The sequence below is a fragment of the Hemiscyllium ocellatum genome, chromosome 13 (genome assembly GCF_020745735.1).
Source record: "Hemiscyllium ocellatum isolate sHemOce1 chromosome 13, sHemOce1.pat.X.cur, whole genome shotgun sequence".
NCBI lineage: Eukaryota > Metazoa > Chordata > Chondrichthyes > Orectolobiformes > Hemiscylliidae > Hemiscyllium > Hemiscyllium ocellatum.
Genome location: NC_083413.1, coordinates 63362703 through 63506881, shown reverse-complemented (window position 1 = coordinate 63506881; position 144179 = coordinate 63362703).

Below are 144179 nucleotides of genomic sequence, written 5' to 3'. Positions count from 1 at the left end.
TTAGGATGCATCGAATGGGGTAGCAAAATGCAGAGGAAACAGACAATTGAAATGTAGAGCTGGTTTAAGGAACAGATATTGCGTGTCCTTGATAGGTACATCCCTGTCAGGCAGGGAGGAAGCGATAAGGTAAGGGAACTGTGGTTTACTACTGAAATTGCATCTCTTGTTAAGCAGAAGAAGGAGGCTTACGTGTTGATGAGGCAAGATGGTTCAGATGAGGCGATGGAGAGTTACAGATCAGTTAGGAAGGATTTAAAGAGAGAGTTAAGAAGAGCAAAGAGAGGACACGAGCAGTCTTTAGCAAATAGAATAAAGGAGAACCCTAAAGCTTTCTATAGGTATGTGAGGAATAAAAGGATGATTAGGGTAGGAATAGGGTCAGTCAAAGACAGAAGTGGGAAGTTGAGTGTGAATCCTGTAGAGATCGGAGAGGTGCTAAACGAACATTTCTCATCAGTTTTCACTCAGGAAAAGCAGAATATTGTGGAGGAGAAGAATGAGGTACGAGATATTAAACTAGAAAGGATCAAGGTTAGTTACGAAGAGGTGTTATCAATTCTCGAAAGAGTGAAAGTAGACAAGTCTCCTGGGCTGGATGGGATTTATCTGAGGATTTCCTGGGAATCTAGAGAGGAGATAGCAGAGCTTTTGACTTTGATATTTGAGTCATCATTGTCTACAGGTTTTAGTACCAGAGGTCTAGAGGATTGCAAATGTTGCAGCCATGTTCAAGAAGGGCAGTAGAGATGACTCAGGTAATTATAGACCAGTGAGCCTTACTCTGTTTTAGGAAAGGTTTTGGAAAGGACTATAAGAGATAAGATTTATAATCATCTAGCAAGCAACAATTTGATTGCAGATAGTTAACATGGTTTCATCAAGGGCAGGTTGTGTCTCATAAACCTCATTGAGTTTTTTGAGAAGGTGAGCAAGCATGTAGATAAGGGTAGGGCAGTTGACGTGGTATATATGGACTTCAGTAAAGCCTTTGATAAGGTTCCACATAGTAGGCTGTTGGAGAAAATGCAGAGGCATGGGATTGAGGGTGATTTAGCAGTTTAGATTAGAAACTGGCTTTCTGGAGGAAAGCAGCGAGTGGTGGTTAATGGAAAATATTCAGCCTGGAGTCCGGTTCCTAGTGGTGTGCCACAAGGATCTGTTTTGGGACCACTGCTGTTTGTCATTTTTATAAATGGATTAGACGCAGGCATAGGTGGATGGATTAGTAAATTTGCAGACGACATTAAAGTCGGTGAAGTAGTGGACAGTTTGGAAGAATGTTACAGGTTGCAGGGGGACTTGGATAAACTGCAGAATTGGGCTGAGAGGTAGCAAATGGGGTTCAGTGCAGCGAAATGTGAGGTGATGCACTTTGGGAAGAATAACAGGAAGGTAGAGTACTGGCTCAATGGAAAGATTCTTGGTAGTGTAGATGTGTAGAGGGATCTTGGAATCCACAGATCCCTGAAAGTTGCCACCCAGGTTGATAGTGCTGTTAAGAAGGCATATGGTTTGTTAGGTTTCATTGGTAGAGGGATCGAGTTCCAGAGCGGCAATATCATGCTGCAACTATACAAAATGCTAGTGTGGCCGCACTTGGACTATTGTGTACAGTTCTGGTCGCCATATTTTGGGAAGGATGTGGAAGCATTGGACAAGGTGCAAAGGAGATTTACCAGGACGTTGCCTGGTCTAGAGGGAAGGTCTTGTGAGGAAAGGCTGAAATACTTGGGTCTGTTCTCATTGGAACGAAGAAGGTTAAGAGGGTATTTGAGAAAGACATACAAGATGATCAGAGGATTAGGCAGAGTAGACAGTGAAAGTCTTTTTCCTCGGATAATGACGTCAGCTTGTATGAGGGGGCTACAAATTGAGCGCTGATAGATTTAAGACAGATGTCAGAGGCAGGTTCTTTACTCAAGAGAGTGGTAGGGGTATGGCATGCTCTACCTGCCAATGTAGTTAACTCAGCCACATTAGGGAGATTTAAACAAAACTTGGATAAGCATGGATAATGATGGGATAGTGTAGGGGACGAGCTGGGAATGGTTCACAGGTCAGCGCAACATCGACGGCTGAAGGGCCTGTTCTGTGCTGTATTGTTCTATGTTCTATAAACTGAAGGAAAAAATAATCCATGCACAATGAGCCCCAGATTTCTAATTTGCTGCAAGATAAATACTGGCTGGAAAAACTGGCCAATATGTGTTTTGTCTGTGAACACCTGAATGTGCTGAATCAGAAGCTGCAAGGACACAATGGGAATGCCCTAACATAGACAGACGATCTGAACTGGCACAAATGAAAACTTCAACTTTGGAGAGAAGGCACAGGACACGGTTTATTTTCAATGTTCAAGTTAGCTTCTAGGTTGAACCCAGGAGAAAAAGGTTTCTGTCACTCATGGAGCAACATTTGAGATTGCTTCAAGCCAAGCTTGAGCATTATTTCAGATCATCTGGGAAAGAACAGTTTCACTGGATTCAAAATCCATTTACAGCGTCTTCAGAAAAATCAAAACCACAAGTTTCTCTTTGAAGGTGAAAAAAAATTCCCAGACTGCAGGCTTAATGCACGCCTGAGCTCAAATTCAAGCAGATTCCATTCAATCAATTTTGACTCTACTTGAGAAATTAATATCCCTTGATCTCAAAGCAGGCATTAATTGTTCTGCTGCCTTACTCAACTATTTCCCTTGTGAACTTAGGTTCTCTTCCCTCACACTTATCAAGAATCTGAAGACATCATGTTTAAAAAGAATGGGTCAGGAGCTTCATGTAGATCTTTCCAGAATTGAACCAATTTTTAAACAATATTTTTAATGAACCTATCTTACATTGAAATTCCAGTCAAAAGATGTCAAACATTTCCCATGAAAACGGTAGTCTATTTATGTTACATTCTAAATAAATTTTATTTTGTGAACAATATTGCAGATTACTTTATTTAAAAAATGTGTACCATTAAAGTTTGGATGTTAATAAATTATCCTTAAGCTAAAGAGAGTTTGGGGAGTACTACTCTTATAGAATTTATTATTCCCCCTATTCATATTATTGAGTACTATATTGAGTATTCTCACTCACTTCAGGAACTTAGTTCAGCTAAAACATTTATTTGTTCATAAGTGATGAGCCATTATCACATTCCTTTTTATTCAAAAATATGACAATGACGCAACTAGACATACAATCAATCAATTGAATCTTCCACCAGTTCATTATGAAAAATTATTAATACAAAATAATTATGTTAATAGAATCACTAGCGCACTTAGCCAAATTTAATACTCACAGTAGGTTTTCTGTTTATAATGACAGTAACGTGCCTAACATATCAAAGCAAATGAGTATGATATTAATGATTACATGAGGAACTGAAGTTGAGGGGTAAATGTTATTAACGTTCAACAAAAGCTTTTAAAATAACATGTTTGCAATAACTGAAGTGCAAACATTCTGCTGTGATCATCAAATTTCTGAATTTTGCTCCATCAAATGATATAATCTACACAATTTCTTCCCAATGGTCATACTTCTGCCAAGTCACAATTCATCATCCCCCAGCCAGACTGTCTTTTTCTGATCAAGCTCACCAACGTTCACTGAATCAAATGTTAAAAATAAGGAATAATTTAAAATGTATTGTGTATATTAAAATCATTTTAGACATACAAAACCTTAAGGGACTTTATTTTGTTTTTTTTAAAAGAGTTCTTTATTCTCTCATGGGAGGTGGGTGTTACTGGTGGCCAGCATTTATTGCCCATCCCTAACTGCCCTTGAACTGAATTGTTTACTAAGCCATTTCAGAGGGTAGTTTTGAGAGTCAACCACATTGCTGTGGGTCTGGAGTCACATGTAGGCCAGACCAGGCGTGGATGGCAGATTTCCTTCTCTGAAGGACATTGGTGAATTCGATTACTTTTCTGACAATTGGCAATGGTTTCATGGTCATCAGTAGATTCTTAATTCTAGAACACTTCTATTGAATTCAAATTCCGCCATCTGTTGAGGTGGGATTTAAACCAAGGCCCCTGAACATTAGCCAAATTTCTAATTTAATAGCCTAACAACAATACCACGAGGCCATTGCCAGCCCAAATAACAGATGATAGGGGATTGGAGTCTTACAAAGGTGAAGGAAATTCCAACATTGTAAACAGATCACTAAGCTCCACACTAAACTTCTTCACTTTCTCACCCTGTTCTTCCATCGTATATGTTTCAGTGATTATATCATTATGCAAACAGCACAATAAACCAATTTAAAATCACTCAAATAATACACAATAATGGTGTTGTTATCCCTGATGGGCGCTATTTCATAAATGCAATAAATTAACTAAGAACATTAAAAATGCAGATAAGTGCAGCAGAGGGAAAATCTAAGCCAGCTGCCCATTTTTACATGTACCTTTTGTAGGTTTGCACAGATACAGCTAATAAATATGGTCACCAGTGCAATAATAACCAGATGGGATCGAGAGTACTTGAGGAGTTAAATGAACCAGGAACATCAGAAATCTGGTTCCAATCTAATTACATGCCAGTTTTACGGATACAGAAAGAGAGACGTGCAGCCACTTCCAGGGCCTTTGCTGCCATACAGAATACCTGACAACTGTAATAATGTGAGTTCACCAGCAAGAAGAAGCCAAGTGCCATCCCAGCAGCTCTTGAGGGTTAGGAAGAGCAGTGTGGCTTCTTTCTTTACCCCTCAAAATTCCCCATTCTGACCAGCTCCCTATCTGTGTCCATTTGCAGAGTCAATGATCAGACCCCACTTTGTGATCAGACATGCTCTGCTCCAAACCCGATTTCTAGACTTGAATGTATCTGGCACGGTGGCCACTGCCAGAGTTTTCCCACCCAACTAAAGGGCCCGCTCTGGGAGTTAAAATGACACTCTGTTGTGAAACACAGACTTCCTTGTTTCCCATGCGCTGGCAAAATCTTGCTTCAGCATTGAGAATAGCAGCAGGTCTAAGTGACTCCTCTGGATTTTAAGGGCTAGAACACATATTTACATTAGCCCTTTTCAGGTTATAAAATGGAGTAATATTGACCTTGTCTAACTCTTCATTGCAGCAAAATAATATTCCCCCACACCCCATACTTTTAAATGTGCCTGCGCCAAATGAGCACCAAATAGTAACTCAGCACAAGCTTTGAGTGAACTTACGGGCAGCAATAAATGCTAGTGTGACCAAGACCATCCATATCCCAAGAATGAATAAGAGAAGTGTTCATTTATAAGGCTGCAACACATTTTTATTTCAATAACAAAGCCATTTTATGATTGCATTGCAATGCACTGACTTTTTAAACCTGAATTCCAAGAAATTGCATTGAACATATTTTGGAAAGGTTTTGTCCATCTCTGCATATGTTAAGATAGTACACAATCCTTGAAATTTGAAAATGTACAGAACTAGAAATTACTGTCCCTTTGGACTGTCATCCTATAAATAAATAATAGTAACATTTGCAAATGAAATTCAGGTCCAACTCTTTTTGTATACTTCAGCAAAAGGGGACCAGTCTGCTCATTTTCAACTAACTCACTTTGCTTTCCTGTACACAGTATCTAGAGCATAACTGAAAACTACTATGTTCTACAATGCTGCCTTTATTCATCAATCAGTTTATTTTTCCCTCTTGACAATGACAGCTCATTCTTGATTTTGTTAGTACAGTCAGGTGCTACTGTCTCCCTTGGTTGGGGGGGGGCCTAATTCTGCCAACTTCTGTGTAAACTAATCGGTTCCAAAATGTCCCTTCAATCTTACACCTCTCAAGGTTGGGGCTACATCCTTTCTTGAAATTTTGAGATATTCAACATAAAAAGCTGCTAACATTTACTTATCCACTTGAAAATGTCTGTATTTTCATGTGAGAAGCCAGTCTATGTTTGACTGCAGGATGATAGTAGGAACATGCATCTTGGTTTCTTGTCTCTATAATATTTGGGGCAATGAGAATCAGGGATTGAGGCAGTCGGATCAGGCTTGGCTTCTTGGACTACGCCACGGCGCAGAGATTTAGATGACCCTCCGCCCTTGTGGTCATGTCAGCTGAGTATTTTAGGGAGCAGTTAAGTTATTGGTAAGGGATGCATCTTTTGTTGAATGCATTTCCGAGAATGGGTCCTCATTCTGCCATTCCCATTTCAAGCTGGATATGATTCATCACGCATTCTGACTGGAAAGGATATTGGAGTGGGACGGAGAAGATTCAGTTCTTGTGGTCCACTATGGCACAAACAACATAGACAAGGCTAGGAAGGAAGATCTATTTGGGAAGTATCAAGCACTAGGAAGGAAATTGAAGAAGAGGTCCTCGAGAGCCATAATCTCTGGATTACTGCCGGAGCCACATGCTAATTGGCATAGGGATAGGAAAATTAGGGAAGTAAACACAGGGCTAAGAGATTGGTGTGGGAGAGAGGGATTCCATTTTATGGGATATTGACGTCAGTTTTGGAACCGGGGCCATCTGTACCGATGAGACAATCAACAACTGAATTGATCTGGAACCAGTGTTCTGGCGAAAAGGATCAATAGAGCGGTCACTCGGACTTGAAACTTGTGAGTCAGGGGAAGGGAAAGGGAAAGCAGCAGGGGTAGTATGGAGTCAAGTAGATTGGTGAGCAGTAGGTTAGCATGTGTGCAGGATTTAAGTTCAAGGCAGACTAGGAATGAAACAAAAAGGAAGGATAACTTAGGACGTATTATTAGAGATATTAGAAATCACGAGGATATGAAAATTTGCAGTAAGGCGCTTTAACTGAATGCTCGTAGTCTTTGTAACAAGGTAGATGAATTAACAGCACAAATCATTGTGAATGATTATGATATGATAGACATCACAAAGGCATGGTTGCAGGGGGTTCAGGACTGGCAGTTAAACATCCAAGGATTTACAACTTATTGAAAAGACAGGGAGGTGGGCAGAGGGGGCTGGGTGGCCCTGTTAGTTAAGAATGAGATTAAATCTATGGCACTGAATGACATAGGGTCAGATGATGTGGAGTCCTGTGTGGGTGGAGTTGAGGAACCACAAAGGCAAAAAAAAACATAATGGGAGTTATGTATAGATCTCCCAGCAATGGTCAGGACCAGGGGTGCAGCATGTACAAGGAAATAGATAGGACATGTCAGAAAGGCAAGGTCATGGTGATCATGGGGGACTTCAATATGCAAATACACTTAGTGAACAATATTGCCAGTGGATCCAAAGAAAGGGAATTCATGGAATGTTTACAGGATGGCTTTTTGGAGCAGCTTGTGATGGAGCCCACAAGGGAGTGGGCTATTCTGGACTTAGTGCTATGTAATGAGCCAGACTTTATAAAAGATCTTAAAGTAAGGGAACACTTAGGAGGCAGCGATCATAATGCGGTAGAGTTCAGCCTGCAGTTCAAAAGAGAGAAGGCAAAATTAGATGTAATGGTGTTATAGTTTAATAAAAGTAATTACAGGGGCATGAGAGAGGAACTGACGAAAATTGACTGGAAACAGACCCTCGTGGGGAAGACAGTAGAGCAACAATGGCAGGAGTTTCTGGGTATAATTGAGGACGCAATACTGAGGTACATCCTAAAGAAAAGAAAGATTACTGGGGGGGGGGGCTGGGATTAGACATCCATGGCTGACGAAGGAACTCAGGAAATGCACCACAGAAAAAGAGAGAGCCTATAAAGTGGCCAAGAGCACTGGGAAGTCAGAAGATTGCGAAGACTACAAAAACAAACAGAGGATAACAAAGAGAGAAGAAAGGAAGGAGTGGATCAAATATGAAGGTAGGCTAGCCAGTAAAATTCAAAATGATAGTAAAAGTTTCTTTCAATACATAAGAAAGAAACGAGAGGCAAAAACAGAAATTGGGCCGCTCCAAATTGATGCAGGAAATCTAGTGATGGGAGATCAAGAAATAGCTGAAGAACTTAATACTTATTTTGTGTCAGTCTTCACAGTGTAAGACATGAGTAATATCCTAACAATGAAGGACAGTCAGGGACAGAATTGAGTATGGTAGCCATTACAAAAGAGAAAGTGCTAGAAAAGCTAAGAAGTCTAAAAATTGATAAATCTCCTGGCCCCAATGGGCTACATGCTAGAGTTCTGAGGAAGGTAGCTGAGCTAATAGCAGAGGTGTTGGTTGCGATCTTTAAAAAATTACGAGAGTCAGGGAAAGTCCCAGATGATTGGCAAATTGCTGTTGTAACACCCTTGTTCAAGAAAGGGTCAAGACAAAAGATGGAAAATTATAGGCCGATAGCCTAACGTCAGTTGTTGGTAAAATTCTAGAATCCATTGTTAAGGATGAGATTTCTAAATTCTTGGAAGAGCAGGGTTGGATTAGAACAAGTCAGCATGGACGTAGTAAGGGGAGGTCATGCCTGACAAACCTGTTACAATTCTTTGAAGGGGTAACAAGTAGGTTAGACCAGGGAAATCTACTGGATGTTATCTATCTAAGCTTCCAAAAGGCCTTTGATAAGGTGCCTCACAGGAGGCTGCTGAGTACGGTGAGGGCCCATGGTGTTTGAGGTGAGCTACTGGCATAGATTGAGGATTGGCTGTCTGACAGAAGGCAGAGAATTGGGATAAAAGGTTATTTTTCAGAATGGCAGCCAGTGACAAGTGGTGTCCTGCAGGACTCAGTGTTGGGGCAGCAGCTGTTCACTTTATATATCAATGATCTGGATGAAGGAACTGGGGGAATTCTGGTGAAGTTCACTGATGATATGAAGTTAGGCAGACAGACAGGTAGTATTGAGGAGGTGGGGAGGCTACAGAAAGATTTAGACAGTTTAGGGTGTAGGTTTGCTCGCTGAGCTGTAGGCTTGATATCCAGATGTTTCATTACCTGGCTAGGTAACATCATCAATGGTGACCTCGAAGTGAAGCGAAGCTGTTGTCTCCTGCTTTCTATTTATATCTTTCTCCTGGATGGGGTTCCTGGGGTTTATGGTGATGTCATTTCCTGTTCGTTTTCTGAGGGGTTGATAGATGGCATCTAGATCTATGTGTTTGTTTATAGCATTATGGTTGGAGTGCCAGGCCAGGAATTCTCTGGCATGTCTTTGCTTAGCCTGTCCCAAGATAGATGTGTTGTCCCAGTCAAAATGGTGGTTTTTTTCATCTGTGTGTAGAGCTATGAGGGAGAGAGGGTCGTGTCATTTTGTGGCTAGCTGGTGTTCATGTATCCTGGTGGCTAACTTTCTTCCTGTTTGTCCTACATTGTGTTTGTGGCAGTCCTTGCATGGAATTTTATAGATGACATTGGTTTTGTCCATGGGTTGTACTGGGTCTTTTAAATTTGTTAGTTTTTGTTTGAGAGTGTTGGTGGGTTTGTGTGCTACTAGGATTCCGAGGGATCTCAGTAGTCTGGCTGTCATTTCTGAAACTTCTTTGATGTATGGTAAGGTGGTTAGGGTTGCTGGCTGTGTTTGGTCTGCTTGTCGTGGTTTGTTCTTGAGGAATCTGCGCACTGTGTTTTTGAGTATCCTTTCTTCTTGAATACATCGTATAGGTGGTTCTCCTCTGTTTTTCAAAGTTTGTCTGTGCTGCAGTGTGTGGTGGCTTGTGGAATAGTGTTCTGATACAGCTTCGTTTGTGTGTGTTGGGATGGTTGCTGGTGTAGTTGAGTATTTGGTCAGTATTTGTCGGTTTTACTGTATACGCAGGTTTGTAATTCTCCCTTGTCCTTTCTTTCTAGTGTGACGTCCAGAAATGAGAGTTTGTTGTCAGTTTCTTCCTCCTTGGTGAACTTTATGCCTGTGAGGGTGTTGTTGATGATGTTAAATGTCTCTTCTATCTTGTTTCATTTTGTGATGACAAAGGTGTCATCTACGTAGCGAACCCAGATTTTTGGTTTGATGATTGGTACGGCTGTTTGTTCTAGCCTTTGCATTTCCGCCTCTACTATGAATCCTGATAGCGGAGATCCTATGGGTGTGCCGTTGGTTTGTTTGTAGACTATGTTGTTGAAAGTGAAGTGGGTGGTGAGGCACAGGTCCACTAGCTTCATGTTTTTGTTGGTAATGTGATTGATGGTGGTTGGTGTGTGTGTGTGTGTGTGTGTGTGATGGTCTGTTCTAAAAGTGTGGCGAGTGTTTCCTTTGCCAGGTCGATGTTGATGGAGGTGAACAGTGCTGTTACGTCGAATGAGATCATTGCTTCGTCTTCCTCTATTTTGGTGTTTTTGATGATTTTTAGGAATTCCTGGGTGGAGTGGATGGAGTGCTGTGCCTCTTCTACTAGGTACTTCAGTCTCGCGTGTAGTTCTTTGGCCAGTCTGTAAGTTGGTGTTCCAGATAGTGAGACTATAGGTCTGAGGGGGGTCCTGGTTTATGGATTTTTGGTAGTCCGTTTAGACAGTTTAGGAGAATGGTCCAGGAAGTGGCTGATAAAATTCAACATGAGCAAATGTGAGGTCTTGCACTTTGGAAAAAAGAATACAGGCATGGACTATTTTCTAAACCATGAGAAAATTCCTAAAGCCAAAGTACAAAGGGATCGGGGAGAGCTAGTCCAGGATTCTCTATAGGTTGACTTGCACATTGAGTCCATGATTAAGAAAGCAAATGTAATGGTATCATTTATCTCAAGAGGGTTGGAATATAAAAGCAGTGATATGCTTCTGAGAATTCATAAAGCTCTAGCTAGGCCCCATTTAGAATACTGTGTCCAATTTTGGGCCCCACACCTCAGGAAGGACATAATGGCACTGGAGCATGTTCAGCGGGGAATCACACGGATGATCCCTGGAATGATAGGCCTAATATATGATGAACGACTGAGGATCCTGGGATTGTATTCATTAAGGTTTAGAAGGTTGAGGGGAGGTCTAATAGAAACTTACAAGGTAATACATGCCTGAGAAAGGGTTAACGCTGAGAAATTGTTTCCATTAGATGGGGAGACTAGAACCCGTGGGCACAGCCTTAGAATTAGAGGGGGTCAATTTAGAAGGGAAATGAGGGAGGGTAGTGGGCCTGTGGAATTCATTGCCACAGAGCGCAGTGGAGGCTGGGACGTTAAATGTCTTCAAGGCAGAGATTGATAAATTCTTGATCTCGCAAGGAATTAAGGGCCATGGGGACAGTGCACATACGTGGAGTTGAAATGCCCATCAGCCATGACTGAATGGCGGGGTGGACTCGAGGGGCTGAATGGCCTTACTTCCACTCCTATGTGTTATGCTCTTATGGTCTTATGGAATACATCCCACCTGATTCACTCACATGGTTTGCATTTGCAGGGTGGGGGTGGGGAGCATGGGGTGAGGAAGAGGTCACATAACATCTTGCTTATGTTGGGGCAGACTTGCTCTGCAATATGTTATGTCCAGCAAACAAACACCTATGGGCACTGGAGAATTATCTCTGAACCATAGCGGAGGCACTCTCACACTTCAATTTGGCTTTAAAAGAAGCAGCTTACAAAAAGAAGCAGCTGTTGCACTTCAGAGGACAAGAGGAGAATAGAAATTACAGGAGCATTCTTGAACAGCTTTGTGCATCTCACATTACTTCCTGCCTCTTCTCATTCTGGCACAAGCAACCCAGCCACCGCAGTCAATATTTTGCCATTAATTGACTCTGAGGGCTCGATAACTCTCCATTCCTGACTAATTTTAATGAGACAAATAAGCAGTCATTAATTGCAGATGTCAAGACAGAATAAATAAAATAGTCATAAAAACCACCTTGCTTTGTTTGGCAGAATATATTCTGCTACACATGATGAATTCCGGAACCAAAAATCATAAGAAGCTTAAAAATATTAAAATAATGTTTGAACAACACACCTTCAGCTGCACTTCTGTTGGCCCTGAAAATGCAGCTAAATTCATAATTGGTAAGAAATATATTTCTTAATAGCTCAGTTTGATAATCTGCTGATAATTACTATCAATAAACATCAGTACTGGGAAATAGGCCAGTCTGGTAACACAGGGCAACCATTTTGCCAGCAAGGTATCAGAGTCTTCAGGGAAACGTGCTTTAGCAATACATTCCTGGTCAATGAGGCAGGAGTGACTGCTGGTTCGGGTATGGAGAGAACGTAGTGGGTCAACTGGATCAATTGCCAGCATGGGAACACTCAGGGAACAGTGATCACAGTATCATATGTTAATGATTAATTCTGGAAAAGACAAGAAGCAATCTAGAATAAAAATACTTGGTGCAGGGTGGGGGAGGGCACTTGTAGTTGGAGCAGAACTAATTTGCTGCAAGAAAATTGAAATCAAAAATTGGAAAGCAAAATTATAAAGGAACCATAAAAGCTGCCTTTAAAGAGGAAGTGACGCAGGTACAGTCAAGGGACATTCCTACGAAAGAGAAATATAGACAGAGTTTCCTGGATGATGAGAGATAGAGAGGAAGGTGAACAGGAAGAAAGTGCTTATGATGACAGCAGGAGTTTCATCATAAAAGTAAGAACCTGGTTGAATACAGAATGTTCAGAAGGGAAGCAGAAAATAAGTGAAACAAAGAGGATTCTGAGAACAGACTGACAATTGAAATAAGTAATTTAAAAGTCATCCACAGGCACATAAATAGTCATGGGGTGCTAGGAGGAAGGATGAGGCTGATTACACCAAGACACATGCACACATCCTTCTTGCCATCACCCTTTAACCAAAATGTATAGAATCCCTACAGTGCAGAAAGAGTCCATTTGGGCCATCGAGTCTGCACTGACCCTCTGAAGAGCATCTCACCCAGACCCCAAACCCTATCCTCATAAACCTGCATTTGCCATGGTTAACCCACACATCGCTGGTCTCAGTGGGGCAATTTACCATTACCAATCCACTTAACCTGCACATCCTTGGACTGTGGAAGGAAACTGGGGCGTCCAGAGGAAACCCATGCAGAACGAGCAAACTCCATCCAGCCAGCCACCCAAGGCTGGAATCAAATACAGGTCTCTGGAACTGTGAGGCAACAGTACTAACCACTGAACCACTGTACACTGGCTTCACGCATGAAATACAGATATCTTCCAGTGGATATACAAACTAAATATTAGTCACCTTTTTTTTGGAATACCTCAAGCCTTACAAGAGGATATAGCCCTGACCTAAAGAGGAGTGCAATTCAATGGACATTTTGTCGTTGGTTAATTTACACAAAAATTGACAGAATTAATTGCCAATGGGGATATTAGCATCTGAATATATTAACAAAATAAAAAAATGAGCTGACAGAGTTCCCAGTGGGGGGGAAAAAAAACCTAATTTCTAGTTCTGTGCATTTTCATTTTCTGATAATTAACTTACATGCACAGATGGACAAAACTTATACAAAATTGTTAAAATGTAGTTGCTTGAAATCAATGATTAAAAAGCCAATGCAGTGCAAGGATAAGATAGCTTTGATATTGAAACAGAGTGGTTGAAACTTGTCATAGTGTTAATAAATCCAGGGAGTTGAATATGAAGGACCCAGTCTGAAGATTCAACAGAACATGCTTTTGCAACATGTGGTACATCAGAGGTGGTGATGCTCAAGGTCTGATTCCATCCTTCTTACAATCTTTAAGGTAAAGCTTGCTCCTGTCCCTCAAACTTTGTGCCCTGTCCTTAAAGAAAGAACTGTTAAGAAATGGGACCAGAAAATTATGATTTGAAAGTGTAGGAAACAATCCAAGAGTTAATGTTTGCAAAACATTGTAAAATCCAAGAGGTTTTCTTTCATCTGGGGATAAATATTCTCCATGCTAGAAAAAATACTAGTGGAAGCAAATAAACTATCCTTTGCAACCTATCTTTTATCTTAGCCTGCTTGGCACACTTTCCTCATTCCTGAAGAAGGGCTCATGCCTGAAACGTTGATTCTCCTGCTCTTTGGATGCTGCCTGACCTGCTGTACTTTTCCAGCAACACATTTTCAGCTCTGATCTCCAGCATCTGCAGTTCTCACTTTCTCCTAAAGGTACTGATCAGCCATGATTATATTGGTGTAGCAGACTAGAAGGGCTGAACGGTGTGCTCTATTCCTATTTTCTATATTTCTATCTTATCTGGTGATCATTTTCTCCTGTAAAGTTCTGATCAGACTCTTGCAAAAGAAAACTGTGCTCAATTTGGTAAAAGCCTGATTCACCTAGTGGAGACCTTCAAGAAGGTTTCTAGGTTGGAAAGGTTACCATGGCAATAATGCACTTCTGATTCTTTATGAAAGCCAACAGTCTATTTACTTTATTGAAAAACTTCAGTTTTCCTTTGCAGCACAATATTTATCTTCACTGCTGTAATCAAACCCTGTCACATTATCTTCTACTCTCATCTTTGATATACAATTTCAAAATTATACAACTCTGCTTATCTATGGTATTTACTTATCCATAATCTTGTCTTTCATTCTTTGCAATTTAATTTTTGCTTTGTTAAGCTTACATATGAAGAAACTGTCTGAACCAATACCATGAAGAAAACATTAAGTAATATGCAATTAAAATTAAAACAGTATCATGGTGTGACAGACATAGCCACTGAGGATAAGAATTCTATTTTCAGTGTCTGTCACCCTCTATCTGCCTCAATCTCACACTCTATTCAAGTTGATTTATTATTCACTGCCCTGACCTCATTGATTTCTGAGGGACAATGAACCACTTGGAGTACAGGACCCATCTATTGGAATCTGACCTTTGATTATCCAGACTAATTTCTATTCTCGAGGTAAACATATAGATGAGGTTGGTTTCTCTGAATTCTGGTGAGGAAACAAACCCAAGTCTTAAAAAGTAAAGCAGACCTACTTGTGTTATGGAGGACTTTCTGTTTTAGCAAGTTTTGAGAAGATTTGTAGCTCAGATTGAGGTTCTGGTTGTAAATTTGCTCGCTGAGCTAGAAGGTTCATTACCAGATGTTTTGTCACCATACTAGATAACATCTTCAGTGGGCCTCCAGGTGAAACACTGCTGATAATTCCTGCTTTCTATTTATATGTTTGAGTTTCTTTGGGTTGGTGACATCATTTCCTGTGGTGATATCATTTCTGGTTCTTTTGCTCAGGTGGTGGTAGATGGGGGTCGAACTTGATGTGTTTGTTGATAGAGTTCCAGTTGGAATGCCATGCTTCTAGGAATTCTTGTGCATGTCTGTTTGGCATGTCCTCAGATGTATGTATTGTCACAGTCAAAATGGTGTCCTTCCTTATCTGTATGTAAGGATACTAGTGAGAGAGGGTCATGTCGTTTTGTGGCTAGTTGATGTTCATGTATCCTGGTGGCTAGTTTTCTGCCTGTTTGTCCAATGTAGTGTTTGTTACAGTTTACACTAATGTAACAAATTAGGCATCAGGATACAGAACATTAACTAGCTACAAAACGACATGACCCTCTCTCGCCAGTATCCTTACATACAGATAAGGAAGGACACTTCAATTGGGACAACACATCCATCCGAAGACAAGCCAAACAGAGACATGCTGAAGAATTTCTAGAAGCACGGCATTCCAACGGGAACTGTATCAACAAACACATCGAATTCAACCCCCATCTACCACCACCTGAGAAAAAGAACAGGAAATGATATCACCACAGAAAATGACATCACCAACCCAAAGAAACCCAACAAAAAAATAGAAAGCAGGAATTATCAACAGTGCTTCACCCAGCGGCCCACTGAAGATGTTACCTAGTATGGTGACAAAATATCAGGAAATGAACCTTCCAGCTCAGCGAGCAAACCTATATCCAGAACTTTCGGATTGTTAGAAATCTTATAATTTGACCTTTTTCTCCCCCCCGCCAAATCGAATTTGAAAGGCGCAGTCACTTGGTCAAACAGGATTTGAAAATTGCTGAAATGAGAGATGCATTGCCCAAGTTTTTCACCTTGTATTCATCAGGAATGCCAAGTTTCAAGTGACCAATATGGAGATTGCAGTGTACTGGTAATGTCATTTGAGTAATAACAAAGGTTTGGCTAATCCTCTGGGTTGTGGACTCAAGTCCCACCATGGGAGCTGGTGAAATTTTGTTACCAAAGAAATTCAGAAATTGTAGCATTAATGAAGTTGTCAATTATTGTGAGGCATTTAAGAAGGCATTAGATGATTATTTGGTGTATCCGGATATCAGAAGACAGCAGGAGATTGGTGCAAGGTAATGGTGCTGGTGCAGACATGATTGGACAGATCATTTCCTTCTGTGCCATAATAATTCTTTGATTCTACTATACAATAAGACCATAAAAGCATAAGACATAGGAGTGGAAGTAAGGGCATTCGGCCCATGGAGTCCATTCCGCCATTCAATCATGGCTGATGGGCATTTCAACTCCACTTACCAGCATTCTCCCCATAGCCCTTAATTCCTCGCGACATCAAGAATCTATCAATCTCTGCCTTGAAGACATTTAGCGTCCCAGCCTCCACTGCACTCTGCGGCAATGAATTCCACAGGCCCACCACTCTCTGGCTGAAGAAATGTCTCCGCATTTCTGTTCTGAATTGACCCCCTCTAATTCTAAGGCTGTGTCCACGGGTCCTAGTCTCCTCGCCTAACGGAAACAATTTCCTAGCGTCCACCCTTTCCAAGCCATCTATTATCTTGTAAGTTTCTATTAAATCTCCCCTTAATCTTCTAAACTCCAGTGAATACAATCCCAGGATCCTCAGCCATTCCTCATATGTTAGACCAGCCATTCCAGGGATCATCCGTGTGAATCTCCGCTGGACACGTTCCAGTGCCAGTATGTCCTTCCTGAGGTGTGGGAACCAAAACTGGACACAGTACTCCAAATGGGGCCTAACCAGAGCTTTATAAAGTCTCAGTAGCACATCTCTGCTTTTATATTCCAACCCTCTTGAGATAAATTACAACATTGCATTCGCTTTCTTAATCACGGACTCAACCTGCATGTTTACCTTTAGAGAATCGTCAACTAGCACTCCCAGATCCCTTTGTACTTTGGCTTTACGAATTTTCTCACCGTTTAGAAAGTAGTCTATGCTTTTATTCTTTTTTCCAAAGTGCAAGACCTCGCATTTGCTCACGTTGAATTCCATCAGCCATTTCCTGGACCACTCTCCCAAACTGTCTAGATCCTTCTGCAGCTTCCCCACTTCCTTAGTACTACCTGCCTGTCCACCTAACTTTGTATCATTGGCAAACTTCGCTAGAATTCCCCCAGTCCCTTCATCCAGATCATTAATATATAATGTGAACAGCTGCGGCCCCAACACTGAACCCTGCGGGACACCGCTTGTCACTGGCTGCCATTCCTAAAAAGAACCTTTTATCCTAACTCTCTGCCTTCTGTCAGACAGCCAATCCTCAATCCATACCAGTAGCTCACCTCGAACACCATGGGCCCTCACCTTGCTCAGCAGCCTCCCGTGTGGCACCTTATCAAAGGCTTTTTGGAAGTCTAGATAGAACACATCCACTGGGTTTCCCTGGTCTAACCTACTCATCACCTCTTCAAAGAATTCCAACAGGTTTGTCAGACATGACTTCCCCTTACTAAATCCACGTTGACTTGTTCTAATCAGACTCTGCTCTTCCAAGAATTTAGAAACCTCATCCTTAATGATGGATTATAGAATTTTTCCAACAACCGAGGTTAGGCTAATTGGCCTATAATTTTCCATCTTTTGTCTTGATCCTTTCTTGAACAAGAGGGTTACAACAGCGATTTTCCAATCATCCGGGACTTTCCCTGACTCCAGTGACTTTTGAAAGATCTCAACCAATGCCTCCGCTATTTCCTCAGCCTCCTCCCTCAGAACTCGAGGGTGTATCCCATCGGGGCCAGCAGATTTATCAATTTTAAGACCTTTTAGCTTTTCTAGCACTTTCTCTTTTGTAATGGCAACCATACTCAATTGAGCCCCCTGACTCCCTTTAGTTGTTGGGATATTACTCATGTCTTCCACTGTGAAGACTGACGTAAATTACTTGTTAAGTTCTCTTGCTATTTCCTTTTCTCCCATCACTAGGCGTCCAGCATCAGATTGAAGTGGCCCAATGTCTACTTTTGCCTGTCGTTTGTTTCTTATGTATTGAAAGAAACTTTTACTATCATTTCTGATATTACTGGCTTGCCTACCTTCATATTTGATCCTCTCCTTCCTTATTTCTCTCTTTGTTATCCTCTGTTTGTTTTTGTAGCCTTCCTAATCTTCTGATTTCCCAGTGCTCTTGGCCACTTTATAGGATCTCTCTTTTTCTTTAACACTGGGGTTGGTTAGTTCAGTTAATTGGGCTAGTTAGTTAACTGAGGTTAATGAGTGCTAGTTAATTCAAGCACAGTGATGCTTACAGTGTGGGATTAATTCCGAAACTAAATTAGTTTACAATGAAGAACTTTGCTTGCCAATTTCTCCCCTCGCCTGAGGCGTGGTGAATCTCAGGTTAAACCATCACTAGTTATCCTTCTCTAATGACAGAGCATCTCTATGATCTGGTAAGACAACGGCAATTTTACCTTTGCTTTTGAATAAAAGGATGACTTGTGGTTGGCAGGTCGACTCTGATTGACCAAGGCACTGCCATAGAGGCAATGGGGAACAAGAGGCTCCCTAAGCTCCCAGGTAATTCATTAACATTTACATAAGTTCATCCTCAGAGACCGGTCCTCTGCAAGCAAAAAAATCTATGCTCAACCTTGCATCTTTTTTGAATTAGAGCAGCTCAGTGGTTCACTCTGGGCCCTCACAGCACCAGGGACCCTGGTCTGGGTAGGAAGCAGTTCAAAGGGGTTGTGGGGACACAACGGGCCAATGGTCTGCTTCCACAGTGTAGGGACTCTAGGATTCTATGAATTCCCTGAGGCAAGAGAACAACACTAATCATAGTGCTTCAACAATTATTTAAGCTATATGTTAATTCAACCCACTTACATGGGTAGAATTAATATGATTCCTCTGGGCTATTTTTCAGATTAAGTCAAAAACAAAACACTACATATTGAAGGACAACTAAAACAAATCTAAAATTGGATTATATGTTATCAGTTACTTCACATCTGCTTTCATTTAGTTGCAGTGAAAATGCTCCTTACTAAACTATCTTCTGAGAGTGCATTTGTAAACACAACAGTTGCTTTGATGTAGAGTGGTTCCGTTTATATGAATGCAACCACTGGAGTGTGCAACTTCAGCACTAAATCTGAAGGCACATTAGACACTCTATGTACAGGAAGAAAGTCTATAAGAGACTCCACAAGAGAAAACCTGAGTCCACTTTGTGCTAAAGCAATTTGGGATCTTCATTGCAAAGTTGCACTTCACATCAATGATAAAGTTGCTGTAAGTGTAACATTAATTTCCAGAAACTGTCAGGCTGTAAACAGGATGTCTTGGGGAAGTAAAATAGACTATGTGACATCATTTTTATCAAATATTTTCTTCATTAACCATTATCATTTTCCAAATACTTAAGTTGTAATCTGATTTATTACAGATATCAAATACAGTAGAATGGATGCCTGGTTATTACAGTACAATTTTCAGTGGCTGTGGTAACTCTTTGCTAAAGGAAATTTCCGGAAGTTAACCCCACTGATCTTCGCCCTAATGCCTGTATTTCACTCTGAATTTTTTTTGCTCCAAATACACATCCAGTTTCCACTGAAAGGAAAAGTGATCTTTGACTGCAAGAATGCTTTGTAGCAGGAGGTCATGTCCAACAGCCTGCCGTGTAGATACATTTCTCCAAACCTAACCTACCATTCCCCATTGTAATTATTTTTAATTTATGGCTTCTAATCACTGACTCCTCAACCAAAGGAGCTAGTTTGCCACTTAATTCCTTTTTAATCATTGCACCCCCTACAGTGTGGAAGCAGTCCATTCAGCCCATCGAGTCCACGCCAACCTTCTGAAGAGCATCCCACCCAGACCCAAAACTTACCCTATCTCCATATTTCCAATGGCTAATCCACCTAGCCTGCACATCCCTGGACACAATGGCAATTTAACATGGCCAATTCACCTGACCTGCACATCTTTGGACTGTGGGAGGAAACTGGAGCAGCAGGAGGAAACCCATGCAGACATGGCGAGAATGTGCAAACTTCACACAGATAGTCGTCTGAGGCTGGAATCAAACCCGGGTCCCTGATGCTGTGAAGCAGCAGTGCTAATCACTAAGCCATGATGCTACCCACTTTTCTGTAACAGTCTCCCAAAACTGTTCAGACTGGCTTAATTTTAGATAAAGTAATATTCTGGCTAAACTCATTCTCATTTCTATTTTTGTGCATTTTTATGCTAGTTAGAAATTTCCATGTACTTGAAGACTTTTTTTTGGATTTATTTACCTGCACAATGACAATTATACATTTAAATCCATTTATTTCTGTTCATATCACATCTCACAGTATTTACGCTGATTTTAGATAGCACCCTTCATTACAACTGCAGCAAAACAATACAGCATGATTATTTTCAAACAGGGTTCCTCAGATGCCTTTGCATGGGTTGGGGGATGGGGAGAGTTAAGTACAATGTATGCAGGGTGCACTTTCTGTATTTGCTTGTTTACTAAATACAGCAATAGATTTTTCTCTTAATCAGAGGATTGGAAATCTTCTGAAAGCTCATCAGGCAGATACCTGGATCCAGAGGTGTCTGAAGACTCGTGTGAATCCATCAAGTCCTCACTCTCAGGTAAGATTCTGGATTGTTGATTCATGTGAAATTTGGCTGACCAAGTTGTAAACCTTGATTGTCAACAGCCTCGTTATCACCCTTAAAGGTAGGTCACAGTGTGGGAGCTGCCCATCCACTTTCATGTTCTGATGAAGTCAGAAACAGAGGGTGGAGGTGGGTTTGTATTGAGAATCAGAATTTTTGGACATCAATTCCCCTCCTGACTCAAGGCCATCAATTTCATTTTGGGTTAAGATTTAGTCCTTTATTTCTACTGTTGCGCACAAACTAATATTTTTGCCTTGATAAACACTATCTAACGTTAGGCCAGGTGGTCCTGCAGACACCCATGTGAAAATTACTATTGGAAATTTGCAATGCTCAATAACAAGGAACTACACAGAGTAACTTGCCATTACATATGCTGATTACAAACATCTTCAAAGAATTTTCATTAATTATGTAGATTTATTCACATGTACTACTTTGATACAAAAATTATTAAGGAAAGAGGGGTTCGGGTTAAGTAATCTGGTGGTTTCTGGCTTCGTGGATGCAGGATTTGGTAAAAGCACAACAGTGTTGAAAGTGCTTGGTGGATTTATTTTTGCCCTCATTTATATGGAACTCCCTATATCACACCATGTGCAAAGAGTGTAACACTGGCCATCTGTCCTCTGGGTATGGAGCCTGAATTTGAAGAGGATTATGACATTCTGTGAACCTTCTTCAGTTGTGTGAACAATTGACAGCTGGTCTTTTACCCACTTAGAGGAGCATGAAAAACTATTTAATCCACTGCATTAACAGAAGCTCAGGACAGTTAACACAGCAAATCCTAAAATGGCCACTTTACAGGTTCAATAGAATTAAGAAGGTTTTTTTCATTTGCTCATAATTCCACTTTAGAATTGCAAACTAATATCTTTATGATTAAGCTGTCAACACTGGGTAAACAGTGCAGCTGATATGTACAATGAAAAATGGCAGTTCTATTCAAATTGATTTACGATCTATCAAAATTAAGAGATTTGGCATTTTTCATCCAAATGAGCAAGTCTTAATAATTCTGTTCCACCCATGGAGGACAAGTGGCATTTTTTTATTTTGCAGTCATATGACATCATTACAACTTTCATTAAAATCATTTTACAATCTACTTTTGATTATCACTTACTGGGTTTTTTATTTACTGACAACATAAATTTGTAAAACTGTGTGTATGTGTGTCTGCTGTAATCAGTAAGTTGATTGTCTATGTAAGAACAATTGTCCGTGTCAAGCTTATAAATTTACCTCCATCTTATTGGCAAGGAGCTTAATTCGTTGTACTCTCCCATCACAATCTCATCAAAATAGAAAGGATTGAGGCAATGTTTTTAATGTTCCTTACCTGCAACCATGAACAACCTCTGAATAAAACAAAACTTTATTTTACATTACTTTCTCAAGGTGAAGTAACTTCAACAATTTCCTTGCCTCTTTCCACAATCAACATGATTAAAGATTCAGAAATTTCAATTCAGCAAAAGGTCATTTAGCTGATTATAGCTGAATCCTTGCCAATTTGATCCACCATTGGAAATATTCTCCTGTCTTTTCATCCCCGAAAGTTGATTCCCTTTCCCTTAACTTTTGTATTGCACCATGTATTTGAACCAATCACTCATATTCTAATTCTGAATTGTATCAGGTGGCAGTAATGTTCCAATTCCAAATAGTTAGAGGGCGAAATGAATTGTCTGAGGAAGTGGTAGATGCAGGTACAGAAACAAATTTAAAAGGCATTTGGATAGGTACATGAATGAGAAAGGTTTACAGGGATATAGACTAAACACAGGCAAATTGGACACGTTTAGAATGGGAAATTTGATCGGCATGAATGAGTTGGACCAAAAGATCTGTTTCAATTCTGTGTGATTCTATGACCTGATCCTGATAGAGTTCACAAATCATACATTTCGCCTTCTACACCCAAGTGTGGGGAAGGCTGCGGCCTATAATCAATATCAACAGCACAGGATGAAAGAGGGGTGCGATCCCGCAGACAGATTTTAAGGAATTTAGCTGGCTATTAGCAAGATAGAACTCAGCAAGTCGTAACCTCCATCTTATGCCAGGGACCACATGATAGTGAGTTTGGGAAAAAGAGGAATCAAGAGGTTGTATGCACAGCTGGATAGATCATGCATCAATGAAGGTTATAGATTCCTGGGACATGACCTGGAGGAGAAGAGCTCTCAACAAACCAGACGGGTTGTAACTCAACAGAGTGGGAGGACTGGAGTTCTCAGAAAAATAATTGCTGAGTGCTGTAAATGAGAAGGGTCTAAACTAATTTAGCAAGGGATTTGAAGCAGGATGTTCCATCAGACAGGAAAGGAACAAATCAAGCCGCACTAAAGAAAGAAACAGTAAGGTATCACTTTGGGTCAGATGAAAATGGAATGCAATAAAGTCTAAATTAGGTTTACAGTGCATATTCTACACAGACAAGCAAGATTGATGAGCTGCAGGTGCACAGATATTGGAATTCCGGCTCAAAAAAGGATATGACCGGACACTAAATATTCCTGGATCCAAAAGGCAGACATGGGCTCCCAAAAGGTATTTGAAAATGAAAGAAAAAAGAATGGAAGAGTTATTAGGGAAAGCCAGGATGGTGTGACTTGTCAATTTGCTTCTTAAAGAAAGTCTCATTCTGTGCTCAAAGCACTCTATAACACTATCACTCGTTTTTACAGATGTTGTGTCCAGGTTACCATGCTACTGCATAGCACATGAGCATATACTAACTTTAACTCAACTGACTTTGGAAAAATTCTGCTTCCTGGTATCATATCAGACCACAAATTACTGGGAAACTAGAAAGAAATTCTGAGGAATAATACAAATCATTTAGAAAAAGTACAAATTAATCAAGTCCCCATAGATTAATGAGGGAAAAGGTCACTTCTGGCTATTTGGACTTATTTTGTTGAGGAAATAACAAGGAGGTTTGATGAGAGAAACACATTTGATAATGCAAATATGGATTTTAGCAAGGCTTGTGACAAAGTTCCATGTGCCAGGCTAGTCAGATTAGTAAGAACCCATGGGATCCAAGGTCAGGTTGAAACAAAATTGGCTGAGTGGGAGAGAAAGAATAATGGTTAATGGGTATGTTCATTAATTAAAGCCTATTGACAGTGGCATCGCACAGAAAGGTAAATATCCAGGGGGACCCGCACCAAAACATTTTTTTTTAAATCACTTGAGTGCGCATTGGAAATACAGTACTATAACCCAAAGCAGGGCAATGTGCAAGCAAAGAGCCGGATAGTGGGACTAGACTCGAGTTTGATCAGTCTCTTTTTCCCACCAGCATAGTCAAGATAAACTGACTGATAATTATTAGACCATAAATTTGCTATGTTTTATGCATTGAATAACCAGGAAGGGGAAACTGATATACGGGGATCACAAGGTACAGTGTAAAACTGAGGCAACTGAAAGCTTGATTGTTAGTCATAAAGAATCACATGAAGAAACTAATCAAGAGGTAGACAGGTTCGGAGAAGACAGTAAGGTAAGAAGATGATGTAATTAAAGAAACAAATTTCTTACATGAAATGAACTGTATAAATCAATTACTCAAAGCTTGTATTTCTGCAACTGTTCACACGTAGGACTTCCTGAATATAAATAAAACAAAGAACTGCAAATGCTGGAGATCTGAAACAAACAAAAACAGAAATTGTTGGAGAAACTCAGCAGGTCTGGCAGCATCTGTGGAGGGAAAACAGAGTTAATCTGTCGAGCCCAGTGACTCTTCTTCAGAACTCCTGCCCTTGCCTGCTCATCGCTATTAAAGATTGCTAATTCATAATGAGACATGTAACTCTCAAGCTATTGTTGGGTAGTGGAGCAAGCTCTCATCTTTACAACTATGATGCCTCGCTGATATTTAACGTCACACCAAACTACTTGTCAAATTAAGAGAGTTTATTTTGAAGTAGCTGTTAATACTGTAAATCAGCCAAGCATAGCAACATGCTTTTATTCATTCTGTTTAAGATGTACAGTTCTAACTTTTGAAACATGCATCAACTGTTTTGATATTTTATTATTAAACATTTCAAATTTGAATATGCTAGATATTTTGCAGTTTTACTGCTCCATTAGTTTTTTGTTTCCTCCATTTGACTTTAAGGTGTTACAAAACTCTGTTAATAATTGGAAGAGGGAGTGAATGTAAGGCTGTTGTTTGATCTTGGTGTGAATATGACACCTGCAAACCATTTGAACTGCATATGATGTCATCTGTACCCTGGGAGTAAATCAAAGCTTATTGCTCACTCCCAAATATGTGTGTAATTTTATATTTATAACTTTCATGGAAACAAAGTCCCCAGAATGACAAGGTGACATCATGTAGTGAATTCAACTTAATTTCTGCATCACTGTTCAATTATTCCAGGTACAAATCCACAATATAACACACCCAACTACATCACAAATATGTACACAGGTGATGTCAACATGGGAGATGGTGCCACAGTCATGTCTTTGGACGCATAAGCTAGAGGCTCACTCTGTGGGTATGGAAACAAATTCTACTTGACTACTTGTGGAATTTAAGTGTAACATTAGTAAATCTGGAATTTGTATTTAACTGCATTTGTATTAATTACTTAGCAAGGAGCTTGTAATCTTTACCAAAGAATAATATCTGTTCTTGAATTATCTCAAGTCCATTTCATAGCATTTGCACTGGGCATGTTTATTAAGCAATGTAAATGGTATTATACAATTGCTGGTTAATAGAGCCCCTTTCTCTCAAAACGTTATAGAGCAGATCATGCAACAGTACATTACATAACTAAGTTACACACCTTATTCAAGCTTGCAAAGAATTTATGCTATTAACATACAAACACACCTATACCTAAAATACATTTCGCTTGCTTTAAGTGTTTACTGTCTTATATTTTTCATAATTAGCTGCTGTGGTGCAAAAATAAACTATGCAAGAGTTCTTATTGTCAATACTGCTGTCTAAACATACTGAAAATAACATGTGGCTATTTTAGCTGCCTGTCAGCAGTCAGTAACATCAATCAAAATGCAAGAGGCAAGAGTAAAGACCACTGTACATTGAATTTTACTTAGGGACTAGGGAAGTAGTTTATTGTTGCAGATATACAAGCAATTAAGATGGGGCCAATACAGGAAAAACCTATTTTTAAAAAAAGCAATAACACATTATAAACAAATTAATTAACTCATTGACTCTCCGCCTTTACGATTTTAAAAGAAGACTTCAAGTCAATCTACTGCAATGCAATTAGAATAGCGCTACCTTATCTCGAATTGCTTATAACTGTAGCGTGCCCCTGGGCCAGCTATGGAGCTAGAAATGACAATAGGCAAATCTCATCTGTTGCTGCAGAATACTTTGAAAATAGCCTCTGACCATCATGGGGTGAAAATACAGAGCTAAAATATTTTCAGTGCATGACTGCACGAAATACTAGACCCAATCTCAAAACAGGTGCAGTTCTCTTCTTTCAATGATTTCCAAAAAAAAATCTTGGGTAGCATCATCACCAGAAAAAGTACAGCAATTCAAAAAAGCCTACCATCCTTCTCTGGCAAATAAGAGTGTCACTTGTGATGAGCAATAAGTGGGGCCTCAGGATATTGATGCTACTGAAAACCTATGAATAAATTAAAAACACAATCTCACCAGCAGCAGACAAGAATCTGAATCTGATAATGGACTGGATTAAGTCGCCCTGCTGGCAACATCTGATTGGCAACCTGCAATGCATAAACCACCAAATCTTCCGTTGACCACAGGGACCACATTATCATTCCCATTGGATGTTAGGTCGTTTTGATCCAGTCTGGTTTTAAGCAGGTAGCAAATATTCAATATATGATCTTTAAGTAATGGCATATTATCCTCGCTCCCTTGAACGTTTGCTTTCAAAAGGAGCAGTCATGGAAAAGTGGCAAACAATTGCTCAAGTCTTAAGAGGAGTTTCATGGACAATAATATTACTGAGCGAGAAGGTGTCAAAATCTCCCAGTTACAGAAGTAAGAAGATTTCCATTTTAACGTTTCTCTTTTTAAAAAAAAGCTCCATGGAAAATCCACATATAAATTATTGGAAGATTAAATTTGTACTAAACAGAGTTAAACACATCCAAACGGTAAACAGATGGACCACCAAGTAAAACTTGACACAGCTACTCAAAGCAGGATCAGGACAGATGCCTGGAAACTCATTGAAAGAATTTGGTTTCAAGGAGCAGCTGGAATGGAGACAGAGATTAAAAAGATTGTGAAGTCTGGGGTGGTTGTTATCGACTTAAGAGAGGTGGTGGGATAAAAGTTTTCACCATTTTCTTCATCGCTTGATAAACCAGAACTGGAGATACATTTTTGAAGGTGGGTTTTAAAACCTTCTGAATATTGTAACTTTAAAAGAACAGACATGAAAAAGGCTTTCTGATAAATTTAAAATCAAAAGAGAAGTGCTTATCTTTATATTTCAATGAAAGCTCTAAACATATAGGCCATAACAAGACATACAAAAAGAGTTCCAGAGATGAAACAAGCAGTTAGGCTATTAACAGAACAACAAACAAATCATTTATTACACTGATTCTTGCATTGCAAATTAAAATTCCTACAGGCCATTCAGCCCTTTGAGTCCTACCCCAACCCTCTGAAGAGCATCCAACCCAGACCCAGCCCCCGCCCTATCCCTAGAATCCCACATTTGTCATGGCTAATCCACTCATCCTGCAAATTCCTCGACACCTTGATACAATTTTGCATGGCCAATCCATCTAATCTGCTCCTCTTTGGACTGATGAGTTTCTTCTCTTCATTCTGTGAAGACAAATAGAGGGTGAAAGTCTCTGGGCTTTCACACATAGTTGTGGTAAATGTTTGTAGAGACAAATCTTGCAGCTGAAGATAACCTAACTCCAATCTCATTGTCTGTGCTGTTGTTATTGGACAAAATTCCTTTCATTTTGCTGGAGAATAGACCCTCTTATGTCATGTAGGACTGAAGACTGTCCTTCCACTTGCTGGGCCTTTGAATCATAAAAGTGTGCTATTTGTGTTTACTTCGACCATGTAGCCACATGATCAATACTTCTATTATCCCACATAGGACCTGATGTTAGAGGTCGTTGTTACATTATGGAGGATGAATGGTGGCCAATCACATCTCCTTACGATAGGTTGATTTATTACACAAGTCTTTGTTAGGTTTCAAATTCACAAACACCAAATTGGAGGACAATTGTATTTGAGTTCCTAGAAATACTAAAATAACAGAAACAGTAAATTCTACAAATGGTCTCAGAATTTTAATGCCTTTTCAAGGAAGATTTCTGAACCTAAAAATATGTACATTTCAGTGACCTTTCATTCGCGTCTGAGCAGAATTCATAAGACCATTAGACATAGGAGCAGAAATTAGGCCATTCAGCCCATCGAGCCTGCTCCGCCATTCAATCGTGACTGATACGTTTCTCAACCCCATTCTCCTGCTTTGTCCCTGTAACCCTTGATCTCCTTGATAATAAAGAACTTATCTATCTTAGTCTTAAATATACTCAATGATCTGGCCTCCACAGCTTTCTGTGGCAGTGAATTCCTAGATTCACCACTCTATTGTTGAAGAGGTTTCTCTTTATCTCTGTTCTTAAATGTCTACACTTTACTCTAAGGCCTTGGTTCCTTGTCTCTCCTATAATGGAAACAACTTCCCAACATCTACTCTGTCCAGGTCATTCAGTACTTTGTTCCAATTAGACCCCCCTTCATCCTTCCAAATTCCATCGAATATAAACCCAGACTCCTCCATCGTTCCTCAAATCTTAAGTTTTTCATTCCTGGGACCATTCTCGTGAACCTCCTCTGAGCATGCTTCAGGGTCAGTACATCCTTCCTGAGATAAGGGGCCCAAAACTGCTCACAACGAAATGTCGCCTTATTCCCTGGACTCCTCCTTCGGTCAAAGTAATTTATTGTTAAGTCAAGGTTTTTAATAAGTTAAAAGCATCAATTGGCTTTTCACAGCCATTTCAGTGAAGCATCACTGAATTATTTCTGTCCAACCACTGGAACAGCCAGGTCAGTGTGTACCTGTGTCCGGATCAACAGGGAGGCTTTGATGTCCATCTGGCCACTGTGTATAAAACTACCTGCCAAACCCCAGAGATGGGTGATAGGAATAGAAATACCAGCCAGATGAAGGCTTTCCCTGCAATCGATGCACAGGGTCCCTGTTGAAGAATGCCACTCAATAAACAAAGTTGGCTTAAGAAGAAAGCCAAAAAGGAGGAGAAGTGAAAAAGATGACCAAGCTCAAAATAACAATTCTCAATGTCAGTGACATGACAGGGAAAAGTAATAAAGTAACTAACCTCTTGGGATGTAACAGAATGTAAATCACATGAATCGGGTCTAATATTTCATACATACAGTCACACACTGAAAATATTTTCACTCTGTATTCTCACCCCAGAATAGCTTGAGATTATTTGATAGGCTGTACACAAAACAATAATATTAACTGATAAAGATAGCGTAGGCAGGAGATAAACTACTTCCACTGTTTGAAGATTCTAGACCCAGTGGGCATATTCTGAGAATTGGGGCTGGGCCATTCAGGAGAGAAGTTAGAAAGCACTTCTGCACATAAAGAGAAATGTAGGTTTGGGACTCTTTTCCTCCAATGGCAATTGAAGCTAATTCAATTGTTAAATTTAAATGCCAGAGAGACAAGTTTTTATTAAGCAAGTGTTCAAGCGATACGGGTCCAAGGCAGGTATATAGAGTTAGGCCACAAATCGGTTATGATTTTAATCGAATGGCAGAGCAGGAGTAAGGGGCTGAATGGCCCAAGCCTATTCCTACTTTCCTAATGTTTTTCAAGATGGCAGCAAAGTGGCAGGGCTGGTCCTGGGCCTGGGCCTCATTCGCTCCTGTTTTCTCCTTTTCTTTGTTTTCTTCTTTTCACTTTTGCTCATTCCTTTTTCCCCCTCATTCCTCTTTGTTTTCTTTTCTTTAAAGTCTGGAAAGTGGACGTTTCAGGCAGCGGCAACACCAGGATGAACCGGACACCGAGTTGGGTATCTCCTGATGAATGAGCTCCTCGGCTGACTCCGCGGCTTGCACCCACAGGCTGAGCTGATGATCCATATCAGGAGCTAGGCCCAGGTGTCTGAAGGAGCAGAGGCACTGGTGAAGGGGACGGATAGCGGACTGTTGAATGAAGAGCAGGACGTATGGAACCTGCGTGTCCCCAGGCCCATGGCTCCAGCTCGGGCGTGGAGGTCCCAGGACTGGTGGTGGCCGAGGCCAGTAACCAAAGCCTGGAGTCTGTCATAGAGGCCCCGCAGCCCATTTTAGAGACCCCAGCCAATGTCGAGCAGCAACTGGGGGAGCAGCGGAGGAGGAACAAGAAGATGACAGAAAGACAAATTCTATTGCTATAAAATCGTGCATTACATTTCGTGTTTCAAGATGGCACTGGAGTGTGGCAACACTTTGCGTACAACGCGAAAGAAACACTTCTCGTTGTATTTGTGTATACATGACAATAAATCTAAATCTAATCTAAGTAATGTGGAAGAGCAGCAAAGAAAAGGAAATTGCTGAACATAGATTTACTACTATAGTCAGGATGGACGATGAATGTATAGTTTCTGAATCAGTGGTGCTGGAAGAGCACAGCAGTTCAGGCAGCATCCAAAGTGCAGCGAAATCGACGTTTCGGGCAAAAGCCCTTCATCAGGAATAAAGGCAGTGAGCCTGAAGCGTGGAGAGATAAGCTAGAGGAGGGTGAGGGTGGGGAGAAAGTAGCATAGAGTACAATAGGTGAGTGGGGAAGGGGATGAAGGTGATAGGTCAGGGAGGAGAGGGTGGAGTGGATAGGTGGAAGAGGAGCTAGGCAGGTCAGACAAGTCCAGACAAGTCATGGGGACAGTGCTGAGCTGGAAGTTTGGAACTAGGGTGAGGTGGGGGAAGGGGAAATGAGGAAACTGTTGAAGTCCACATTGATGCCCTGGGGTTGAGGTGTTCCGAGGCGGAAGATGAGGCGTTCTTCCTCCAGGCGTCTGGTGGTGAGGGAGTGGCGGTGAAGGAGGCCCAGGACCTCCATGTCCTTGGCAGAGTGGGAGGGGGAGTTGAAATGTTGGGCCATAGGACTGTGTGGGTGATTGGTGTGGGTGTCCCAGAGATGTTCCCTAATGCGCTCTGCTAGGAGGCGTCCAGTCTCCCCAGTGTAGAGGAGACTGCATCGGGAGCAATGCTTATAATAAATGATATTAGTGGATGTGCAGGTAAAACTTTGATGGATGTGGAAGGCTCCTTTAGGGCCTTGGATAGAGGTGAGGGAGGAGGTATGGGCACAGGTTTTACGATGAATGTGCAGTATCAAGTGAGGAAATGAAGGACAAGATACAGGGAGGAGTCAAAATCAACCAAACAAAGCTCAATATTAGGGGTTGAAATGTGGAATATAGTTATTTGTTATGCACTATAAACTGGATGTAGATCAGGGAAGAACAAATAATTCTGGGATCCAGCTTTTAGACCCAAGTCAATAAAAGATGTGATAAATATACGCACAACCAAGGATTCAGGTAATCTTCATGAATGAGGGTGGAATGAAAAAGAAAAGGTGGGGCTAACTCAATTAAGTAAATCTGAGAACATAGACAGAAGAGGGTGCTTTAAATCAAGGAATAAAAAATATCAATCTGATAGCTCATGGATTCCTTTCAGAACTATTCTGAGTTATCACGTGGCAATGAACCAAGCTAGTTAATTAAAAGGTCCTGAACAAATTATTTAGTTACGTTACATTGAGAGAAAATTCAAGGTTATGGAAGCAAAGCATGATAGTTCCGAAATCCAAACGAAAAAAAAAGACATGCAAGATTGCAAAAATGATCAAGGATTAGATATCATACCACACACCTTCAAAAAATTGGAGATTTTCATGGATAAGAGACTGAAAAAGAGTGTGGAAATCATAAAGGCCAATTTGGATTAATGGTCCAAATCACCACCATTTTTATTTTGAGGTAGGTGATGGTGAAAAATCAAGGCCAAACAACCCTATAGTTGCTTTCTACTTCAGAGAAGTCTTATGGCAGGGTTCTTAGGGAGGAAGGTTAGGAAGGTGCTAAGATTCATGGAGTCTCTGAGAAGTACATCTGCTTACTTTAATACCTGTAAAAGGAGTGACAGATATGAGTAAGAAGCGGTGTGTGGGGAATGGTGAAAATTTCAAAGCCAAACTTGGATTGCACCAAATATTAGCACTGATCTCCTTCCTCTGCCGGACTGCTTATGAATCTTTGAAGTGAATAAGTGAGACATTTGCAGATAATATTGAGCCATGTGGTGGGGATGGTAAGAACATGATCAAGTATCTGGTGAATTGGAGAAAAAAACCGGATGACTGTGGTATGATGATCAGTTGACCAAAGAACCAAATGAGAAAAGGTCACTTTGAGCTTGGAAAATGAGTCAGAGTGAAGATGTAATGGCAATGAATAAAGACTTGGAGAAATTGAGTGGTTTCAAGTGCCTGGAGTCGGTGGTGGCAGACAATGGAAGCATGGTTATGGAAATTAAGCAATGATGAGCTCTGGTTGGAATAACTGGAAGAGGGGGGAGTGTTGTGTGAACAGTATTGCTGAAGCTTGAAGGAAACGTTAGCAAAACTGTTGTGCAAAAACCATAGAAATATCAAGAGAGAAACAGTAGCTAGATATTACAGAAATACAAATGCTGAAATGGTTATATAAAATAATGATAAAGGACAACATCAGGATGCAGAACATCAGGGGTCAACCAGGGAAGACCGTAGGAGGATCACAAAAAAAGCAAAGAGATTGAAATGTTCCAAGGTGAATGTAAAAAGAAAGTAAGGAGAGATAGGAAAAAAAAGAGGAGAGATAAGAAAGAGAGAAAAGGAAAAAAAAAGTTGAGAAAACTTATTATTCCAAACAAAAATGTATTGTCAGTCCAGATGCCAATGTAAGACAGTGAGTACAAAGGTAATGACTGCATGGGGCTTGGTGCGAGTTGGAACTCAGAAAACAGTTGTTTTGAATGAGTTTAAGTTTACAGTGGGTGGAAAATGGGACAAATCTGTTATGAGAACAAAATACACCAAGTACCTCAAAGGTGTCATGAACACTCCATGGTACAAATACAGAAATATAGAACATGAATGGTTCAATCCCTGGTTTGAGTTTTGAGGACAGTACAGTTGGCTTCAGCATCTCATGACTGAAGGAGGGATTGGGTGTGATCAGACAGATTTCTTGTTCATGTATTTCTATTTAAATAAACTTGAATGACTCCTTGCTGGAAAACTACTCAGTGCAAACAATCTCATACCCCACTGCATTGATTGAAGATTCTGCCACCATGCACTGTCTACATTCACTGATGAAAAATGATTACCTGTAAGGGGTAAGTTAGGGCTGGTGGAACATGCATGAGTCATTGTTCACAGCAGTGAACCTTATAAAAAGTTAAAATTACATAGCAGCATGTTTCAAAATGAGTACTAACTCAAGTATCTTTTATTCAGAAAGTTTTCACGGTATTAAACCCATTGTGTTGACAGTTTGAGAATGTGCCAAGACTTTTCATTTATGGATCACAATGGTGGAATACCAATATCCTCCACCACTCTTGAAATGTAATTTCGTTGCACTTAAATGTATGGGAATTCTGCTGACCACAATTTATTTGCCGTTTCAACAATTTATCACCATTCAATCGAAAAGATGACTTTCCCCATTATCTCCGGTCTAGTGGGTAGAAACATTTATGTCAGTGCACGATATAGAATCAATCACAATCTAGCTATACGGTTATGCTTGAGAGTGCTCCCAGTGGAGCTCCCAATCAGCCCCACAGCATAATGGCAAAAATAAGCAATCCACGTAATTTAGTACAACTCCAAATGAATGTGCAATGATTCAAGTACAAAGCTCATTCAATACCAGCAAAATCACAATTATGGATTCCTGAGGTGAATTGCGTGCCCTCATGTTTACAAACACAATTAGCTGGTTTGCCAGAATTTGATGCAGAATAGATTCATGCCTAACCATAAAAGGAAGACTTTAATATGACAATGCAGGTTTCTAAACTCAGCAATGATGTAAAATTCATTTTGCAAGATTATACCTTACTTTATTTAGCAATTATAAATTCAATACGCATCAAAGGCATAGACGTCATGGGTGGCACATTGGTTAGCACTGCTGCCTCACAGCGCCGGAGACCCGGGTTCAATTCCCGAATCAGGTGACTGACTGTGTGGAGTTTGCACATTCTCCCAGTACCTGCGTGGGTTTTCTCCGGGTGCTCCGGTTTCCTCCCACAGTCCAAAGATGTGCGGGTTAGGTGAATTGGCCATGCTAAATTGCCCGTAGTGTTAGATAAGGGGTAAATGTGGGGGAATGGGTGGGTTGCGCTTTGGCGGGTCAGTGTGGGCTTGTTGGGCCGAAGAACCTGTTTCTACACTGTAAGTAATCTAATTTATGTTGATGCATTTCAGTTATTTTAGCTAAAGTCTTAAATAATACTGTGTACTCACAGCTGGTCCACATTCCAATGAGTCATTTAAAATACTTATGTTAAAACAGGATACCAATCGAAAATACAAAGCTCATAATAGATCACCATAATCCTCCAGACTACTGAAGACCAAGTAGATAAGAATATCCTATTCCCAATTTAGAAACAGTAAGAGGAATTCTCATGTTACCACCAGTTTGAGGGCAGATTTCAGGCAGTCAGGGATCATAATACATTCTTTAAAGCCTTAAATACATCTCCAAAAATCTCAATCTGCATTTTCCTTCCAGAATATTGCCAGTCCCTTCCAGAGGACTGGCAGAAATGCTTGCTAATCCTTGTATGGCTGGACCTGTTGACCCTTTGTCCACCTTTTGCAATCACATACACATCCCATGTAATATACACCACAACAAAGGTGGCAGCAAAGACTTAGCTGGGATCCCCAACTGAGACACTTTGGAGGAAGCCATCTTGCGAAGCCGCACTGAGGTTTATGGTGTCTTTTCCTGCATTCCATTCTATAGAATGCTCTGTGGGACAATTCTCTGCTACTGCTTTTACTAAGTTCTGCTCAAAGTATTGCTTAGCATTCTGTACATGTATTTCCTTCTGGGAATAACTTTGCTTTTCCACTTTACTATGAAAGAGAGAGAGAGAGAGAGAGAGAGAGAGATGGAGAGAGAGCACTATAAGTACATTCTGAATTAGATGAGGTTGTTCCCTCTGGAGCCTTAAAACTAGAGATGTCTAGCCTCATAGTTGCTGCTCCCCACATAAATCAGTTTCTGGCAGATTTACACTTGGAATTGTAAGTGTACTTGACCCGTGTCTGGCATTCACTTGAGAATGAATGCAGACTTCAGGAGGCAAGTAAATGACAATATCTGGAGAGAGTGGTATCTGCTTCCCTACCAATTCAAATGAGCAACTTGTAAACCCTGTGACATTGTCTCTGTGGATACTTTTTAACAAGACAGTCGTAACTGCCAACTATCTTGAAGTTGACTCAGCCTCCTGGTTGGTCAATTTGTTGCACATTGTGAGATAGCTCCTTCAAAACACTGTGCAGGTAGTTTTCATGACTCACTATCTCAAATAAATGCACAGAAACCATCTCTACATGAGATTTATATTCTATTAAATGTGTTCTTCCAGAACTTGACCCCTACATTTGAATCCCTAGACTCCTCTGCTATAATCATTTATTTCTGCTTCTTCATGAAGGCCTCTCTCTTTGTTCCACTCCAAGGCTCAAAATCTCACTAGTACTCAATACTTCACCCACTGACAAACATCCCAATTCACAAGGTAGTGCCTCACGGATGGGCACTTTGATGTGTGCGTGGATAAACTGTCACAATGCAACTGGAGGTGAAGGGACAGGAATGAGAGACGTGGAAGGGTAGCAAGTAATTCTTTCCATGTGCTGGTCTCTTTTTGCAAGGTACACTTTTGAAAGGCACTCTTTCAGCTTTGCAGACAATGCCATTGCCTTTCCAAAATCTACTTGTCAAGTGTTAAGGGTATGGCTTTACTTTGGAAAAGCACCTCAGTTCAGCAATCTTATCAGAAGTCAAGTGAGAGCACAGCTTACATTGGATTATCTACAACTTCTATCTCTTGCAGACGTCTGGCATCTGCCAATAATTTACACAGTGTGTGTCAGCAAACCTGTCACACAAAAGAAGTCAGGAAGAGAGCAAAGTTCTATTCTTGACAATTGGATTGGCACCAATCTGAGCTCTGACTTACGGTAGCCATCGCACGAGATGATGTAATGTCTTTCTTCACTGTGTGGCTGTTCTAGCAACGATGAAGGTAAACTCAGTCACATCAATCCAGATTGCTTATACCTGCCTATTCTTGAGTCTCTGTCAATTGCAAACTCCACTGATGCTGCTCAAACCCTTGAGCCTCTTGTTGCTGTTGCTACGCTTGACCAAAGTGCTCACTGCCATTGCAGGGTCCAAAGCAGCAAATATGTCCTCTTTTAGCAGCCACCCTAGAACAGGTTCACCTGCCCACCCAGAGATGTTAAGTCATTAGATTGCCATTTTCATAGAATCCCTACAGTCTGGAAGCAGGCCACTGGGACCATCAGGTCCACACTGACCCGTTGAAGAGCATCCCACCCAGAATCATCCCATCCCTGTAACTCTGCAGTTCCCATGGCTAAACCACATAGCCTTCACATCCTTGAACACTATGGGCAATTTAGCCTGGCCAATCCACCTAACCTGCACATTTCTGGACTGTGGGAGGAAACTGGAGCACCCAGAGAAAATCCACACAGACATGGAAAGAACATGCAAACTCCATTTAAACAGTCGCTTGAGGGTGGAATCAAACGTGGGTCACTGGTGTTGAGAGGCAGCAGTACTAACCACCGAGGCACTGTGCCACTGAAAACCTTTCTCACAAGTTGTTCCTGTATGCATACAAGGGTTCAGGGACTATACAACAGTGGTTGACAGCAGCTTCACATTTATCGACTGTCCCATCAGAAACCTGCCATTGGGAGGCAAATCCAGATAACATCTTTAAATTTTAATCAGAACTATTTTCATACTAGTTTTGCATTTTTCTTGAAATGAAGTACAATGTATGACATGGCAGAGATTGGTAAATTCGCAGAACAGGACACATGTTGAGTAGAAGAAATCAATTCTAAATTAGGTTAATGAGCATTGTCAAAACTATTGATGAAATACTGCTCTAGAACAATATATTCATTGGAATACAACCACTTAATCTTAATAATTATCTAATATGTAATTAACCACACTAAAATCTATCATAAGGTGTATTTTAACAGTTTCAAACCATGCCCCTAGAGCTTTCCAGTCAATCTTTGTTAAGTGGACTATAATAAATAACGAAAAATGATGGCTACCAGAATTCTTACAATGGCTACATAGAACAAAAAACTCACTCAAATGAAGAGGACGTTTGAATGGCTTTAATCTTCAGGACGCTGATTATTTTCAACATTTTTGTCTTAGTTAAAAAATGCCAGGTCTGAATTTTTATTGAAAAGTTTGATCATCTTCTCCTTACTGAGCAAGATAGCTATAGAGTTGTGATTTATGAGATGTATGTACTTAAATAAAGGAATTCTTACTCTTCTTTAATAATAAAGATTCACCATTAAAATCAGTTGGTAGCAAGTCTCCATAACTGCTTTGAAAATTACAGATTCAAAAGATTCAAGTGTGCACCCCACATCCTTCACAGGAAACATGTAACCAATACCAACAATAAGAGGACCAATTGTTCAGCTGAATATATGAAGTGATATTTGGCTGCTCAGGCTTTATCAGCACAGTCCATTTATTTTACTTCACATTGGTATTTGCAATAGCCAAGAGGGTCCAAAACAAACAAGAGTTTGCAGCCACACACTTGCTTTTTCTGCTGCTTCAATTAACCTAGTCTATTATTTAAGCACGATTACAGCCAAACCATCAGAAGAAGTTCAATAACAAAAAACTGCATTCTCCCAGAAGAACTTCATTTATGAAAAAATTCTTAATTGCATACTGTATTGCAATTATAAAATGTTGGAAGTATTGTTAACCCATCATTCTCCCTAGATTAGCTTAATTGGCTCCTTCAATGTTAAAATGTTTAGTCTACTTTTTGGCCATATATTATTCGATCATAATATTGACTGTATCATATGAGTGGCATGGTGGCTCAGTGGTTAGCACTGCTGCCTCACAGCATCAGGGACCTGGGTTCAATTCCTGCCTCGGGGGGCTGGCTGTGTGGAGGTTGCATATTCTCCCCATGTCTGTGCGGGTTTCCTCCCACAATCCAAAGATGTACAGGCCAGGTGAATTGGCCTTGCTAAATTGCCTATGGTGTTTGGTGCATTGGTCAGGGGTAAATATAGGGTAGGGAAATGGGCCTGGGTGGGTTAGTCTTCAGAAGGTTGGTGTGGATTAGTTGGGCCGAAGGGCCTGTTTCCATACTGTAGGGAATCTGATCTAGTAACTCAGGCCACTAGGACAAAACTACCTTGAAAACCTGTCCAACATATTAACTTTTGATAACAGTGTCTTTTACTGAACTGTAACACACCCTATTCATCCACAAGACTACAACTTCCAACATCTCAAAAGATTCTGCTCGTAAACATGGCTTTTATACATTTTATGTTGGCGACGAGACAGCAAATCACAACTTGCAATTATCCAACACAGCTCACAGTTAAGTAACAAATATTTGTCGTTGCTTTACCTGAAACAAATGCAATACGATTTAAATAATGTCAATTGTTACCAACTATCTAAAACAACAGGGTATATCAGGTTATAAATTTCAACTTGTTCCAGCTATTCATTTTGTTTTAATTGCTTTCAGGAAGGTAAATCAGAATAGATTGCTACTCCTGCACTTTTAACTGAAAAATAAAGCCAAATTAAAATACTTCACAGCATACGCCTTTTTAGTGTCTTGTTATTTCAGGTGGAATAGAGGGTTCTCTAATAGTGTCTTGAATCCACAAGTCCCAAAACATCAAAAAAAATTCCAAGATTTTATCTTTGTATGCAACTTCTGTAGGCCAGTGACCCAAAGTTTTTTGATTGATGAAACCAAGTTGTAAGCATATGTCCACTGGCCTTTTCCTTAAAACAAAAAGATAAATTAAACATAGTGGCCACTTCCCTCAATCATTGAAGCCATCAAAAAAAAAACAATTATTCCTAACAGTAAACTGGATTCTATTCCTGTGTCACAATAAATGAGGAAAATGTGGTAGTAGTGGTTCAAAAAATACAGGACCAATATAAAAAGGAAAGGCTCAGTTTGTGTATTAATGTGTACCCAAACAACAGAACTTTTAAATAACATATCATTGAGTCACTATGTCTATGTGCAATCTTACTCGAATTTTTAATTATGACGATGGAAGCAGGGCAATGCACAGACACCAGCACAATTCACAGTGGAGGATGCACAATTGAATAATGAAACATACATACTGATGGCATACCAATGCGCAGGAATGGATCATTTTTCTGCCCCTTGCATTCAGTACCAAGTACTGAACTCCTAGGTCAAGAACTTTATGAGCAGCAAACTCCTACTCTGCTCTCAACTGGACCGACAATGTCAGAATTGGCCTCCCTAATACATCAATATGACATTTCCATTTTCCACACTAGTCAATTCAATTACGAGAGCTTTGGTTCTAGACTCATTGCCAGATATTGCCCAAACTCAAACTAACTATTTCATATAATTTATCATTGAGTTAATCTGGTTTGTAATAGGTCCAAAAGATGACTCTCGCTCATTATGCAATCAGTCTCATGCATACCATTAGAATTCTTGAATTTGCTACAATATTGGGGTTACATAAGACTGATATGAAATCCAACCCTTAAACAATTAACTCTGCTTAAAAACAAAACACAGATTTTTGAAAAAAAGATTGCTCACAGAATGCACGCACTGCTGACAAGGCCAGTATTATTGTCCCTCAGGTTGAGGTCAGCTTCCTTTTTCATGTGCTGCAAGGCACGCCAACAGGGATAGTAGGAAGGGTGCTCCAGGATTTTGGCTCAATGGCAATAAATACTTCTACATTTTTAGGAGCAATCAGCTTTGTTATGTGGAAGGTCAACTACTTTGTTGCACCACTTGGGCCAGTTTCTGACCAGAACCAGTAAGGTTTGTCCAAAGACAATGCCTTGAAAGGATCATTTCAGATTATCCAGAACGAAGGAGAAGCCTTCAAGCTACTGGATTGAAGCATGGAGAGAGTTGAGCTCCCATAAGGGGACAGGAAAGCTGACTTCCTTTCACATAAAAGAGTGAAAGGGACACCATCACCACCAGAGCCGAGCATTCTCACAACCCCTTGATGTATATCTACTGATTGCATTACATATCAAATTCAGATGCACTTTCTTAATAACTTTATAACTGCTCTGACAAATATAAATTCCTATTTGTATCAGGCAACTCCACTGAACTACAAAGAAACAGAGCACAGTTCTTGCCTATGATCGTCCATCAGAAAAATTAAGGTAAAAAGGATCCAGCTATCCTTTAAGTAAGCTCTTGATCCATTTTGTTCAAAAATACCTAAAATCAACATTTGAAGAATTCAATTAAGTCACACATAATAGATGCATTCAGTGCAGTTACATTCATACCTTTGATCCACTTGCCCAATATGATCATCAGTTGGCTACTCATTGACAATGTTTTCCAGCTTACTCATCATATAAACATCATAAATCACAAGCAGAATAACAAGAACTTTTATAAAAAGATATACTACAGTTTTACCACCAAAAGGGAAAAAAAAGTCACCTCGTTACAGATGAAATAGCATTTTCCACTGCCTTCTCTTTCTCCCCCTCCTGAGCCACATTAACTTGTAGCCCAGGTGCTATTCATTGCTTCGCTCCCTTGTCAATGCGATCATTTCCAGCTGCTGGCAGGCCTGGCCAACCCTAATTTCAAAAATCATTCACTGTTCCTACCCAGTAGTTGACAAGTTTTTGACACGAAAGAGAGAGATGACATAAAACTGGTAAACAGATCAGTCAATATTTTGCTCTAACATCTTTATCGGCGATATCTCACTTTCCCGATCCCGAATTCTAATCTTCCCTGCTTTATTCAGCCTGATTTGTAGGCAATGACATGATAATTACTAGCTGGAGTTGGTTAAATAATGCTTTTTTCGTCAAAAATGTTTGCTCCACAAATATTAAATTCAAAACAAAAGCCATACAGCAGACAACAATCACTATTCAGAAGATACGGATTAATGCATCCCTAATCTTTAAAGCATCAGGCCTCCAGCAATCTTTCCTCCAGCGGTTAACGATATCTCATTCATTTATCAATGTCTGAATTATAACTGCATAAAGCAAAAGGAGATTCAGTTTTCTAATCATCAGCACTACAATGTAGCAGCAAATGCATTGTACGAAGACATCCCAAAGGCACACTGAAGCATCTTGTAAGCTTGAGGTTCAGCAGAAAAAAAAATCTATTTTTACCGCAAATAATATTTCCATTTCTACTGTAAGAATTACCTTCAAGCTACAACTTTTTCATTTTAAAAGCATGTGAAATTGAGTTTTACAGCAAAATCCAAATTAATTCTGCTTTCCATTTTAAACCCCACTGTATAATTTTGCTCCAGGACTTTATCGGTTAAATGTATGGTGCCATGAATGTACTGACTTCCTGAATCTTCAAGTAAAACTTGGGAGCCATGATAAAACTTCAAAATATTACTGACAAACATTTACATTTTCAAGGCAATTTTCATCCCGCTGATGCACGTTTAGTTTGGTGTTTGAAATCCTTCATCAGCAATAAGTTAACAAAATGTTCTTAAGCAACTATTTTTTAGATTAGATTACTTACAGTGTGGAAACAGGCCCTTCGGCCCAACAAGTCCACACCGACCCGCCGAAGCGCAATCCACCCATGCCCCTACATATACCCCTTACCTAACACTACGGGCAATTTAGCATGGCCAATTCACCTGACCCGCACGTCTTTGGACTGTGGGAGGAAACCGGAGCACCCGGAGGAAACCCACGCAGACATGGGGAGAACGTGCAAACTCCACACAGTCAGTTGCCTGAGGCGGGAATTGAACCCAGGTCCCTGGCGCTGTGAGGCAGCAGTGCTAACCACTGTGCCGCCGTATTGCAAAATTTATTCTGTCATAAACAACAGTTTAAAAGGGAGAAGAGCAGATAAAGGCAGCACATGGTGAGGCAGGAGAGAGGGAGAGAGAACCTGCACAGTTACCGCCTTTGCTGTTTGAATTTGTGTATCGCTGGACATCGGAGTGCATCTGGGAAAATTAACAAGCAGTGAAATTCACAACTAATCTTGGAGGAACTGTTGGAACTCTTGGGCGAAGTTCACAGCACAGAATCAGACAAATTAATTGTTGTTTTAAGTCTGTCCAAGAGAAAGGCTGCAGTAGTGGGTACAGTGGATTCTTTCTTGATTATATGTTTTTGGAGATATGGCTCTTGATTAAACTTAAAATATAAGCCATAGCTATTAATTTATCCTGGGGCAGCATTTGTAAAGGAATAAGACAGTGTTATTTTCTGGGTCTGTAGATTGTGAAGGAGCAAAAATGGCCTTTGCAGTGATATGTACTTCTTGTCAGACGTGGGAGTTTAAAGAGAGTTTAAGGGTTACTGCGGATTATATCTGCCATAAATGCTGTTGAATGCAAATCTTATCAGATCGAGTGGATCGGTTGGAGAGACAGATAGAAGTGATGAGGAATTTGCAACAGCAACAGTACGTGATGGATGGCAGTTATAGGAAGAGGGGAAAGTCTCAGATACAGTCATATAGATGGGTTAACTCCAAGTAGGGTAAGAGAGGTAGGCAGCTAGAGCAGGCGTCTTTTGTGGATATTCCCATTTCAAACAGGTATGCTGTTTTGGAAAATGTAGGGGGTGATGGAATCTCAGGGGAATGTAGCACGAACAGCCAAGTTTCTGGTAATGAGACTGGCTCTAATGCATTGAGGGTTATATCGGCTTCCAAGAGATCAATTGTGTTAGGGGATTCCGTAGTCAGAGGTACAGACAGATGTTTCTGTGGCCAGCAGAGAAAAGGCAGAATGGTGTGTTGTTTCCCTGGTGCCAGGATCAATGATGTCTCAGAGACGGTGCAGAATGCTCTCACGGGGGAGAGGGGCCAGCAAGAGGTCATTGTCCACATTGGAACCAACGACATAGGAAGGGAAAAGGTTGAAGGGAGATTACAGAGAGTTAGGCAGAAATTTAAAAAGGAGGTTCTCAAGGGTAGTAATATCTGGATTACTCCCAGGGCTATGAGCTAGTGAGGGCAGGAATAGGAGGATAGAGCAGATGAATGCATGGCTGAGGAGCTGGTGTATGGGAGAAGAATTCACATTTTTGGATCATTGGAATTTCTTTTGGGGTAGAAGTGACCTGTACAAGAAGGATGGATTGTACCGAAATTGAAAGGGTATTAATATACTGGCAAGGAAATTTCGTAGAACTGATTGGGAGGATTTAAACTAGTAAGGTGGGACCCAGGGAGATAGTGAGGAAAGAGATCAATCTGAGACGGGTACAGCTGAGAACAGAAGTGAGTCAAACAGTCAGGGCAGGCAGGGACAAGGTAGGACTAATAAATTAAACTGCATTTATTTCAATACAAGGGGCCTAACAAGGAAGAAAGTGAGGACTGCAGATGTTGGAGAACAGAGCTGAAAATGTGTTGCTGGAAAAGCACGGCAGGTGAGGCAGCATCCAAGGAGCAAGAGAATTGATGTTTTGGGCATGAGCCCTTCTTCAGGAATGAGGAGAGTGTGCCAAGCAGGCTAAGATAAAAGGTAGGGCGGAGGGACTTGGAGGGGGGGCGTTGGAAATGCGATAGGTGGAAGAAGGTTAAGGTGAGGGTGATAGGCCGGAGTGTGGGTGGGGGCGGAGAAGTCAGGAAGAAGATTGCAGGTTAGGAAGGTGGTGTTGAGTTCGAGGGTTGGGACTGAGACAAGGTGGGGGGAGGGGAAATGAGGAAATTGGAGAAATCTGAGTTCATCCCTTGTGATTGAAGGGTTCCTAGGCGGAAGATGAGGTACTCTTCCTCCAGCCGTCGTGTTGCTATGGTCTGGCGATGGAGGAGTCCAAGGACCTGCATGTCCTGGGTGGAGTGGGAGGGGGAGTTAAAGTGTTGAGCCACGGGGTGGTTGGGTTGGTTGGTCCGGGTGTCCCAGAGGTGTTTCTGAAACGTTCCGCAAGTAAGCGGCCTGTCTCCCCAATATAGAGGAGGCCACATCAGGTGCAGCGGATGCAGTAGATGATGTGTGTGGAGGTGCAGGTGAATTTGTGGTGGATATGGAAGGATCCCTTGAGGCCTTGGAGGGAAGTAAGGGGGGAGGTGTGGGCACAAGTTTTGCATTTGTTGTGGTTGCGGGGGAAGGTGCCGGGAGTGGAGGTTGGGTTGGTGGGGGTTGTGGACCTGACAAGGGAGTCACGGAGGGAGTGGTCTTTTCAGAATGCTGATAGGGGAGGGGAGGGAAATATTTCCTTGGTGGTGGGGTCCGTTTGGAGGTGGCGGAAATGACGACGGATGATGTGATGTATATGGAGGTTGGTGGGGTGGGAGGTGACGTTCTGTCCTGGTGGCGATTGGAGGGGCGGGGCTCAAGGGCGGAGGAACGGGAAGTGGAGGAGATGCGGTGGAGAGCATCGACGATCACGTCTGGGGGGAAATTACAGTCTTCATGGGTGTTTATTGCATTAGTAACTCTGCTAAATATCAGAAGTAGGTAAAAACAATGACTGGAGATGCTGGAAACCAGATTCTGGATTAGTGGTGCTGGAAGAGCAGAGCAGTTCAGGCAGCATCCGAGGAGCAGCAAAATCGACGTTTCGGGCAAAAGCCCTTCATCAGGAGTAGAGGCAGTGAGCCCGAAGGGTGGAGAGATAAGCTAGAGGAGGGTGGGGGTGGGGAGACAGTAGCATAGAGTGCAATAGGTGAGTAGGGGAGGGGATGAAGGTGATAGGTCAGGGGGAGGGTGGAGTGGATAGGTGGAAAAGAAGATAGGCAGGTAGGACAAGTCATGGGGACAGTGCTGAGCTGGAAGTTTGGAACTGGAGTGAGGTGGGGAAGGGGAAATGAGGAAATTGTTGAAGTCCACATTGATGCCCTGGGGTTGAAGTGCTCCGAGGCTGAAAATGAGGCGTTCTTCCTCCAGGTGTCTGGTGGTGAGGGAGCGGCGGTGAAGGAGGCCCAGGACCTCCACGTCCTCGGCAGAGTGGGAGGGGGAGTTGAAATGTTGGGCCACAGGGCAGTGTGTTTGATTGGTGCGGGTGTCCTGGAGATGTTCCCTAAAGTGCTCTGCTAGGAGGCGCCCAGTCTCCCCAATGTAGAGGAGACCGCATCGGGAGCAACGGATACAATAAATGATATTGGTGGATGTGCAGGTAAAACTTTGATGGATGTGGAAGATTCCTTTAGGGCCTTGGAAGGAGGTGAGGGAGGAGGTGTGGGCGCAAGTTTTGCAATTCCTGAGGTGGCAAGGGAAGGTGCCAGGATGGGAGGGTGGGTTGTAGGGGGGCGTGGACCTGACCAGGTAGTCACGGAGGGAACGGTCTTTGCAGAATGCGGAAAGGGGTGGGGAGGGAAATATATCCCTGGTGGTAAGGTCTTTTTGGAGGTGGCGGAAATGTCGGTGGATGATTTGGTTTATGCGAAGGTTGGTAGGGTGGAAGGTGAGCACCAAGGGCGTTCTGTCCTTGTTACGGTTGGAGGGGTGGGGTCTGAGGGCGGAGGTGCAGGATGTGGACGAGATGCATTGAAGGGCATCTTTAACCACGAGGGAAGGGGTATCAGAATCAGAAGTATCAGAAGTGGTTATGATATTAAAAAGTGTATTTATTTAAAACTGGGAGCTCAATTATCTGTTGGTTGGTTGTCATTGTGCAATCTCACACGGAGGCAGAAATTTACTCAGATCTCATAGTTTGCGAAGTTACCTCCAATTACTGAAATGAAACAGTAATTCAACTGCAGATATTGACAGCAATTAGACTGTGGCTTGAGAAGAATAGGCAATAGTTACCCTGAGAAATGAACCAGAGAACAGGTATGATCTATATTGTGGAGCTGAAACAGGGGAATGGCAAGTACATGTTCTGTTGACAAAAAGTAGGATCCTGTAATAATATATGCAGCTACCAGTATGTGCAAATCCACTATACAATACTACAAAGCTTTCATTCCTGATAAAGGGCTTTTGTTCGAAATGTCTTCATTTCTCCTTCTCGGATGCTGCCTAACCTGCTGTGCTTTTCCAGCACCACTCTAATCTTGACTCCAGCATCTGCAGTACTCACTTCCAACCAATAATACAAACCTGACTGACCATCCTAAATAAGTTGTCGGCATAACTTTTCACACACTCAGGACCATTTATCAGGTGTGATTCTGCAACAGAAGAACATTTAATCAAGCTATCAATTACAATTAGCCTTTGAACTTGTTGCAAACATAAGACAATGATGCTGGTCATTATTAAAGTGAAATATTTGAGACTGGAAAAATAAGGGCTAAAAATGAGCTGTACAAATTTGGATCACAAGGAGGATCTAGTGTGGAGTTAAGACTTGCCAGACCTCCTCTCCACTAACTAATAAGAGATTCCAGCAGGTTCTGCTTACATCCAGGTAATTTGATTTTTTTAAGTTCATTTCACAGGGAATTATTTGTTCACATGCTAAGATACAATTGGCCAACTTGTAAACCTTTACTTTCAAACTACAGCCTCCAACATGAGAAAACAGCAACCTGAAAAATTCAAGAAATTTCTTTTACAGATAAACGTGAAATCAAGAGAAAAGTAAAATGAGCTTACTAATTATTTGTGTACCAAACTAATACACAACAGAGCAGTATAGCATGGGAATTGCCCTCCAGTCCCCCTGTGATCCTAATCAATGTACAGGCAGGTCCTGAAGCTTCACTTTTCCAAAGGAGACAGATCAAAATTCAGAGCCAAGTTTTGGCTCTCTTATACATACCTTACATCATTAGAGAACACCAAAGGTCAATGGCCAAAAAGTAATATGGAAGACTGTAAATATTTTGGAACAGGTGATTGGTTACATCAGCAAATGGCCCCATGCAATAACAAATGCAAATCTCCCACCTTCAAATAAAGCAAATGTCAAGGGATCTGCACTTGGTCTTCATTTGTACGCTCATTAATAAAGGTTTGAAATAACCCAGAAATAAAAGGGAAACAGGGAAGAAACAAAATTGGTAAAATTGCGTTGTTTTCTTTATAAACATAAATTCTCAGAACTTTAGATCTGAATACACATAAAAAAGGGAAATGTGTTGTATTACTGCTCCCTCTATACACTTTTCACAATATTTTGTAGCAAAATGCACGTGATGATAAATCATATCAAACACTGCATTACTTCAGGGAGTTAAAACCCATACAGGCATCTAAAAACATGTCAAACACAGAACACTTATTCAACCAATTGTTGGCAATAACACCGAAGTAGTAAACATATTTACTTTTCAGTAACATATTTAGCATCAATGTCACAACACCATTAATTTGCAAATCTAAAGCCCAATACAATTTCACCTGTAACCCTGGAAAGCAATTAACAAGCATAGCCAATGATAATAAATCGCCTTATCCTATTATTCTGTAACTGAATAAATGACTTCTGCCCCAACATGCCTGTTAATACCCATGAAGAATTTTGCAATATTTTGTGACATTCTTTTCGACACTTTTGTTTCATTAACTTGCCCATGTCAACCAATATAGGATATTTCCATGCACCAAAGTAGTTAGACTTGTACCATAGTGGGACTTGTATTAGACCCAATGCAACTAGGCCCTAATAACTTCATTTTGTGCATAATAGATGGATTTATCATTTTCATTGCACATGGTCTTTTCAGTAAAAAGCAATTTACTGTCCTATCAGTACCCATCGCTAACCTAAAACTGTCACTCCTCCAATCCTGAAATTATTAAAAAGCACAAACATTATTGGATTTGAGATCTGAGTTTTTGCTTGCAATAGGAAAGGATGCATTGATTCTTCATGCTTAAAATAATGTAAATTTTCCCTTACGTTTTTCCAGATTGTTTTTCTTCCTCCGTATGTCTCACACATCACTCTCCACAAAAGAAGGAACTGAATTGCCCAGGAGTTACTCAGAGTGAGTTGTCCACTATTTTTTTCTCTTATTTCATATAAGAGAAACTGCCTTTGACTTGACTATTTTTTTCCACAATATATTCTAACGTAAAAAACTGAAATGAACTTGACTAGTGACAGGAAGCCAATAGACAGTCAATGAATCACAAAAGATTAGCAGGTACAGCAATTAAGTAAGAGGGCAAACAGAATGTTGGTTTTAAAGTCTGGCTACAGCTTTCCAGGTAAGACTGGTAAGACTGCACCTAAAATGCAATGTTCAGTTTGGTCTCCTTAAATCACGGAGGAAAGTTCAACGAGATGAAAGACTGTCTTATGAGCAAAAGTTGGGCAGACTGTGCCTGTACCCAGTGGAGTTTAGAAGAATGAGAATTGAACTGAATTGAATTTATTGTCATGTGTACTGAGACACAATGAACAGCTTTGTCTTGCGAGCAATACAGTCAGATCATAGGCAGAGTTTGAGTCCATTCAGTATTCTAACAACAGTAAGGTAGAAACTGTTTTGAAACTGGTTGGTGCATGTATTCAGGCTTCTGTACCTTCACCCTGATGGTAGAGGTTGTAGAAAAGCATTGGGTGGGATGGATTTTTGAGAATGCTGGCGGCCTTTCCTTGACAGTGGGCCTGGTAGATGGCCTCTATAGATGGGAGATTGACCTTTGTGATTGTTTGGGCCATATTCACCACTCTCTGTAATCGTCCATGAATTTGAATGGTACAGTTGCCAAACCAAGTAGTTATACATCCAGACAGAATACTCCCAATGGCGCATCTATAAAAGTTGACAATTCGTGCCGAATTTTCTCAGCTGCCTGAGGAAGAAGAGATATTGTTGGGCCTTTGTAACCAGTGCATCCACATGAAGAAACCAAGAGAGCTTGTTGTTGAAGACCACTCCCAGGAGCTTGACACTCTCCACTCATTCCACCTCTGTGCTGTTAACGTATAGGGGGGCATGAGTAACATTCCACCGAACGTCAATAATGAGTTCCTTGGTTTTGCCAGCATGGAGAGCCAGGTTGTTCTCAGTGCACCATTTTTCCAAGTCTGCCACCTTCCGTCTGTAGTCTGTTTAGTCGCCATCTGAGATTCAACCGACTATGGTGGTGTCATCAGCGAACTTGTAAATAGCATTAGTCTGTTATTTGGCAACACAGTCATGTGTATACAGTGAGTACAGTAGGGTTCTGAGTATGCACCCCTGGGGTCTCCAGTGTTAAGTGTTAGTGAGGATGAAATATTGTCCCCAATCCTCACTGACTGTGGCCTGTGGGACAGAAAACAGGATCCAGTTGCAGAGAGTGGGACTAAGTGCTCTTACTAAAAAAAGAATTCTGAGGGGGCTAGACAGAGTCCATTCTGAAAGGTTGTTTCCCACATTGGGGAATCTAAAAGTGGGTAACAGTTTCAGAGTTAGGGGTCACTTGTTTAAGGCAAGAAGGAACTGCTTCCCTCAAGATCACAAATCTTCTAAATTTTCCATCTCAGGAGATTTGAAGTGGTTAGGTCATTGAACATATTCAAGATCAAATTTGACACATTTCTGAACTATCTGGTCAACTATGGCCTGATGGAATGGAGGTGATGGATTAAGCACCTGAATGGGTCACCCCTGATCTATTTCGTGTTTGACCATCTAACTGCCATTTACTTGTATCAAATGATCAGATCTGTCATCAACTTCCATACTCTACCATCAATGTCAAATTCGCTTTCAGCTCATATTTCCGATACACATTTGCAGCATTCCTGCAGCAAAATCCCAACCTTTGAATATGCTTGAGCTAAGTGTATATATAGACTTAACAAGGCTTTAATTTTATCTGCTCAGGCCTCATAATGCACAGACTAAATGTGAATAAGATCAGTTTGAATAGGGCATCCATAAAATTCAGTGACATGCAGCTCATTTTCACTTCTGTGTCACTGACACCTTCTTCCCGTTGGTGAGGGAAGAGGCCAGTACATCTGCCTTACAACATGAAGAAGCAGAAATGAGGAGCTGTGTATGTCATGCACCACCTAATGAACAAACGAATTCATTGATGTGTTTCTTTTCATAATGAATAACATTTGGCATATGGCAAGCATTATTCCCACAGCAGAACAACATGTTGGGTTTCTGCAGCTCCCTTGAGAGTTTTTCCAGAGAGAGGCTGATATTGATTAAGAGATTGTTGTCAATCATGGTCAAATCAAGAGTGGGATGGCTGATGAAGCCAACATATATTCCTGTTTATTTGCTATGATTCTACTTCCTTCCTTCAATAAATTTTATTCACATCTTTAATGCAGCAAATGTAGTTAAATGTGTGATCAATCCACATAGCAAGTTTTCATGCTCTCATGAGTCTGAGTAATACAGGACCAGTCCTGTAATAAAGAACTAGATCCAGGGAAATATTGGGAGGAAGCCAAAGAGCGAATCATCTCCCCATCCACGCAGTTAATGATCTAAATAGTGCCAATGATTTGACCACCAAGTAAAATGCAAGACCTAAAGAAAGGTGTGAACTATATTAGTGGCATAAAGTACCAAATCAAGAGTGTGATTTTGGAAAAGCATAGCCAGTCAGGTAGCATCCAAGGAGCAGGAGATTTGTCGCTTCAGGCATAAGCCCTTCGACAGGAATGTGGCTTGCGGGTGGGGGAGCTGAGAGATAAATGGGAGGGGCGTGGGGTTGGCAGGAAGTTATTAGTGAATACGAGAGGTAAATGGAGATAGGAGAGAAGGTGGTGGATCGAAAAAGTGGGTGGGGCGGATAGATGGGAAAGGGAATAGACTAGTCAAGAGGATGTGTTGAGTTGGAGGCTTGGGACTGGAATAATGTGGGAAGAGAGGAAATGAGGAAACTGGTGAAATCCACATTAAGCCCATGTGGTTGCAGGGTCCCACGACAGAAGACAAGGCATTCTTCCTCCAGGCATCGGATGGTTAGGGTTTGGTGATGGATCAGGCCCAGGACCTGCATGTCCTTGATAGAAATGAGAGGGGGAATTGAAGTGTTCGATCATGGGGTGGTGGGGTTGGTGGGTGCAGGTGTCCCAGAGATGTTCTCTGAAATGATTTGCAAGAAGGCGCGCTGTCTCCACGATATAGAGGAGACCACATCAGGTGCAATGGATACAGTAGATGACATTGGTAGAGGTACAGGTAAATGTCTGTCAGATGTGGAATGATCCTTTGGGGCCTTGGACAGAGGTGAGGAGAGTGGTGTGGATGCAGGGTTTGCACTTCCTGTGGTGACAGGAGAAGGTGCTGGGAGGAGGGTGTGTTCTGGTGAGGGTTGTGGACCTGATGAGGGAGCCGCGGAGGGAATGATTTCTCCAGAATGCTGATAGGGGTGGCGAGGGAACTACAACCCTAATGGTGGGGTCTGTTTGTAGGTGGCAGAGGTGGCGAAGGATGATGTGGTATATATGGAGGTTGGTGGGATGGAAGGTGGGGGGGGGGGGAGGACGGTGGGGGGGGGGAGGGGAGGTCTGTCCTTGTTGCATTAGGAGGGGTGAGATTCAAGGGCAGAGGTGCAGGAAATGGAGAAGCTGTGCTAGAGGGCATCATCGATCACGTGAGAGGGGAGATTGCAATCTTTGAAGAAGGAGGCCATCTGGGATTTTCTAAGGTAGAACTCGTCATCCTAGGAACTGATGCTGCGGAAGCACTTGAATCAGAAATAAGGAATGGCATTTTTACAGGTGGCAGGGTGGGAGAAGGTGTGATCCAGGTAGCTGTGGGAGTCGGTGGGTTTGTGATAGATGTGCGCGGCTAGTTGTTCGTCGGAGATGGAGTTGGAGAGGCCCAGGAAGGGGAGGGAGGTGTCTGAAATGGTCCAGGTGAATTGAGGTTGGGGTGAAAGGTGTTAGTGAAGTTGATGAACTGTTCAACCTCCTTGTGGCAGCATGAGGTGGCACCAATACAGTCATCGATGTAGCAGAGGCAAAGGGTGATGAAAGAGGTGCAGTTGCAGAAGAATGGATAGTTCCACATACCTGGCAAAGAGGCAGGCACAGCTGGGGCCTATGTGGGTCCATGCATAAAATACTAAGTCAGTGTTATAGGTTTTGTTATGCAGAAGAAAATATATCTAGAATACAAATATTTTGGCAATAACAAATTTATATTTTTTATGTTAATAGCATGTTCCCCTATATTTAGTTTAAAACAAGTTAACAAAAGAAAGTTATCAAAAGCAAGATCCATAAGGTTTCCAATACAAAGATGTGAAAATCAACAGATTCTTTGGAAATGCTGGAGGGCATCGTCGATCACGTGAGAAGGGAAATTGCAATTACAAGACTCATCTGAAGTAAGGGGAAATTTTCCCAACTGAATATATAAATGCAAAACCCAGCAAGTGACAAGGAAAGAAAACTTAAAGCCCTTCTAAAGGTTGAAGTTTGTGAGATTAGTACCTTGGTGCATCTTCTCCATTATCGGCTCTAGCTTTTAAAGGGACAATGTTCTTAACTCTGCACTGAACACTGATGTCTGTAAATTTCAGATAACGTCCAAGTGCTAAGTATTAATCTCAGATGACCTTCACCAACCTGCTGTTGCTATTCAAAAACTGGAATAACAAGACACAGGAATAGTTCATGGTATTGCTAAGTACAAGATAACAGCAGTTAGTTGAGATGCAGCTCAAAACATGCTTGAACCAAGGTTACCACAGACTTTGGAACCTTGGAAATAATTGAACCTACCTATAAAAATTTTGTGACCCAACCAACTGCCTGTAAATACCTCAAATTTATCCTTGTGAAATATAGACTCCCTACTCTAAGAATTAAGGACATTATAGTAATGTGGAACCATTTCCTCTCTGAAGTACAAGGTGTTCTGTTGTTATTGAATGCAAAGATAACTCGCAGTCATGGTCAACATTGCATGCAAGAGCATATCAAAGAAAAAGAAAGCACACAAGGATAATCTACACCTTCCATTGTGGCATTTCCATTAGGAGTCGTTAGGTTGAATAAATTCTTTACTGGGGGAGCAAAAGGTTACGAATTGTACTTTTCAAGTTCTCTCTCAATTACTACTGCTCCAGTCCATTCTAGTAAATGTTTTGCATTATTTACACAAGTAATAGAAAGAAAACAAAAGGCTTCCATACATATCGCATTTTGCCAAGCTTTCGTTTGGAAGAAATTCAGTTCATTTCATGCAGTATACAGTTATTGACTTCAATCAATGCCCCTTTGCGGTGACCTTCTGGCTGAAAGGTTACAAATTTGACTGATGGTTCTCATACAGCTGAAGTTTCAAGTAATGCACTGCATTGAAAATCAGTCTGGTTTTCAATTCTTATGCGTTACAAGGTCAGGAAGCACTACTATAAGATCAGTCAACAAACTCTCAAAAATCAAATGACATATTCTGTCTGCTATTTTAAAAGAAGCATTAAACCATTTAATTTAAAACAGGTCACTGTAGCAGTCAAAAGAGGCAAAACCAGAGTGTGATGTGTATGACTTAAATCCTCACCCATTAAATGCCCAGTCTACCACTGCGTACTTGCAAGAGAGACAGACAAGCAACATTGCAGGGAGTATCATCACCTGCAAGGTCCACAACATTTATTTAATCAGCAGACTAAAGAATTGAGGCCCATGTTGGTTCACATGTTGGAGTCCATTCTATAATAAATGACTGGGAACAGATTCCTCTTTATGTTGTAATTTCCCCTCCTTGCAGGAAACCAGGACACATACACTTTTCCTTCACTGTCCCTGGAATTCCTTATATATAGATGAATCATTATCATAAGGACTGCTAAGACTTCATGGAAGAAATCCACAACCACCTCAACAGTACAAAGGGCAATAAATAGAACCTTTGCAGCCAAGTCCACATAATAAAATCAAATAAAATTTACATAATGAGATTCCTGCACGGAAGGCAAATTATAACATAAAGAAGAACTTGTCCCCAGTCGTTCATTATATAATGGACTCCATGATGTGAACAGACATGGGCTTCTATTCTCCAGTCTGTCGATTATCACCCACAAATGAATCTTCTTCATTAATGATAATTAGTGATAAATAATGAGTTATTTTTAAGCATAATGACTGTTCAACCAGTTCTTATTATTTCAATTCCTAGGAGAGAATGACAAAGAATACAAATGCTTTGGTTCTAAGATTCTCAGTTTCCTGCAAGCATTCAATTTTGAATCATAAGAATGGTGCTGAAAATGGATTTTGATACAATGCATATTTTACATTGTGTGCTGGAAAACAGAGAATAGAAATGTGCATATTGATTTTATGAAATGTCATACTGTCAGTTTTTATTACTTCTGTGAAAGTTATACTCTAAGAAGAAAGTGAAAACAAAATAGTTTCGGTACAGATTGACAGCAACAATATGTTTGTCACGTTTACAGTAGTTGTAGCCCCTATGGCAACTAGGACACTGGTGGGTCATTCAGAGAGCCACAAAAATGCTATTGCGAGTTGGAGTGCTTTAAATATGGTAAATTCATGTTCCTGCAAACATGTCTTTTCAGCAAAACCGTTAACAGATGTGAGAAATAGACAAATGTCATTAAAAATAAAGAGGGATGTACTGAAAAATTCAATTGGGACCAAGAAAATGAAACACTAATAATTCTTATTTCTTTAAGGAAAGCTTTTAGCAAGAGATAAGCTAACGTTATGACTAGCAGGAATTCTCATCTTTTATGACGTTTGATAAGGTGTTTTCACATCCATGATAATTCTTGTATGTAGAAAGGTGACAGGGTTCTAATTCATAGAAGCAGAAATGGGAAAATCACTGATGTACAGGGTATTTTCAATTCTAACTCATTAAAAAAAACATTGTGGAAAGTCTAAATTTGTAAAATCATCAAGATGATTTTCAAAGATTATTGTGTGTGATCTTACAGCCAAAAGAGAATATGTCATGCCATTGCTGGCAGCTAATAAAACTTGTCACTGAAGTTATCTTTTATTTGATCATGTTAAAGGCAATTGCCAAGATCCTGATGGACACAGATTTTTTTTTGTGTGAGATTGCTGTGGGAGAGATGTGGGAAACATTTAAGAAGTAGGAAAGAATCAAAGACAAAAAAAGGAAGCAATATGAAAAAATAACAAGAATGAAGAAAAAGGGTAAAAGAACAGAGTGAGAAACAAAAAACAAATGCAAACCCAGAGAAAAATGAAAAGACATTGGAAATCAGAGACAAGAGAATAAAGAAAATATGTTATAATTATGGATTAAGATCTCAAGGGTAGAATTTTGACTTTACTGCCTGTGTAATATAAGACTTGTCTGATTTTTGTTTTGACAGTTGATACCAAATTTGTTCGTCCATTTAAGCTATTCACAGACTCTACTTCCTTTTGTTAGTACTCAACAGAAAATTCATAGATCAGACAGGAAAGTATGAAGTAGGAACTCAGCAAGTAACATACAAGTTAGATACCAGATAATCATCGAGTAACTGTGCACTCATTCAAATCAAAGATAGTGTTGACTGCATGTATATGGTGTGAATCATAAAGACCTACCTAGTAGAAAACAAATAGTTTTGCTTTTATTCAGGAATTACTATCAAATCTCTTGCAATGTTTGTGCTCCAAGCAAAATCTCCCATTGTGCACATTTCAATGGAAAATAATTGCTTTCCCTAATCTGCAAGGCATTTTTCCCACTTCCAATTCGTTCTCATCCAGTGCACTAATCTCCCGTTAGACCTTAAAGATGTGTTGCTGAAAAGTGCAGGTCAGGCAGCATCAAAGGCGCAGGAGAATCGATGTTTCGGGCATAAGCCCTTCTTCAGGAATTCTCAGGTCCTTTGATGCTGCCTGACCTGCTGCGCTTTTCCAGCAACACATTTTTCAGCTCTGATCTCCAGCATCTGCAGTCCTCACTTTCTCCTCACTAATCTCCCGTGCCCATTACACCAAAATTAACTTCGAAGAACACCCTGAATTATTTCAGACTGGAGGGAAGTAGTGTGCCTATGAGTCAGTATTAGCACCACTGCTTTTTGAGAGATGACCTTGATTTGGGCACAGAAACTTGCAGATGAGACAAAGCTTCAAAGGTTGTTAACAATGAGAATAGCAACGTCAGCAAAATGAAGGAGCTGGTCATTGACTTCAGGAAGCAGGATGAAGGGCACACCTCTGTCTGCATCAGTGGAGTTGAGGTGGAGACGGTTAAGAGCATCAAGTTCATGGGAGAGACAATCACCAACCATCTGTCCTGCTCCACCCAGGTGGACAAAGGTCAAGAAAGCACAGCAACACCTCCACTTCCTCAGGAGACTAAGGAAATTTGGCCAGTCCACAAGAGATCTTACTCATTGATGTACCATAGAAAGTATCCTATCTGGCTGCATCACAACATGGCAATGGCAACTGCTCTTCCCAAGATGGCAAGAAACTTCAGTCATGAACGTAGCCCAGTCCATCAGGCAAACCAGTCTTCCAATCAGTGACTCCATCTCTAATTCCTGCTGCCTTGGGAAAACAATCAACATTATGAAAGACCCCCATCCACCCCGGTTACACTCTCTCTCATTCTCTTCCATTTGGCAGAAGATACAAGTGTTTGAATACATGTATGAACAGATTCAAGAACAGCTTCTTCCCTGCTGTTGTCAGACTTTCAAATGGATTTCTCAAATGTTAATTCTGGTCTTTCTCTATGAACCTTCTCCATAGTTGTAACACTCTTTTGCTACTCTGGTGCACTTTGTATGGTCCAATTTGCCTGTATAGCTCATAAAACAACACTCTTCACTGTATCTTGGACCATGCAATAACAATCAATTTATCAATCAATAGTAGAACTTCGGCAGAAATTAGGTAGGTGGGCCAGAAATGGGCAGACAATCATTGGGAACAACTTATATTGATATTTCACCTTTAACATAATAAAGATCCAAGATGTAGGAGCGTTATAAAACAAAATGAGCCATCAGTGAGCTTTGCAGAGTCAGGAAGGAGAGATCACATCATGAGTGTGACACAGCCTGAGTCAGTGCAGAGATCGGGGAATTTGGAGGCAGTGTGTGAAGACAACTGGTAACTCTTCTTTTTCACCTTTCTAAATGTTTAAAATTCAGTAGTCCAATGAAAAGGTTAATAAGGTAGCTAACTCAGTGACAGTTATCAACCACCTGAAGTCTGAATAGTGACCACATCTGCAGCAATGTTGGTTGCTAGAGGAACTCTGACCCAGAGTTGATGAGCTGGAGTCTGATCTTCGAACACTGTGATACATCAAGGAGGGGGATTATTACCTAGATCCTGTGTTTCAGGAGGCAGTCACACTCCTTAGATTAATAACCCCAAATTTGGTCAGTGGGCAGGCACAGGAGGGTATAAGTACAAGCAAGGCACGTAGACAGATCTAGGAGATATTGCTGAAGGTGCCTCAGCCCTTGAGCTTCTCTAACAGGTTTGAGATTTTTGTTTCCATTTGTGTGAAGCTGGGAAGCATAGTGAAGATGAACAAATAGTCCAGAGCATGAAGGTACAGGGAGTCATTCAAGTGCGGGAAGGAAGTAGTTGTAATTGGAGATAGTTTAGTCAGTGGAATAAACGCTGTTCTCTGTGGCCTGGATTGAGAGTCCCAAAGGGTGTGTTGCCTGCCTGATGCTTGAGTTCAGGATATCTCATCTGGGACGCAAATGAACTGGGGGGAATATCCATTGCCATAGTCCAAATAGGCACCAATGACATAACTAGAAAGAGGAAAGAAGTTCTCTGAGGGAATGTGAGCAGCCAGGGGTTTAAGTAGAAAGTGGAATTATTAAAGGTGATAATATCTGGATTACTGCCTGTGTGGCAAGCAAATTGACTTGGTAAACCAGATTAAAGAGGTCATTGCCTGGTTCAATGAATAGTGAGGGAGAAACAAGTTGGAATTCGTGAAATATTTTTACCAATACTAGGAAAGAAGGGGACTGTTCCAGTGGGACAGCCTTCACCCAAATTATGCTGAGTACAAGGGCTAAGAATTGGTAGATAATGGGGAATTATGGAAAATTATGGAAAGAATTAAAGTGGGGGGGGTAGGGTTGCTCAGCAGAGCTTCCAGAACAAGCAATAAGACAGAGTATGAAAAGGTGAAAGTGAGGACTACAGATGCTGGAGCTTAGAGTCAAGATTAGAGTGATGCTGGAAAAGCACAGTAGATCAGGCAGCATCTGAGGAGCAGGAAAATCAACGTTTCTGGCAGGAATCCATTCCTGATGACGGGCTCCTGCTTAAAACATTGATTTTCCTGCTCCTCGGATGCTGCCTGACCTGCTGTGTTTTTCCAGCACCACTCTAACCTTGAGAGTATGGAAAGGGTCAGGAATCTACCTTCAGATACAGCAGATGAGGGGACAGCTATGAAAAGGGGCACAGTCAATGCAGGACAGAGGATGTTAAAGGCATGCAGAATACAAAACAAGGTAAATGAGCTTCTCGCACAGATTGAAATTGGCAGATACAATGTTGTGGATATCACAGAAATGTGGCTGCAAGGGATCAGAGCTGGAATTTAAATATCCAAGGACACATGTACCTATTGGAAGGACAAGCAGAGGGGATGTGGTTACATTCTTAGAAGAAATGAAATTGTATCGATAGCAAGAAGTGATATCAAGTCATACTGTGTAGGTATGCTTGAAGAATTGCAAAGGGGAAAAAATACCCTGATTGGAGTTGTGTACAGGACTCCTAACAGTAGTCAGGATGTGGGGAAAACAAATACATGTAAATTAGGAGATAGAAAAGGAGCAATTACAATAATTGTGGGGAATTTCAGTGGGCGGGTGAACTGATGATATCAGTTGGTAGCGGATCCCAAAAAAAAAGGAATTTGTGGAATGTCTTTGAGATGTTCTGGAGCAGCTTGTGGTAGTGCCCATTAGGGAGAAAAAGTCTGGATTTGATGCTATGTAATGAATAGGGACCTCAGGTGAAGGAACCCTGGAGGTGGGGCAATAGCTATAAGAGAATTCACCCTGCAGTTTAAAGGGTGAGAAGTTGGAATCAAATTTTTCACTAGCAGGAGAGACTAAGAATCAAGGGAACAGCCTCTCAATGAAGGAACAGCTCCTTAGAACGGAGATGAGGAGGAAGTTTTCTCACCAGTTGGTGACTCTGTGGAGGCCAAGTCATTGAGCAGATTTAAGACAGAGACAGATTGGTGAGGGGATCAGGGTTATGGGGAGAAGGCAGATGAATGGGATTGAGAAACATGACTGACTGATAAAACAGATACAATGGGCCAAATGGCCTGCTTCTGCTCCTACATTTTATGGTCTTTAATAAAGGGATATTAAAACATGTGGCCAAATTGTTTGTTCGAAGAGGTTGGCAAAAGCATATTAAGGAAGAAAAGCCCCATAGAGAGGTGGAGAAATGCATTCTACAGCTTGGGGGCCTAGACGAATGAAGGCACTGCTATCAATGGTGGAAAAGGATAAGACAGCAGGATCAGTCGAGTGTATATAATTAAGTGGAAACATGCAGCTGTAGGATATTTTCCTGAACACAACACAGGAACACAATATTCCATTATTCTAGTCTACATTCACATAATTAATGTGTCTCATTAGAACTAGTCTACAATGTTCACATCTCCCTGAGGATCCTTTCAAATTCCCTGAAGATCCGTTCATCTGCATCCTTCCAACAAGCAGAAGTTGGAAAGGCTGTATAATAAAAGAAAAGGATCTTTGGTGATATCAATGAAGGCATAGAATATTTTTTAAATAATGAAGTTGTGCTGAACGTATACATTTAAAATAATCTTGTCAGGCCTCATCTGGAACACTGCATTCAACTGTTTAAAGTCTGGTTGAAGATTTGTAGCTCGGGTGTCCGTTGTTGTGGTTCTGTTCGCCGAGCTGGAAGTTTTTGCTGCAAACGTTTCGTTCCCTGGCTAGGGAACATCATCAGTGCTATTGGAGCCTCCTGTGAAGCGCTGCTGTGATGTTTCTTCCGGTATTTATAGTGGTTTGTTCTTGCCGTTTCCGGGTGTCAGTTTCAGCTGTAGTGGTTTGTATATGGGGTCCAGGTCCATGTGTCTGTTAATGGTATTTGTGGATGAATGCCATGCCTCTAGGAATTCCCTGGCTGTTCTCTGTCTGGCTTGCCCTGTGATGGTAGTGTTTTCCCAGTCAAATTCATGTTCCTGGTTGTCTGAGTGTATGGCTACTAGGGATAGCTGGTCGTGTCGTTGACAAAACCCTAGCCAGAGAAACAATAGCCAACCTACTGGACATACATAACAGAACACAGGAGGCCGAACCTATCAACAAGGACGGCATACTTAAACTACTAGACCTGTGCCTCACCACACACTTTACATTCAACAATCAGATATACGAACAAATCAACGGAACACCCATGGGATCACCAATCTCGGGACTCATAGCAGAGGCAGTTATGCAAAGGTTAGAACATACAGCCCTACCACAAATGCAACCCAAACTCTGGATCAGATACGTCGATGACACCTTTGTAATCATCAAAAACACAGAAATAGAAAAAACACACCGAATCATCAACGCCACACTCACAGGAATACGATTCACGAGAGAAGAGGAAAAGGATAGCCAACTCCCATTCCTAGACGTGTTAGTAGAGAGAACACAAAACGGAGAATTCACCACAAGGGTACACAGGAAACCAACACACACAGACCAAGTCCTAAACTATGAAAGTAACCACCCCAACACACACAAACGAAGCTGCATCAGGACACTATTCAAAAGAGCCACAACACACTGCAGTACACCAGAACTGCGAAAAGAGGAAGAGGAACACCTATACAAGGTATTCGCCAAAAACGGATACCCAAGCAAATTTATCACCAGATGCCTAAGAGATAGACCACGGAACGAGGACATGCCACAACCAAAAGGACTAGCCACACTACCATACGTCAGGAGCGTCTCAGAACTGACAGCCAGACTACGGCGACCCTTAGGACTCATAACAGCACACAAGCCAACTTCCACACTCAGACAACTCACTAGAACAAAGGACCCAATAGCCAGCACGAGCCGAACTAACGTAGTTTACAAAATACCATGCAAGGACTGCACAAAACACTATATAGGACAAACAGGAAGACAGCTAACAATCCGCATCCATGAACATCAGCTAGCCACAAAACGACACGACCAGCTATCCCTAGTAGCCATACACTCAGACAACCAGGAACATGAATTTGACTGGGAAAACACTACCATCATAGGGCAAGCCAGACAGAGAACAGCCAGGGAATTCCTAGAGGCATGGCATTCATCCACAAACTCCATTAACAGACACATGGACCTGGACCCCATATACAAACCACTACAGCTGAAATTGACACCCGGAAACGGCAAGAACATCCATCAACAGACACATCGACCTGGACCCCACATACAAACTACTACAGCTGAAACTGACACCCGGAAACGGCAAGAACAAACCACTATAAATACCGGAAGAAACATCACAGCAGCGCTTCACAGGAGGCTCCAATAGCACTGATGATGTTCCCTAGCCAGGGAACGAAACGTTTGCAGCAAAAACTTCCAGCTCGGCGAACAGAACCACAACAACTGCATTCAACTCTGGGCACCACACTGCGGGTAGGATGTAAAACCCTTGCACAGAGTGCAGAAGAGATTTACTGGAATTATACCAGGTCGAGGGATGTGGAGGGTTTGGGGAAATTGGGTCTGTTCTCCATTGAGCAGTCGATAGAAATTTTTGAATGATGTTCAAAATAATGACTGATACCGTTTCCAGATGCGGAAGGATTGGTAACTAGGGGAGGCATTCTCAGTCGGTGAATGTACCACCTGCATGAAAGGTCAGTGGGCAATCCATGCCCAGTCCTGGTGGCTGTGCTGTGGCCAGCTGATGGACAGGCTGCTGTCTCCCATCCCAGCAGCTGGAACAATGTCCAGCACCAACGGGATTCCCACAGTACAGGAGTGCAGGGTGCAGCGGAGGTCACAGAATGGATGACATCACTTGGAGGGACCAGGTTGCAAAGGGCCAAGGTGGGAGGGAAGAGGTGGACATGTTGATGAGTAGAAGGTCTTGGGTACAGCCACTCTCCTCTCGTCCCTGCCCAAGCAGGCTAAAGTGCAACCCACCCATGCATCCCTGACCTCCAACAGCCTGCCTGAATATTGTGCCTATGCAGGAAGAGGCCCGTAAGAGCATTAATTGTGGGGAGGATAGGTGGGCCACACAGCCTTGACTACCCTCGGAAACCACTACCAGGTTGGGGGCGGGGGACGTACGGGCAGTGCTCACCATATGGGCTTCTCTTTCCTCTAAGACAATTGGCTGGGAATTATAAAAGGGGAACGTGAGGACTGCAGACGCTGAAGATCAGAGTCAGAAAGTGTGGCACCTGAAAAGCATAGCAGGTCAGGTAGCATCCGAGGAGCGGGAGAGTCAATGTTTCAGGCACAAGCTCTTCATCAGGAATGTGAGTGGGGCACAAGGGGGCTGGGAGATAAATGGGAGCAGGATGGGACTGGGGGGGGGTGGGGGGAGGGAAGGTAGCTGGGAATGTAATAGGTAGATGAAGGGGGTGATGGTGATAGGTTGGAGTGGAGGGTGGAGCGGAAAGGTGGGAAGGAACATGGACAGGGAGGACAGTTCAAAAGGATGGTGCCAAGATGGAAGGTTGGATCAGAGATGAGGTAGGGGGAGGGGACATGAGGAAACTCATGAAAATCTACATTGATTCTGTATGGTTGGAGGGTCCTGAGGCGGAAGATGAGCCGTTCTTCCTTCAGGCACAGGTGGCATGGATTTGGTGGTGGAGGAGGCCCAGGACTTGCACATACTTGGCAGAGTGGGAGGGAGTGTTGAAACTTTCGGTCACAGTTTGGTGGGGCCGTTTGGTGCATGTGTCCCAGAGATGTTCCCTGAAATGCTCAGCAAGTTGGTGTCCTGTCTCCACAATGTAAAGGAGATCACATCAAGATCAATGGACACAGTAGATGAGGTATTTGGATGTGCAGGAAAATCTATGCCAGGTTTGTGTAAGGATCCTTTGGGGCCTTTGATGCAGCTCTCCTTCAGACCAAAGGGGTCACCATAGGCATCCACATACACTCAGCTATGCCTGCCTCTTCATTAGGTATGCCTGCCTCTCTGACAGCTACACCAGCACCATTCCCCACCTTTTTTTCTGCTACATTGATGAGGAGGTTGAATATTCATCAACTTCATGAACACCTTCCACTATGACCTGAAGGTCATCTGGTCAATCTCACACACCCCCTCCCCTTCCTGGACCTCTCCATCTCCATTTTCGGCGACCAACTCAGCACAGACATCTACTTCAAATTCACCGATGCCCACAGCTACCTGGACTACACCTCTTCACACCCAGCCACCTGTAAAATTGCTATCACTTACTCCCAATTTCTCTGCCACTGCTGTATCTGTTTCTAGAAGGAGCAACTCCATTCCAAGACATCCCAGATGGCCCCTGACTTCAAAGACCACAATTTGCTCTCCCACATGGTTAACAATGCCCTCCAGTGCATCTTCTCCACTTCTCGCACCTCTGCCATTGAATATCACCCCTCCAACCGCAACAAGGATGGAATTCCTCGGTCCTCATCTTCCACCTCACCAATCTCCAGATACTATGTATCATCCTCTCCCATTTCCACCACCTACAGTCAGACCCCACCACCAGAGACATATTTCACTCCCTCTGCAGCTCCCTCGTTAGGTCCATGTCCCCCACTAAGCTACCCCCACTCCTGGCACCTTTCCCTGCTGCCGCAAGTGGTATAAAACCTGCGCCCACACCTCACCTCCATCCAAGGTCCCAAAGGATTGTTCCACATCTGGCAGAAATTTTCCTGCACTTCCAAACACTTCATTCACTGTGTCCATTGCTCTCGATGTGGTGTCCTCTTCATTGGGAAGACAGGACACCAACCTGTGGAATGGTTCAGAGAACATCTCCAGGACACACACATCCAACAACCCCACTGCCCTGTGGCCGATCACTTCAACTCCCCCTCCCACTCTGCCAGGGACATGCAAATCCTGGGCCTCTTCCACTGCCAATTCCTATCCACTCGGCGTCTAGAGGAAGCATGCCTCATCTTCTGCCTTGGGCCCCACCAACCACATGGCATCAATGTCGATTTCACCAGTTTCTTCATATCCCCTCCCCCCACCTGATCCCAGATCCAACCCTCCAACTCGACACTGCCCTCTTGAACTGTCCAATATGTCCATCTTCCTTCCCACCGATCCGCTCCAGTCTGACTTATCACCATCAACTCCTCCCCCACTACCACCATCCTCATGTAGCTATCATATTCCAAGCTATCTTCCCCTCAGTCCCATCCCCCTCCCATTTATCTCCTAGCCCCCTTGGGCATCATGCCACATTCCTGATGGAGGGCTTGTGCCCAATATGCTGACTGTCCTGCTCCCGGATGCTGCCTGACCTGCTGTGCTTTTCCAGCGCCACACGTGTGGCTGAGGATTATAAAATTCTGCTCCACAGGCCACAGATTTCACAGTGGTTTTGCAAGAGAACTGAAGTCATCACAAGGAAACTTGATCTTTCAAATAAATCAAGCACACAGTTGTGGTTTGGACTAGTTGTGGCAAAGTTGCTGGGAAGAGATTCAATAATGACTTTCAAAAGAGAATCAAATCAGTACCTGAGGGAAAAATAAATGGAAAGTCTATGCTGAAACAGCAGCCAAGGAGACAAATTAAATCGGTGTATCGAAAAGCTGGCATAAGTAAGGAGGATTGAATGGTCTCATCCTGTGGAACTGTATCTTTTTAGGATTTAGCAAGTCAGTCATTTTCTACAACCAGTCAGTCAATCAATCTACAAGCCAAATAGAACAACTTTAATATTTCCCTGCAACAGTACAAAACCATTTCAATGACTGTAAATCATTTGGGGTCACTGAAAAATCATGAAGGATGTTATATAAATGTAAATTCTCCCTTTTCCCTGTCACAGCTTTCCATGAGCAACTGCGCTTTCACTCTTCCCATCTTTCTATTTACGCCGGTGCAGTAATGTGTTTTAGACTTCACTTATCCTCTTCCCTTAAAAGTGTGATTGAAGTTATCGTGATTTAATCATGCTTTTCATTCTGATGCCTTTTGTGAAAATTCTGCCGAGAGCATTGGTGTTGTTATCACACTGAAGCCGCCTGAGCCAACTTTATCTCCACTCAACTTTTGGCAATCAGTTCTACACATAACGTTTGTGAAAAATGGGTTGGCAACTACTTTTTTCCTGCCTGCAGGCAGCCATCCTTTCTGACCGCTTGCTAAAGTTGTCCATCATAACTGCCATGGAATGTATTTTCTATTCTTATTTGTACATCTGTTAGAGAAAGAAATGGTCAATCGATTCACCTCCCTTCCTTCCACATGGCTGTCCCTTCACTGTTTCATGCTAACCACAGCACAATAACTGACATCATGCTTTATCCAGGCTGGACTGTTGGTTCTCTAGTTTCCAGGCCATAAACAGGTTCTTGACATGATGTGTTCTATCATCCTCTAGATTACTAACTCCAAATTTAATGCTCTATACAAGACTAATTCTGGTCCAGTTAGCCAAGGCACAGCACTGGAAATTTCCTTGTCGCACGCAACCAAGCTAATAGCTAATAGAGACACAGTCACTTTATTTCAAGGACCCAATAGTACAAATGGAGCAGATAGCCCTGGAGATGGATTTCAATCATATTGCAGCTGAAAAAGTGTGACAAGTCATTTGCTCATCTGTTCATGGCGAAATAAGTCAAAGAAGAAGTTCACTTTTGCATATGCTGCAGCTGGTCCTGACTGGGATTCTCAATCTCAACCCAATGAAGAAACTGTAGCTGAAGAAATGGTCCTTTGAGCATTCACCATCCGCAGTCCAATTTGACCACACATTCCTGTGAGGAATCCCACTTGCCCAGCCCTGGTAATGCTTGATGGACTAATACATTGTTAAAGCTGACGTGGAAACAATTATAGAGTCATACAGTCACAGAGATGTACAGCAAGAAATCAGACCCTTTGGTCCAACTCGTCCATGCTGACCAGATATCCAAACCAAATAGAGTCTTACCTGCTAGCATCTGGCCATATCCCTCCAAAACCCTTCCTATTCATATACCCATCCAGATGCCTTTTAAATGTTGCAATTGTACTAGGTTCCACCAATTCCTCTGGCAGCTCATTCTATACATGTACCACTCTCTGTGTGAACAAGTTGCCCCTGAACCTATGCCCTCTAGTTCTAGACTCCCACACCACATGGAAAAGACTTTAGGCAAACGTGAGGACTGCAGATGTTGGAAACCAGAGTCAAGATTAGAGTGGCACTGGAAAAGCACAGCAGGTCAAGCAGCATCCGAGCAGCAGGAAAATCAATGTTTCAGGCAAAAGACCTTCATCAGGAATGCAGGCAGGGAGCCTCCAGGGTGGATGGAAAAGACTTTGTCTATTTATCCAATCCATGCCCCTCATGATTTTATAAACCTCGATTCGGTCACCCCTCAGCCTCCGATGCTCAAGGGCAAACAGTCCCAGCTTGTTCGGCCTTTCCCTATAGCTCAAATCCTCCAACCCTGGCAACATCCTTGTAAATCTTTTCTGAACCCTTTCAAGTTTCACAACATCTTTCTGATAGGAAGGAGACCAGAATTGCAAGCAATATTCCAACAGTGGCCTAACCAATGTCCCGTCAGCCACAACATGACCTCCCAACTCCTGTACTCAATACCAAATGCCTTCTTCAATATCTCATCTCCCTGTGACTCCACTTTCAAGGAGCTATGAATCTGCACTTCAAGGTCACTTTGTTAAGCAACACTCCCAGTACCTTACCGTTAAGTGTATAAGTCCTGCTAAGATTTGCTTTCCCAAAATACAGTACCTCACATTTGTCTAAATTATACTCCATCTGCCACTTTTCAGCCCTTTGGCCCACCTGATTAAGATCCTGTTCTAATCAGAGGTAACCTTCTTCAATGTTCACTACATCTTCAATTTTGGTGTCACCTATAAACTTACTAACTGTACCTCTTATGCTCACATCCAAATCATTTATGTAAACACACAGGCCTCCAGTCTGAAAAACAACTCTCCACCACCACCCTCTGTCTTCTCCCTTTGTGCCAGTTCTGTATCCAAATGGCTAGTTCTCCCTGTATTCCGTGAGACCTAACCTTGCTAATCAGTCTTCCATGGGAACCTTATCGAACACCTTACTGAAGTCCATATAGTTCACATCTACTGCTCTGCCCTCATCAATCCTCTTTGTTACTTCCTCAAAAACCTCAATCAAGTTTGTGAGACATGATTTCCCATGCACAAAGCCATGTTGACTATCCCTAATTGGTCCTTGCCTTTCCAAATACATGTACAACCTGTCCCCCAGGATTCCCTCAACAACTTGCCCATGCTCACTGGTCTGCAGTTCCCTGGCTTGTCCTTACCAGCTTTCTTAAACAGTGGCCCCATGTTAGCCAACCTCCAGTCTTCCGGCACCTCACTGCGACTATCGATGATATAAGTATCTCAGTAAAAAGCCCAGCAATCACTTCCTGAGCTTCACATAGAGTTCTGCGGTACACCTGATCAGGTCGGGGGGATTTATTCACTTTTATGCGTTTCAAGACATCCAGCACTTCCTCCTCTGCAATATGGACATTTTTCAAGATGTCACCATCTGTTTTCGAAAATTCTACATCTTCCATGTCCTTTTCCACAGTAAACACTGATGCAAAGTACTCATTTAGTATTTTCCCCTTTGGGCTCCATACAAAGGCTGCCTTGCCGACCTTTGTGGGGCCCTATTCTCTCCCTAGTTACACTTTTGTCCTTAATGTATTTATAAAAACCCTTTGAATTCTCCCTAACCCTATTTGTCAAAGCTATCTCATGTCCCCATTTTGCCCTCCTGATTTCCCTCTTAAGTATACTCCTATTGCCTTTATTCTCTTCTGAGCATTCACTCGATCTATCCTGTCTATACCTGACATATGCTTCCTTCTTTTTCTGAACCAAACCCTCAATTTCTTTAGCCATCCAGCATTCCCTATACCTACCAGCCTTTCCTTTCACCCTGACAGGAATATACTGTCTCAGGATTCTCGTTATCTCATTTCTGAATGCTTTCCATTTTCGAGCCGTCCCTTTACCTGTGAAAATCTGCCCCAATCAGCTTTTGAAAGTTCTTACCAAATACCATCAAAATTGGCCTTTCTCCAATTTAGAACTTCAACTTTTAGATCTGGTCTATCCTTTTCCATCACTATTTTAAAACTAATAGAATTATGGTCGCTGGCCCCAAAGTGCTCCCCCACTGACACCTCAGTCACCTGCCCTGCCTTATTTCCCAAAAGGTCAAGTTTTGCACCTTCTCTTGTAAGTACATCCACGTACTGAATCAGAAAGTTTTCTTGCACACACTTAACAAATTCCTCTCCATCTAACCCCTTAACCCTGTGGCAGTCCCAGGCTATGTTTGGAAAGTTATAATCCCCTACTATAACCACCTTATTATTCTTACAGATAACTGAAATCTCCTTACAAATCTGTTCCTCAATTTCTTGCTGACTATTAGGGGGTCTATAATACAATCCTAATGAGGTGATCATCCTTTTCTTATTTCTCAGTTCCACCCAAATAACTTCCCTGGATGTATTTCCGTGAATATCATCCCTCACTACAGCTATAATGCTATCCCTTATCACAAATGTCACTCCCCCTCCTCTCTTGCCTCCCTTTCTGCCTTTGCTGTAGCATTTGTATCCTGGAACATTAAGCTGCCAGTCCTGTCCATCCTTGAGCCATGTTTTTGTAATTGCAATGATATCCCAGTCCCATGTTCCTACCCGCCTAAGGGTGGCACGGTGGCTCAGTGGTTAGTACTGCTGCCTCAGAGCACCAAGGTCCTGGGTTTGATTCCCGCCTGACTGGGTGGAGTTTGCACATTCTCCCCGTGTCTGCGTGGGTTTCCTCCGGGTGCTCCGGTTTCCTCCCACAATCCAAAGGTGTGCAGGTCAAGTGAATTGGTCATGCTAAATTGCTCACAGTGTTAGGTGCGTTAGTCAGGGGTAAATATAGGGTAGGGGAATGAGTTTGAGTGGGTTTCTCTTCAGAGGGGCAGTGTGGACTTGTTGGGCCGAAAGGCCTGTTTCCGCACTGTAGAGAATCTAATCTAAACCATGCCCTGAGTTCATCTGCCTTCCCTGTTAGGCCTGTTGCATTGAAATAAATGCAGTTTAATTTATCAGTCTTACCTTGTTCTCTGCTTTGTCCCTGCCTGCCCTGACTGTTTGGCTCACCTTTGTTCTGAACTGTACCAGTCTTAGATTAATCTCTTTCCTCGCTATCTCCCTGGGTTCCCCACACCCCACCTTACTAGTTTAAATCCTCTCGACCAGCTCTAGCAAATCTCCCTGCCAGTGTTTAGTCCCCTTCCAGTTTAGGTACAATCTGTCCTTCTTGTGCAGGTCTCATCTCCCCCAATGATCCAAAAATGTGAATCCTTTTCCCATACACCAGCTCCTCAGCTATGCATTCATCTGCTCTATCCTTCTATTCCTGCCCTCACTAGCTCATAGCACTGGGAATAATCCAGATATTACCACTCTCAAGGACCTCCTTTTTAAATTCCTGCCTAACTCTCTGTAATCTACCTTCAGAATCTCAACCTTTTCCCTTCCTATGTTGGTGGTTCCAATGTCCACAATGACCTTCTGCTGGCCCTCCCCCCCGTGAGAGCATTCTACACCCTCTCTGAGACATCATTGATCCTGGCACCAGGGGAGCAACACACCATTCTGCTTTTTTGCTGCTGGCCACAGAAACATCTGTCTGTAACTCAGACTAGAGAGTCCCCCAACACAATCGTTTGCTTGGAACCTGTCATACCCCTCATTGTGTTAGAGCAAGTCTCAATACCAGAAGCTTGGCTGTTTGTGCTACCTTCCCCTGAGAATCCATCATCACCTACACTTTCCAAAACAGCATGTTTGAAATGGGGATAACCACAGGAGACTCCTGCGCTACCTGTCTACCTCTCTTACCTTTCCTGGAGTTAACCCATCTATGTGACTGTATCTGAGATTTGCCCCCCTTCATATAACTGCCAGCCATCACATTCCCTTGCTCTTGTACATTCCTCATTGCCTCTAACTGCCTCTCCAACTGATCCATTTGATCTGATAGGATTCACAACTAATGGCATTTATTGCAGATATAATCCTCAGTAACCTGTAAACTCTCCCTAAACTCCCATCCCGATTTTAAACATTCCCCACATACCCTTACAATGTGAACATCGAATTCCAGTATGTCAATACAACAACATCCAGCAGTCACGCTGCAATCAGAGTATAGCTTAAAATTAATAATGCTCACCAAAAGCAATCTATACCGCTATCATTTGTGGTGAAGCCTCACTTTCAGGACAAGTCAGAAATACAACATAAAAGGTATCTATGCAAGAGTAACAGCGATTTTTAACCAGCAGCACAGCTCTGAGGATCAGCCATTGCAACACATGTTTTTGAAATTCTAGTATATGCTTAATTTTCTGTGTGATTGCTTCCCCACAAACCCAGCAAGCATTTGTCACAGAATAAAAATCAAAATTGCCAAGTCATGTGCAGAAAATCCTTCAGTGCTGACAACAGCAGACTGCATTCCAGGTTCCTTTTGAACAATGTTGTTTTCCAGCTGGATGTAGACATTCAAAAGATATTACATCAGTTATGTTAGATTCACTCATATAAATGTGTCTGCAATTCATTGACACTCTTAGATTTTTACAAGTTGAATACACACCCAAACTCATCATACTAATTCAGCCATTTTGATGTTATTTCCCCAAGGTTCTAGTGCAAAACAAGTCCTTATAAAGATGTTTGATTTTAAAAAATAGTGTTTGTTTGGAAGAAGACTTTAATGCTGAATGGAATTGCAGAGTTCAGACTTTATGACTTCGATGGTCTGTGAATTGAGTGTTGAATAACTCGCATACTTTTAGGCCTTTAATCATTTGCAAGGATTAGAAACAGTTAAAACATGTTTCCAATAGTTCCATATTCTTATTGTCACAGAAATTCACTGTTTATTAAAGATAGATATTAAGTCAAAAATCACACAAACCGGGTTCTAGTCCAATAAGTTTATTTGAAACAGCAAGCTTTTGGAGGCCCCGCTCCTTCCTCAGGCACCTCCAAATCATTGATATTAAGCGTATTGCTCCAATTATGCCCAGTGTGCTGCAGATTGTTCTCCTCACTTCGCATCTAAATGCGTAGAAGAATTGTTGAGTGGTTACAGCAGGTCATCATTCAATCCGTCAGATCAATGTCAGATCTCTGGAACAACAACCCACCAAGTCTTATTCCTTTGCCCTTTCCCAAAACAATCTGCATTTCTTTTGCTTCAGTTACAATAATTCTCCTTTGGAAGCATCAATTGAACCACCTGATGAAGAAGCAGCGCTCCGAAAGCTAGTGCTTCCAAATTAAACTTGTTGGACTATAACCTGGTGTTGTGTGGTTTTTAATTTTGTACACCCCAGTCCAACAAAGGCACTTCCAAATCATCAACTGAATTGATCTTCTTTACTTGGGCGATGCACACCTAATCCTAAATGCACACTGCACAAAGAAGAATCTGACTCATGTCACTGTTGCCTCTTTTACCAAATGCTCCAAATTCTTCAGCTTGGTTCAAGCTATTACTTGGACAGGCCCATTGCCCATTTGAAACGTCCATCAGCCCAGTCTGGATTTATCAAAGCCACCCCAGAAGATGTGCAAAGACGGCACAATATCAGTAAATGATAAAATCTACAGTACGTAGTTCTTCTCAAAATGGCTAGTTCCAAAAACAGAAACAATTGGCTGTACATGAAAGGAAGAAAAGGCTGAACTTGCATTGGAATAGTAGTAGCTTTTAAATTATGCACTCAATGTAAAAAAATTATAGTTGTAAATGATCGTCTTATTGTAATCTTCTGCCACACTCCTAATCATTTAAATCATTCTCCAGATCCTTCTGCTCAGCTAATATTAGAAAAACTGTTCCTTAGTTTATAATGAAGGCCATGTTACATTGATAGAAAATAAATGTAAGTGTAGATTTGAATGATAGCTACATATAACTCTCAATGCATCCCATTGACAGTGAGGCTGAGCTGTGAGGAACGGTTGGCTGCTCCCATATGACCAAATTCCAGCGAAAGGACATTTAATTTACTCAGAAGCTGGATTAGATATTGTTATTCTTTCAATTGAACAATACTGCTGGAATGAAGGGCGCAAAGTACCTCAGCTTTAAGTTTGGAAAACAAAAAACTGATTTATTACTTCACTAAGTTGTCAAGAAGAAACTTCAACTAACATTTTCACTATGAAAGTATCGGTTGAATTACTGAATCAAAGTTGAATTATTGAAAAGTACATGTACTGTGCTTTGGGCCTCAAACATGCAGACATGACACAGATTGTGTATTTGAATGGGAATTTTACTACAAATGATTTCAAAACGCCTGCAGCCATAACAATTTACATACATTTTCTCTGCAACCACACTAACAGGTCTGACAAACAGCATACAGCACGGAGTAGTCAACAGATGCACACCATCAAACACCAACTGTTGAGCACAATATCTTTGTCTCCCACATAAAACAAAAGAATCTTAAATCCTGCTGGAAAGAAAAAGTCTTGTTGAAATTTTGTGTCACTCACTCGTCAGGACAATTTGCCAAACTAAAACCTCATGGGGAAATCTAACGTGCATACTGCATGAAAGAAGGGGACAATTGGATGTCTCAGGGACTCTGACTGGTACAGTATTGCCATGGAAAATGCACCAATTAATAAGGGTAGACTGTTAACTCCCAGGCTTTGATAAGAACTGAATGAGTCAACTTCTACCAATTGCTCCAATGTTCATAAGCATAAATGCAGGCTAGTGTTTCCAACTCTCTTGCTGAGTGTATTCGATTTCCAACAACATGCTGGGTGCTTTAGTCATTTGTTAATTGCTTCCTCCAATGTATTGAGAGCACAATCATATTTCCTAACATGTGCTGTAGCATATGTTTCTGCACAGGGTTTGAAATGAATGAGGACTGGCAGAGACGCTATCTTTTGCTTCAATATGGCAATCAGGTTACTGCAGGATTGTCCACTTCCATTATATGTCTTTGTATAATAACTTTTGAAGATGTGCCATGATCTGTAAATTTAGGAAACGATTTGCGATCAGGCAGTAGCAGTGAGAAACAATGCTAACGCATTTACGCTAGACAGGTCAGAGTTACAGTAATGGTTTTGACATCATATTGAGCAGGCTTTACCCCAAGCTACTGTCACATTGAACACTAGTATTCAATCTCAAAAAGTCTTGAATACACAACTATCATTGCTCAGTGGGAAATAGTGTTGAATAGAGTGAATACTGTTCATTGTATTCCGCTCGGTGCCTTCCATGAACAACCATGTCGCCCAAGTAGGGTCAGTGTTCTCTCACATTTGACAAAACTGAAGGTTTTCTATAACATACTCAGTGCTGAACGTAGTTGATAAGAGTGTTCTGCTATACAGACATACATCTTCACTACTCACAAACACAGCAAGGTATCAGCTTTACTTAAGTAGTGGCATCTGAAGGTTGCTCCATTAACATGTCAAGTTTCATGAGCCCTCTGGAGTCATGTAAAGATGCCAACAGTTCTCAGAAAGTACCAAGTGGATAACTATCTGGAATAATTGTCTTGTTGCCTGGCTTCAGGTCAATGCATTTCCCATGTTTGCCATTTTTGCATCACACAATCACTAAATTGGATATCCATGGGGGTGAGTTGATACAGTCAATAATTTTATCTGCATCAAGTCACTTTAGCTCCTGTGACCCTTTGGTATGGATCACAATAGATACTAGCTTGTGAAACTGATAGAATTGATGTGCTAATGTAATGAACATGACAGTATCCCATAATCTCCCCAGATTTGCTAAATAAGAAAAGATACCTTTCTGAAAAGTCAGTGTCATTGATCATGTTCCTGTGCACACCGGTGAGATCTTCAAGTTTGAAGCCAAGCATGTTGAACAGGCCTGGCCCATAAGGTATTGAATTTGGGTGCAAGTTTGATGATTTTCTAATATAATGCAAGAATAATCATTACCAAAAGCTTAATAATTAAGTCATTGCAAGCTTCAAGTGTGCATACCACAAAAGTGAAAGAACGTTGCCCAAAAAATTTGAATTTTATAAACATAGATACTTTAGCACCAATGTGAATAAGGAGAGATATAGAAATGTCCATAATTGCAACTTTGATACTTTAAAATGGTCTGTGATAGTACAAATTTGCTGTACTTCAGCTTCAATAAGAGGTAAGTGAAGTCTTCTTCGACAATCTACATACCCTTGTGAATTGATTCCATTTGAAGAATGATTTGCATTTTTATTTTGCCCTCAAGCTGGACTTGGTGCTGTGAATCTATGCTCACCTCTGTAATTTGGATATCTAACCTTGGCAGGACATATATTAAACTAATGTGGTCACATATTTCCCAGTACATAACCGTCTGCTCTCTAAATTGTAGAACTGATATATTTTAATTAGCTGTGTAGGAATTCATTTGCTGATTAGTGTGTCATGTTTACAAAACTGCTAGAACGTTGCCACATATGGTTTCATGGGATCAATCTAACCCTGGCATCTCTGCTGCAATATATCATCCCCTTTCTCTTCTGTTCAAACTATTTTGAGGGCATTTACTGCAGTATTAAACAAAGACACGTCTTATGCAAACTATTCAAATATGCATTAGCTTTTTATCCAGAGGCGATGAATGAGTATGGCCTTCCTGCCATCATTGCTACCTGCAGACCGACCTTACCAATCATGGGCAATAGATTTTGAACCCCAAAATACATTGATCCTACAGCAGAGGAGGGATTCCCAGTGAAGAAAGAGACAGTGCTGGTAAATTTAAACTGTTCCCCATCCTTTCCAGGGTTATTGTTTTGTGCTCCAGAGATATGCAGTCATGACATACCTGGCTCCACACACAAACAGGAACTCTATTACAAGTGCATTTCCAGATGTCTGTAGCCACTATTAAGCTTCAAGATCAGTTTTAGTTTCTCTGTTCCTGCACCCAACGGCTTGACTAACAGCACAGAGTAGTCAATAGACACATGACCAAAATTCAAATGATCAAGCAAGAAGTGTCCTTTTATCAACCTCAGAAGTTGAATGAAAATAAAGCATTCCAGGACTTTGTTTCCCTCAATATGGTTTCCAGTGATGATGCTCATTTACTTCATTTGTTTCAGTTCTAATTTGTATTTAAACAAATTTTAATTTCAGTGGAAGTTGGAAAACAAACATAGAAAATGAAAGTGCTGGATATTCTCAGCAGGTCTGACAACGTCTGTAGGAAAAGAAGTGGCGTTAACATTAACTCTGCTTTTGGTCCAAATGTGCTGTTACACCTGGTTAGTATTTCCAAGAATTTCTACTTGTTTTGTTTTTCCTTTCAGAAATTTAATGCCACATCGCAAACACCCTAATCTGCTCCTTTAAAGCAGTTGCCTCTGTGTAGTGTCACTCATGACAATGCAGCAAATTGCAAGGTCACTGTAAGGGGAATAATCTAACACTGTTGTTATGCATCATCACACTATTCCTTTTCCTTTTCAAAAATTACTGCACTGCAAGAACATGGAGGCTGGATTTTCCTGACAGGAGACAGCAAGCAGGAGGTACATACAATGCCTGATTCTGAACCTGCCACCTTCATAAATCCCGTCCTACCAGAAAGTTTGCAACCCTCTCACGGGAGGAATTCATGTATTCCAAGCCCAACATTCTCCCCGAGACAGGGCCTAAATGAGGTAAAGGGTGAGTCTGTTGTCTAGTGAGGCTGCCAAGATTGGAGATTGAGGCAGACCCAATCCAGAATAGACAGGATTAAGACGCTTCCCTTGAATGTCAGTATTGTACCTGAATCATGCTGCTCACTTTTTGTCCCCCAACTCTAAAGCGTTGGCAACAGACATTGTGGCAAGAGAATAAAATAAGTGTTTCTCAAGTGACTCACTGCTACTCCCTCATTTGTAGGACCCTCCGCAAACTGGCCTGGAGAAAGAGCATATTGTCGGTTGTTAACTGTTTTGAAGAATACATTGCTTGGAGCCTTCACTTTACTGGGTTCAGAGTTCCTTTGCTAATGCAGCCAATGAAGGCTCTGAGCATTCTCTCTTCTGTTCTGGAACCATGAGAAATAGGAACAGGAACAAGCTGGTCAGCCCCTCAATCATGGCCGATCCGATCTTTCTCCTGTCCACTTTCCTGGCATTTCCCTATAATCCTTGATTGCCCTACTCATCAAGAATCTATATCAGCCTCAAAAGATACACAAGGACTCTGACTCCACAACTCTCTAAGGCAAGGAGGGAAGAAATCCTTCTTACCTCAGTCTTAAATTGGCAACCCTTAATTCTGAGACTATGCCCTCTGGTCCTAGACTGTTCCATGAGGGGAACATCTTCTCAGCATTACCCTGTCAAGCCCCTTAAGAATGCTTTAACAAAATCACCTCTCATTCTTCTAATCTCTAGTGAATAGAGTCCCAACCTGTTTAGCCTTTGCTCACAAGATAATCTCTTCATATGAGAGATCATCCCAGTGAACCTTCTCTGAACTATTTCCAAAGAGTTAATATCTCTCCTTAAACAAGGGAACAAAACTGCTCACATTAATTCAGCTGTGGTCTCACCAGCACCTTGTATTGTAGCTGTACGACTTCCCTGCACTTGCACTCCAACCTCCTTGAAATAAGGATCAACATTCCATTAACGTCCCTGGTTACCTGCTGCACCAGTGTGCTAGCTTTCTGAGTTTCACATACAAGTACCCCCCCCCGCCCCAAAGTGCCTTTGTGTTGCAGCTTTCTTCAGATTTTCTCAGGGTGGGTAGCATAATGGTTAAGTGGTTAGCACTATTGCCTGATAGCACTAGGGACCTAGTTCAATTCCAGCCTTGGGTGACAGTGTAATTTGCACATTCTCCCTGTGTCTGCATGGCTCCCTCTGGGTGCTCTGGTTTCCTACCACAGTCCAAGGATGTGCAGGTTAGATGGACTAATCATACCTAATTGCCCACTAGTGTACAGATTAGATAAGTTAACATGGTAAATTTGGGGTGAAAGGGGTGGGATCCTCTTCAGAGGGTTGGTGCTGACCTAATGGTATCTATCTTCACTTCTATGATAGATGTAAGTGTTCTTTTGTTGTCCCTTCCAAAATGTACAACTTCATAATATCCACATTATACTCCATTAGCGAAATTTTGCCCACACACTTACTCTATCAAAACCTCTCTGTAGACTGTGTGTCTCACTTTTCCAACTTGCCTTTGCTCTGACATTTGCGCCGTCCACAAAGATAGTTAAGCGACATCTACTTCCTCCAACTTATTGATGAGCCTGTGTGGGCAATTCATAAAGATATCCATAAAGTGTTGCTATAAACTAGACCAGTCTTTTTGAGGACTCTCTCTCCACACACAGTTGACAACTCTACCTCTCAACCCAAAGATGACAGTCCACTGAATGAACAGCTCCTAAATCCTGGCTGCCTCCTGCAAAGTTCAAATGGATCTAAAGTGAAGACTTTCATTTGCTCCAATAGCTTCATAACAGGCACAGGTCTATTCATATGTCTGAGCCATTTCCCACACTACGGAAAACAATGGAGAGTTGACACGAAGCCAAAAATCTCACCATGCTACTTGACAGCCAATACTTCCACTATCCAACCTCAGTTCTACCCCAGTTTGGAAGAGAAACATCTGGGCCCCTAGACTAGTAAGACCAGAAATCAAGGATTGTTGCTGCAGTGAATTCTGTAGTTCACTGCAGTTACACCCTACACTGACATTGTATGATACAGCCTAGCATTGTCTATGACCTTACTGGGAGGAACAATTTTGCACTCAGCATCAACAGTTCATGCTTCCATGGACTTACTGCAGTCAAACAGCTTACTCAGCTCAATGCTCTTGCATCATCACCATCACAGTCAGACAGCTGCCAGATCAATGAAAAAGTTGAGGGTGATTAGTTACTTCATTAACAAACTTTGATTCTCAACATGCAAGATCATTTTTTCTGGCCTAGCATAAGTACTCCACAGAAATGTATCAATGTAACCAAAGTCTGACAGCCATCTTTCTCAACGCATGCCTTGTCAACAATGGCAAAGATTGTAGAAGGCAAAGTAATAACCATTAAATTCTGCCCTTGGACACTCTTCAAATCTCTGCTTGAATAGTTATGTCCAACTTAACCAAATTTAAATTGAATGCCATGAGCTTGACAAGAAAACTTTCCAGCAACATAGATGTGGATGTTCTAGGATAGCTTAACACAGGCTGGCAAAGTTCATGCATTCTAAAAATGCTAATTTAGAGTGAAAGTATGCTTCACATTATGGTTAAACGGATCCAAATTTACTTTGAATGACAAAAAGTGTCATCGAGCTGTACAGTATGGAAACAGAGCCTTCAGGCCAACTCGGTGGCCGGGGGGCGGGGGGGGGGGGGGGGGGGGGGGGGGTAGCGGGGTGGGCAGAGGGCTGGGGGAAGGTAGCTGGGACGGTGATAGGTGGATGCAGGTATGAGGTAATTGTGATAGGTCAATGGGAAGGGTGGAGCGGATAGGTGGGACAGAAGATGGACAGGTAGGACAGTTCAATTGGGCGGTCTCTCGATTTGGAGGATTGTATCTGGGATGAGATTGGGGGTGGGGGGGGGGGGGGTAGATTTGAAAACTAGTGGCCGATATCTCTCAGTCCACTTCCCCCTCCACATTCCTGATGAATGGCCTATGCCTGAAACAGTGACACTCCTGCATCTGAGATGCTGCCTGACCTCCTGTGCTTTTCCAGCACCACACCTTTTGACCCTTGACTGTCCAGCATCTGCAGTCCTCGCTTTCTCTATAGAGTATGAACCCAAATTATATCTTGTGTCTTGCATTTTGGTATTTCAGCTTTAATTGTGCACTGGTTACAGAATGTAAATATCACCAAACCATGAACTACTTAATTGATTTCACATTTACATCCTTTCATTAAAAAATCACATCACTCCATTGATCAAGACACCATTAATATAAAATTAGAACAGCCTCTTTAGAATACTACTGCTGATAATGTAAACAGAATATATATTAAATGAGCAGCAAAACAGGTTACTAACTTGCACCTTGATCAGATAACCTAATCTAATTTAACTCAAAACCTGTTTCAGATCTCCAGCTCCCACAGTTATAGAGTCATAGAGTCATAGAGAAGTACAGCATAGAAACAGACCATTCGATCCAACCCGTCCATGTCGACCAGATATCCCAACCCAATCTAGCCCACCTAGCCCATATCCCTCCAAACCCTTCCTATTCATATACCCATCCAAATATCTCTTAAATGTTGCAATTGTACCAGCCTCCACCACTTCCTCTGGCAGCTCATTCCATACACGTACCACCCTCTGCGTGAAAAAGTTGCCACTTAGGTCTCTTTTATATCTTTCCCCTCTCACGCTAAATTTATGCCCTCTAGTTCTGGAATCCCCAACCCCAGGGAAAAGACTTTGCCTATTTATCCTATCTATGCCCCTCAAAATTTTGTAAACCTCTATAAGGTCACCCCTCAGCCTCTGACGCTCCAGGGAAAACAGCCCCAGCATGTCCAGCCTCTCCCTATAGCTCAAATCCTCCAACCCTGGCAACATCCTTGTAAATCTTTTCTGACCTCTTTCAAGTTTCACAACATCTTTTCGATAAGAAGGAGAGCAGAATTGCACACAATATTCCAACAGTGGCCTAACCAATGTCCTGTACAGCCGCAACATGACCTCCCAACTCCTGTACTCAATACAGGACTAATAAAGAAAAGCATACCAAACAACTCCTCCACTATCCTATCCACCTTTCAAGGAGCTATGAACCCACACTCCAAGGTCTCTTTGTTCAGCGACTCTCCCTAGGACTTTACCATTAAGTATATAAGTCCTGCTAAGATTTGCTTTCCCAAAATGCAGCACCTCACATTTATCTGAATTAAACTCCATCTGCCACTTCTCAGTCCATTGGCCCATCTGGTCTAGATCCTATTATAAGCTGAGGTAATCCTCTTCGCTGTCCACTACACCTCCAATTTTGGTGCCATCTGCAAACTTACTAACTGTAACTCTTTTGCTCGCACCAAATCATTTATGGAAATGACAAAATGAGCCAGTTCCATATCCAAATGGCTAGTTCTCCCTGTATTCCATGAGATCTAATTTTGCTAATTAGTCTCCCATGGGGAACCTTGTTGAATGCCTTACTGAAGTCCATATAGATGACATCTACTGCTCTGCCCTCATCAATCTTCTTTGTTACTCTTCAAAAAAATCAATCAAGTTTGTGAGACATGATTTCCTACGCACAAAGCCATGTTGACTATCCTGAATCAATCCTTACCTTTCCAAATACATGCACATCCTGCCCCTCAGGATTCCCTCCAACAACCTGCCCACCAGTTCTTTGTTTCATTTTAATTTCAACTCAGGTTGATAACGTTGTTCCATTTCAACACCTTGTCCAAAGAGAAATACATTTCAATAGCTCAATCCCACTTCATTAATGGCATAACAAAAACGGCCTATATTCACTATGCTTCAAACTCAGCAAGCATATCACAGCTCTTTTATGAAGTCAAAGTTTAAGTTTCAGGCCAGCCTTAAACAAAGAAAACATTACACTGGCCACTCACAGAAGAAATCTACACAGCTTACATACAGAAGTGGTCAATATCTAATTATGAAGTGGTGCAAACCAAGAGATGGAAAAAAAAATCCCTGAAAAGCTGAACTGATTTTCATTTGTGCTCGCGTGTGCCTTTCCAAACCTTCAGAGGATTTGAAAAAATGCAAATTAGTTTTCTTTTAAATACAATCAAAATAGATCAAAATAAATAGTGATCAAAGTAGGAACTGCAATGAACTCTCACCGGAGTCCAACTCACATTTACATCCTTTCATAAAAATATCACATCACTCCATTCAACAAGACTTCATTAATATTTCCTGGTTAGCCTTCCAAATCTGACTGGCTCTGAAATGGAGTATGCCATATTTTCCAGACCTGGGCTAAGAATTCTTTCCATTATTGAATCGCTGCTTCTGTTGCTTAAGCCTCTTACATCTATGCTTTTGGCAAATTGGTGGGCTATGGCTTCGTGGCTCCTTGATTCTGCCGACGAAGAGGAGGCTGGAAAATCATAGCAAGCCAGGACTGGTCCTGAAGAAGGGTTAGACCCGAAACATTGACTTCTCTACCTCCCGATGCTGCCTGGCTTGCTGTGTTCTTCCAGCGTCCTCTTTGGCTACTCTGGATTCCAGCATCAGCAGCTTTTTTGCCTCTAACTCTGATTCTGTAATCCATCCGAAGAACTCCATATAACAGTTACTGCTCCTCCTTCTGAGGAGTCTATCAGTTATTTTAACAATGAGAGAGGTCCATTCTGGCTTAAAGAATCTGGGGTGTGTCAATGGAACATCAGTGACCTAACTGGAATAAAATTATGAGTCAAGACATTCCTGAAGTTGATATGACTAGCTTTAACACAACTTCTGGCCCATTAACAGATATGTTATTTGTCAAAGCTATTGTGGTACACCTTCGCCAGCTGAAAAGAGATAAACAATTTGTTAATATGGCAATAAAGACGACATAACATGCATTCCTACTATTTCTACACCTGTTAACATTGACATAAAACTAACTCATTTTGAATAAAAAGAGGACAGGAAACATATGACCCTCACATTTACTGGCAGCACACATTTGGTACTCAGAATCCAAAGTAGCTTACTGTATAACTTGCGTATCAAACAAGCCCAGAATGCAATTTATCTTTTAAAGGCCAATCATAGACACTATAATGAGTAGTTAAACTGACCAGAGGAATGTCTGTTTTAAAATGTGTTTCACCATGAGAAACATGGCTTAAAGGTGACTTTGAAAATTATGGTCTTCAGAGGGACCAGAAATCTGCCTCTCTAGCTTTAAATACATTCAATGATGGCATACAAAACAATGAGAGGAATAGATAGAATCAATAGCCAGAGACTTTTCCCCAGGGCAGGATTGACTGGTATGAGAAGTCATAGTTTGAAGATATTAGGAGGAAGGTATAAAGGAGACGTCAGAGTTAGGTTCTTTACGCAGTGAGTTGTGAATGCATGGAATGTGTTGCCAGCAGTGATGGTGGAAGCAGAATCATTGGGGACATTCAAGTAACTGCTGGACATGCACATGGATAACAGTGAGTTGAGTATAGGTTAAGTTACTATATTTGACATTAAGATTAAATCTCAGCATAATGTCGCGGGCCAAAGGGCCTGTTCTGTGCTGTACTTTTCTATGTTCTATGTTCTATGATGGTATATCCACAAATCCCTGCCAGAAAATTCCAATGATTTATGGCTGTTTAAAGTGAAATATATTTGGCTTCCCATCCTTGGACTGTGCCCTTTTGCTCTGAATTCCCAGCAAAAAAGGGAAAATATTCAGCATCCAACCAGCCACACTCCTCAAGAATCTTGAATGTTTCAATTAGATCACTCCTCATTCTTGAACAATCCAGAGAATACAGGCTCAAATTAGCAGTGTCTCAATATAGGACACCTCTCTCATTCCTAGGACTGAGTGAACATTTGTTGTACTATATCCAATGTAAATATATCCTTCCTTGAATACTCTCACCAGGACAACTGTAGCAAGTTTCATTTATCTTTTTATCTCTTTGCACTAAAGGTCAACATGTTATTTCATTTTCCACTTGCACACATCTGAACTTGTGTGTCCCTCACATGGGAAACTACATATTGTTTGGAATAAAAACTAGAAAAATAGAAGTTTTGGACAATGCTCAGATTGCAGACAGTTTACCATGTGACTTTTTGGAACTTTGAAGTCAAAAGTGAAACTGTTTATACTTCAATTATTGTTTTTAAAATGTAAGGTTTTGGAATAGCAGACTTGTATAGAGAGGTAAGATGGATTTGTGTCATTTGCTGGTCAAAGATGAAAGACAACAGCAATCTAGGTTTGTTCAATATATCATTTCAGTTGCATGACACTGTATCCTTTTGCTATGAATTCTGTGTCTTATGATGCTGCTCCACAGATACCTAATGCAGGAGCAGCACTCCGAAAGCTAGTGCTTCCAAATAAACCTGTTGGACTACATTCTGGTGTTGTGTGATTTTTAATTTAAACCAGTAGAAGGTGCATTGAGCTACAGGTTGCCTTCCAAGAACTATTATTTTCTGTTTTGTCAAAGATTGCAGAGTGTAGCAGTTGAAAAGAAACTCTGAAAAGCCTGCAACAGAGGCAAGTCTCTCTTTCTCTGAACAGAGAAAGCCCCTTTTATTCTGAAGAGGTTTACAAATAATCAGTGATCTCCTTTGCTCCCACTCTTATTCTCTCCCTGTGAGAAAAAGGCAACATTTCAAGATTCTAAAAACTGAACAAACTCAATAAAAGGCCTGGGTCTAACTGACCAGTTCCATTAACTAGGTATCGTCCACTTCACTGAGGCTAACAGTGTTATGGACTTGTCAACAGAAATTGAAAGAACTGTGAGAAAGTCACCTTATTCCACCTTTGTAGTTTGGACTCGATACAAGGTTTTGTTTTTCTATTATTTATTTTCCACCCATAATAACTTTGCAGAGCTGTACATCCACGTCTCAATCAGTCTGTGTATCAATCCGTGAATGTTTGGATTTAAAGGGAATACAGGTTAAGGTTACATTGAGGTAGTAAATAGCCTGTTTTGCCATTTGTTAATGACTAAATTTACCCATAATAAATGTTTTTTGCATTTAGTGATCAAACCTGGTGAGATTCTACTTTTTTGGCTAAGATAATGATACAAGTAAAACAATTTGACAACCTTGGCAATATTTAGCAGAGTATCCCAGGAATTTGGGACCTTGCTTTTCCTGATATTCATATATGCAGGAAGCAACTTCCAAGTTTGCAGATGGCACAAAATGTGGCCAAATTGTAAATCAGGAGAACAGTGTGGAACTTTGAAAATCATGATTTGGAGATGCCGGTGTTGGACTGAGGTGTACAAAGTTAAAAATCACACAACACCAGGTTATCATCCAACAGGTTTATTTGGAAGCACTAGCTTTTGGAATGCTGCTCCTTCATTAGATAACATTCACCTGATGAAAGAGCGTCGCTCCGAAAGCTAGTACTTGCAAATAAACCTGTTGGACTAAAACCTGGTGTTGTGTGATTTTTAACTTTGAAAATACATGGACGCATTGACAGCATGGACAAGTAGGTAGCAGATAATGTTCAATGCAGAGAAGCATCAGATAATGAATTTTGTTCTAAACAACAAGAGGCTGTATAAAAAAGGCTGACACTATATAGGGTGTGCAGGAGCAAAAGAAGTGAATACAAGTCAGTAAAGCTGGCAGTTAGATGGAGAGAGAGATTGGTTAATAAAGCATATGGCATTTTAGGCTTAATTTAATAGGGACATAGAACATAAGAGCAGGGAGCTTGTGAGTAACTTAAATTTAAGACACTGCTCAGATCTCACCTGGAGCAGTGTGTACACAGTTTTGGGCACCAAACAGGAAGAATGGAAGTGTATTGGAAAAAGTACAGACAAGGGTTATGAGAAATTTTCCAGGCATGAGCCTTCATTATGAGGACAGCTTGGAGAAATTAATTCTCTTTTCCTTGTGGAGGATAAGGCTCAGAGGTGATTTGATAAAAGTTTTCAAAACCTTGAGAGGTCATTACAATGTGGATAGATACAATTTGTTCCTACTTGTAAATAGATGAAGAAGGAAAAAAACATAATGAAGAAGTATTTTGGAGAAGAAGCTAGTGCAAGGCAGGAAAAACTTCCTCAAAAAGTCAGTAGTAAGGATATAAATGCTCAGCCCTGGAAATGTGGTGGAAGTGTTTGACTGAGCCACAGTTACACTGGATGGTTTATTTCAATAGAAACAAGGTGCAAGGTTACACAGAAGAGGCAGGACATTGACAGATAGTTAAAATGCTCAGACAACTAGTGCAGACATGATGGATCAGATGATTTCCTCCTATACTGCAAGAATTCTGAATTGTGAGCTTGTTACCTAGGTAAAGGTTAATTCTGTAGGAACTGTATGGAGACCATTAATTATCAATACTAACACCTTAGAACCAAAAGAAAGATTTCCCCTTTAATCCTAGAACAAAGTATTTGCATAACCAGAGTCTTAAAGATTTAACTTTCTGAAGTTCTGATCATAAAAAAGGAGAAAACTTAAGATTATTACACAATGTTTTTCTGAACAACCTTAATTTAGTTTCTTAATGTTGACTACATTTAAGACTTTCCTGTAGTTGTAAATACAACGGAGGCTGTACGAAGTGCACCATTTACTCAAACGAATTGTGTAACGTTCACACCAGGGAGTCTAGCAGCTGCCGAATTTGTGTTTCATCTCAGAATCATGTATAAATATTAGTACAGCTGAAGGAACACACTTCAACGTTTCGTATAGCAGGTAGTGAAAAATGTGACACATCAGAAAATAACAGCTGAGAGTATAGCCATTTAACTATAAGGGAAAGTTGTAGCACATTTTCTACAATGTCAGTCTCCTCTTTTTCTGACAGAGGTAATGTGTTAAGTAGAACTGCTGTAACAAATATATATTTGTTAACTGTCAACAGTGCACTCAACAGACGATAGAGTTCTGAAAGGGCCAAGACTTTAGTAAATCATTCCAAACATTATTGATTACTGCACAAATAACTCTTTAAGTTTCTTAATTTTCTTAATGGGTGGCACGGTGGCACAGTGGTTAGCACTGCTGCCTCACAGCGCCTGAGACCCGGGTTCAATTTCCGACTCAGGCGACAGACTGTGTGGAGTTTGCATGTTCTCCCCGTGTCTGCGTGGGTTTCCTCCGGGTGCTCCGGTTTCCTCCCACAGTCCAAAGATGTGCGGGTCAGATGAATTGGCCATGCTAAATTGCCCATAGTGTTAGGTAAGGGGTAAATGTAGGGGTATGGGTGGGTTGCGCTTCGGCGGGTCGGTGTGGACTTGTTGGGCCGAAGGGTCTGTTTCCACACTGTAAGTAATCTAATCTCTGTGTGAAAAAAATCACAGTGAACTATAATCTTGATTTTGTATTTGCTGATCCAGTGCTGAGTGAGCATCACACAGAGAAAGTTAAAGGCAATTTTTCCATTATGTATCCACAAAGAGTCTAAGTCGCCAAAGTGTTTATTAAGCACTCCCTCCTATTGGAAGGATGTTGTGAAATTCGAAAGGGTTCAGAGTAGATTTACAAGGATGTTGCCAGGGTTGGAGGATTTGAGATATCGGGATAGGCTGAATAGGCTGGGACTGTTTTCCTGGAGCATTGGAAACTAAGGGGTGACCTTATAGAGGTTTATAAAATCATGAGAGGCATGGATAGGATAAATAGACAAGGTCTTTTTCCTGGGGTGGGGCTAGTTCAGAACTGGATGGCATAGGTTTAGTGTGAGAGGCAAAAAATTTAAAAGGAGCCTAAGGGCAATGTTTTCACACAAAGGGCAGTGTGTGTATGGAATGAGCTGCCAAAGGAAGTGGTGGAGGCTAGTACAATCACAACATTTAAAAGGCACCTTGATATGTATATGAAAAGGAAGGGTTTAGGAGGATATGGCCAAGTGCTGGCAAATGGGACTACATTAGGTTAGGATATCTGGTTGACATGGACGAGTTGGACTGAAGGGTCAGTTTCGTGTTGTACTTCTCTATGACTCTGAATGATAGCCACAATAGCTGCTCAAACGAGAGAAACAAAGATTTAAATCACCTGCAAAGACAGACCCCTACCAACAAACACCTCCTGGAAAGCTACTTAAAAGATTTGGTCATAGAGTCAAATAGCATAGAAACTGGCCATTTGGCCAACAAGGTCTGTGCTGACCAACAAACACCAAACTACATTAATCCCATTTACCTGCGCTTGGTCCACATCCTACTAATATTGCCTTCATCATCCTCTAAGGCAGCATGTTCCATATTTCAACCACTGGTTGAAAATGTTTTTTCTGAAATTTTTTATGAACTGCTAACTTCTCACCTGAAACTTATGCTTCTGGTTCTTAGACACATCTGCCTTGGAGATAAAATTCTCATGATCTGATCTGTCTTCGCTTCCCATAATTTTATATAGCTCAATCAGATCCCTGCTTAGAGTCCTCTGATCGAAAGTAAACAAACCCAGCCTATCCAATAGCCCATATAAAAAATTGAAAAACTGAAGAAGCCAAAAACCAGAAGGAATGGTGAAAAACTTCAGCAAGTCAGACAACACCATTGGAGAGAATGCAGCAATTAATGTATTAAGAGCAATCCCTTCGGTCAAACTTGGAAGGGAACAGCATTTGAAAAGAAAACAGGAAAAAAGGGAAAGGAATGGAGGAAAGAAACAGAAAGCCTCCAATGTTCTTAAATGACAACATACAATGGTTTACTGGTAGAGTGACAATATGAGATAGAAAAGAAATCCAGAGATAGAAAATAAGAAAAAAAATGTGAATAACGGGCAATAAGACAGGTAGATAGAGGAAAAGGGGTCACTTCCAGATTTGAAAACATGATTTTAAATGGTTGGGAGTGATAAAAGTTCAGTTCTGTTTATATCCCTTTTTCATTCCCCTCCAACTTTAGACTCCATTCGCACCAATACAGCCTAAAAAATTGAGTGAGCTATGACATCGCAAGTAATCAAAATTCACACTTTTCTCTTAAATGGCTGAGTTTAAAATTATGGTTTTGCTATCAAACCTCTCTCCTCAAAGTTTCCTATCCCCTGCTCTGCTTTGCCAGTGTTTTGTGTTTCGCTTGTATCCTACCTTCTAGTTTTGATAAGGGTAATTACATAAAACAACACTTCTCCTGTAGTCTGAGCTGATGATGCCCAAAAGCTTCAGTTTTCATTCCAAGCGGGATAATCAACAAAGCTATGTGACAGAGTAATCATCAACATAGTTTAACATAGTTTGAGCCAACTGTTGCACTGTGAATCTTGTCAAAACTTTATTTCCCAATGGAGTATGACAAAAGAGAACTTTTTAAAAAAAAGCTCTTGCACATACACTCTTTCCAGATTCATAAAATAATAGCCATCTTGTGGATTTACACATGCAAAGGCATTGCATTGTTTCATAAAGTGAGATTGTTCCACCCCAGCAACAACCGATCGATTTCCTAAAGAGAAGGATACGTCTCATCAAAAGAGTCTCTCTTTCTGTCAGTCGTATCTAATGAATGAACAGCCCTATTGACTGGTAAGATGATGGTGACTTTTCTCCCCACCTAATAATTTAAACAGGATCTCTCTCTTTACAACCCTCCTCATAAAATGAGGTCAACAGCTTTCTGTCTTGTTGGTTTTTTCCATCCAGCCTCCATGACACCTTGTCTCCTCCACTCTACAAGAATTTGGAGATACTACCATCCCTGAATGAGTGATTTTTCTTTGCATTTTCTCATGTCTTTGTTTGTTCTTACCCCCACCAGAAGCAAATCTCTATTCCCCATCTAAAAATTCAACTGCATTTTCATAAAGAATTTCCCCCAAAGCACATCTTATACCCTTCATTCAAACCTGTTGACATGGTCGTATCTTTTAGAAATCTCCAGGTGATGCACCCAAGTAGTTTGACCCTTTGCACAGGTACTCCAGGAGTTTGCTGGGTATTTAAAATATCTAATATTTTCAGTTCACAACTATTTTAAAAATAAATGAATCTGACAGCGTCCCCTGTACTGAATGTTTACAGTGTACATTGAGTGAAGCTCTTCAAATATTAAAGCTGTATTTTATGCATTTCAAGTCGCATTATAGAGAGCTAAGTGGGATGGATAAAAGAAAGTCAAGTTTCTCAAGAAGCAAAACAGGCCAGAGTCTATTTTTATCCAAAATTAATCACCTATTAACAACATTCACTTTAGAGAAAATATGTTTCAAAGCTGTCTTCTCACAATTCTACCACTGAGTTGCTGGAAAAAGATTGGAGTTCTCCCACTTCACAGCAGAAAGAACTTTAAACTCCAAATCCCTCATCCATTGCCAATCTTCCAAGTATTGTAATGAGTTGCATGGGAGAAAGTAATGATTCAATAGCAAAAAGATACCCATTACAATAAATCATTCCATTGGGAAGATTGGTATTATTTTTGCCCGGTTTCGTTCTTTAACTTTAGTGATATAACCTTTTTGTGCCAGTATCCAATTAGCCTGATGACCTTTTGTCATGTGAGATTTGAGGTGTTGGGGTGGGGGGAGTTGTTTAGGTGATGGTGGTAGTTGGGGGTGGGGTAGGTGGTGGCGGCCATTGATTTTCATTGAGTCAATCATGATCACGTCATTTTTGCTTTTAAACCAAAGAAAAACATGATCCACTGAGCTGCCCCTACCTAAGTAAGTATCTAGGATAATACATGTTACATCAAAAAAAATCAAGAAAGATTTACAGCATTACAGCGTCAGAAATTTGATATCTATTGGCTACCATGAAACAAAGGTGTAACAACACCAGAAAGTATAAAGTTGTAAAAAGACATGGTTTTCCCTGTACCTACAGCACCATACCAATAGATGTTTTTATCTGGGGTCATCTAACTTAACAAGCAAGTATAAATTAAGCAATCACAACAGTGTTCAAGCAAAAATCATAAGGCAGCATAAAAGGGATCTAAACTGCTACTGGTATTTTGAATAAATTAGCAAACAATATTTTGTGGGTGCTCACATTAATATTCAATGCAGAATTGTTCATCCACCTTTTAAAAGAATTCCCAGGATTGTATAACTGAAAAAACTAATGCCAGTCCATCTGACAGAAATACTTAAGCGATCTATGCAAAGGGTTACACACAGAAATCTTGAACCCATCGCTCATGATTTTTAAAACTGATTTAAGCCAAAGAACATCAAATTATGATACCAAGATGTTTTGACACTAAGTGGTGTTAAATACAGTCGTATTTCAAAGTCAATTGATCTTTTAAAAAATTCAATTATTAAAATGACCAAAGACGCACAAAATGTGAAAATCTGAAGTTACATGTTATTGGTAAACTAGAAATTCCAAATGACAGTAGAGGTATTTAAGATGACACTGGCTTTGCCTTGAAAAGTCCCATAACTATGTAGCAAAGATACATTCTGATCCCCTCAGAATATATTCAAAGACCCCTCCCTTGCTTAAACACAAGGATAAAGAATGTATTAAATCAATACGTCAAGAGATATGCCAGACAGAATACCACAGGGCTCAGTAAAACAGGAGCATCATAATTTGATCAATAAATTTTGATCATTTCTAAACATCTAAATGAAATCAGAAAATATGCAAAGGGATATAATGAGAATATGAAATTTGGAATGGATGTCTGGTCTTACTATAGTTCACCTACTTTTTCAACAATTTCCTCTCAACAGAGAAAATACAGCATTCTTCTGCCTCAACACAACAGGCCAGCTTTGTAACGTGTTTATCTCATGGGACTGTTATTAACAGCTGTTAAGTTCAAAAAGAGTTGTTGGTAATGTTGTTTACATACTCTACTGCTATTAATAGGTGGTTACTCACTTGGCAGGGTTAAATATATTTAAAAATATATAAAGTTGGATAACTTACACATGTAATGTGTCAAAGATTTCAGTTTCAGGATGATTCTTCTATTTAATATAAATGATAATTTTTCGAGTCATTGAGTCATAGAGATGTACAACATGGAAACAGACCCATCAGTCCAACGCATTCATGCCGACCAGCTATCCTAAATTAATCTAGTCCCATTTGCCAGCACTTGGTCCATATCCCTCCAAACCCTTTCTATTCATACACCCATCCAGATGCCTTTTAAATGTTGCAATTGCACCAAGCTCAACCACTTCCTCTGGCAGCTCATTCCATACATGAACCCCACCTTTGTGTGGAGAGGTTGGCCTGTAGGTCTCTTTTATATCTTACCCCTCTCACCCTAAACCTATGATCACTAGTTCTGGCCTCCCTCACCCCAGGAAAAAGACCTTGTCTATTTACCCTATCCATGCTCTTCGTGATCTTATAAGCCATCACTCCTCAGCCTCCAACACTCCAGGGAAAACAGCACCAGCCTATTCAGCCTCTCCCTATAGCTCAAATTCTCCAACCCTGGCAACCTCTTTGTAAATCTTTTCTGAATCCTTTCAGGTTTCACATCATCTCTCCTACAGGAAGGAGACCAGAATTACACGCAATATTCCAAAAGTGGCCTAACCAATGTCCTGTACAGCTGCAACATGACCTGCCAATTCCTACACTCAGTGTTCTATTCAATAATAGAAAGCATACTAAACACCTTCTTCACTATCCTATCTATCTGTGACTCCACTTTCAAGGAACGATGAACCTACACTCCAAGGTCATTTTGTTCAGCAACACTCCCAAGACTATACCGTCAAGTGTATAACTCCAACACTGATTTGTCCGGCACCGATTTGCCTTTCCAAATGCAGTACCTCGCATTTATCTAAATTAAACTCCATTTGTCACTCCTTGACCCATGGCCCATCTGAACAAGATCCCATTGTACTCTGAGGTAACCTTCTTGACTGTCCACTAACCTTTGGTATCATCTGCAAACTTACTAAATATACCTCCTATGTCCCCAACCTAATCATTTATAAAAATGACAAAATGGAGTGGACTGAGCACCGATTCTTGTGGCATTCCATTGGTCACATCCTTTGCACCACCAGCATTCCAACCAATTATTTCTATAAAAGAACTCGACTTATTTAACTGGGAATATTTATCTAGAAGACAAGAAGAAGGAGAAAATGTGTAGCTAAGAACCATTTAACCATTTCACAGGTAAATTGAGGGCAAACATCCTCTCATCTTTTGTCACATGGAGGTCAACCCGATGTATATTGGAAAATGTTTCCATCACAAATAGATTCAATTCAAAGAGAAAAAAAAAGCTTGGATGTCTGCATCAAATGACTGCAGCTAATGACATGGCTTGGCATAAATTCTTAAGGCAGGAGGATGAAGTTAAGGGTTTTCAGCTTAGCCATGATCTCATTGAATGCCAGAGCAGACTCAATGGGCTGAATGATCTCCTTCAGTTCATATATCCTACCATCTTGTGGTGCAGGCTCAGTAATTTACCCTTGTTTTGGCGCTTTACACAGACAGAAATCCAGGCAGCACAGAACGTCTGTAAGCAATGATCCATCAATGAAGTGAACTAAGTGCCTTTTTCCCTGTCTGAGTACACGGACTCTACTTGTGAGCTACATGAGGACCTTAAATGGGGGCAATTGTATTAAGCAGGCAATTATGCAACACCAGTCAATGATATCTGCAATTATAATCCCCTACATGTGAAACCCATGCAGTGTACAACAATGTAACATGGCTCTAAGATGATTTCAGGTCACAATCTTGATTGTGTCATGGTCATTACAGATTGATCGTAGACATCTCTGTGGAACAGACGCAACCACACTCAATCTTTGAGTATTGTGGCCCTCAGACGAAATGAAAAAATCCAAAAACATGTAGGTTGCACAAGGGCATGGAGCTGATTTCCTCTCAAGTTCAATAGCAAGTATTCGCCAACATACTCTTAAATGCAATGCTGCCTTTCTTGCATGGAGGAGGGAGTTGGGGTCAAGGTTTCAGTAATTCTGTGAGGTCCATTATTTCAAAGATCAACATAAAGACATTTCATGGTCTTTCTTAGACACATATAGAAATTGCTGAAGAGACTTAGCAGGTCTGGTAGCACCTATGGAGAGACAGCACAGTTAACATTGCCAGTCCAGTGACCTTTCTTCAGAAGTTGCATGCGTACCATTTGTGTGTGATGCGAATACAGTTTGCTCAAATTACTAAGAACCTGTTTGATTTCTATTCCTTTCACAGGCCACTGGCACCTTGACCAATGGAAATAGTCACAGCAGAGGTCATCATGCTCTGGCCATAGTGCTATAAAAGTCACAGAGAAGTTGAAGAGGAGCAGCAGATGCAGGAACAAACCAAGCACAAGCAGCAACTTCCAGAGGCTGAAGAACAGTCCTGTCATGACAAAGTTAAAGCTGAAAGTACCTTCAAGACGTGGAGGAGTTCCAAAAGACCCAGCATCTATTGCTCCTGATACCATTTCCTCCACCTGAGCAAGGTGTACTGCCACTGGAGACTGAGAATGTTCTGGGAACTCCAACTGCTGGGCCTGTGACCTGAAGGGGGGTGAAAACCATCAAATCCCAGCGGCTAAAGTGACAGCTGCACTAAATTTTTCTGCAACAGCTTGATTCCAAATGAGGGTCTGTGTGGGATCTGTCTAACCTCACCCCACAAATATATCAAGACTGTGACCAGTACAATTGGTGACAAACCAAATTGCTCCATCTCATCTCCCCATGACAAGTCAGTGCTGCAGCCAAGCAGCAGGCTTTGTAATATGGTTTGCTTCCCTCAGGTGCTGAACACAACAGAGAGCATCGCATCATAATGCAGCAGAAAGCGTTAACAGAAAAGAGCTCAATTCCATCAACATACAAGTCATCTGTGATTATCGGTTGCATATTTTTGAAGCTTGCACCATGTGCCTAATTCATTTCAAAGGCTGGATATCTTACAATAATGGCTACTTACAGACAAGGTCAACTGGCTGCAACCATGGGTACTGACTCTATTCTGCAAACCCCTGACTGATGTTGAAGATAGATACCACGCAGTTTATTCTTCAATTGGGGCTATCATGGAGCAGCCAAGTGACCGCCTCTCAATGGGGATACGATGCCTGAATCAGTCTTGGGTGCAGCGAGGGGGTGTGGGGAAATATTTTTAATACATTCCAGGCAAAGGTGGGTTGTGACAGATGCTGAAGTGCTAGGGCAGAAGTAGCAGTCTTCCAAGGAAGTCGATGAGGATACTGAGCAGGAAAAATATCATCTCTAATATAGAATGGTGCAACATTGAGTGCATCAAGCCAGACAGAACTTTATTGATGCATAGTTCCAAAAGATGTGAACTGAATGCAGTGAGCATTCATTGACCGGAAATTCATTGCTCCTCAAAGTGATGAGCAGTCCCTGTCTGTTCCCAGAGGCAAATGCAGATTTTCCTTTTCTTTTGCTCTTGTGCAATAAAAATTCAACCATATGACAACCTTCCAGTATGTGATGCTCCAACACTGAACAACAAAAAGATGCTATGATAAACATTAGGAAAGAAGGGCAGCACTCCTTAGATGTAGTTCTGACATGGTACGGTGCTAAGGCCATGTCGACTGATTCTTGTTGCTGCAGGTGGAATGACAATCGATCAGACAGATTGTAAAATAGAAACACTTTTACAAATGTGTGTTTATTTGCAAGCAAGTGTCTCCCATACCGCTCATGTGCCCTCAAAGTGTTTTTTTTTTGTTTCCCTCCCCCTTTCCCTATGTGTACTATGAAGGGCTGATAGCCATTTACCTGGTGCACAGCTGGGGTTTAAATCTGTCACCAGTGTTAAAGCTCTTGGAAGGTCTTGGCAGTACTTCCACCTCTGGTAAGTGCAGGATAGCACAAGCAGAATGGAGATGTGCTGTATACAGAATGAGGGGAGCAGCAAAGAACTGCATGAGGTAGTTCACTTGGACTCATGGAAAGAAGCCTTTCTTGAAAATCCCCAAAATTGATAAGCCAATCTTTGTAAAATGATACTGTGCCTCCTGATTTTTCTTAACAAACTGTACCACTTGAATCAGAAGAAACAAATCCAATTATTTGTTTAAAATATGCTTCAATATGTTTTTCAGTTCAGGGGCATCCTAATCATGTATATATTATTCATTGATCTCCAAAACGTTTAAATTCATCTTCAATAATTTTTTAAAAACACCATCATTATCCTAATTTAATCCATTGAAAACGGCAATTAGTTTAATGATGTAAAATAATGTATTGTGTATTGGCATAGAATATTCCTGTAATCAGCAACATATTGTTTTTGATAAACTTTCACAATGATTTCTGTATGAACATCAACCAGCAAGTACGTGAGACCCTGGTAATTACTCATTGGAATGATGGATGGTCCTGAACTAAAAGTTTCAAAAATTGAATGGAATTACTAGTGAAATTAAAATACGTACTTACTTACAATCATATCTGTAGCTGAGTGACTGCAAGGCAGTAATCCATTAATAAGGTTCAATAATACTTTCAAGCATCTTCAGCTTTGCAAAGTCAAATGGCCCTTTAAATGCAATGCACCCAGTAATCATTTTTCAATTCCACATGAAATGTAAGATATTTTTAATCACAAAAGATCATTTTTCTCTCTTACAAAATAGTTTTAGGTGTTTTAACTGCACCAGCCCAATTTGCAAATACTCAAAAAAAAATGTTCTGAAGCCTGTCACCATCTTGGAATGAGGAGGTACAGGACTTGAGTCCATCCACTGTGCTTGCACCATCCCTTTGGTAGAATTTTTCACCTCACTTTTCTCACTGCTCTTGATAAGTCCTCAAGGGGAGAAGATTTAGATTCCTTTTTGAATGTCACCATTGAATCTATTTCCACTTCCCTACAGAGATTATGTGTTCTAGATGACTGTGCACAAAAATACTTCCTCATCTGACCCCTGGTTGTTTTGCCGATGACCCTTCTGCCATTGGTGTCTTTTAAATAACTCTATCAAATCTGTTCACTTCCTCAGTAAAGCCAAACAGATCCAACTTCTCCAGTCTGCACATCCTGGATGCCATTTCAGTAAATTTCTTCTGCATAATATACAATTTTTTTTTGTGTTGTGTCCAGAGCTGAACGTAACACTCCAGCTGACAAAACATATTTTTCTTCCTTGCTTTGCACTTTAGGTGTATATTTGAAAAACAGATCCTGTGTCTTATTTCACAATTCTCTCAACCTATCCATTCTCAAGAGTTTAATCACTTACACCTTCAATCTCTTTGCTCCTGCAACACTTTAATAATTGTATAATTTACTTCATTTTCCATTTCCTCATTCTTCCTACTAAAATGCATCCCTTCACAGCATTAAATTTCAATTTTAGCTTCTCCTTAGGGAGGGGATGGCCTAGGGAACTGTTAATCTAGAGATTCAGATAATGTTGTGTAGACGCACAACAGCAAATGGCGGAATTTGAGGAAAATAAGAGGAAAAAAAAATCTGGAATTAAGAGTCTAATGATGACTACAAATCCATTGTCGATTGTCAGAAAAACATCTGGTTCACTAATGTCCTTTAGGGAAAGGAACTGCCATCTTTACCTGGTCTGGCATCCATGTGACTCCAGACCCACAGCAATGTGGTTGACTCTTAACTGCCCTCTGGGCAATTAGGGATGGGTAATAAATGCTGCCTAGACAGTGACATCCTCATCCCATGAATGAATTAAAAAGTACTAGTTTCTGTTCCCCTTAAGTGGTTTTAAGTGTCATCCTTATTGCTTACATGTTCAACTTTTCCATCATCTACAAACTCTGAAATGATCTGTGGACCTGAGTCCAGGTCATTAATTGTTTGTGCCAATAAAACTACATTTAAAAAAAGTACTAGTATTCTGCCAAACCACAAATTCAAGAGATTGACGTGTTACATGTGTCCTAGTTTCATTACCTGCTATCCAGATGGTTTGAAAGAACAAAATATAATAATTGAATGAGATTTGTAACATGTAAAACTCACTTACACCAGCTGTAATTTAGTGATAATGTAGACTAGTCACATCAATTGTCGAGAGCAAACATCTGGGGGTCACATTTGACATCTGTTTAAAATTAAGAGATGTGGATTCCAGTTGACTAATTATCTCGCTCTACAGAAGCACAGTGAATTAATTGTACAGAGTGTTCAATTAGTTGAATCAGTTTTAGGTGAAACACTGAACAAAAGAGAATAGAACACTGAATTTTCCATCAGGTGGGTATGCAATATTAAACATTAGCAAAAGCAAGAGAGTGTCACCATTATAAAGTAATCATAACAGAAGCTCTTCCACTCTGCATGAGTACATTTTATTTTACAGTGTTCACAAAGCTCAGTGTACATTATCTTCCGTTGAACTGAAAGCTACAATTCTATTCTTACTGGATACTGCTGTGTCTAGCTAACCTGGCTTTGTGAATTGAGATACACAACACCACTTCAAATGGAATAACTGTTAACCCTTTATTCACTGGCTGACAGAAAGCAGCTAAAAACTATGTTTGCTTCCTCATTATTCCCAACACATTGCAGGTTCATTTCTGGTTGTCTGCCTATATTTACGGTTCCGGCAGACATTACTTGTAAAATTCCTTTCAATAACAAATGGTACCTTACAGCACCCGAAAGGAACTAAAGCATCAGACACATATATCCATCACTATCTGCAAGTTCCCCCTCCAAGTAACATTTCCTGATTTGGAAATTTTCCTCCATTGGTTTTCTGGATATGGACCAAAATCTTGCATCTCCCTCCTACAGCAATAAGAGATCACAGATATATCACATCAGTGGGAACACGGTGGTGGCTCATCACTTTTCTTGAAAGCAACTAGGAATAGGCAATACATCGTGGCTAATAAGAAAGTTGAGAATAACTAAAACCATCCCAAGCCATTTCTAGGGAGCTTTATCAAATAAATTACAGTCACTTAAAACAGATGTTAGGACAGGTTGTTGGTACAAGTTTTAGGCAATGTCTTAAGGCAAGAGGGTTAGGGAGGGAGAAAGTACAGACTCTACCCAGGACCTGTTCACAAGTTGATTAGTACACAAGTCAAAACACAATGCAAGACAATATAAAGCAGCAGTTTGTAAATACAGGAAATGCTGAAATGACGTTGTCTTTAAAATTATACTCAGATGGGATCGTATTCATCAATCAGATGTTTGAATATCAGGGACCCCCTGTGTTGGGAAGATAATTCCAGAGGCTAGGACCCAAACAGATAAAGGCATGATGGCCAATAATTAAACAACTAAAATTATGGATTTGCAATGAGCCAGAATTAGAAGAATGACAAGTAATTTTAGATAGTTGTAGGACTAGAGGATGTTTCAGAGAATGGGAGACACAAAGCCTTGGAATAATCTTCAACTATTCATGAGTGATTGGTGGCATTGGCTAGGACAACACTTAAAGTCTACTTTGCCTGATCTACGGTGGTGAGCTGCCTTCTTGAACTGCTGCAGTCATTGAGGTGTAGGGACACACACAATGCTGACAGGCGAGAAGTTTCATGATTTTTACCCAGCAACAGAAAATAACTGGTGATGTATTTCCAAGTCAGGATTGTGGATGTCTTGGAGAAGTACTTGTAGATGGTGGTGTCATCATGCATCTGCTGCCTATGCTGTCTCACATGGCATAGATTGCAGGTTTTGGAACGTCAAGACAGAAGAGGCTTGGTGAGTTGTTGCAGTCCATCTTATGGATGCCGCACTCTGCTATAACAGTAAATTGTTGATTGAAAGAGTGCATTCTGAAGGTGGGGTGGATGGGGTACCAATCAAATGGGATGGTTTGACCTGGATGCTATTGAGCTTGAGTGTTGCTGCAGAGAATTCCATCAGACCCCTTCATCATGCCTTCTAGTTGGTAGATAGTCACTGGGGAATTATTCACCAGAGAACAAAAAGCCTCTAGCCTGCTCATTTAACTACAGCACTTAAAGGGAGGATACTGATCAGTTTCCAGTCAATGGTCACCCTTGGATATTAATAATGGGGAATTCTGTGATGGTGTTGAACGTTATCAGGTGATGGTTCAAATCTCTCTTGTTGGAGAAATTCATTTTCTGGCACTTGTCTGCCACCAATGTTACTTCCCGTTTATCTGGATATTGACAAGGTGTTCATGCATATGACCATGAACTGCTATAGTGTTAAGTGCCACAAATGGTGCTCACATTATGAAATCAGTGAATATCCACTCTTCTGATCTTGGGAAGATGTCAACACACAGATATGAACTTTAAAATGGAGGCATTGTTTGAGCAGGAACAAAGGTTGATAAGCACAGGGGAGATGAGTGAATGGCAAGTGAGAATTCACTAGAATGTAAAATAAGTGCATTAAAAGTCAATACCGTACATGAAAATGGAAATGTTACTGAGTGCAGTCTCATAAGATGCCATCATTGGCTTTCAGCAAAGATGCCACTGATGTGTTGGACAGATCTAGTGAGATGGAATAAGTTAGTCTGACATTGAGTGAAATATCAGATATTTGGCATTGTCACAGTAAAGCAATGTAGAAAACAGGAAAGAAATGAAAAGAGGTTGGATCTAGGTTTCCAAAAGCAATTTAAATTTCGAGAAAAGCTTTCTGCAGTATTAGATTTCTAATTTTCAAATGGAAATATTTCAATCTTTTATTCATTTTCTACTTGTTACAGGCAACAAGAAATGCATTTTTAAATGAGCTTTTCATTGTAGTTAATAACATTAATCTTTCTACACAAGTAATTCTCTCAGCACGTTTTCATTAAAATATTATAGACCAGAGCTCAGATTTTCAACCCCACCATCCCATATAAAGAAGATTGACAGCTTTGATAGTTAATTAGTATTTTACAATCTAAGTGTGTGCAGTGTTGATAGGACATCATTAATCAAAATATTTCAACACACAAACATAGCTGCTGAATCTCACTGAATAGTTCACCTGCTCAGTGGGTGTGTCCCTCACGTAATCTAATTTACAGCCATTCTTAGTGGCAGAACTTTTAACAAAATATCACAGATGTTTCAGATAGTGTGAAAAAGATTAATTACATTTATAGTTTGAATACTGCTATGTCGCAAACATCACTGCTTCGAATTGCAGATAGTTTAAGGCTGCTACAGGTCATGGTTAATGAAAATTAGGGAATATAGTCAAAAAAATTGTATGTTGGGAATCTGAAATAATAATATGAATATCAAGCGATCAGCCAGCATCTGCACAGTGAGAAATGTTGAAAGGGCACTAGCCTGAAACATTAAGGCAGGTAAAGTCTTGCCCACTTAGTTATAGTGTTACAATCAGGCTAATCATTTTGTTCCCTCTTTCCAGGGCTGCGTGACCAGCTGAACACTTACAGCATTTTCTGTTTCCATTTTTGCATGGTGTGCTGTGGCATCTAAATAACTTTAAACACAAAGTATATATAGGCCACAAGGGTTCAGAAAAAAGTAACTAAAAGTAGATCTTGGCAAAAGACAACTATGAACAAAGACTCATCGTTATTTTCAGGGGAAGAAAAATCATAAGGGAAAATGGAATGCTACTTCAACATAAATCAAAAGTCATCCAAATCCGAAGTACACAACATATTAGAGCTTGAGTAAACATGCAGTAGAAGGTAGACAATATAAGAAGACTTCTTACAAGGTTTGGTGAGTGAATGATGATTGTATATAATGTGCTCATTTCAAGAGCCTCTGCAAAACATCAGCATATAACCACAGCTGGAAGGGCTTTCATGGCACAGTGGTAGTGTCCCTACTCCTGAGCCAGGAGGCCTGGGTTCAAGTCCCATTTGTTCCAGAGGTGTGTCATAACATCTCTGAACAGGTTGATTAGAAAATATCTATATTAACTGTCACTTGAATACTAGAGTGATAGTGTACTACACTGTCTTAAATACATTCCTTTGGATAGGATGATAAACTGAGATGTTCAAGTACAATAAATTGAATGACATTTTTAAAAGGATAACAAATGGAGTTCTTTCAATATCTTAGTCAGCATTTATCCCAAAACTAGAAAAACATATTATCTGGCTGTTAATGTCATTGCTTTGAATGTGACCATGCTGTGCGTAAACCCACTGCAATGATTACCAAGATTAGAACAACGACTATACTTCAGAATAACATTTGAATGACAGTGAGGAATTTCGGGATGATCTGAGAATAACATAGGATGCTGATGTAAATATAGATTTTTTTCCCTGAAAAGTATTGCTGCATTATCCATCAAAATGAAATAAATTATGGACTCAACCACTTAAATAAAAATCAGCAAAACTGCAGTGGTATCTAAATTCTGCTCAAATCCATTTCAGTTTCGCAGCTGTTTTATGGTCAGTCAAGTTCACAGAATCACTTGGTGATATTCTGTTAATGAGTAGTTTTTGTGAATCAATGTCACTATAGAAACAGGCCATTAAACACCAATTGTCATAAAACTTCTAATTTTCAGGAGGCAACTTCGTGATTCTACAAATACTCACAAGTAAACTACTTATCCATAAATTCCTGTGTCCTGATGGAATTTATCCCAGAATATTGAGGGAGGTAAGATAACAAATTCCTGGAGCATTGACAGGCACCTTTAGCCACAGGTGAGGTCCCAGAGGGTTGGAGAATAGCCAGTGTTGTCCCATTGTTTAAGAAGGTTAACAGGGATAATCCTGGAAATTACAGGCCTGTGAGCCTCTTGATGGTGTTAGGAAAACTATTGGAAAAGATTCTCAGGGACAAGATCTATATCATTTAGAGGCAAATGGACATATTAACTATGGTTTTGTGAGGGGGAGGTTGCATCTCACTCACTTGATTGGGTTTTTTGAGAAGGTGATTAAGATGATTGATGAAGGAAAAGCAGTTGATGTTGTCTGCATGGACTTCAATAAGGCCTTTGACAAGGTCTCTCATGGCAGACTGGTACAAAAGGTGAAGTCATATGGTATTGGGGTGAGCTGGCAAGATGGATACAGAACTACCTTAGCCATAGGCTAATACCAGGTCATAGTTCAACAGGATTATTTGGAAGTGATACCTGACAAAGGAGCAGCACTCTGAACGCTTGTACTTCCAAATAAACCTGTTGGACTATAACCTGGTGTTGGTTGATTTTTAACTTTGTCCACTCCAGCCCAACATTGGCACCTCCACATCTTAATCATAGGAGATAGAGGGTAGCATTGGAAGGGTGGAATGAAGGGTTGTGACTAGTGATGTTCCACAGGAAACAGTGTTGGAACCTCTGCTGTTCATGATCTACATGAATGATTTGAAGGAAAATGTAACTGGTCTAGTTACAAAGGCTGGGAATTTGTGGATTGTGAAGAAGATTGTTAAAGGATACAGCAGGATATAGATTAGTTGCAGGCATGGGCAGTAAAATGGCAGATGGAGTTCAATCCGGATAAATGTGAGGTGATGCATTTTGGAAGGTCAAGTACAAGTGGAAATTATACAGTGAATGGCAGAATCCTCGGGAGTATTGATTTGCAGAGGGATCTGGGTGTGCAGGTCCACAGATCACCGAAGGTGGCAGTGCAGGTAGATGAGGTAATAAAAAAAATCTATGGCACACTTGCCTTCATTGGAATAGCATTGAATGTGAGGATAGACAAGTTATGCTGCAGCTTTATAGAACTTCACTTAGGCCACACTTGGAATATTATATACAGTTCTGGTCACCACACTACCAGAAGGATGTAGATACTTTGGAGTGGGTACAGAAAAGGTTTACCAGGATGTTGCCTGGTATGGGGGATTTTAGCAATGAAGGTTGGCGAGATGGGCTTGTTTTCACTGGAATGCAGGAGATTGAGGGTCGACCTAATACATGTTTACAAGATTGTGAATGGCATGGATAGAGTGTAAAGTATAAAAATTTTCCCCCAGGGAGAAGGGGTCAATTTCTAGGGGAGACAGAGTCAAAGTTTGCAAGAGGGGCTTGGGTTTAAAAGAGATGTGCAAGGCAAGTTTTTCACACAAAGGGTGGTGAGTGCTTGGAATGCATTGCCAGAGGAGGTGGTGGAAGCAGACACAATAGCAGCACCTGGATAAATAAATGAATAGGAAGGGAATAGAGGGATAAGGATCCCATAAATGAAGACAGTTTTAGTATGGAAGGGCATAATGTGGCAGCAGAAGCTTGGACGGCTGGAGGGCCTGTTCCTGTGCTGTTTTGTTCTTTGTTCTTTGTATAGTAGAGGCCTAAATCTCTTCCTTCTGGATGTAAAAATGCATTTACCTTTATAAATAATTCGGCATGGTAACGATCATACTTGTTTTATTGTGAAATTCACCCAACTATTGAAAAATGCAAACATAATTGCAAATTATGACGTTGTTGCACTATTGCATTATCCATACACATCACATGAAAATAGCAACTTCACCCATCCCCGCTTCAGTCATTCTGAACTTTTCATTGTCTTTGCCTCCTGACTACAGTCTCCCTCCAGCTCCTTGTTATCATCGTCTTCTCACTGTCTCCTCTTTATTAGTCAGCCATTCAAGATGGCAGCACCAGATGGTGGGCCCACCTGTATTCTTTTCTACCCTCCTCTCTCCTTCTCGTTTCATTTAAAACTTACCTTTAGAGTTCTGGAGAGAGAGAGGCAGCAATGGTGATGGCATCATGGAGCGCAAGGCAGGGGCCATGGGTCCCCAGCGATGTAGGCTGGAGGTCCAGTGTGGAGTGGTTGTGGGCCTGAGCCCAATGTGGTCAAAGCGAGCCCGACATGTTGATGAGGGATGTCCCCTGGCATGTGCAGGATCAAGAGCAGGAAGCCAGAGGTTTCCCAGAGAGTGAGCCAAAGCGAAGGAAACTAAGCCCTTGCAGGGAGTGCACTGTTGAACTTCTACCTTCATTCCCCCCACTTAATAGTAGGAAAGACTCTAATGTTAACTTTTAACTTTGTTTCTTTAATTTCTACTTATATTAAGAATAACAGTAAACCTTTACTGCAACTTCATTTGTCTAGATTACTACTTGTACCTTGGTTTTGTTCCTAGGTACCTTCAGAACTAAGATGGCATGTGTGGGGCAACATTGTATGCTTTTCATTGTGCTCCTGTTAATTGAATCTACATGACAAGAAACTTTAACATGTAAGTAAATAAAAAAGCAAAAAGATATAGCTGTTCATTCATTGAAACATGTTAAGATTATTTTATGCATAATTATTTGGCTAATCCTTTTCATTTACAAACTTTCAGGTATAGGAAATCACTGTATTTACTGAACAGATGGTCTTCACGCTAGTTAATAGATTCCATATTTTATTCACACAGTTAAAACCATTTTAAGATGTGATAATTGTAATTGAGTAGTAAATATTTAATATGAAATTACATTGCAAAGAGGGTGGAGTGAGAAAGTTTATTCATCTGAACTGTTCCATAATTGAAAGGGAAATACGCACGCTTGGTGCCCAGGTTATTTGCTATTCCAATGCTTTAAAGTTAAAAGCTACTGACTAGAGTTAGCCAACCAAGCACATATTTCGTTGATGATTCACTCATCAGTGACAGCAAATTCCACTTCACTGATCTGATGAACTGGGAATGCACCTTCCCTTCACAATATAAAATGTCATTGGAGCACAAGTTTGTTCACAAAATGTCTACTCCCCAGCTGCCTCCAATCAGCAATTTTAGAGCACAAGGACAAGGATGTTGAGAGACACTTATAATTCTAAATGTTTCAAGTGAATATATGACAATTTAAATGCATGTATAGGCTCCAAAAATTCTACACATTTAAAAATGTTATTTTTATGATAATGATCATTCACCTCATAGAGGTAAATGGTGAATCAGCTTCTCCCCTTCAAAGAAACCTTCCTTAAATCCAATTGTTTGGACTTATTTTTCAAGGCAATCAAAAACACTGAACTTTGTTGTAAATAACCATTAGGGAGACTCCCCAAATTCGAGTACTCTACAGCTATTTTTGCAGCTGTGCATTAATAAACCATGAATGAAGACAGTAAATACTTGTATAAGTGCACAATGAATTCCAAATAAACCATAAAACGAAGGAAAGAAATTAATTAATTTTAAAAATTAAAAATGGGTTTACAATGAATGTTAAAATTCATTTGACCATACATTAGCTTTAACTGTACATAATCTTGAAATTGTGATAAACGTTTAACCAGATACTGACTGGAATAATGTGTGACAATGCTGAATAATCAAGCAGCAGAAATGATCATAATTACATTGTGATGGAGGAAAAACTGTTTCTCTCTATTTACACCAGTCCAGACTCCTGTCCTAATAAACTGAATGAAATCTAAAATTCTTAAATTAGAGCAAACTATAACATTTTTTTTCCTTGAATGTGGCCAGCATTTATTTCCCATTATGAATTGCTCGAGGTGATGGCACCTGCTTGAACTGTGGCTGTCTATATGATGTAGGTACACATTAGAGAGTTCCAGAATTCTGACCCAGCAGTAGTGACAGAACAATGATATTGATTTTAGTCAGCATGATGTGTGATTTAGAAGAAACATGGAAAAGATGGTGTTCCCCTGTTCTTCTAGGTGGTCGAGGTCATGAATTTGGAACATGATGGTGAAGGACCAAGGTGAGTTGCTGCAGTGCATTTTATAGTACACATCACAGTGTATCTGTGTTGGATGGAGTCGACAATCAGCAGACCTTTTTTGACCTGGATGGTATTGAGCTTCTAGAATGACATTGAGGTGCACTTATCAAGCCAAGAAAAGAGTACTTCTATCACACTTGTGACTCGCGCATTGCACATAAAAGACACATTTTCGAGTGGCAGATGTAGATTTACTCATCACAGAATGGCTATTGTATTCACAATATTTATTTTGCTGGTCCATTTCAGTTGCTGGTCAATGGTAACCACCCCAGAACATTCATAGTGAGAAGTCAGGTCATAGCAATGCCATTGAACATCAAGAGAAGATAGCTAGATTCTCTCTTGGTTGGAGATAGTCAGTGCCTGGCACTTGTGTTATAGAGTCATAGGATCATACAGATTTACAGCACAAACCCTTCGGTCCAACCTGTCCATGCCAACCAAATATCCCGACTCAATCTAGTCCCACCTGCCACCACACGGTCCTTATCCCTCCAAACCCTTGCTATTCCTATACCCATCCAGATGCCTTTTAAATGTTGCAATTGTGCTAGACTCCACCACTTCCTCTGGCAGCTCATTCCATACACATACCACTCTCTGCGTGTGCAAATGTTACTTGCCACACATTAGCTCAAGCCTAAATGAAGTCCTCAACTTGCTGTTCAAGGACAAATACTGCTTTAGTATCTGAGGAGATAGGAATGACACAGGATACAAGTGATTCTCCTATAACACGTGTTTATTAAACATGATTTGGCTGTAACGCAATTAGTGAATTGCGGACCTTTCTTTTATAAAGCGCGGTCCCATTCATTGATACGCAATTCCATCCCTGGCACTAGTTGAATGGCAAAATCCAGCCTCAGGATCCTCTGGCTGCAAGATGCAAATTCAGTGTTTTCAGTTACAACAGCAAAGCAATCAGCTCTGCAAGCCTTGAAACTTAGCTTGAAACTGGGAATGTAGTCAACATTTAGAAGGAACTTTATTTCAAACTCGGGGAGAATCTTCAGGAGGGCTGGACTTCCGCGTCAGCATTATGTAGTCAGTCAGCTCGCGCACTTTCTCATGAAGAGCTTTGTGACAGATACAGTCTTGTAGTCAATGATTTTAGTGTTAAAGTCATCATAGAAATCATAGAAACCCTACAGTGTCGAAACAGGCAAGTTAGCTCAACCAGTCCACACAGACCCTCGGAAGAATAACCCACTCAGACCCATTCCCCTACACTGCAATGCTCCTGACTAATTCACCTAACCTACACATACCTGAACACTATGGATAGTTTAACATGGTCAATTTGTCTAACCTGCACATCATTGGACTGGAGAAGGAAACTGGAGGACCTGGACGAAACCCAAGCAGACATGGGAGAAATGTGAAAACTCCACGCAGATAGTCGTCCAAGGCTGGAATTGAACCCATGTCCCTGTTGCTGTGAGGCAGCAGTGCTAACCACTGAGCCAGCCATGCCACCATGTTAAATTTACTGTATTATTTCATTAAAATATATAATTGAAAGATTTATTTAAACTGTGATATTGGTTGTGTTCAGCTAAGTATTACTTTAGTTTTGATTTTTTACATATATCTTGGGCGGTTCGCTGTTCAATGCGAACAAATACAAGCAAGGTATAGATAATGGAAATGTTAATGTAAATTATGTTAAATTTGTCAAATGCATAATTTTTGCTATATAGTAAAACCAATTCCACATGAAAAGACCAACATTTACAATTTACTCAAGGTTATAACTCATGATGGCGCGTAATACCCAGGTCTGTTGAGTAACAAAAGCTCACCCATGAAAGCAAGAGCAAATGAAATAATTAACACCTAAAAGATTATTAGTTGATACAATGTACTGCAATAATAAAATAATGCAAGATATATAGTTGTTACAGTGTGACCAATGTGAATGGTTTATAGAAGGATTTTGCATGCTGTGTATTTAGGGTCAACAATAACCTGAGCTGTGATAATCAGATCCTTAAAGTAATTCAGCTCATTTGCACGGCTATCTCTGATTTATTTTGTTGAGTATTAGAAGTTTGGCAAGGACTGTTTTTTGGTTTTTCCTCATTGAGAGAATTGTGATTCAGTAATATTGGCATTTATTCACATTCTGTTAGTATCAGCAATTTGAAATACAACTGGAGTTAAAAATTCGATGGGGCATTATTTTGATTCTGGATGAAAGTGTAAAAGAAGTGACCAATTCAACTGGGTGGACTCGAAAATGGACTCTCTGAGCTTCTATTGTAAGCAGCGATATAGCACATGAAGTGCAAATGATTTATAACGTTCTATAAATATCCAAAATGTGTAAAAATGTGGTTTCCCACTAATTATTCACTAGGTCCTTTATTCTTTTGCATGATTTAAATGCACATACATTCGCTATTTATAGCAACTTTAAATTTTAAATGTGACTTATATGAGGGTTGAATCTACTTTCATTAATTTCAGGTTCAGACAAGAATATCTGACATACAATATATGTACCATGTGATGTATGTCCATTATTAGGGTATATGTATTAAGTAAACATTTTTAGAAATTGGACTGAACAGAGTGCTCAATGTAAGAAGTAATGACTTGCAGTTAGCACCTTTACTACAGTACAATATCCAATACACAATATAGTTGTATTAACAAAAAGACATCCAGTCTCATAATGAGAATGAGGCAAGCTGAACAAAAATTGGTCAAAGGATGCAGCTTTGCAGAATATCTTAAAGGAGAAGAGGGGATTTGGTGTATCAATTCCTGAGTTAAGGGCCTAACAATCTGACAGCATAGCCAGTAGTACTGGAATGATTAAAAGAGAGATGTTCAAAAGGTCATGGTTGAAGGAGTACAGAAATGTCAAAGGGATAGATAGGGAGAAGTGAGGCCATGGAAAATGTGAAAACAAGAATGAGCATTTCAAACTTGAAATGTTGTCAGCCTGAAAAAAACAACGCAAATCAAGAAGCATGAGCTGACGAGTGACTGGATTTACCATACAAGCAACAAATCCAAATCTGAATGGGTTATACTGCACAATTTGCTTATTTCTCACAAATTCCAGCAAGAGTTTGCTGGACACTTTTTTCTCAAGTATTCATATGTTCATAGATTTGACTGCCCTAACAGTTAACTTCTGTACTCCTAAGGGATTCTGGTGAATTGTTGTTAAAACAGATAAGGTGGCAGAGAGAAATGGAAGAAGTCCTCCAACCCAGACATTTGCTGGGTAAAATAATTTACAACCAGGGATACTGGAATACCTAAAAAGACCAACCACCTTTACTAACTTAAATTGTTCTTAAATTGCCAGGCTATTCTATATCTTCAATTTTCTGGTTTGTCCCCAGATCTAAGTCAGCTGTGGTTGAATGGATAGCCTTCTTGGCTATGCTAAGTTCTTTGGTGCTGACTCCATTCAACTTTGAGAGCTATTGATGGTGCAGTAGAGATATCTAAATTCAGCTTAATTGGGATACAGAAAACGTTCATAACCTGATGGGGAATGACAAAAAAAAGTGAAACGTTCCTTAATTAGAACTGCTAAAAGCCAGAGTCAGTCAAGTAAATGTGTGGATGCCTGATTAAAATATTGATCAGATGGCTTTTGTCATACTTTGAGAAGTATTCTCAATGATTTGAAGTATTACAAGTCAGTAAATGCGAGTCACTGTCATTTTGAGTAGTTTTAGGACAATTCTACAGGAGGCTGTAGTTTTAATTCCACTTGCTCACAAAATCAAGACCTTTGTTTCTGTGAAAGCTAAACTGTACAGAAAGCAAGCAGAGTTTGATATATTGTTGAGCAGGCCCAAGAATGTTCCTTATAAATCAGCTTGAAGCAATAATCAGTGGGGTCAGACTGGGGGCAGATCATTCAGTTTTTATATCGGGTGTCTGTGAAATCATTAAATACAAAGACAATGGCAAGCTGTGACCCCTTGGGTCATGCACTTTGACTAGCCTTATGGAATATCAGACTGCTGCGGGAATTTAGCCTTCTTTTCGGCAAGTAATCGGCATTCCCCTGTCCTTCAAGAATCCATGCAAGCTACCTACCTACCCCACAACAAAAAGTGCTGATATGATGACCTGAATTTGCAACCCATGTTGAAATAATCCCAGTCACTAATATTGTATCCCAGTTACCTCAATGCAACTGCACAATGTTTAAACTTTTGTGAACATTGTGAGTGAGGGGGTTATGCCATTCTTAATTCTAGAAGAATAATTCCTCAAATCTAATCAGTCAGGACACAGTCTGTGGGAAACCTCAATGCCAAAATTCTGACAGAACCATTCTCAATTTCCCACCAGGCGAGTTTTCGCCCAGACGGTGAACTTGACACCCCGTCTAATTTACGACTGCATTTCTTCGCTGGAAGAAACCCGAAGTTAAGAGAGATTCACCCGATCTGCAGGTTGGGGGGAAAAAAACCACGCCTCCCAATCTGGCGCATCTTATCTCGAAGCTGAAATAAAACTTTGAAACATGAAACCGAATGACCCATCGTATTTGTACCATTAAGCCTGTATTGTGTGACTGCACTCTCTTAGGTAGGATTTATGTATCTTTTTCGATAATGCAGCAGTTTTCAAAGGCTCCACATAAATCATGCACCATTAAACTGGTTGAAGCAGCATGGCACATTTCAGTTGCTATTCCAACCGTGAGAGACTTAGTTCCCTAGTCATTCTAAGTGTCCGTTGTAAACCCGATGCTTTGCAAGTTCAACTTATCCTTTCCCAGTTGTTCAGCTGTTAAACTTCACATCTGCCACTCCACTGCACCACTGCACCCGATGTGTATGCAAATGTAAATGCGACCAAATTATTGTTCTTAAGCAGAAATACCTTACATTTACTTTCAGTGTCAAATGCAATCATGTGATTAAGATGACCGAGCTGAATGTAAATCGTCCCAAGGACCGTGACGGCAAATGGTCAGGTCACGCTCAGGGGACTGAACTGATCTGGGAACATTCTCTGGAAAACCACATTAACCCTTTCGTTAGCACTGGGCACAATCAATAAGGTTCGTTTTGATTTAGCAACACCCCTTTACAACTTAAGTGTTTGGAATCGTTTAAGGTCGATTGTGTAACATTGAGCCCAATTGGTGATGGAGACAAAGCTTGTTCCTCAACAGGCAGAAGGAACCGAGCGTGTACTCGGCGGGATTGACACAGTAACGCCTCCAGACCTGTGCGTTTTTCCTCAGGTTCCGATGACCTGAAAGGTGAACTTCAGGCATTTTGTTTTGATTGCGGATTTCTGGCATCGACATTGTTGTTGAAACTTAGAATAGGTGATATCAAGGGTTCTTGCCCACCCCACCCACCTCCCCCAAAAGCTGGGGGCCCTTTATTCAGGTGACATATTTATGGCTGTGGGACACCACAGCCACCACCACCACCACCACCACATTTCAGATTTACACTGCTCATTACCATATCGCCTGATTAACTCAGCGATTTTGTCACTGACATCCCTTTCTTTTTTGGGAAGTGATTGGAACTAATGGAGCAGAAAACTAACTTGTATTCCGGGGATTTTGTTTTAGAAAAAAATGTTCAAAACAGGCAAGGCATGATAGAAGGTTAGTTAGTCATGGCTGCAGTCGGCTCCAACTCTCAACTCCTGTTAAATACACCGTGGAAGGAAAATCTGAATGGCAGATGATAGTGGTCCAAAACAGGCGCTTGCGGATCTGCCGCCTCGATTTTCCGAAATTCCTCCCTGCGTTTGTTTACACACAAGAGCCACCCACCCGCCGTGAGCAGAGTGTGCACCCTACTGAAGGATGCAAGATAATGACAGGCACTCGCTTCGACCTTTAGCATAGTGAGGGATGGGCATAGCGGATACCGCCCGGGGACAAATACTGACTCGGGAAACTGGCCGGGAAAGGCGTTTAAATCAACAGTCACCTTCCCACGTTCACTCTAATGTGATGCTCGGCATGTCGGTTTTAGTGGAGCCTTGCCTTCAGAAATCGGAACACACCCAGATACCAAATACTAAACTCACTCAATTGAAGTGCAATTCACTTTTTTGGGGGGAGTGGGGAGGTGTCGCCACGAGGGATAATGTGATTCTATCACATGTGGTAAGAGCTTTCAGTCTCACTCTCCCCTGGGAGAATGAACTGAGTTCCCTGGAGAAGGTTCTAATATCGTGGCAGCCGCTGAGTTATTTTCTCCAAATGCTAACTGCTCCAATTCACAAGTGAGCGAAAATCCAAATAGTTTGTCCGGCGGATTTTTCTTTTAAAAAAATTTAAAACATTCGAATCCTTCCTAGCGCCCTGAACGTTTACTCGGCAGCGAACCCCCCCAAAACGCTGCCCATTTCTCTTTGCCTAATTCCAAAGGGGACAGGGCTTAACCGGAGGTGGTTATTTGAAGGAAAATTACTCAGGTCGCTGGGCTGGAGATACCCTCGTCCCCGGAAGTCACCACCTGATGGTGACACAAATGCGCTTAATGATCATAATCCCTTTTGTACAAGAGTTCACCCAAAATTGGGACTCTCTCTGAGTGTATACTGAATGCGAGAACATCTATGGTGAGTTCGAATGTTTATCAGTCCCTGGGTCAGTACCCTATAGTTTAAGAAAAAAATAAAAGACTGGCAAATATGTAGAAGTTTTCACTATTGGGATTTACAGTGAACCTGAATCTAAATTATGTCTGCACACACTAACACAGTACTTAACATCAACCAACCCAAACATCTGCAACTTAACGTCTGCAAGATTGAGGATGTATTCTCTGAGGCTGAGTGAGGGTCAGCCGCCTATCACACAGTCGCTGCCGACCCGGGAGAGTTCTCCGTAAACCCACCTCTGTGTGCAAGGACGCCGCAAAGCCAACCGAGGAGCAGGAGCAGAGCGCTTTCCTGGGCGCACGCTGTTCTCAGCTGCATGACGGCCACCGGGCTGTGTTTTTTTTCTTCTTTTCGCCCTTCCCTCTCTTCTCCCTCCGAGGCGGTGTCAAAGTGCGGGAAAACGGGCGAGAAAGCCGGCAACTCTCCGCGCCGGCCGATGCTGAAACGCGGCCACTTACTCGCCGCATTAAAGGGAGAGAGAGAAACAACAGATTAGCGCAGCCCGGGACCACGGCGACGTCACGGAGAGGAGAGCTGGAGATTCATACATATTCATTGCCAACATCAAGTTCCCAACTCCCCAGTGAGAGGGCACTTGGTGCATCCTTATGTACCGTCATCCCCATCTCTTTTCGCTGAGTTCCCTCCTCATTTCCATTCATTGATCTCCCTCACCTTGCACTCTGCCGGAACATCGAGTCCAATCTGGGCAGCACATTAATTGCTTGAGTCCATTGCTGCCCTCCGCAGACATGCAACTTTGAAGTTTCCGAACGCTGAACCTGGTTAAGACCCTCCGCCGACAGTACCTGGGGCTTTTGGTTCTGAATGAGCTTTTGCAATCAACAAGGTGCTCTCAGGAACAGTCCAATCTTTGTAAAATGGAAGTACAAAGCGGAAAAGTTGATGCGTTTTAAAGATAGGACTGAAGTAGTGATTTTACCGCAGCGCCATGATAACGGAGTGAATATCACAGTGTCTTCAAAGCAATGTAATCAGACAAATGACACCCAGCCAAAAGGGGATATGACCGACACAATAATTTGGCGGCTGCAGGATTTAGACCCTTGACCCTCCTGTACCACACAATTGGATCACGGCTGATCTGATTAGTCATCAGATCCACCTACACTCCAACATCCCATCCAAACCCCACTTGCTGATCAAGATTCTATTTCTTCCTTTAAAATTCTGCTTCTGCCCGTTTAGAAAGATTGTACCAAAGACCCCCACAACTCTCGTGTGTGAAAAAAAACTCATCTCTGTTTTAAAAGCCTGACCTCTTATTTTTTAAAGCGATTTTCCCATAAAGGGAATATTCTCCCCACATCAACCGCGTTAGGATCTCTCCCGATCCCCTATGCTTCAATCAGGTCACCTCTTACTCCAGTGGATACAAGCCCACCCTGTCCGGCCTTTCTTCCTAAGACAACCCACCCATTCCAGATACTAGTCTTGGAAATCCGAACTGTTTCCAATGCACTTCCATCTTTCCTTGGCTAACAAGACCAATACTGTCTACAGTACTCCAGCTTATCAGGTCAATGACTAAATATTTAATGAAGGAAAGAGAGGGAGGAAGGTTTATAAATGGAGTTCCAGCACTTAGAGCTTTGATTGCTGAAGGCAGTGTTCCCTGTGATTAGAGAAAGAAAATAGGAAATGAGTAAATAGGCCAGAATTGGAGGAATGGAGAATTTTGGGAGTATTGTAGGGCTGGAGGAGGTTACTATGACAGTTATGGAAGGGTGAGAAGTTTCTTGGATACATGAACATACTGGAGTGCCTGGTGTGAATTAGGCTGTGGATGGCTGGGTTCTGAATGAGTCCAATGTTACCGAGGGTGGGAGGTGTCCAGGAAGTCAATGGGAAGATGAATCTGGAAGTTCAAAACCCAAGGTCCCAGCAGCAAGGCTAGTGTTGAGTTGTGGTATGAAGGTGAAAATAAGTTGTCTGGTTGAGATATTGAGGTGGGAGCTCAACTTAGGAGCAAATAGGACACCGAGGTGGTAAACCTAAAAGCCAGAGATATTGGCCAGTGGGGGTGGAGTTGCGGAGAGTTGGGGGGATGTTGAGGCTCAGTAGCTGGGAAATAGACACTGTGACTAGAGCCCATGATTCTAATGTGGGGCTTCCCAATATTTCAGTGGAAGAAGGTGTGGTGCTTTGAAGATTGAGTAGTAGGCAAGCAGTTTGACTAAACCAATGCGCTTGAAAGGATTGAGAGAGACATTGAGGGGCAGCTCTGGGTGTCACCAGCACACATGAAGCCTGATCTCATAGGCTAGATTTTATCACAGGTTTCAGAGTCAGATAAGTGTGCTGGGAGTGAGTTTCCAGAACAAATTGGTCACCACTAGTTTTGCTCGCCTACTAAGGATGGTGGGCATGCCTCTGATGCTGCACACCCAATCAGGGTGGAGTTGGGTACTGCTGAGGCGCTGTCACTGTGTTCAGTTACAACACAGAACCAAGAGTGGTAAAGCAAGCAGGATAGATGGGGAATGTCCTCTGCTGGCTTGGTATTGGTCACCAGACCCCTCAACATGGAGCCTCTGGCTCTGATTGGCTTCACTAAGCTGTGACAGGAAGGCCTTCGCATGTGGCAGAGGGTCATGTTGACAATGACAAAACACTGGCGAGGTCACAAATTTGTCCATAGCGGGTCTTTAATGATACTAATTGGCTGCCATTTCAGATTCGCAGGCTGTGCCTCAGAAAGTTGCCTGACTGTGCAAATGCTTCAGGGCACTACCCCATTGCTGCTCCTGATGATTATCCCAGCCTGCACCACCACCTCCACCTCCAAGCCAGGAAAGGTCAGCGCTGTGTCTTTAAATGATGTTGCCATTTGCAGCATGTGGATTTAAGAGAAACAAGGAGACAAATTTGCCATGCTCAATAATAAAATTGACTGCTTAATTCAGCAAATAAACTTAATCAAATATTTCAAGTGAGAGATGTTGCGGAAGACAGAATTTGTGACAAATGTGTTTTGTAACATTATGACGAATTCATCTGTTCATATAATACTTGAACTCCCTCTCTAATGGCATTGTCATGTATTTGCACCAAACAGACGACAGCAATTCAAGGAGGCAGCTCACCACCACCTTCTCAAGAGCACCAGGAATGGGTAATGAATGCTGGCCAACCAGCAATGCCAACAGCCCATGAGTGAATGGAAAAAAAAGGATTGCTTCACATTTATCCTGTGCACTCCCATTTTAATGTTAGCTGATGTGATAGGAGAGCCAAAACTTTATTTAAGATTGGGATTCTTCCCACCCAGTACTGGATCATCTCCCAATGCAATATCCTTTACAAAAGGAGGCAAGTTGTGGATGCCGAATATCTGAAATGCCATCTGTAAATGTGCTGGAAATACTCAGCTGGTCAGACAGCAAGCATGGAGGGAGAAATAGACATAATATATTAGGTCCGAACAAAGGATTTGACAAAAAAAAATCACAAGCTTGGAATGTTGGTCAGAACATTACGATTCTGTGGCGAGCTCAGATCCATCCATATCAAAAGTCAGTGGCCTGGAACAAGCCCTGAACAAGGCCACCCAACAGATGTAATGCACTAAGAGTGAGCTAAATGATCTCACAGTGAATGGTCAGCAGTTCTAACTGTGCTGACAGCACCAGAGCTCCATAGTATATGCTGCTGTGACTGTAGGGGGCCCAATGAACACTGGAGTGGGGTAGGTCCACAGTCTTGGTGTAGCAGGAGTTCTAGACCCCTAGGAAGAAGATTTAGGTTTTTATGAATAATTTTTGTCTTCTAGGGGAGGGGATTATCCCTGATGTTAAGGGGCACCCTTTAATGATAGTATACCCATTTCCTTCCAGCCAGTTTATAATTTTTTTTTAAAAAAGCATGCCCACACTCATTGAACTGCCACATCCATGTATTGCCATTGGGCAATGTAGTAATGGAGTCAAATGAGCTTTTGACAATTTCAGTTCTCCCTTAGTTATTAAATTATATACGGTAGGAAGGGTACCGATTTTGGTGCCTAATCATCCTCCATTATGGGGGGCCCACACCCCCCCTCAGCAAAAATACACTCAATGGGGTCGTGTATTATTTAGCCCATTAAGTCTATTTCTCTCCCCACAGATGCTGTTTGACTCGCTGAGTACTTCCAGTGCTTTCTCTTTACATTGTCATTACATAAAAGTTAGATCGTGGACTCCTATGGTACTGTGGTAGTGTCCCTATCTCTAAGCTAGAAAATCTGGATTCAAGTCCCACCTCCCCAGAAGTGTGTCATAACATGTCTGAATAGGCTGATTTCAAATATCGTAACATTGGATGGTTCATACTGGTAGACACTGGTGAACAAATTAGTGCTCTGTGTGGCAGCAAATTCAATAGCTTGAGCCAGATTAATAGGAAAGGTAGCTGAAAATGCGTTGCTGGAAAAGCGCAGCAGGTCAAGCAGCATACAAGGAACAGGAAATTTGACGTTTCTGGCATAAGCTATTCTTCAGGCTTATGCCCGAAACGTCGAATTTCCTGTTCCTTGGATGCTGCTTGACCTGCTGCGCTTTTCCAGCAACACATTTTCAGCTCTGATCTCCAGCATCTGCACACCTCACTTTCTCCTCCTCATAGGAAAGGTAGTCCATTCTAACATTCAAATTTGAACATTGAGCTGGATTTGTGGAATCCATCAGAACAAGCAAGATGGTGGGTGGATTTAGACAACTGTGCACTGGAACCCAATGCTGTGAAAAAGGTGCTTCATTTTGTTGGCAGTGGGAAGATAAGGATTCAGGAAACTTATCTGTTGGCATTGGGAATCTCATCTTTGTGCGTAATTAACCACTTATGTTTCAGTTAAATCCTATTCCTTGTGATTCAGCACAACCTCCCAAGTTAGATGAAACTTATTCAAGTCTCTTGTGCCTTTAATAGTCTACCCATTGAATGCTGGTGACTTAGAAGTGCCTTACCTGACTCATTGTGTGAGAGTCTTTTCGATTTGCAGGAAAGTGAGTCACAGAGCAGTGGATTATTTTTGGAGGTTTGTTTTCTGTGTTGAAACAGGATTATTTTATATTCTAAGGGATTGAGACTGAGGCAGCAAGTTCATAAACCAAGAATATTCCATGCAAGAATTAAAGGGGCAGCACATAGTTAAGGAATGGTGTTACCACCCATTATTGCAGCGTTAGTATTTGAGTATAAAATGAGAGGACAATTCAGAAGGTAACTTTAAAAGAAAAGAGAGATTGTGGAAAATGGGGATTATTTACTCTGTACTTCTTTATGCCCGAGCACTGGAGAGGATCAGCGTTGAAAGGAGCATCATGCTGTGAGATGCAGCTATAATACAGGGCTATTTGCCCTTTAAATATGGAGCCACCTCCTATATGAAAATTGGGTGATGCAGCTTCCTGATATCTGTGCCAATCCCACCTCACCCAGATTCTTGAGCTTGCTGCAATGTTAACTGTCTCAGCCTTTGCATCTTTCTCATGTCGGATTTATCACTACCTCTGAGCCCACTGGCACAGACATCAGCGGCACGATTACATACAACCTAATTTGCCAACCTGCATTTAAAGGGTACATTTAGACTTCGACAGTGCAGAGCAGATATAAATCCTGAGTAGGGCTCATTGGAATGGAGTAATCTCGGGCTATTTCGGTGTTGGGCCTCACAGAATGCATCATCTGACTGAGTGCAAAAAGTGATCACAGGGTCTGTTGGAAATCCTTTATTCTTTTTAACACAAGCTATAATTCATTTAAAAGTTATAAAGCAGATACCCAGAAAACACTTAGCTTTAATATTCAAATGCAATAGCTGGGAAAAGAGCCCTGCATGCCCATATACATAAGACTCTTGTATCACAGCAATAGTACCTGTACCTCTGTGCCAGGAGGCCTGAGTTCAAGCCTCACCTGCTCCAGAGGTGAGTCAGAAATCTCTGAACAAGTTGATGAGAAAATATCTACAGTGCACAGTGCTGTCTTCTGAGGCAGACAGCTGAAGTTACTGCTTGCTAGTATAAGAAGGGTAATTCTCTGTGGAACACCCAAACTGCAGCAACTGTTATCTACCCTTATGTAAAATGATTGCTAGCATGTGGGGAGATAGTATTCATTCTTATCAGGTCAGAAAATTACATCTGCAGATTTCCCTGTCGTTCAGCCTGAAAACAATAAGTTTTACACTGGCACTGGTTTCATTACAAATTCCAAGAGATTAGCATCCATGAGCCAGCCTTGAGAATTTGCATGACTAAATCTGGCTCCTTTCTCCTGTCAGCATAGTAACAGAGCCATGAAATTCTGGTTAATAATCTATGAATTACTGTCAGCCATAAACCTCGGAATGTCAGAGTGGAATTAAAAGTAGTCCTGCTTTTTGCAACTGGAATAAAGCCAAATGTTGACATTTTGTAAAGACAATTGGTCTGGTGTAAAGCAGCATTACACCTGAGGGCAAATTTCAAAACCCATGGCGAAAAATACTGGCTTACCAAGCACACAGAGAATTCAAAACAGTAAAAATGTTCAGTTAGAAACCATTAAATGCACCAAACTCACCTTAAGGAGTGTGGCTTCAGTTTATGATGTAAAACGCAACATGACATGACATGACGGGACTTGTGTCGAGCCACCAGGGCTCTGGACCCACCTCAATGCCTCAGTCCACATTTATTATCCCTTACTGCCTTCCAGAAGGTGACAGTGAGCTACTTTCTTGAGTTCTTGAGGTATAGTGCTATTAGGAAGGGATTTTGACCCAAATGACAATGAAGGAACGGCAATAAATTTCCAAGTCAGGATGGCTTGTGTGGTTTAGAGGTGAATTTGCTGATGATGGTGATCTCATGCATCTCCTGCCCTTCTTCTTCGTGGTGGTAGAAGCTATTGATTTGGAAGGTGCTAACGGATGTGTCTTGGTGAGTGTGCCATTTGCAGCAGTGGCGAAAAGTGTGAATGTTGAAGGTGCTGGTTTAGATGCCAATCAAGTGGCTGCTTTGTCCAGGATAATGTCAAGCTTTCTAAAAATAGTTAGAGTGTCACCCACCCAAAAAAAAAAGAACATTTCATTCCACCACTGACCTGTGCACCATAGATGGTGGAAAGTCATTGGAGAAACAGGAGGTGAGTTACTCACCACAACATTCTTGGCCTCTCATCTTCTCAGTAGCCATAGTACTTAAATGGCCTGGTCAATGGTTAACCCCTAGAACTGATACTGGAGAAGTCATCAAAGATAATGTCATTGAACATCAAGGGGCAATGGTTAGATCCTCTTTTGTTGCCAATTATCATTGCCTGGTTCTTTTGCTGCAGAAATGTTACTTGTCATATATTATGCCAACCCTGTCTGGTTGCACATGGACACAGGCCATTTCAGTTTCTGAGGAGTCCTGAATGTTGCTGAACATTGTGCAACCATTGGCAGATGTCCCCCACTTCTGACTTTATGATGGAGGGAAGATCACTGTCAATGCGGCTGAAGATGGTTTAGTGAAGACACAATCCTGAGGAACTCATACAGTGAGATCCTAGTGCTGGGATGATTGACCACCAACAACCATAACTATCTACACTTCTGTCAGGTATGATTACAGACAAAAGAGAGTTTTCCCATTGATTCTGTGGTTCCTTGAAGCCTCACTTGTTCAAGTCCTGCCTTGATTTCAAGGGCAGTCACTCTATCTTCAGTTCTGGCACCAGCACTTTTGTCCATGTTTGGACCATGTCTGTAAATAGGTTAAGAACCAGATGGGTCTGGTGCAAGCCAAACTAAGCATTAGTGAACAGATTATTGTGAAGCAAGTGCGATTTGATAGCACTGTAGATGACCCTTCCATCACTTTGCTGAGGAATAAGAGTAGATCTAGTTGTAGACTTTGTTACAGAATGACAAGTTGTCATGCAAATCTAAAATTAGAGAGAAAAATATACAAATACTGTTTTAATTCTAAGACTTCTTGCAAGTCTGTAAAAATCCTACTTTTCCATGGCAAAAGATTTTGAAAAAAATGTCAACTCATGTTCTGTGATGTTAAATTTAACACTAAAATCAACTTAATAACACTACTCAAGTATTTTACTCCTACACTGTGTCTGAAATTACCAAAATAAATAGAGCAACCCAATTTTATATAAATTATATTTTAAAATTTTATTTATGCTTCCTTTATCTTCTCATATTTTTGTTTATTTTGCTGTAATTTTAATATTATTTTCTGTAATTAATCAATTCAGTTCTACTATGTTAATTTTTATCTTCTATTCTGTTTTATATTCAGATTGTTTTTTCTGCACTGTCAATAACCATTATGGAGATGAATAAATTTGAAATAAATTGCTAGTCGATTCTCCAAATTTAATTCCAAAGCTTGGTTTGGAAGCAAATAAAATAGCAAAGAATGCAATAAATATTTTTATGTAAATAGTTTATTGTAGAAATGGGAAGAGGTAGCCTCCAAAACTGCATCAAAAATAAACTGATATGTGGTGCACATAGAAAAAAACTGTTGTTACTTAGAGTTGCTTAATATAGTTCAATATCGAACACAGCAACCTTCACACAGTTACTAAAGATTAAAATTTCCAGCACTGAACATTTTCCTCTCAACAGTCAAAACAAATGAAGGTTATAGCTTTCACATGATTGTAACAGAGAGAACAAAAGAGAGTTAAATATATTGCAAGTTTGTTGCACATGTGAGGTGTTCATGTCATATTTGGATGACATATGAATCTCTATCACAATTGTAAAATCATACTTTAAGATGAAACAGTAGGTTTCAGCTGCAAAACAATATGAGTATTAATACGTAGACAAGATTTTCTTACTGGAAAGGAGCAGTTCGGGATTTCCTGTCTACAGTTACTTGTCTACAATTACCTGTTTACAGAGATATGTCACTCCTCCAGTTGAACTTGGAATGCTTCTTATAGACATGAGGGTAAAACTATAAAATGGTTGATAGGAAATTTATGGCTTGTTTTGTATTTTTACTCAGTGTGGTAAGAATGTCAAGTTTCAATGTAAAATAAAGGCTGAAGTACTATTTTGTGCCACTGCACAAGGTAAATTTCACTGTGGAGCATCCAGTTTGTTCATCTATCTACCCCTGTAATCTCCTTTAAGCCCTACAACCCTCTGAGATCTCCACACTCTGCAAATTCGGACTCCTTGTGCTCCTATATTTTAATCACTACACTATTGGTAGCCATTTCTTCAGGTGGCTGGGTCCTGAACTCTGGAATTTTCCTTCAAAACCTTTCTATCTTGCTCACTTCCTTCATAATGCTCCTTAAAATAAAGCCATGATGAATTGCTGAACTACATTTGCAGATGGTGCTCATCAGGGGGTAGGAGGGGAGCAATGATAGAGAATCCAATTTACTTCAAGATTGGCAAGATATACTTTTTGTATACATAACAATTCTATATAAATATCTAAACGAATACTTTTAGTGCAAACATTGTGTCTTTGCTATCCTTGGTATTATACAAGTCTGTTAAAGATTGTCATGAATTTGCAAGACTCTTTCAGTAAATCAATGTATCTTCAAGACAGTTTTTGTCGAGTAAAACAAAGAGCTGTGGGTGCTGGGAATCTGAAACAAAAAACATAAAGTGCTACAGAAACTCAGCACGTATGGCAGCATGTATGAAGAAAGAAATTGAGTTAATATTTTTGTGTCGAGTGACCCTTCGCCAGGACCTTTCAGGATCATTAGACTTGAAATGTTAACTCAGTTTCTCCATCACTTCCTGTTTTTGTTGGCTCTTGTAGATTCCATTAAATGACAAAACACCAAATTTTACATAGTTTTCTATTCCTCAATCAAGTCGTCTGAAAACATTTTTGAAATGGTTAAACCCTTGTGTTAAAGCAGAGGAATGACCTTCACATTCACTGACGTTCATACAATATCAGGACTAATACCTTGGTTTCTGTTTGATTTATTTGGCCAGTCCTTTTTGTAACTATACATACGCAACTTTCATATGGCAATTAATCTGTCTATTGGATAGTAACGGGACACTATCATGTTCAATTGTTGAGTAATTCTTTTTTCATCTCAGGTACATATGCAAATGTAGGTTTTATTATTCCAACCACACACACATGGTATAATACTCAGTTTGCTCAGTTTGTATGCTAATTCTGAGTAGAATACATATTGATTGTTTCCAGTTCCTTGTTTTCCTTGGCTTCTTATCCCTATTCTCAATGAAAATTTTGTTATTTGATTGATGACATATTATTTTTACTCAATTCGTTTTCCAATAGTTGCCTTGCACTTTCAGGCTACATATTTTTTAATGCAAACAATTCTTTAGGAAGTAAGCCTTCTCTCTGCTTAGTCAGCGGTTGCCTTTTTGTTTAATTATCTTATAAATTTAGAATTGGATGTAATGTAACTGGTTGTTGCTGCTTATTCACTTTCATCTCACTGTGAAGAACATTTTGTTGCTTTCTCTCACAGGAATATGAGTTTGTAAAGTGACACAGCCAAGCAAGCTTTCCTAAAATAGGATTTATGCCTCATCTACTTTTCAAAAAATCAAACATAACTTTAGAAACAAAATATGTGTCAGGACATTGAAAGCAAGTATATAGCAGATGCTGGAACGTGAAATACAAATAGAAAATGCTGGGAGAAAGAAATGCTCAACAGGTTAAGTAGGATCTGTGGAGAGAGAGAGAAAATTAATAAGCTTAATCATAAACTTTCTTTGGTAAAGTGCAATTTGCATCAAATGTTTTGTAAGTGTTCCTCGCTTCAAAGCCCACTCAGATACCCTGCTATATTTTATCAAACATACTTTATGAACTACCTATCAACCAACAACCCCACACACTACCATCCCCATGTGTCTCTTATGTCTGATTCTATTTCCAAATTACCATGTGCTGTTCCCAGAAGAACTTGCCACTTAGTGGAGATTCTCTAAAAGACCTGCATCCCCAGCTCCTGTGCCATCGTAAAAAGCCCGTTGTGCACCCAAACAAGCAGTATGCTTCCAGAACTGTCCTGCAGGATTCCTGACATTTACCACAGATATGGCAGACAGGGAAATCTGTGATTGCTTTGTAGGAAGGGACCTGGACATCCTGCTGGACAGGGGTGATGAAGACACCAGGGCCAGCAGCCAAGACTACAAAACCAGATCATGCCAACCTGGTCCAATGTTGCCACCTGAGGTAAAACAGTCTCCACTATCTGGAGGAATGCACAGTTCCATAGCAAGAAGGTTAATGTCCTTTTCATTCCACCAGGGTAAGTGCTAGCATCTACTCTCTGATACCTCACACTCAGAAAGAATTTCTTTGCTACTATGCCTCTTCACAGCAAGGATCATGCTCTATCACTCTCAACATCTTACATCACTCACTCTCACCCACTGCAGCCCCTGACAGCACTAACACAGCATGCCCTCTGCATTGCTTACTCACTTACCTGGAACACCTCCTCACCTGCACCGAAGTAACAGCAGTACCACTCATGTTCACCTCTGAAACACCTCCTTTTCATTCCAGGAGGAAAACAGCCCACAATAAGGTAGGAAGAGTCAAGACAGGAGGTGGGCTGCCTGACATTTGGCTCCTCATCATTTATGACAAATATATTCTAATACTGACTGACCTGAGCTGACTGTTTCCAGGGTGCAGGACTTATACTGGAGGCTGCCTTTGATTTACTGTGCTGGGACCATACTTGAGTAAAGGCTATCTTTCTTGACTTGACTGAGGCCTGCTGACAACCATAACAAGTTTCCTGGGTTTGTGTCTGCACTAAACAGCAGGGCAACACAGCAATAATGTGAGCATGGTAATTCTGGCTGTGGGGGCATTGTGCAAAACGTTTCAACAAGGCAATGCAAGGCAGGGATGCTGCAAGCATCCAGTTAGTCCCACAGTGAATGGGCACTATGGCAGTGAGTGGTGAGGCTAGAGGTGTAACCTTGTCCAGTCCATGAGCTGGGTGTGGGTCCCTGAGGGTACAGTGTCCTTGCTGCAGCATGACAATGATAGTTGCTGTTGGGTCATGAGGTGCAGCATTGAAATTCAACATCATCCGACAAGTGAGATAGAGATGCATCTTGAGAGTTTTTAGATCCTGCCATGTGTCAGATGTTAATGTCCAGGGACATGAGATATGTGTGGTTTTGGTGCCCGTGGGGCATACCCTGAGGTGTATATGTTCAATGTCCAACTTAAAGCTTGGTTACAGCCAGCGATGAGCTTAAGTAGCCGGGCACCTGCTTGGACTTCTCGACATCTGGTTTATTTGGCGTGTTTGGTAAGACAAGAAGCTCAATGTTAATGAGATAATTGCACCCTTTATAAGGCATTTAACAAGCTACAATTCCCGCAGATTGCCTCCTCACTGCTGCCCAGTGAGAAACTCACACGCCACTCTGCAAAAGTATGAAAGATGACATCCAATGCTCCTAACATCACGACTGGCCAGATTTCTTGTATATTTATGTCTCAAACCTCCCTATAGTCCAAATTATTCTAATCCCCCTAAGATTTTGATCTGTAAATTCAATTAGAACTGGGAAAAGTTAAATACGGAATGGGATTGGTGTTGGTAGGAAAGAATCCGATGCAAACTCTTTAATAGAGTGGAAGACAGGAGACACTAAATAACAGAACAGTTCATTTTCCAGGACCAGAGGCCATTGGGATGGGCAAGAAAAGAAACAATAAAACAAAAGACGTGCCTTGAGCAGATGTGCTGCTGATGGAAATAAAATAAAATAGATTGAGCAAAGAAAAAGAAACAAAATGGGGACAGGTTTTTCTCCTGGTCTGAAATTGTTGAACTTAATGTTGAGCCCAGAACGCTGTAAAGCATCAGTTTGAAAGATGATGTACTGTCCCTGAAGCTAACACTGATCCTCAGTGGAGCAGTATGTTTGATTGAAGACCTAAATAAAAGCAAGTTGGAGAATTAAATGACAGGTCACTGGAAGCTCAGGGTCATGTTCTTGCAGACAGATTGGACGTGTTCAACAAAGTGTTCACCCGATCTGTGTTTGATCTCCCTGCATATTGGCAATTACATGGTGAGCTGTGAACAGAGTACACTACATGAAAAAATACATGTAAATTGTGACATCACCTGGAGGGAATGCTGGGGGCATTGGATGCTAAGGAAGGAGGAGTTAAAAATCAGATGTTGCATATCCTGCATGGTAAGGTGCAATGGGAATTGGATAGGGTATTGTGTCTGAATGAGAAAGGGAACCTGGTTATCATGGAGAAACAACCCTCTGGAATGATAAAATGGGAGGAGGGGTAAAGATTTATTGATTGTGGAATCACAATGAAGATAGTAGAAGGTGATCCATTGAATATGAATACGGCTGGAGAGCAGGTGAAGACAAAGAGGAACACTAGTTTGGTTCTGGGAGGAAAGGGAAAGGGTGAGAGTAGACCGTGTCCACACCAGTGAATATCATGCCATCTTTCCGATAGTGCAGCTTCAGCAGTGGCTATCATTAGCAGTGGGGCTGCTAAAATAGCAGACCTCTGGCAGGACCATCATCTCTTTGAACCAGGCCATCCAACAGCCACGTGGAGAATACTTCCAGATTGTATCTTGCTGTTGTAGGTTACCTCCAAATTTTGGAACCTACGGTGGGACTTCATGGTCCTCCAAAAAATTCAGTCACACACCTCAGCAAGATAGACACCTTCAAGAAAGTGCACAACACGTTGACTGCTTATTTCTTTTGTGCCCCCTTTCCTTGTGGAATTTCTATCAGAATGATAGTTTGTACATCTTTGGGGTAATCTATTATTTTCCCACTGAAGATATTTTCCAGGTGCTCTCGCCTGCATCTATGATATGATATATAATCTATACATCATATCATTTTCAGAGTTTGGATTTCAAAATACAGTCAGTTCTGATATAATGCCATAGTCCCGTTCTTGTGCAATCTTGCATTAGAAGAAAATCACATAATAGCCACGAGTAGAAAGTGAGGTCTGCAGATGCTGGAGATCAGAGTTAAAATGAAGAAGGGCATATGCCTGAAATGTCGAATTTCCTGTTCCTTGGATGCTGCCTGACCTGCTGCGCTTTTCCAGCAACACATTTTCAGCACATAATAGTCACACCATTTAAACTGATGGGGCCGCAATGGTGTCATAGCCAATACATGTAAGGAAAGTTCACGTTCTACAAATAAAAGTCTAAGTTCTTCGATCATGTTAGAATCAATTTGCATTGAAGAAACATGCATAATAACAGAACTGACTGTAATGGAATCAAGATGTTGAGTACTTTTGAGAATTTTTTTTTGAAAGGATAACAAGGTCAGAAAGCCCTTCCAAGACAGTGACCTAATCCAATACATGTCAGAGAGCAAGAGACTGTGATCACCCAGAATACGATGTTTATACAATGAAGCTTATGGGATAGGTGCATGTTTAGTACATAGAACACCATAGCGCAATACGGGCCCTTCGGCCCTCAATGTTGCGCCGATCTGTTAAACCAATTTAAAGCCCATCTTACCTACACTATTCCATTTTCATCCAATGATCATTTAATACCCCTTAAGGTTAGTGAGTCTACTCCTGTTGCAGCAGGGCATTCCACACTCTTATTACTTTCTGAGTAAAGAACCTAACTTTGACATCTGTCCTACATCCATCACCCCTCAATTTATGTCCCCACACGCTAGCCATCATCATGTGAGAAAAAAGGCTCTTTCTGTCCATCCTATCTGATCCTCTGATCATCTTGTATGTCTTTAAGTCACTTCTCAACCTTCTCTCTAACGAGAAAGCCTCAAGTCTCTCATCCTTTCCTCATAACACCTCCCCTCCATACCATACCCGGTAAACCTCCTCTGCACCCTTTCTGATGCTTCCACATCCTTCCTATAATTCGGCAACCAGAACAGTATACAATACTCCAAGTGTGGCTGCACCAGAGTTTTGTACAGCTGCAACATTATTTTACACCTCCAAAACTCAATCCCTCCTTCAAACTGTACTTCTTCTTAACCACCCTTTCAACCTGAGTGGCAACTTTCAGGGATCTATTCGCATGGACACCGAGATCTCTCTGTTCATCCACACTACCAAGAATCTTACCATTAACCCAGTACTCTATTCTTGTTACTCCTTCCACAATGAATCATGTCCCACTTTTCCCCATTAAACTCCATTTGTCACCTATCAGCCCAACTCTGCAGCTTATCTGTATCCCTCTGTAACCTGCAACATCCTTCTGGACTGTTCATAACTCTACTGACCTTAGTGTCATCTGCAAATTTTCTAGGGGTGGCACAATGGCTCAGTGGGTTCGCACCAGGGACCCAGGTTCAATTCCTGCATCAGGTAACTGGCTGTGTAGAGTTTGCTCATTCTCCCCATGTCTGCGTTGGTTTCCTTCGGGTGTTCCAGTCTCCTCCCACAATCCAAAGATGTACAGGCCAGGTGAGGTGAGGTGTGAGGTGAATTAGTCAGGGGTAAATATAGGGTAGTTTAGGGGAATGGGTCCAGGTGGGTTATTCTTCGGAGGGTTGATGTGGACTTGTTGGGCCGAAGAGCCTGTTCCATACTGTAGGGAATCTAATCTAACCCATCCTTCTACACCCTCATCCAAGTCATTTAAAAAAATGACAAACAGCAGTGGCCTCAAAACAGATCCTTGCACTACACCACTAGTAACTGAACTCCAGGATGAACATTTCCCATCAACCACCACCCTCTGCCTTCTTACAACTCGCCTATTTTCTGCAATAGGAGAAAGTGAGGTCTGCAGATGCTGGAGATCAGAGCTGAAAATGTGTTGCTGGAATAGCGCAGCAGGTCAGGCAGCGTCCAAGGAGCAGGAGAATCGATGTTTCGGGCATGAGCCTGAAGAAGGGTATGTTTCCACAAGTGACAGTTGGTTCAGTTGGCTGGATGGCTGATATGGATCAAACTGGTACCAACATGGTGTTCATTTCTTATTCCACCTGGATGGATTTAGGACCTGTTTCTTGCCATACTCATGGGGTGGTTATGGTGCTCTGGGTCAAATCTGCCTTTGTGCATGGAACTGAAGAAGTGTAAATACACTCTTTATAAACGAGCAACAGAAGCACCCTTCTTCCCACATCATCTTTCAACCTCAGGAGCTGATTGTCTTAATTTATGTGCTGAAAATATGTTGCTGGAAAAGCGCAGCAGGCCTGGCAGCATCCAGGGAACAAGAGAATCGACGTTTCGGGCATAAGCCCTTCTTCAGGAATGAGGGCTTTATGTGCACATCGGAATTTATGTGCTCAAATGATAATCAGAGAAAACACATAAAAGTAAAAAATGTTGTTGCAAATCTTTCTGTTATTGGCAATTTTGTCATTTTAAACAGCACAAAGATTTTCTAATATTGTGACTAGTGATGTGATACAAAATGTTACAAGATAGATTTGTTTTTGCTGGTGATATATTGTGTTCACCCAGTGAGACTACTAAATTGGTCAAAGTGTCAAGAATTCCATTGAACATATGAAGGAAGTTTCTCAATTTAGATAATGGAGTAAATTTTAATTTTGATTTTCTGCAATAGGTGAGAGCAAATCTGCAGTTGGGTTTGTGTTACTCCCTTCTGTTATTTCCATTGGCCAATAAGGATAAAAGAGAAGGCTGAGTTCACAACCTGGACTGAGACATCTAAGTTAGTTGAACAAGCAAATGGTAAAAGTAAAAAAAAGATCAGAACAGCACTGACAGAAGTGTTTTTACCCATCGCATAGGTACAGCAGCCATTCCTGGTTATTTAAGTGGGAAGTTGTGGGTGGAAAAAACAATGCAGGAAGCGGACTTTGTAAAGAACCCGCTGGACAGAACAGCAGGTCCAATATCCACAGATTCAAATCTAGTCCTCACATGGAAATAATTCATGATGAAGCTCAGGTTTGACAGAGAAACTATGATTTGGTGTGCATCACAACTGCCTGATGCAGCCAGTTAATTGTCTACTCTGCCATCTAGTAAAGGTTATGGTTGGTCACTCATCACAAGGGACCTCACAGAAACTATATCTCGGGCATTTTACAGTGCACAGATGGAAGCTGATATTTCTTTCCAATACAAACATTTCAACAGGAACCAGCAGCAGCAGGGACAACAGAGTATTCACAATATTGCTTGCTGTCCTGAGGCATCATTGATTAAACACGTAGAACCATTTGTGCAACTGTCAACAATCCTGTCCATTAATATGCAAATGCTATGTTACTATTGCTGGAAAATGACACATATCAGTGTACATTTCTCAAGGAATAGACGTGATTCCTCGATATTAACACAATCAAACATGTCAGAGACCTTTCATGGTAAAGTAAAGCTGGAGGGCTGGTTCCTGTGTGATGCGCAACTCCATAGTCTAGCTGTGAGAAGATACATTGGCCCAGATCTTTCAGTCTCCAGATAGTCAGACACCGGCAGTACAATCCAACATCTGCATTGGGACCCCACAGAAGTCCTAACATGCTATCCTCTTTGGAAATTATCCAGGAATTTTGAACAGCTGGTGAACAATTGTCTGCTTTTCTGGGATCCTCAGTTAAAGTTTCAGACTCGAGGTTAGATTTGGACATTTGGGACTATTCCAATTTACTTACCTGGATAATTGCCCAGGAACTATTAAACAAAGATATTGTCTATCTCAAGCATACTTATACAACTCACCACCAAATCATTCACACTGATGACCCAACAATTCCTCACATTAAATTCCTCCCCAGTACCCTTCCTGAAGTGACCCACTATCTCACAGACCTGGCCTGACTTGTCCCCACTTCCAGACTACCCCTGACTTAACTACTCCTCTCAACCCAACCCATCTTCCCTATGGTCCATTTACACCTCCTGAACGCAGACCCATTTGCCACCCTACCCATCTCTTACAGTACCACAGTAACCCTAACCCTACCACCTGACCCCTACCTGCTCACCTGTAATCTCACTGTCCTACTCTGCCTTTCACTCATTTGTTCTCTTACCCAGTCACTCGCATTCATGTTAGTCATTGAAACGTATCTTATGGATTGCAATTGCTGCTTTATGGAACATCCCAGCCAACCGAGTTACATCCCAAATTGGGACCCTGACTAAGTAAGCAACTGAGTGCATAAGCATTGCAACAAATGGAGAGGGATTGGCAATGTTTCCTGATGGAAAGGGTCAAATTGTAATATTATTGCCATCACATGGGGACATAGAGTCATAGACATGTACAGCATGGAAACAGACCCTTCGGTCCAACCCGTCCATGCCGACCAGGTATCCCAACCCAATCTAGTTCCACCTGCCAGCATCCAGCCTATATCCCTCCAAACCCTTCCTATTCATAAACCCATCCAAATGCCTCTTAAATGTTGCAATTGTACCAGCCTCCACCACTTCCTCTGACAGCTCATTCCATTCACGTACCACCCTCTGTGTGAAAACGTTGTCCCTGAGTTCTCTTTTATATCTTTCCCCTCTCACCCTAAACCTATGCCCTCTAGTTCTGGACTCCCCAGTCCCAGGAAAAAGACTTTGTCTATTTATCCTATCCATGCCCTGCATAATTTTGTAAACCTTTATAAGGTCACCCCTCAGCCTCCGACACTCCAGGAAAAACAGCGCCAGCGTGTTCAGCCTCTCCCTGTAGCTCAAATCCTCCAACCCTGGCAACATCCTTGTAAATCTTTTCTGAACCCTTTCAAGTTTCACAACACCTTTCCGATAGGAAGGAGAACAGAATTGCACACAATATTCCAACAGTGGCCTAACCAATGTCCTGTACAGCCATAACATGGCCTCCCAACACCTGTACTCAATACTATGACCAATAAAAGAAAGCATACCAAAAGCTTTCTTCACTATCCTATCTACCTGTGACTCCACTTTCAAGGAGCTATGAACCTGCACTCCAAGGTCTCTTTGTTCAGCAACACTCCCTAGAACCTTACTATTAAGTGTATAAGTCCTGCTAAGATGTGCTTTCCCAAAATGCAGCATCTCACATTTATCTGAAATAAACTCCATCTGCCACTTCTCAGCCCATAGGCCCATCTGATCAAGATCCCATTGTAATCTGAAGTAAACTTCTTCGCTGTCCACTACACCTCCAATTTTGGTGTCATCTGCAAACTTACTAATTGTACTTCGTATGCTCGCATCCAAATCATTTATGTAAATGACAAAAAGTAGAAGACCCAGCACCGATCCTTGTGGCATTCCACTGGTCACAGGCCTCCAGTCTGAAAAACAACCCTCCACCACCACCCTCTGTCTTCTATCTTTGAGCCAGTCCTGTATCCAAATGGCTAGTTCTCCCTGTATTTCACCAGATCTAACCTTGCGAACCAGTTTCCCATGGTGAAACTTGTCAAACACCTTACTGAAGTCCATATAGATCACATTTACTGTTCTGCCCTCATCAATCTTCATTGTTACTTCTTCAAAAAACTCAATCAAGACACGATTTCCCAAGCACAAAACCATGTTGACTATCCCTAATCAGTCCTTGCTTTTCCAAATACATGTACATCCTGTCCTTCAGGATACCCTCCAACAACTTGCCCACCACTGACATCAGGCTCACTGGTCTGTAGTTCCCTGGCTTGTCCTTACCACCCTCCTTAAACAGTGGCACCACGTTTGCCAACCTCCAATCTTCCGGCACCTCACCTGTGACTATCGATGATACAAATATCTCAGCAAGAGGCCCAGCAATCACTTCTCTAGCTTTCCACAGAGTTCTAGGGTACACCTGATCGGGTCCTGGGTATTTATCCACCTTTATGCGTTTCAAGACATCTTGCACTTCCTCCTCTGTAATATGGACATTTTGCAAGGTGTCATCATCTATTTCACTGCAGTCTATATCTTCCATATCCTTTACCACAGTAAATACTGATGCAAAATACTCTGAATTCTCATTATCTCATTTCTGAAGGCTTCCCATTTTCCAGCCATTCCTTTACCTGTGAACATTTGCCCCCAGTCAGATTGAGGAACAGCAGCAAAATCTTAAAGATCAACTACTGAAAGTGCAAGATTCACCACAGCACACACAACATTGCAGCCAGTGTGAAAGACATGGCTTCTTATCATTTCTTACATTCCTGGTGATGTCTGCAGTTATGCAACATATCTTTCTTTTGAACATGTACATGGGAACATCTTGCTGTGTTACGTTTCTAGGTTTCATTAAATATCTTTAACTGGCTTTCCTTGGGAAATGAATTACTGTCCTTTTCTGGAAAGCAATAATATTTCAAATATATTAAAAGTGAATACAATTTTAGTTTGGTCAGAATGTTTGTGTTAACTAAGTGATGTTAGGTGTTAGTTTTAAAGTGATGCTTCTTAAGTGTATGAATTGAAGTATGTGAATAGTTTGTAAAGTCACACAATTGTAAGTTTTTTTTTCCACAAGTTTACAAAAGAAAACTTAAAAAAAATCAAGTATAAACATTTATATACAGTTAAATCTTAAATAAATGATAACCAAAATCTATCAAACAAGAAAACAGAAATACCAAGAGGAAAAAAAAGACAAAACTCAACTAACTACACATCTGACTTACAACTAACCAGATTGTATCATTAAAATTCTTACATTATTCAAGAGAAAAAAAATCCAACGGATAACACATAAATTGAGCAGTGATATACCTGCTCGGAATGTGTTAAGATCAGGTCAAAACAAAACCTGTATTTATCCAAACCATCCCGAGCATAGAGCATATAAAATTCACAAAAATAAAAGCTCTTTAGTACATTCAGATCAATATAATAAAAAAACTATTTCTAAATAGTAAAAAAAAGTATAAAACGTATTTAAATTGAGATCTTCCCCCTTATTCCCAGGGGGCATCACTTCGTTTCCAAAAAACCCATCATAACCTCACCCAACCAGTGTTCCACCCTTGACCCAGGCATCCTACGAAAGAAAGTTCAAGTATACTACTGAACTAGAACTAACAGTGAGTACCCTATCCCCCCACCCACACCAACTCCTGGATATATTTGGTAATGTTAATACCACATATGAACATATATGACTATAAAATTACAGTCTCAGCAAATAATAATTAAATATATTAATACAAAATAATAGGGGAAAACAATCCCGCTCCCAAGGACAAAGATAAAATAAGATAAGGTAGCCACCTTCCCCCCATCTACATTAACTAGACCCCTGGCCAATATATATATATATAGGGGGGAAAGAAAATTGCCCTGCCAGAGATAATATTAAACAGTGAGATAATGAAAGGAAAAAAAGGGGGGTAAACCGGGGTGGGGGTAGGGCAAAACAACATCAATTAACTCTTATAATTTGTCTAAGAGAGTCCAAAAGTTTCTTGGCCTTCCCCGGTGATCCGAAGTTAAACACGGACCCTTCATGGCTAAAGCGTAGTATAGCTGGGTAGTGCAAGGAATATTGAATGTTTAAATCCCTTAAACACTTCTTTGTTTCATCAAACGCCTTCCTCTTTCAAACCAAAGCTGGGGAAAAGTCCTGAAATAACATAATCTTGGATCCTTTATGAGTCATGGCTTGTGGATCTTTCCCAAGATTTCTGGAGGCTTCCAAGAGCATCTGCCTCACCTTATGGCTCTGCAGCCGGAACATGACCGAGCGGGGGCATTGGTTCGAGCTGGGCCCGCGTATTGCAACCTGGTAGGCCCATTCCTCCTGGCCTGATCCAGCCTCCAGATTCAATAACTGTGGAAGCCACTGTTCAAGGAACCTTGTAAGCTGGCCTTCTTCCTCCCGTTCGGGAAGGCCTAGCAAACGAATATTTTTTCTCGAGGTCATCAATGTTGTTCTCTAAGGTCCAGACTTGCTGCTCGAGAATCCGGACCTGATCCACAGCTGATTCTGCAATAGCCCCTCCGACTCGGCATTCAATTATGGGCGGCACGGTGGCACAGTGGTTAGCACTGCTGCCTCACAGCGCCCGAGACCCGGGTTCATTTCCCGACTCAGGCGACTGACTGTGTGGAGTTTGCACGTTCTCCCCGTGTCTGCGTGGGTTTCCTCCGGGTGCTCCGGTTTCCTCCCACAGTCCAAAGATGTGCGGGTCAGGTGAATTGGCCATGCTAAATTGCCCGTAGTGTTAGGTAAGGGGTAAACGTAGGGGTATGGGTGGGTTGCGCTTCGGAGGGTCGGTGTGGACTTGTTGGGCCGAAGGGCCTGTTTCCACACTGTAAGTAATCTAATTTCTTCAATGTCTCGGCCGTGCTTTTGTAGCGCGGCCAAGAGTGAATTCCACTGACTTCGGGGCTCTTCTATGAAAGCATCAATCTTTGCATCGAGTTTGGATATTATTTCTGCGAGGCTCGCTGCCATAGGTAATTCCCCCGGGGCGACTGCGGACTCCTCTCTGCAGCTGGGAGGGTGGGGGAGGGGCCCCTGCCTGCTGAGAGCTGCGGGCTCCTTTCCCCCTAGTCATTTTTACAGGAGACTGAACTGTATAAATTTAGTACAAAACCACTAATTACATTAAATAAAAACTATTTTTAGTTGATTTGGTGAGTGTAGTGGGGGACGGTGGCCCACTTTGCCGAGGTCTTGGGAGGAGCACTATTGACTCAGACTTGTTGAGTCACCGCCATCTTGGATCTCTCCAATTGTAAGTGTTAATGAATGGCTATGATGTGCACCAAAATGCTTGTGTGAGTCTACAAGTAAACATAGAATCACAGACTGGTTGTAAAACAGAAGGAGGTCATTTAGCCCATCAAATCAATTCTGGTTCTCTGCAGGGGCAATGTAGTGACATTCCTTTCTAATGTGCCTACTACAGCTACCTGTGTTGGTTGAAAGTGCTGCTGACTATGTTGCCACCTGTCTGCCCTTGAGCTTTGCACATGATGTAATGAAAAACATCTCCATAATTGACCAATCATTCTGTGAATGTAACTCTTCTGTAAGATGTTGAAACCAAGTGGTTGTCTGTGAACCAGCCTTGACTGGTTTTTTCCACTTCAGTGATGTAATCTTGGGAGCAGAAGGACAAATCTCTGCTCCCAAAATAAAGATTGGGTTGCCCCAAGCATAGTATGACATTGGTCTTCTTTAGCCATTATTCAAGACAGCAAAAGAAATATTCAACAACTGGACAGTTATGAATGCAGAACAGACATTCTTGTCTAAAATCAGTCTTTGACATTTGATCTCACAAATTGTACCAAAAGCACTTTATTATTGTATAAAATACTAACAGCCTGTATTTATGTAGCATCTTTAATGTGACAAAATACCCCAAGAATTTTCTTCAGAACACTATCTCATAAAATATTATATTGAGCCACATAAAGAAATACTGCAAGAAATGGACAATACCTTGGTCAAATAGGCTTTAAGAAGCATCTTAAAAGATGGGAGAGAAGTGTTGAGATGGAATGTCAGGGCTTATACCCATGCAGCTGAAGGCATGGCCACTAAAGGCACAGCAACAAAATTTAGGGATGTTCAAAAGGCTGGAATTGGAGGAGTGCAGAGATTTTAAGTATTCTGTGGCAGCAAGAGTGTACAGGGCTAGGTACATGTCCAATTCTGACCATTTGAACATTCATAATTTTTATTGCTTTGCCTTTGCTGGCCTCAACTTCATTTGCATGAGGCGGGAGCGCAGCAAGAGTGGGGGAGTGGAGAGAGGTAGTGGAGGAATTTGAAAACAAAGATGACAGGCTGCAGTTTCATTTATTGATGCTGATCCCACCATCAGGTCAGGAAGCAAAGAGGAAGTGGTGGAATGTGAGTATAGTTACAACGTTTAAAAGATGTTTGGAGAAGTACATGAATAGGAAAGGGTTGGAGGGATATGGGATAGGAGCACATCGGTAGGACTAGTTTACTTTGGGATTATGCTCAGCATAGACTGGTTGGACTCCAGGGTCTTTTTCCATGCTGTATGACTCAATGACTATTATGGAGATGGCAGAGACACCATCCAAATTAAGGGCAGAGACAGAACCTTTTGACAGGGTGTTCAATGATCACATCTGCAACATACAATCATATGAAATAGGAGCAGCATTAGACAATTCAACACTCAAACCTTTTCTGCTATCCAATAAGATCATGGCTGATTGGTTGCATCTCGAATTCCACAATTCACATTCCCTCTGATAACTTTTGATTTCTCTGGCTAACAAGAATATATCCAATTCTGGCTTTAAAATATTCAATGACCCCACCACCACAGACAGCTGAGGTGGAGAGTTCCAAATTCACACAATTGTCGGAGAGAAAATAGTTTCCCTCAGCTCTGCCCTGAAAGGGTGATCCCTAATTTTAAATCAGTGCCCCTTTGTTCTGGACTGACCCACAAGAGGAAACATCTCTTCCATGTCCACCATGGCAAGACTATTCGGGATTGTATACAATCAAGTCACTTCCCCTCAACCTTCTAAACTCCAGTGGAAATAAGATCAGTTTCTCCAACCTAAAATACGCCCCACTCATTGCAGGTGTCAATTTCGTAAACCTTTTGTGATCTGCCTCCAATGCATTTACATTAATTAAATAAAGAAACTACAACTATACACGGTATATTGGATATGGTCTTGCTAATCCTAAATGAAGCTTAACACCATTAATTTTATATCAATTCCTCTTGTAAAAAAGGACAGCATCCCATTAGCTTTCTTGATCATGTGCTGTAACTGCATACAAACAATATGTAACTCATACACCAAAACACTCGAATCCTTCAAAGACTGCAGTTTTTCTCTGTTTAAGTAATACTCTATTTTTCATTCTTCTTGCCAAAGTGAAGATTTCCCATAATGTATTCCACCTGCCAGGTCTTTGCTCACTCACTCAGCCTCCCTATAGCCATATGCAAATTGATTGCATCTTCTTCACAATATGCTTCCCTACCTGTTTGGTGCCATCTGTGCATTTAGCTACCATGCAGAGAGGATCACAGAATGTTATGTTGCAGAAGGAGTCTAATTGGTCCATCATGACTGTACTGGCTCAATGAGCATTGTAACTTGATGCCAATCTTCTGCCTTTTCCTAATAACTGCATAACATTTTTTTCTATTTGAGTAATCATCTGATGCTTTCTTGAACGCTTCAATTGAACATGACTGCATTTCATTCTAAATCACTGATATAAGTTATAAATGTTGAGGCATCAGCACAGGCTCCTGCAGGACTCCATTGTCACATCCTGACAATCAAACAATGACTCATTTATGCATTCACTCAGGTTTCTGCCTGCCAACCATTTTCTGTCAACACTAATGTGTAATCCTCAAGCTTTTATTTTTAGGAATAAACTATGGAGTGGCACTTTACCAAATGCATCCTGGAAATCCAAGTATAATCTGTCTACTGACTCGTCTTTATCAACAGGCCATGTTACTCTTTCAAAGTTCTCCAATAAACTGGTTAAACTCTACTTCACTTCAACAAAATGTTGCTGACACTTCCTGATTACTATAAGCTTTTCTAAGTGTGCAGCTATAATCTCTTTTAATCACTTGGTAGTGCAGAACTTGACTATTGGGAAAAAGAAGTATTCTGTTCTAGTGCAATTAATTCTAACAATGATAGATTCTAATGCCATCTCCATGACAGGCATCAAGCTAACTGGCTGATAGTTTCTTATTTCCTGCCTTCCTCCTATCTTGAAGACAATTATGCTACTTTCCGTCTGATTAAAGCTTTCATGACTTGAGTGGATTTTGAAAAATTAACACCAATGCATCCATAACTTTATTTGACACTTCTTTTAAAACCGTAGGTGGAAGTCCATCTGGACCTAGAGACTTGTCAGGTTGCAGCTGCATCAGTTTGCTTAGTACCACTTCCCTCATGATTGTAATTTTGCAAAGTTTGTCTCTTGTTTTCACCTCTTTATTTACAACTAATATTGATTTTTTTTTTATCCCTATAAGGGAGGTGGAAGCAAAATATTTGTTTACTTCATGTGCCAGTTCCTTGGTATCGACTATTAGTGCATCATTCTCACTCTTTTAAGGACCAACACTCACTTCACTTACTCTTTCCTTTTTAAATGCCTGCAGAAACTCTTGATATGCATTTTAACATACCTAGTTAGCTTTCTCTATACTCTAATTGCTTCCTGTTGATCAACCTTTTAGTTATTCTCAATTGTTCTTTATATTCTAACTAATCATCTGAACTGCCCCACAGCTTTGCACAGTTCAATACTGTTTTCTTCTGTTTGATGTTTCCCTTGTTAAACAACAAATTTGGGTCATTCCTTTGTAAATTTTCTTTGTAGTGAAAATATACTTATTGTGATTATTTGGAAATACCCCCTTAAATGTTTGGCACTGTGTCTCCATTGATCCATCACCTAGCCAAGTATGCAGTTCACTTTGGCTTGCTCAGTTTTCATCATCCATTGATCCTTTATTTAGGTTCAAAACATTAGCAGGATACTAATCACAGAATCTTAGCTGTGGGGTTGGGGTTTGAAGACAGCATCAGCAGTCTCCATCCCCCTCGGTCAGGGTTACAAAAGATCTGGTTCATCTTTAGGTAGTAATCAAGAAGAAGGGAGAGCTGAAGACAAAGCAATGTAGTTTGTCGCAGAGACCATAGTCTTTAAAATCATCAGAAAGCTTTCTTGTTTTTGTAGTATGTACTTAGGTATGTAATCTGCAACCAATGAGATAATTCGGTATTAATATTTAAGTACTGAGATATATTTAGTGGTCTTCAATTGTGATTGATGAAGATTCCACTGAGATATAGATTGACCTTAACTAGGTGAAACAGTTTTATCACCAAAATAAAAATGAAACCCATATAGAAGAAATGCCCCAAAGATGTGCAGTGGAAAATGCCATTTCAGAGAAAAAATAACCTGTCTTACCTGGGATCTAAAATGTCACGTATATGCAGACTGAATCATTTCATAAGCCAAATGTCCCAAGTTCAAAAATCAGAACAAATGTGAATGGCTGCTGTTTGCTAATTGAATATGAGAGGTCAGTGGGAGTTCAGTCCTGGTGTTCCACGGGAAGAATTTTTTTCCTTAAAATTAGCATTTGTCTAAGGTGAAATAGTTATGAGGTAATATATCTCGGAACACTAAATAAGAATTAAGATGATGAGAGCGGACAGAAAGACCTGGAGTTACGATTGTCAAAGAATATTAATAGAAGGGATACATCCTTGTTTTAACAGATTAATGCCAGAATAAGATACTATAATTATGTTGAGAGATTTGTGATACTCAGGCTATTTTAGTAAAGAAAGCTAAATGGAGATCAGTGGAAGTTTTTTAAAATTAAGAAATATTTTGTTTGAGCAAATAGGACAAATCTTCTTTCGATGGTTCATGAGCCAGGGAGCATAATACCCGGAATGCCTTATGGGTACAAATCAATCTTCAGTTGTTTTATAATATTCAGCTTGTGATCTGGACCGTGAGAGTGCTCTAAACAAAATTTTATCTACGTTCACAGAATAATACTTCAGCAAGAGTGAAAAACTGATTGTAGCTGGCCAGTGCTCTGTAATTTTCCATTCCAAGGCTTTCAGATTATCTCCATGGTGCACAAGTATCAGGACATTTTAAAAAGATTAGGAATGGCCCATTCAGTCCCTTGAACTGGCTCTGTGATTTAATTATATCATGGAAGATTGTACCTCAGCTGTTATATGTGTTGTGGTTATGTCCACTAGAACCATCTGAGATACCCTGTCAAGGTTCACTACTACTAATCCTTCACATTAATATTAGCTTAAGTCACTGATACCAAATGGGAAGGATGCCCACACAGAGTCTTCTGCAAAAGAATGGCTTGGTCTTGTTGAACAGAATTGGTTTATGACATTGTACTTAATAGTTAACCGTATTATATCTGAATTATAGGACTGTCCCTTGTGAGATCTCAGGTTAAATGCACGACGAAGTACACATTACAATTTAGTTATGTGGAACATAGCACTGGAGTACAACTGATCTGGGAACTAATTCACTTCTCCCAGGAACATTCCCTTATGTCCTTATGGAGCTTATTGTATGGTATCAGTTAACACTTTCAGTGATGAATTGTCTATGTAACAAACTACATTTACTCCATATTTTCTAATCCCCTTAACTGACAAAATATGTTAATTTGAACTTTGCTTGTCCAATTGGCCCAACATCCAAAGTGTTTTTTGAGGGAAGAGAATTCTGCATTTATACTAACTTTTGTATGAATAAATGCTTTCTGATTCCCTTTCTGAACTGTCTAGCTTGTAGTCCCAATCTTCATGATTTACTCCACCAGAGAAAATAGCTTTTCTCTATCTAATGTATTGATCAATTTTAACATTTTAAACACCTCAATAATATTGCCCCACCATCGTCAACATTCAAAGGAGTACAGGCAATTTGTTTATGCAACCTGTCCTCACAGTCCAGCCTGCTAAGTCCCAGTATCATTTTGGTATTATACCTAATTCAAGGCCAAAGTATCCTGTGGTGCAAATACAACATTATGCAGCAAAACCTCAACCAAAGGAGAAGCTGGATTTTGATTTGCTTCTTCAAGTTGCTGTTGTTGATTCATTATTGTGCAACTTTTAGGAAGAAAGTTATCTTGTTATGACTGAGGTTACAACTCTGTACTCTTGCTCTAGGCCCATTATTCCACTGTTCACAACACAATGTATATATATGTTTGTGTTTCAGTGACCAAGCTGCCCAATTAAACATTTTATCCAAATCATGTTTCAAATAAATGACCAATCAAACAGTTTTTTAAAATAAATGCCTTATTAGGTTTTTACATTCTTTTGCTTCTAAATATAAAAGTGTGATATTTATCCTTCCAACATTTCAATGTCACCCAGCTGTATAGTCAATGGTTCAATTTGGGAATTGTTTATATTTCCCTTTGCACTCAGTCTCACTATCCTTTTAACCCTCTTCTGCTCCTCTGGCACACCTATACTTGCTTATCCTCTTCCTCCTGATGTTGATATTGATTCCATATGTTGCTGTGACACAGTTAATTCTATTTTTCAGCAATCAGATAATTGACTTTACCAAATCTTTTAAATGCCACTGAACTGTACTTGCACTGTTTCACCTTAGTGACACTAACACTAGTGGCAGTAACACTAACTCCTCATTCCCTGATTGAAATAGTCAGGAGTTTGAATGCTTGTCAGCCCATTGTTTTGGCCTATGTTACTTTAATTTGTTCTTGTCCAACTTTGCAGGTTGTTATAAGCTTCTGTTAGAACACAGCTACATAGTCTAACGTGAAAGACACATCCTTCAATTTTGAAAAATATGTCTTTAATTTGCTTCAGAGATCCTCTTATCTCATGAGCATAAACTATTTCAGAAGGACTTAGACTAGTAGATTCATTAGCTGAATCCCATGTGGCAATCATAGACACATAAATCCTTTGTCCCAATTATGAGGATATTCCTGACACTATGCTGTGATCATTGTTTTGCCAGTTTTGTGATATCTTTTTAAAGCTTCTCTGGTCAATTGGTGGTAGTTAAAGGTTTTTGATTAGATCCCCTACAGTATGGAAACAGGCCCTTTGGCCCAACAAATCCACACCAACCCTCTGAAGAGTAACCCACCCAGACCCATTTCCCCTTTGACTAATGCACCTAACAACTATGGGTAATTTAGAATGGACAATTCACCTGGCCTGCTCATCTTTGTACCATGGGAGAAAACTCACACAGATAGGGGGAGAATGTGCAAACTCCACACAAATAGTTGTCCAAGGCTGGAATTGAACCTGGGGCCCTGGCGTTGTGAGGCAGCAGTGCTAACTGCTGAACTACCACGCCAGCCCAGTGTGTTAAGAGTGTTAGAATCAAACTACTCAGAATTTCTCATAAAAACATTTGACTGGAATTTTCAACCTTGATCTCAGCGGATCTCCATCAGCAATCCATATTGAAATAAGAACTGGGTTAACTTCTTGGCTACAAGATTAGAGTGGTGCTGGAAAAGAACAGCAGGTCAGGCAGCATCCAAGGAGCAGGAAAATCGATATTTCAGGCACAGGCCCTTCATAGGAATAGAGCTCTATTCCTGATGAAGGGCTTTTGCCCGAAACGTTGATTTTCCTGCTCCTCGGATGCTGCCTGACCTGCTGTGCTTTTCCAGCACCACTCTAATCTAGACTCTGGTTTCCAGCATCTACAGTCCTTGTTTTTACCTTCTCTGCTACTGCCATAGCAGTAACTGTTCTCAAGAGAACATCTAAGAATTAAGCAGCCATATCCATGAATCCATGTAGGATTGTTTCAGGAATAAATAGTTACTTTTTCCCTGGAAAAGAATATCTTGTAAATCTCAGGTACCTTGTTTGCTTCCCCTGCACTCACAGCACTGTATATAATTCTCTCAGCTGCAGCTCAGAGCTACATCCTGTTGTGTTATACTCTCAGTCTGGGTACCTTTCTCTGCATTCACCCTGTCTACTTGGATAATTCCCATGGATTTACATCATAAATTTCATTAATTTGCTTGACGGTGTGACAATGGAAAATACTTGGGCCTACTGAAATCACTTCCACTGTCAGCCCTATGTGGCATAAAAAGGACACGCTGGGGAATTTACAATCTTGCATTGCAACATTCTGATTTTTGTATCTGAGTTCTTACTGACGTAGGGAGTGGCATTTTAAATTCTTCCAAGAGAATTCCAAGGGTTTCTTACATAATCTCTGCGTTTAATACAATTTTACTTTAATCTCTCAGCTTCTGGATATATCTGCCCAGGCTGCTTCCTCTGTTCCAAAATATTTTACTGTTAGCTTTGGGGAACCAACTCATATGTTAGAAAAGCTTTTTGCTACCTCAATCTATAGAAGCCTCTTCAGAAAGCAAGGTGTAAACTCCATATATGCTTCCCATCAACTTGCTTTGTCTGAGGAATATCTAGTTTTCTTTTGGCTGTTTTCATTTACTTAGCTGTCTTTTCAGAAGAAGCTAATATAGCAGGGGGTTGGGAACCTGAGCTATACACTGGTGGTGAGAGTTGATGGAGATGAGGCAATAGAAAGAGGTAGCGCAGCCAGTGGGAAGGAATTTCCTGGGAAAGAACCAAGGGATCGTTTAAAGTGTGTTTGCTTTAATGCAAGGAGTATCAGGAATAAAAGTGATGAGCTTAGAGCATGGATCAGTACCTGGTGCTGTGATGTTGTGGCCATAACAGAGACATGGGTTTCTCAGGGGCAGGAATGGTTGCTGGATGTTCCAGGGTTTGGAGCATTTAAAAAGAATAGGGAGGGGGGAAAAGAGGAGGGGGTGTAGCACTGCTAGTCAGAGAGGGTATCACAGCTACAGAAGTTACCATTGTAGAGGAGGGTCTGGCTACTGAGTCAGTATGGGTGGAAATTAGGAACAGTAAGGGAGCAGTCACCTCATTCGGGGTTTACTACAGGCCCCCCAATAGCAGCAGGGAGATGGAAGAAAGCATAGGTCGGCAGATTTTGGAAAAGTGTGGACGTAGTAGGGTTGTTGTAATGGGTGACTTTAACTTTCCCAATATTGATTGGAACCTCCTTCAAGCAGATGGTTTGGAAGGAGCTGTTTTTGTAAGGTGTGTTCAGGAGGGTTTCCTAACTCAGTACATTGACAAGTTGACGAGGGGAGAGGCCATTTTGGATTTGCTGTCCGGCAATGAGCCAGGGCAGGTGTCAGATCTTGCGATGGGAGAGCATTTTGGTGATAGTGACCACAACTGCCTCACATTCTACACAGCTATGAAGAAGGAAAGAAACAGGCACAATGGGAGGATATTTAAATGGGGAAAAGGAAACTATGATGCTATCAGACATGAGTTGGGAAGCATGGACTGGGAGCAATTGCTCCATGGAAAGGGCACTATAGACATGCGGAGACTGTTTAAGGAACAGTTGTTGCGAGTGATGCATAAATGTGTTCCTTTGAGACAGGCAAGAAGGGGTAAGATAAAGGAACCTTGGATGACGAGAGCGGAAGAGCTTCTCGTCAAAAGAAAGAAGGCAGCTTATGTCAGGTGGAGGAAGCAAGGGTCTTACTCAGCTCTAGAGGATTACAGGCAGGCGAGGAA